Source organism: Schistocerca piceifrons, chromosome 6 (genome assembly GCF_021461385.2).
Source record: "Schistocerca piceifrons isolate TAMUIC-IGC-003096 chromosome 6, iqSchPice1.1, whole genome shotgun sequence".
In the NCBI taxonomy this organism is placed as follows: Eukaryota; Metazoa; Arthropoda; class Insecta; order Orthoptera; family Acrididae; genus Schistocerca; species Schistocerca piceifrons.
In genome coordinates, this window is record NC_060143.1 from 203,514,385 (window position 1) to 203,658,563 (window position 144,179).

Consider the following 144,179-nt stretch of genomic DNA (forward strand, 5'->3'; position numbering starts at 1 on the left):
CTCACAGTATTCGTATCGATACCGAAAGAATCAGATCAGCTTTCATGTCTCACAGTTGAAAAGTGTGTGACGTCATCTGTTCGGCAGACTGCAAGCTTTTGAAAATTGAAACTAATATAATGGATGTTTATAAGTGTATTAACTAGTAAAACTAAAAGAAAACGCTCAAGAATCACGTATGAGAGGTTAAGAATCTACCAGAAACCTTTTTAAAAGAAGTGGAGGTATTTATTTAGTTTAAATATTATACTACTGTTGGTCTGTCCATGTCTTGTGTACAAAATCAAGTGTTACCGGAATGCAGCCTACGTATGCTGCAGTATATTCCTAGATCCCTCGTTTAATACTGATTATTAAAACGTTTTTGACTGAAACTCTTTCTTAGAATTCTCTGTTGCATACACAAAGCTACTTCGGAATGCCTTAAAACTCACACGTGACACATTTTCTCGAGGTAATGATCAAAACAATGCTAGACATGAAAGCGACACTCAAATAAAAACGAGACGGGTGGAAAACGTAAGCAAACTATTATTTCAAAAGTAATCGCCATAGCTTAATAAATTTATTGCACTGTGAGACAAGGCCTTCAATGCCTTCGTGGAAAAATGTTTGCGGGGCCACGTGTTGCCAGGGTTGTTTCGACTACAGTGTAGAAGTTTCGCTGAGGAGTCCTTGTACATCCTTCGTAAAGTCCTGACTTCTCCCCATGCGATTTCCATGTTTTTGGAGTCGAGAAGGAAGACGTTCGTGGCCGTTGCGGACGAAGAGAGAAACGCCTGGATAAAATCATGGTTCCGTAGGCAATCGCAAACATTTTTCCGTAAAGGCATTGACCGTCCCGAATCACAGTAAGATAAATGTACTAACAGTCGTGACGATTACTTTTGCATTAATAAACAGTTTAGTTACTTCTCTCCATCTGTCTTTCATTTGATTGCCCTTACACCTTTGTCGGTTGCTAACTGCTGCGATAACTCGTTCTATAATTTCTTCTGCATCTTCATCTACATATATACTCTGCAAACTACTTCCCATTGTACAACGTATTAGGTTTTATTAATAGTGTGCTTCTGGGTACCTTGCTGAGGTGTTGTTTCTATTTACTGCACAATATTTCTACAACCGACACCCGGAGGCACACTATTAACAATGTAGCTGAGAAAATTTGAGAGCAGGTTTTCTTCCCATTCCATTCGCGTATAGAGCGCGGGAAGAATGATGCATAAATGCACCTGCGTGCTCTGTAATTCGTCTATCTTTTCTTCGTTGTTCCTACGTGAGCGGTATGTAGAAAGCAATTCTCTATCCACAGATCCTTCGTCTAATAGCGGTTCTTAAAACATTTTTGATTGAAAATGCTTTTAACAAATTCGTGTTACGTGCACAAAGCAACTTCGGAATACCTTAAAACTCACACGCGACGATGTTTTCCTTCGCAGAGTCTGGATTGTTCTGTATTTATAGTCCAATCGATTTTGCGCAGTAGAAGCGCGCGCAGACCACACTGCTTTTGGAAACTCAGGTTTCCAGTATTTGTGGCAAAACCAGTGGTAGAAGAGCATTTGTTCTACTATGCCAGGAACACCTACACATTAAAAATTTAGTTATTATTTCTACAAACAGTATTAAGATTGATCATCGTTAACTCTCGATGTTTGCGACATGAGTAGTAGCACCCCGATCTCGGGGTACCGAAGCCCCAGTAGTGTTACAGGCTACGGCGGAGAAGCAAGGGACGGTCTCCGTCTTTTGCTTCTTCCACCGGGCGTTTGGTAAATACTGTAGTACCTGAAAAGTGCAATAATTACGAGATTATATAGGCTGTGAAGTGTTAACTAGTTATCTCCTAATTACTTCGTGAAAATTAGGTCACAATAAACTGGTGTAATGCAGTTATTGAAATTCAAAAATCTTTCAGCAGTAGAAAATTTTACAGGAGTCTGTCTTCTTCTTCTGTACGTACCGTACCAGTAGCTATTTCAAAGCCGTAAACAAGTGGAAGAAATGAGTCTCATGAAGTGTTGTTTCGATACTGAGTTACCGGATGTGGTAGACTCAGTGATACAGAAGTGCACAGATCCAGGATGTTAGTTGAATTTTTTTGTTATTTTCGTAAAAGTCAAGAATAGTTTAAAAATATATTATATCGCATTGTGCATTGTTTCTTAATCTTAGAATATTTCATGTTGGTAGTACTGCCGCAGATCAGCTGTTACCTGTTGACAGTTTGTAGTTGTTATTGTTGTGTAGTGAAGTGTCTGATACTTTGTTCTGTCCGTATAGTAGGAAGAGAAAATAATAATGAATTGGGGTACTAATCTTTAATACGTGAGAGAAGCGTTAACTTAAAAACGATTTGCACATCCCGGTTGTAAGGGATAAATAAGACGAACCTGTAAACCCTTTGTATAATGGTTATTCAGTGTTTCATTGAATTGTGAAGCAGAGTTCTGACGTATAATTGTTTATATCGCATTAACTATATAAGTCCAAGTGTTTATAGATTGCCTGCATTACTTTAGGCAATACTCACACCCGGCTTTTACTTCTATTACTCTAATCAGCGTTATCGGCTTTTTTCTGAATGTTTTTCAGGTTGTTGCGTGTGTTGCTCTGCTTTGAGGCCACGGTACAAGAGATTAGTAGACAATATTTTTCCAGCTCTTCCACAGGTAGCTAAACATTTTGTTTCCCGTGTCACTTACTGACTAAAATATGAGATAAGACGCGATAAGATATTAATTTTTCCTGTTTTGTTCGAATCAACTCGAAGGATGGACTAGTGAAAAACAACATGGAGAAATTAACATTTTACTCTCTGTCGTCACCTGAAAAGCTGGACAGAATAGGGGAATACTTGTTCCAGAGAGCAAGCAGGGATATCCACAGACGACGAACAGGGTAAGTTTAGAATATGTTGACATTTAATTTCCGCGTCTTGTTTTGCAATAGAGGAATCAGAATACTTCTGTGTATCTACAAGATACGATATAAACAAATGTTTTTATGTACAGATGGAAGTTATACAGTCATATTAGAATGAGATCATTCGTAGAACAGAAATCCAGGATTTCAAACTAACGCGTCTGTTACATTCTTGTATTAGTTTAATACTGCAGTTCCATAGTTCAGCTTTACTAAAGTGTCTCCCTTAACAAAATACTGTGATCAAGTGATCACATTGCAGTGTAGGTCTATGTTCATTCTCTGTTGCCAGGTGAGTATTACATTACAATCATAAAATAACTACAGCTAGCTTTATATCTAGAAAAACAAAAAATACTCCGTAAGAGTACAGGCTGTAATGATAAAATCATTGACTCTGGGTTCTAATTTATCTTCAATTTTTGTGTGTGTTGTTCATAATTTGTAGCGAATGACAAATGTAACATGTTAGAAACTGGCAAGTTTGCATGTAGAAATAACAGTGGAACAGCAAACAGTGAAAGTATGAAAACACATAATCATTCACTCATGGTCAGAAAACACCATCAAAACAGACAGCCTTCTTGTATAATGTACGCTTGCAACAAATTATGATTAGTGCTAATCAACTTAAACTGATAACTGAGTGAATTATTCCTGATTTGTTGAAACCAATTATTTACAAAAAGGCATTTTTTTTCTCTTATGTTGCCCAGTTGCTGTTTTTGTCTAGCATTTCCTGCCTTAATGATGTTAGAGGAATATACCTGCTAGTGAAATGTATATGTATAAGTTTGTGTTAATCAGAATTTGCATACTCAAATCAAAATAGCCTGATAAATTATAGGTGGAGTGCTGTTGTTTTTGAATATATAGACATTTCCAATTTCGTGATTGTTGCCTACTGGCAGCTTCTCATGCACTTTTGCACCAGAATATAAAATTTTGTTTTGAACCGTAGACATGGACTGCATAGTCTATATGGACATTTCCTTTCCTCTTGCGGTATCGTGGATGCAAATTTCACGGTTGATCCTAAATCACTCTTATTATTAACTACAAGTACCATTATTAAGTAAATATATTGATTTGTGAGTATAAGAATCCCATATTACCTGAAGAGACTTGTACAAGGTGTTTGAGTACAGGTCGTTCCGTGTAATCCCACAGGGGTAATAAGGTGACCATTTCAGAACTTAGTCATATTTGGTACATGGATACATACATGTCTTAATAGTAAAACTGCAATTACAGCATCATCCAAACATAAACTATTTTTGATAAATTCAGGTTTGAAGGCTCAACGATGTGTAGCCGCTCATTAGTGAGGCACCAATTTTCCTATTTTCGGAGACCTACTATTCATTAATGTGTTGATATACAGACCTTATTGTCTTATAGCTACATCTAGTATGTAGGGTACTAAGTTGATATACAAAGTAGGATCCATCATTCAGCTTTTCTATTAAAAATGTTGAAAACACACATTTTCCACGCTGTGCATTAAATTTGTGTAATTTTTTTTTTTTTTTTAAGAGAAATAAAAAGAAGTCATAACTTTGCACATGGAAACAGTACAGACTCAGCTTGTGGACTGCAACTTTTTAGTCCTAGTATTAAGTATAAATAATAATGAAAAGCAGTTGGCATTGCAATTAGTATTTCTTACCATCTCTTAAAGACAATTCAAAAAAAAAAAAAAAAAGAGAGAGAGAGAGAGAGAGAGAGGAGGTCAAACTTTACAAATTGCAAAAGCCTGGGTTTCTATGTAGACAGTTAAATCTCAGATTTTTTTGCTGAAATGATCACATATCTTGTAGCAATCTTAGGTGCAAAGAAGAGTATCCTAATTCACTTTATTCATTGGAAAAAAATAAAATAAAAATACCACTTATACATTCCATCCACATTCAACACTATAGGGAACTGGGTAAATAAAAACCTTGTGTATACCTTGAAAAAAGGTTCTGAAAATCTTTGTTGTTGACCTATAGGTCAGGACTGTAAACAAGTGAGAGCTGAAAACAGTTATCAATAATTTTTTTATGTGTATGTTTTATTTCACTGTTAAATGTCTTTGCAGTGCAAAGAATTACAAGAGACAGCTTGGGTGCATAAGTCTAGTGATATACTCTTATTCCGTTACTGTGAATGAAAAAGAAAACTTCAATGAAACAAAAGATAAGATGCGAGCAGTAATGACTGACATTAACAACTCTTTATACAGATACTGAATATATAGACATATACAATTCTACAAAAAACAGGTTTTATAAATAAATTCAAATATAAAGAAGGAAATTGTATTTTTAAAACTCTTGCACCTTGCATACAACTTTTGTTTTCCTTGACATCTTGATCCAAAAACAAAACAAGTTCACTTAAAGGTGAGAGATACACTTTTATCAAACCACTTTTTGTCAAGTTTATTCAACTGTGCATTGACTTTGTAATAAGGGACGTGTACAATACATATAACATTGGAGAAAGGGACACAGACAGAACCTTCCCTGCTGGACCATGAAAGGGATTGTGATTCAGCAGGAGACATACATTTTTATCTCAACATCTTTAAATTCATATGATACCTGGAAAATGAGTTCAGTGTACCAGTTTTCATCATATTTGAAAGCCTTATATTGCCTAACATGCTGCTGTTCCCATAAAACATTTTCATGAGCTTCTCCCATTTACATCTATTGAAATTCTGTTCATTAGGAAGACGTTAGTTATAGAAACTAGAGATGCATGGATATTCTTCTTTGCACCTGAGAATACTACTGGATACGTAAACATTTCAGCAAAAAAATCAAGTTGAGATTCAACTGTCTACATACATCCCCAGAACTTTGAAGTTTGTCAAATTTAATCTTTTTTTTTTTTTCCAATGGAATGGTCAGTCTTTAAGTAAAGGTAAGAAATACTAATTGCAATGCCAACTGCTTTTCACTATTTTTTTTTTCACAAATTTAAAGCACAATGTGGAAAAGGTTTGTTTTTCATTGTTTTTATAAAAGAGCTGAATGATGGATCCTACTTTTTACACCGTCTTAGTAGCCTACAGACTATGAGCGGGTACTCACCTTTGAGTCTCCAAACCTGAATTTATCAAAATTGGCTCAATTTAGAACAATGCTATTTGGCAGTTTTACTATTAAGGCTTGTAGTTACCCATGTATCAGTCATGACTAAATTCTGAAATGGTCCCCTTAGGATCCACCAAAATATCGGTGTGTTTACAAGGAATGACCATTAGGCCTACGTACTTAACATAATATTCTTACTACACACTACTGTAGAGTAAATACTGCTACACTGTCATGAATATTATGCCAGTAGGGCCTGGTTGGGTGAAAGTATGCTAGCGATTCTATTTCTTGACACCTTTGTCCTATTGATATATTGACACCTTTGTCCTATTGATTTAAATGTAGCTCTGCATAATCTGTTATAACTTACAAAAACAGATTGGAAGTGATATGTAAGGTGTGCTGGGTCAAGAGGAGTATTTCATACTACTCTTCAGCTTTGACCAGTGACACACTGTTAATGACTTCTGTGGTGTCACCTTTTGGTGTATTTTCACACTATGGTTGCTAGTTGGCAAAGTCAACAAGTGTGGGAGGCAAAAATCTGGTTGTGGTGACAGGCTGATCTGTATTTTGCCCCAAGATCTTGGTTAGATTGGAAGGCGAATGTTTGTTTGTAAGCTGGTGAAGTCAACAAATATGAAAACAGAAGGCCTACTAGTGATGACAGACTGACCTTAACTTAGGCCATTTGAAAAATATCGCCACTGATATCACATTATAGTCACCATGATGTTTACAACATTTGTCAAGATTTTACAATATTTGTCTTGTGTTTCCTATGTCTTTGGTCAATGTCAGCATCATTGGTCTCAGGTGTGCTGCACTGGTAACTCATCTGTATTTAAACAGTTACAGCTGCAGGTTCATAGAAAGCAAAATGGGCCTGTTGTCACATTAGCAGTTGTAAAAGACAACATTTTATTGATGTGTTTTCTTTTACCTTATTCAGGTTTGTTGTAATAGCAATGGAAGCAATGGACCAACTCCTAGTTGCTTGCCATGCACAGACACTTAATTTATTTGTTGAAAGTTTTTTGAAGATGGTACAAAAGCTACTTGAATCAACAGAACCACAGCTTCAGATTCTTGCAACACAATCAGTAAGTATATTTTTTATAGTTTTTAAATTGAGACAAAATGTGTTAGATTAATTGGTCTTACAATAAATATTTGCTTTTAATGCAACAAAATATTTAGTTTGTTAGGTTCGCCAATATTGAAGAGGATACACCATCATACCACAGACGCTATGATTTCTTTGTGTCAAAATTTTCTTCAATGTGTCATAGCAACCATAATGTACCAGATATGAGAGACAAAATTCGTGCCGCTGGCATCAAGGGGCTTCAGGTATGTGAATGTAATGTATGTGTTCTAGCACATGAATCTCTGTGGCTAAAGAGTGATCTAATGTTGTTCCCTTGTAGGGTGTTGTTCGGAAAACTGTTTCTGATGATTTGGTGGAGAATATCTGGGAACCAGTACATATGGATAAAATTGTGCCGTCATTGCTCTACAACATGCAGAATTCTCGGTTTGTATCTGCGTAATCAGTGACACTGCTGCTCTGTATCTATCAGCATTCCACATAGAATTAGTGATCCGACAAATAAACACATAGGTCATATTGCATTGTATACTTCTTGTCATTAGATTTGCTACACTTCAAGATTTGATCATTGTATCTGACTACTTCGATAAAACTGATAAAATGTATGTAGTAACTACAGCATGAAATTATAATAGTACGCTTTATGAATACAAAACAGTATAATACCCTACTGTACTCTATTTGTATTACAGTCTAGGTTTTGGCTTACAAAGCCTTCTTCAGACTTGAAAGAGAACACCTAGTTTATAAAGTAAACAGTTTTGTGCTCTTATTCTGTAAACATACTTAATTCTTCTAATAGTAGCAGCAGAAGAATCCAAGAAAGTCATAATATTTGTAGTGAAATTGTGTATCGATGGTATCAGAAATTGAAACAGAATCTTTGTACTTTTACAATATAATGAGAAGGAAAGTTGCTACTCACTATATAGTAGAGATGCTGAGTCGCAGATAGGCACAACAAAAGGATTTTCGCATTTAAAGCTTTCGGCCAATGGCCTTTGCCAACAATAGACACACATACACACGTGCATGCTCACACAGTTTGCATGAGTGCCTGTGTGCACACATATAGGTGTCTATTGTTGACAAAGGTCATTGGCCGAAAGCTTTAAGTGCAAAAATCTTTTTGTTGTTTCTATGTGCGACACAGCATCTCTGCTAATGGTGAGTAGCAACTTTCCTTCTCATAATATTGTTACATTCCATCCTGGATTTTTCTTTATACTTTTCGTATACTGAAAAGGTTTCAAGAAAGTGAAGACTTTATGGTACAATAAATATGTTATCTGTGACGTTCAAACAAACCTTTTGGTCAATGACACTTTAATTTATGTTTTCAGTAATTCTTTGCAGCTTGTAAATAGTCATTTGGTTTCATTAATTTCAGCAGCCTCCAATTTTTTTCCGCACTGTCATCATATTCAATAAAGCAAGTACACTTCTGTTCATTTGAGACGCACAACTTCTCGCTACATCACTTATGTTCATCATATTTGTTGCTCTTGAAAGATGTTGTGGCATGATTGAATCTTCTCCCATCAATGGGTTGTATACAGGTCACATAGAACTTTTAGTGCAGGGCGTTAACTTTGATCCCTGACACATGTATGTTGTGGTGTATGAAGTCACATATCAGTGGAGGGAGGGGGGAGGGAGGGGAGGGGAGAGAGAGAGAGAGAGAGAGAGAGAGAGAGAGAGAGAGAGAGAGAGTGTGTGTAAGTAAGTGTAATATGGCGTGTGGGGAGAGGGCCTTTCATAGCTGGTGTGTTACTTGAGATGACACTCACAAGTGTTTAATTGTAACAACATGAAAGTTGTTGGCTGTGTGCCCAGAAGACAGGGATTAGTGAACTTTCTCTGTTATTGATTGCTTTCATTTTCATAGATATGTGTGTTTAGAATTAAGTATGGGAAACAGATACATGGACATGCAGTTGTTAAAATTGGTGAATCAGTGTTTAATTTTAGTTTTATTGGTGTTTGGTGTATTGAAATAAGTAGGGGAGGGGGGTGGAGGGGTGCTTAATGGAGCACTAGTTGTTTGGAGGAAAGTAGGTTGGGTTGGTATTTTTTTTAGGTTGTGTTCTGTTTTTGTGTTACTGAATAGTATTTATTTTATTTTTTTTACTGGTCTCAATTTTTTGTAAGACAGCATTTTTTATTTTCATTGTATTAATATGTATTTTGTGGAGATCATGGATTTATTTTAGCCACATAAATTATTTGCACCACATATGTGTTTATATGGTTGTGTTATTTGGTGTATCAGTAAACATTGTTTAAATGTGGATATTGTGGGGTGTATTTTAGCTTTGTATGTAAACTGGACATAATTATAGTTAGATTAGATTAGATTAGATTTACTTTCATTCCAATTGATCCATAGTGAGGAGGTCCTCCAGGATGTGGAACATGTCAGAAAAACAACAATACATGACAAATATTTAAACTAAAACAAATAAGCTAATGTACCATTCCACAGGTCCCAAGTGGAATGATCGTCATTTTTTAATGAACACTAAGAGTCATTTTACAAATACTATTGCACTGAATTTAAAATAAAAAAGTTTTATATTTATTTATAAGGTAAGAAACATGTAATACAACTACTGTAATACTTATTTACAATGAACACATTACTGCACTGAAATGGTGCAGAAGTTAGATTATACTTACACACACACACACACACACAAATTTTCAGTGAACACATTACTGCACTGAAATTGTGCAGAAGTTATGTTGTACTTATATACAAATCAGTTGGTTTTCCTCAGAAATTCATCAATGGAGTAGAAGGAGTTGGCCACCAATAAATCCTTTAGGCTTCTCTTAAACTGAATTTCATTGGTTGTTAAGCTTTTTATGGCTGCTGGCAAATTATTGAAAATGTGTGTTCCTGAATAATGCACACCTTTTTGTACAAGACTAAGTGACTTTAAATCCTTGTGAAGATTATTCTTATTTCTAGTATTGATTCCATGAATTGAGCTGTTGGTTTGAAAAAGTGATATATTTTTAATGACAAATTTCATTAAGGAATAAATATATTGGGAAGCTGTAGTTAGTATCCCTAGTTCCCTAAACAGGCTTCTGCAGGATGTTCTTGAGTTCACACCACATATAATTCTTACTGCACGTTTTTGTGCCCGGAAAACTTTAGCTTGGCTTGATGAATTACCCCAGAAAATAATCCCATATGACATTATGGAATGAAAGTAAGCATAGTATGCCAGCTTTTTCATTTTTATATCCCCTATGTCTGACAAAATTCGCATTGCAAACAGAGATTTGTTAAGACGCTTCAGCAGTTCTGTGGTGTGCTCCTCCCAGTTGAATTTATTATCAAGCTGTAATCCCAAGAATTTAACACCGTCCACTTCTTCTATCTTCTTGTCATCATATGTTAGACATATACTCTTGGGACACCCCTTACAAGTTCTGAACTGCATGTAGTGTGTTTTTTCAAAGTTTAGTGACAAAGAATTGGCTAGGAACCAGTGATTAATGTCTACAAATATTTTATTGGCTGATCTTTCTAAGACTACACTTGATTTGCTATTTATTGCAATGTTTGTATCATCAGCAAACAAAACAAACTTGGCATCTGGTAATGTTACTGATGAAAGGTCATTGATATACACAAGAAAAAGTAAGGGCCCCAAAATGGAACCTTGTGGGACCCCACATGTAATTAGTTCCCAGTTGGATGATGCCTGATAGCTTGATACATGTCTCTTTCCTAATAACACCCTTTGTTTCCTAATACTTCTATAAATGCAAGTTTTTTGGATGTGAATGTCACAGGCTTCATTTTACCTATTGGGTAAATTGAGTTTATCACTCCTAGCAGATTTTATTTAACTTGTCAGTTTACCCATATAGATTACTTGAATGTGATGATAACAATAGTATGGCGTTTCTTGAGGATTTATGTAACATGGGGTTAAGGGATTTTTTTTTAATTTTTGGCTCTGGTAATTATGTCTCCTGCCTAAAACTCCCAAATCTCCATGGCTGTACTGTTAATTTCATACTCTTTTTTACTATTTTGAATATATTGTCTATTGCAAAATTGTTGTTGTCATTGTTGTGTGTCTGCTATGGTTTGAGGTGTTTGGGTCCACAATTGTGATGACGTCATGAGTCAAAGTCACTGCTAATGTCAAATGCTTCATTATTTCTGTGTACGCTATAGCAAAACTTCATGATAGACTAAAACTGGACACTGAGCAAGGCGGAATAGTGGTTACTGGACTTGCATACGGGAGGACAACAGTTCAAATCAGCATCCAGTCATCCAGATTTAGGTTTTTCACGATTTCCCTAAATTGCTCCAGGAAAATTCTGGGACAGTTCCTTGGAAATGGCAAGGCTGATTTCCATCGCCATACTAGAAACAATCTGAGTTTGTGCTCCATCTCTAATGACCTCATGTTGACAGGACATTAAACCCTATTCTTTCTTCCTTTTTACAGCTGGGTACTGGACCCTGTCCCAATCTCAGACCTCTGTATTCATGTTATTGTGGGCACCTTATGGCCTATTTGAAATTTTACATCTGCAAGTACTGCGTTTTTACATTTCTTAGCACCTACAATGCTTGACTAGCAACTTGGAAAAAGAGGAGAGGAATGTGGTAGAATGAATTATTCAGAGCCTGCAGATTGTTTTCAGAGCAAGACACATTGGAGACCACCTGCGGAATTTGAAAGTAGGGGAGAAGCTCTGGCAGCTTGGGTGTTTGAGCTGTGTTAGAAGCTGTACTTCATTAGTTCAGTCCATAAGAGCATCGACCTGTGAATCAAGGTACTGATTTGGGATCTCAGTCTGGTGTACTGTTTCAACCAGTCAAGAAGTTTCAATGTGTTTTAAGTGTTTGGAAAACTTATATAGTTGTTCTAAGAATATTCATATTACAGAACCTTAGAGAAGAGGCTTCCTATTAGGTAGAGTACAACTTCCTTTATTTGAACACTCATAGGTTAACACATCAACTGTTTTTTGAAATTTGTTCATTTTATTCCCTGTAATAAAAGAATCTTTCAAAAGTCTTTTTTTCATTCTCAGCACAAGCATCTTGTGAAAACCATAGCTTGTTTTGAATTGAGTAATCATTGCTTTTTCACCACTTCCGACAAAAAGTCTCTTAAGAGATCTGCAACCATATTTAGCAATGAGTGGAATTACACTAGCCTTGGTGATCAGCATAATTTTTATTAACATCTCATCATTTCAGTATAACCCATCATCAGACCTGTGTATAAACATACAATATAAGGCAAGACATGCCATTTAAAGATAAATATTTCAACAGCGCAGTGAAGCTGACAAATGTGCCTGTCAAAAACAAATACAGTTGTATGGTGCCCCTTACATCATTCAGTTTGATCATCAGTGCTCAAACTGACACCAGCAGCACAACGTGCACAATTTTGTTAGTAGGCCACATTTTTGATGGTATACTTGTGGCAGGCTACTGTTCTATGACAGGGCTTATTGAAATTTGAATCAAAAATGTAGGAAAAGATAGATTGCTACTTACTATAAAGTTTCCATTGCTTGAAATTTGAATTATTCGACTAGTTAATAACAGGATAGATTTTTTTTTTTTTTTTTTTTTTATATATATAACAAAATATGCACAATGTAATAAAGCCGCAGCTGTTACATTATAAAGGTGCTAAATTTTGAATATGGGAAGTGACTCAACAATAGAAGCAGTGATACATAATACGAGAAAATTACAAATAGTTTGTATATAAAACAATAGTATGTAACAGACACAATAATAAAATATCATAAATGTAATTTTATAAGACGCTCTTACTCCATTCCTCTTCAAATTTTTTAAAGTACATTTCCAGTCTTTTTATTATTTTACTGCTTATACTATTGTCTGCATACAATCTGAATTTACAGATTACTTGTAGTTTTCTTGTGCCACACAACATTGCTTTTAACATTCTGTAACTTCCTATGTTTAAAATCCAGCCACTTGAAGTGTAACAGCTGCGGCTTTATTGCAGTGTGCTTCATTTATCATAAAAAATATATTCTTTTACTAACAAAATTTCATTTGTGTATTAGTTAAATAATTCAAGTTTCTATAAGGCATTTCATAAAACAGTAGCCAGCATACTGTCAAAAATGCCACCTACTGACAAAATTGCTTACTTTTTTGTTTGTGTCAGTTAGGACACTGATGGTCTGCCGAAATGTAGTGGGTGGTCACATACGACTGCATTGGTTTTTGACAAGTGCATTGGTCAACTTCATTGTGTGTTGAAATATGTATCTTTAAATTTTATTTCTTGTCTTATATTGTATATTTTTACTACAGGTCTGACGATGAGGATATCCCAAAATGCGTAATAATGAGACGTTAATAAAAATTTTAGATTGGTGTATTTTCATTCAGTGATAATCATTCTAACACTTCAAGAGTTAGACTCTATCCTGCTGAATAGCAACGTTTTATAGTGAACCTGCTCAATTATAGACATGATACCAGTAGCTTGGGCTCCAGAAAAGCACATTTCTTAGGTTGTGAATCATGTGGGATTCAAATCCCTAGCTATTTGTTGATATATATGTTTTCCTTGGCACCTCTAATTGCTTAACAGGAATGCTGTAATGTATCTGTTCAGAAAGACCACTCATGGTTTCGTTTCCTATTGTTTTCCAATCTAGCCATGTGCACTATCTGTAATGACCTCTTCATTAACAGAACTGCAAATCCTAGTCATCCCTCATCATGTTTTTTTGTAAAGCAGGTGATACTGAACAGTTTCGACAATGAAGTTGTTCTGTTATTTACTCTCCTATATGCATATATTTCATTCCAATTTCAAACAATTTGTTTACAGTGCTAAATCCTATTATACTATGTTATATCTCTGCAGTCAAAATTGAGTACTGGTAGTTGCTGGTGACAACCTTTTCTCCAGTTCTGCTTTCTGTCATGTAAACAGTCTTGAGCCCATTTTGTTAGTACCCTCTGTCCCATCCATAACAATTTTACAGTTTCTTTGTCTAATGTTGGCTAGTTCTGTACCTTTTCTCACTTTCCATTATGCTATATAAGTGTCATCTGGTTTACTTGCCTGTTTTGTTCCCTCTGGACTGAATCTAGATAGCCCTTCTCTCATCAATAAAGAACATTGGCAACAAACAACCCAAATTCTCGCTACATGTGCGACGTATGCACTCAAGGTATCATAGAGTGAAAATATCTGTCTGGTATACAGAAAACATATACACATAAATTTACAGTGAGATGCAGTAGAGATACTGAACTTGCTGGTACCACCTATCTGCTTGATCCACAGTGTCATCAAAAAGTTGCAGATTGAAATTCTGTATTGCATAAAATCCATGTCCAACATGAATTATAATTAAATTCATGACATCACATTCATTAGTTCTCTAACTCACAACCTGTGAAACTAATCTAGACCTCAGGCTTCAGTATGTCAACAGAACTTAACTTTCATATTCATATTTGGTGGATTTGCAAAGCCACAACCAATCTGTCAGTTTCCTAATGAATCTAGACATTGGGCTATGCTATATACATTCTGTCACCATAGTCTATATTTAAAAAGAGTGGTATAGAAGTAAAATAAAAATTATCAATGTTCTTTTTGCAGAAGTTTGATGTTGCAGTTGTTTGTTTGTTTGTAGGGGAGGCACATATTCAGTCACAATTTTCCTTCTGAACTTTTGTGCAATATTTGTTCTTCTAGATTAAATGCTTATTACTCCATAATGAGCTATTACCCTCGTGCTTTTGTTTCAAAACTGAAAAAACTGTTACAAGGCTTGTCCTGTATTATAACAAAGAAAAGTTTTCACTTTCCTGTAAATGACTGTCAAACTTGAACTACAACAACCCTTTCATCAGAAATACAGTAAACACAGTTGGGAAGCTTCTTGACAAATTAAAACTGCATGCTAGACTGGGACATGAAGCTGGACCATTTCATTTATTATGAACTGAGGTATCCAAATGCAAACTGTGGTCAACTTCACAGCTTCAGACTTCCAGTAACTCTCTCCTACTTCTCAGCAAAGTAAAGCTTATTTTAGGATCAAAACTGTCATAAAAAATCAATGGATGTAAAAAAAAAACTTTGTCATTAAATTCAGTTAATCAGAAGTGTTATGTAGCATCATATTTGGCTCTAATATGTTAGGAACTTAAGACTCATTGCAGTACGACATCTAGAAATTGCTTTCACTTAGTTATTCCAAGCTGCATTAATTCCCTGTCACCTGTAGTAGTGGTACAGTATCTTTGTGACATACTTTCTCATTTGCATTCGTTCAGTTTCAGTCTGGACAAGACATTATTGCTGTTATAGGTATCACACGAAGGAGGCAGACACCCCCGAGCCACCACAAGAGGAGAACTGTGACCCACCTGCACTTGCAGAGACATGTATGCGAGAACTTGTGGGCAAGGCTTCTTTTGGCCATATTCGCAGTGTCCTGAGGCCTGTGCTAAGGTATATGTTTAGACTCTTATTTCATATATTTTCTTGTGGAAGTATATGTATGCTTAGTACCTCTGCCTAAACATGTAACATATACAGTAAAATTAAACAGGCAGTTTGCTATGTTTTTTTTTTCTTTAGTGCAACCATTGGAAAAGGATCTATTGTAAATAAGTTTAACATAGGTATACATGATTTAAAGTGTGCGTTCACAACTGACAATATTTGTGTTCAAAATTACAAGACATAATTGCTTGGTTTCAGGAGGCAAAATACGTAGTTACAAACTTCCAGTATGCTGGAGTAGCTTGGGTCAGCAACTTGTTTTAATCAATGCAATGAAAAACCAGTCCAAGTTGCAAATTTTGTACTTTTTGTTCGTTCGTTCGCTGACTAGTTTCAGACTGAGGCCCATTTTCAAATCAACATAACAAAGTAAAAAATGGCATTTCCGAAGATGTCACAAAATATGCAATAAACATTTACCGTGCACACAGTTATCTGCCATTTTCGACTTTGTTTTGTTGATTCAAAAATGGGTCTCGGCCCAAAACTAGTCATCAAATGAATAAAAAATAAAAAATTTGCAACTTGGACCAGTTTTTCATTCCATTGAAAATACGTAGTACTGCTGATAGGTACATACAAAAGTACACATCATATTCATGACTTTCAGAACCTTAGGTGCTTTCCCAGAGAGTAGAGAGGGATAGGTTGGGAAAGGTTAAAAATTATATTCATGAATACTGCAATCTTTATAGTACAGTATAATTACAAATTAACTATTTTTTTACAACCTTTCAGTTGTAAAACAGTTTACTTAAACTATTGAAATTAAACTTACATGGCTTGTTCATTTTACATTTAGCAGTATATATTGTTTTGGTGATAAAATAGTTGAACCAAGTAAATTAGTGACTAAAATTCTGATCATATGGTATAACAGGAACTGTCAGTAAATTCTCAGATGTTGCTACGTATTTAACACTTTTGGTCCCAAACTGCAACCAGAACCTCTTCTGAGAAACCATATTAGAAAGATTATTAGAAAGATCATAATACAGTAATGTAAAATTACCATTAACTGGCGAACTGCCCTGACTTCACATGGGTAAACACCAATGGTTAACAGCTGGACAACTTGCCTGGCATTGTATAAAAAAACTTGCTTGTGAATGGGTCTATATCTAGTAGTGGAAAAAGTGTCAAAATCCCTATAGTAGTTCATGACATTAGCCTTCACATAGAGATAGCAGAACATGAGGGACTTTATAATATGTGTACCTGAAAATTTTGTAATTCAGAGCAGTAGGTAACACTTTGCTATTGAATTCACATAAACTTTCATAAAGAACTTTTTTATTAAACTGTGTTTGAATTAGGAGAAATACATATAGCTGTTCAGAAATCAACATGATTATTTTTCACAAAAATTATAAAAAGTGGGCATAAGGCTTGTTTTATGTACAGTAATCATGTCAGGATATTTTATGGAATAATTTTCCGATTTGAAAAAATTTGAAGCACTGTTAATAACACACCACTGTCGGCACACCTCTCTCAGTGCTCACTGTGCTGACAGTCCAGGATGCTCCACAGGTCATTACACTATATGTATGGATACTTGTCTTGTTGAAAACATACCCATTTGCTGAGTTAAGATACGTGATATGGCTTCTTCACGACAGAGTTAACAGTGTGTCTGTCTTCTCATGTACTACTTGTGCTGGGCTGCTGAGATCATGCACAGCATTGAGTATGGCCATTCTGCATCCATCTATTCCACATCCACATTGGAACAATTGCCTTTATGTTATCATGTCGCTGCTGTCACAGCTCTGCCTTGCCTTTCCAGTGTCAAAGGACTGCAGTCTATGTTAGGGGAATGTACCTAATATCAAAAATTCATTCCAGGTGCACCCACACTGGCCCATCTTTTCCACAAATTACTCCATGGGGATGTTTCTTTTCAGTGGATGCCAGCCTGCAAATGCGTATTCACACTATTGTAATCTAAATTGCATTCTGCTCCATATGTGGCGATCTTCCATCCCGGCCATCACCTGCTCTTGGCTACAGACATCTCTCTGTGTGGCCTTGGGGCAATTCTTGCTACAAATATGGTTCCGAACATCTGATAGCTTATGTGTCAAAAACACTCAACTCCTCAGCAGTGCTACTCGCAAGTTGAAAAAGAAGTGCTTGCCATCGTCTATGCACTCAAGAAGTTTCACATATTCCTTTATGGGTCTAAGTTCCACCTCATTACAGACCACAAGTCCTTGTTTTCATTTTTTAATCCTTCTGGTTCATTGCCCACCAAAGCAGCATATGCCTCCAGCATTGGGCCCTGTTTATGTATTGTTGCAACTATGAAATAAATTTTCAGCTTACCGCACAGCATGGCAAAGTCGATGAACTGTCCCAGCTTCCGATTCGGTCGGATCCTGCTTTTGGTAAGGATGATCTCCTATGTTTTCACTTGGATGTTGAGGCTCAGTATACAGTGGAGGGTTCTCCTATTATGGGCTCCCAGATCGCAGCTGCTGTTGCTGCTGATCCAGTTTTGCGCCAAGTTGTTCACCTGGTTTAGCATGGTTGGCTAGACAGGCCTCCAGGCAGGAATTCTGATCCTTTTTGTAACTACTTTACCCACTTCCACTGTCTTTCAGTGTTTGATGCTGTTGTTTTAGCTATGGATGGGCTGTCCCCTAGAGTTGTGATCCTTTGCACCTGACGATGGAATGTGGCTCTCCTACCAAGTCACTGGACTATTGACACGTTTTTGCCTGGTGTCAATATTGACATCGCCCAGCTTGTTGTAGTCTTCTCAGTGTGCTACACAGAAGGTAGCATCATGGGCAACACTCTCCCCATGGCCCGCATCACAGCGTCTGTGGGAATGCATCTGTGATGATTTCATGGAACCATTCCTCATTTCCTACTGGGTGTTGCTTCTCGGTGCTTACTCTAAATTTCCATATGTTACCCACTGTTCTTCCACCATGCCTACAGTTCAGGCCCTCTCAAAACTTTTTGCTGTTGAAGGATTGCCTTATAAGCTTGTGATAATAAGGGTCTACAGCTTGTCTGTTGGACGTTCCACGATTTCTGTGCCCATCAAGGCATTCACCATGTGATGGCTCCTGCTTTCCATCCCCAATCTAACGGCAAGTAGAATGGCTCATCTGCATGTTCAAGATTCGATGATGTGCTTCCTACAGGTGACGGGGGATCGGATTCCAGCTGAGATACCTCATGATTACCAGCTGACTACCCTCCTGCACATGCTCATGCTGCTCCACCAGAGTCTGTTTGCGTGGACCTCAGTGCAGGTCACTTCTGGCTCTGTAGTTTGGTCTCTGGGTTCGTCTGCTAACTGAAGTGTGTTCCGACCATGCTCCACAGCTGCTGTGGCCACTGCCTCTCTATCGATGGCACCAGTGAGGGACTGGTGGCATGCCATCATCATCTCAACTGTGTCCTTGCACACTGGCAAAGGCTGCGAGGCTACTGTCGTGACCTTCACCTCCTCCCTCAGCACCTGTCCTGGCCTTGTGGGATGTCCCTGCTGGCGACTGGATCCACTTTCCTTATGGATGTCGCCATCTCCTGCCTCTCCTCTGGGGTCTGGATTGCATGTTGCCGTACTTCCTGTGATGCTTCACTGCCACCTGCACTTCCACAGCCAGCTGGGATGGTGCCATCACAATTAGTGTTCCTGGCACCCCTGCACAAGAGCCTGCTGCTTTCACTGTTGGCATACTTCCCCCCTGTATTGAGGATCCGGACATTGAGATGCTGCCAGCCCCCTTATTGCCTTCTTTCCTCCTTTATGATACTTTGGCACGGGGGGGGGGGGGGGGGAGGGGGGGGCGGCGGCCTGCTGCAGAGGCCATAGTTGTGCCAACAGTCTCCTCGACGTGCACATCAGAAGAGTGTCCTTTCCTCAAGAGGGGAAGGTTGCTATAATGGTGTACGCAACACCCAGATAGCAGCTGTGGCACCAGTCCGCCAGTGTGTTACACTTTGAATAGTCTGCCAATGTCAGCCGCCCAGAGTAGCCACCAGAGGCCACCTGCAGTGGCCTAGTGCACATGGCACACCATCCACCAAGCTGCTTACCCAGAGCCCTCTTCTGTATGGAGACAGCATAGCCAGTACTCCTTCTCAGATTGTTCTGCTGCAGATTGTACTGTTTCTATGTTTGTGGATCAGAAAACATTTGTTCCTAGTTTCCACACCACTGATTATGTCTGTCATTATTACATTTATAATTCACACCTCTATTCTGCAAAGTACTGTATGCTGTTGTGACATTTGCCTGCTTTATTTCTTCGTTGACGTCAATGTACTGCATTGTTATACTGGCTGAAACATTGGGGGTGGAAGTTCAACACTGACCACTGTAAATGATATAGCCAACAATTGCTCAATTGTGTCTCACAGTTCTTTACTTTCATTGTTCACAACCCCCCAATACTGCACAATTATATGGCCAGTTCACTGTTGCTAAATCTTGATAAGCCTCATTAATAGGTTGTAGGCAACATTAGCATACTGCTACAATAGTTTGCTGTTGAACATCTATGAGCAGTAAAAACCTAACCACCAGTTCACAGTTCTTGCAGAGTAATACGTTATATGTGACACTGTTTTTCAAATAAATTAAACAGATATCGTCATCAATTGTTAACACACGCCCTATTTGTGTCACACTTATTCCACTGTTAAGTTGATGCATGTTGTTAATCTAGCCGATACATGTTTCATGTCTGAAAATTGGCCATGGACTGACTGACTGTCTCGGGACCAAAAATTGGTCCTTTATATATCCTCACAATAATAGGCTATACATTGTTCAATGTTTAAGTTACAGAAATTACGATTGAAACATAGCTTATTCAGTTAACTGAATACATCAAAAAATTCCTTCTTTTTAACAGTTCCTTCTACTGCAAAGGTTAGACTGAATTATTTGTTTAAATAATGAAATTAAAAGATATAGTTATACAGATAATATTTTTGACTAACCTGGTAATTATTGTGGACTTAATTAAGGGCTGGCATTGCTAATATATTTATGAATAGAGCCAAATAAATACTTTAAGAATCCTAGTAATTCTTCTTCCAGATGTTTATAATTATTACAGAATTTATATTTGTTTATAAGTCAACAGTAGAATCTAAGTCACAAAACAATTACTGATTTCAAACTGTAATGATCTATAGCAAAAGATATTAACTAGGAATGGTCAAAATAAATTAGGAAATTAATTACATACAAAATTAGACCTGGTGCTATAGTCCTTAAGACTGAGTGCCAACATTTCTCTCTTGGTGAAATGCAGATTATACTCATGCATGTTAATGGTAATTAGGCAAAAATGAAAATAAAATGAATTTAAGGAGGAAATGGCAAAACAAGTAAAGAGATCCCAGCTTGCTTCATCACACTGTGTGATGGAGGATTTTATAGTGTAAGTTTCAACATTTTGGTTTCCTTGGCCAAACAAATTTTAATAGAATTATTCCTTTTCCACTTTTGCTGTATTTACTGACAAATGTGCATTTATTAATCACACTTCAGTGATTTTGGCTCCAAGCCATTTTCAGATGGACAGAAAAATGTTCCTCAAGCACTGTAGTGATGGCAGTCTTTCAAGGCCCATGCACACACAACTTGAACAGCCATATCAACAGAAAAGCTAAACCTGGTGTCACTACAAAATGAGAGCAAAATTTGTGTTTGTTGCTGTAGCCACCAGAAAGATCGCGGGAGGCGCACATTGGCACGGCGCGTCACGGACGGTAGTTGCTGCAAGTAGAGTCCCGTCCACCAGAGGGCATGCGAGAATTCGGACGCGACCTCTGCCGGCATAACAACAACAACTCCGGCAGCACGGGCCGGGCCCAGGCAGTTCACATCGGGCAGGTCTAGCAGACAGTTCCCGGTCTACACTAGGTGAAGTGCGATGGAAACGTGAATCGTGTTGCTACACAATTGGCGACGTGTAGGGTCGTTCTTTCACGTGTTGCGTCGTTGTTCCTGTTTCGCAGGTTCTCCACGGGATGGAGGATTTGGTGTGGGTTTTGGTTGCGCAGCAGACGGAGCTCATGGCCACCATGAAACAAGTGCTTCCGGCGTTGCTCTCCACGCCGTCTGCTCTGGCGCAGTTCCCTCCTCCCTTTCCCCCGTATGACGAGACGGCGGAGTATTGGGACGCATATGAACATCGCCTTCAGCAGCATTTCCAGGCATTTCATGTTGCCGATGCGGAGGTATGTCGTGCTCTCTTCTTGTCTTGGATATCTCCCTCGCTGTATCACGTTTTGCGGCAGCTAGCGCCGTTGCAGGAACCCTCGTCCTGGTCTTTTGACGCATTGTGTTCCTTGCTGTCTTCATATTATCGCCGCCGCACGCATGTTGTGGTGGCTAGGGTCGAATTCTATCAATGCAAGAAACAGCCCCATCAGTCTTACCGGGCGTGGGCAGCTACCCTGCACGGTCTTAGTCGCAAGTGTCATTTTGTCACGGAGCAGTCGTGAGAGTCGTATGCCCACGTTGTGTCGCGACGTCATTGTTCGTTCGGCCCCTGATAGGGAGGTCCGGCAACGGGCCCTGCAGTTAGAAGACCCTTCCCTCGAGGAAGTCCTGTCCATTGCTCAATCGTATGAAGTCTCTCACGCAGCAGGTCAACAGCTGGAAGCGTGGTGCGACGTCGCGGAGGTTGAGGGCGGCGCGGCCGCGTCCACTGTGTCCGGGTCGACGACGTGCGAGCGGTACAGTCCGGCCGCTGTCCCCTGTTGCCGTCCTGTGCGTCGTGCTATATACATCATGATCGGTCAGAGTGCCCCCAGCATTGGGCCGTTTGTCGCAAATGTAATAAAAAAGGTCACATTGCTAAAGTTTGCCGCTCATCCTCAAAAGAATCGAAGGAAGCAGATACAGCGGACATGGACGTTGACATTCAGGAAGTTTCATCGGGCCAGGCTCCCAAAGCATCAGCATGCAAACTCTTTATCGAGGTGTCGGTTCGGTCGCGCCGGTTACAACTGCAAGTAGATACGGGCGCGGCAGTTTCGTTGTTGAATGCACAAACTTATTCCGGCCTTGGATCGCCCCCACTGGCGCCAGTTTACCGGCATCCACGCGGTTATGGTAAACAGTCCATTCCCCTGTTGGGTCAATTCACTACCGACGTGACTTACAAATCAGTCACTCGGCCTATTACTTTTATTGTCAGTGATGTGAGCTCCGCTAACCTTTTTGGTCTGGATGCCTTTCAAGCTTTCAGTTTTTCTATCGCTGACACCATTCAGTTGGTCTCCGAAGACGTTCCCTATCAATCATTGGAATCTTTGATCTCAGACTTTCCAGATATTTTTGAGGAGGGCCTGGGGCGTGTTTCGGATTTTGAAGCTCACTTAACGTTGAAGGCGTCGGCTCGCCCGCGTTTTCTACGCGCGAGGCAGATCCCCTTGGCTCTCCGCCCTCAAGTCAAGGAAGAGCTAGACCGGCTGACAGCCCTAGGGGTCGTTCTTCCCATTTCTTCCAGTGAGTGGGCTTCGCCCCTCGTTATTGTAAGGAAGCCCTCGGGAAAATTACGTCTTTGTGGCGATTTCAAGGCCACCATTAATTCGCAATTGGTGGTGGACACCTATCCTTTGCCTCGTGCTGATGAATTGTTCTCCGCTGTGGCGGGAGGCCAATATTTTTCGAAAATCGATCTGTCGGAGGCTTATCATCAGATACCACTTGATGAGGACTCCAAACGGCTGGCGATCGTCAACACTCCGTTTGGCCTTTACCAATACCAGCGGTTGGCCTTTGGAATATCCAGTGCCCCAGCGATATTCCAGCGTTATCTTGAGCATGTCACGTCGACAATCCCTCATTGTATTAGTTACCTGGATGACATAATTGTCACAGGCCGCAGCACGAAGGAACACTTGCACAACCTTCGCACCCTCTTTCTCAAATTCAGGTCTGTGGGCTTGCATTGCAACCTGCATAAGTCAACCTTCTTCCAACCGTCCATTGAATATGTGGGCTACACCATATCTTGGCACGGCATCCAGCCACTAGGAAGTTTGGTCCAAGGTATCGTCAACCTTCCTCGGCCCGCTTCGCTGAAAGAGTTACAAGCTTTTTTAGGCAAGATAGCCTATTACCACCGGTTCATTCCCAGGGCTTCCACTATAGCCCACCCCCTGTACGGCCTTCTGCACAAGGGTGTTCCTTTTGATTGGTCGCCTGCATGCGAGCGAGCATTCACCTCGTTGAAGGGCCTCCTCCTGTCAGCCCCTTGTTTGGCTACTTTTGATCCCCATAAGCCATTGGTCCTGGCTACAGACGCTTCGCAGTATGGGGTGGGGGCGGTCCTGGCCCATCGCAATGCAGATGGTTCCGAGCAACCACTGGCATTTGCGTCTAAAATGCTTAGTCCCACGCAGGCCCATTACTCCCAGGTGGAAAAGGAGGCTTTGGCCATTGTTTACGCTGTTACCAAGTTTCACCCTTTCTTGTATGGCACAAAGTTTCAGTTAATCACTGACCATAAGCCATTAATGTCGTTATTTGACCCCGCCTCTCAGATTCCGGATAGGGCGGCCCACAGACTACAGCGCTGGGCCTTGTTCCTCTCTAAGTACCATTATGACATTCATTTTCGCCCTACAGTACAGCATGCCAATGCCGACGCACTTTCCCTTCTTCCGGTGGGCCCGGATCCTATGTTCGATCGAGAGGAGATTATGTGTTTTCATTTGGATGTGGCGTCCCGCCAAGCGGTTGATGGCTTCCCGATCACTAGTTCTCGAGTCGCCAGGGAAACAGCAGCTGACCCGATTCTCCGGCAAGTAGTTCGCCTCATTCAGCAAGGGTGGTCTTCCCGCCCTCCGGGCCGGGACTCGGACCCTCTTCGTAATTATTTTCTTCTACGAGACCGCCTCTCGGTCTTGGAAGGAGTTCTCCTTCTGGCTACCGATGATACAGCTCCTCGCGTGGTTGTTCCTGCAAGTTTACGAAGGGAGGTCCTCACGTTATTACATGCGGGGCACTGGGGTGTTTCCCGTACTAAAACCTTGGCTCGCAGACATGTGTACTGGCCCGGTATTGACAGAGAAATTGAGCACTTGGTGGCCGCCTGTTCCCAGTGTGCGAGCCAACAAGCATCTCCCAGGGCAGCGTTCTCTTCATGGCCGCCGGCAACCCAAGCATGGGAACGTGTTCACATCGATTTTGCGGGCCCGTTTCTCAATGGCTTTTGGCTCATTGTCATTGATGCTTATTCCCGATTCCCATATGTGGTTCGCTGCTCCTCAACCACTTCAGAAGTTGCAATCCAGGCACTAGCAAAAATCTTTTCTGTGGAAGGTCTGCCAATCACCCTGGTCTCGGACAATGGACCGCAGTTTATTTCGCAGACCTTCCAGGATTTTTGTAGGCGCTTCGGTATTCGGCACGTTTGCTCTCCCCCCTTCCATCCACAATCGAATGGGGAAGCCGAGCGCATGGTGCGCACATTTAAGACGCAGATGAAAAAGTATGTGCACGAATTTCCTGCCGAGGAAGCATTGATGTTTTTCTTGACGGCATACTGGACCACACCAATGGGAGAACGCAGCCCCGCAGAGCTCCTCCATGGGCGTCAACCTCGGACTCTGCTGCACCTCCTCCGGCCTGGTCCTCGCCAGTCTTCACAAAACGGAGTGCCTGGCTTTCCACTGGGTACGTCAGTCTGGGCCCGCGGGTTTGGTCGCAATCCATGTTGGATACCGGCGGTGGTCCTGCGCCGACATGGCCGCCGGCTCTATACCTTGCAGGCGGGGGACCGGGTGGTACGTCGTCACCAAAATCAGCTACGTCCACGTTCGGGCACCCACCCTCCGACCTCTCGGACACCGGCTTCCCCATTGCCGGCACCTGTGTTGGTTTCACAGGGGATGTTACCTCCTCTCCCCGCTGTGACTCTGCCGCACTGCGATGGTTCTCAGCCTTGGCAGCCTCCAGTAGCTCCAGCACCGGCATCACCATCGTTCGAGATGCCACAGCGAGAGCCGGCCCCCCTAGCAGGCCCGGTTTCTCAGGAGGCTGGTTCACCTGGGGTCATCCCTTCCCCTTTGTCCCTGCCACTGGGTCTTGACCCTCCCGAGGTGGAACAGGATCCGGCGTTCGACAGCTTGTCACCCGTTCTGTCTCGGGCTCTGGTTGTGGGACGACGGGGGCCTCGTCGTGTGGGTCACTTCCAGCCGTATTCAAAGGTTCCGGCTCGAGGGTTGGCAGATCCCCTCGACTCCGGCCACCCAGTGGATGTGGAGGTCATCGCTCCGGCCCGATGCTCCACCTTCCAATGCAGTGGATCACAGTGGCTGCACCCCAGGAGGAGTGCTGTAGCCACCAGAAAGAGAAAGATCACAGGAGGCGCACATTGGCACGGCGCGTCACGGACGGTAGTTGCTGCAAGTAGAGTCCCGCCCACCAGAGGGCGCGCGAGAATTCAGACGCGACCTCTGCCAGCATAACAACAATAACAACAACAACTCCGGCAGCACGGGCCGGGCCCAGGCAGTTCACATCGGGCAGGTCTAGCAGACAGTTCCCGGTCTACACTAGGTGAAGTGCGACGGAAACGTGAATCGTGTTACTACATTTGTTAATAACTGAAATAAATATTACCAAATGATGGGTACTAATCATAGCTCCACAAAATGCTATACAATACTAGCTCTCTTTTGTGATGATTTGGTGCTTATGTTTATGTAGGAAACCATTGCATCATCTGCAGGTCTTTTTGTATTATGGAGCAATTTTCTAGTTGTGCTTCCTCCCTACATCCAAATGTATTGCTGGAAACAGCCTCAGAGAGAGAGAGAGAGAGAGAGAGAGGGGGGGGGGGGGGGTTGATAATTTCCCTGTTACACTTCCTTGTAGTATACCTCATGCTACTTTCAATTTTGATTATGTTTCACCATCAAAGAACAACATATTATGTTCTGTATAAGACAACTTGACATCTTCAGTCCACTCTCTGGCTTTTTAGCAGACACTAGCAATATGGGATAATGTAGACAGCTTCCCAGAAGAAAATACTGGTATGTTCAGTTCGGTACAATGACTTACAGTCTACTGTATCTCATAAACAGAAAGAGTGGGCTCTGCTTCACATAAAAGGTGGCTGCAAGATCCCATACCTAAGTTGTGTATTTTTCTTGTTATTAATCATATTTACTTTGCAGTAAATTCCTGTTTCATTGTTTCTTCACGATGCTGCATGTGTAAAATTATTGTTTCCCATTCTTGAGTATTTTATGTTCTGAATAACATGTAAACATTTTTACCACAGCAATTGAAGGTAGTGCTTTATTTCTGTGACACATATATCTTTCTGTGCAGCACAAAACTTACCTATTTAGATACTGAAATAAATATTTACAGCAATTCTATATCACATAACTGTATTATAATGCAATGGCTATATACATTTCAGGCACTTGGATTTACATGAGCTGTGGGTGCCAAATCAGTTTGCAATACACACATTCCGAATCATCATGTTTTCTATACAGGTAAGAATTTGCAGTAAAAAAGAATGTATTCTAGTTACAAAAGAATATGCTTGGTACATACACACCTTAAATCTAATATGTAGCATTTTTGAATGACCCATTGAAGTTGTACTTTCAACTAATAAACAGTACCCTTTCATGAATCACAATTGCTGATATTTTTGCTGCTCTCATTAAAACAGTATCCTTAGTTGTAGACATTTCGAGAGTCACCTAATCTGATGTGCTTTCTGACAATATTATCAGAAGGATAGATTACTACTCACCATAAAGTGGAGATGTTGAGTCATAGAGAGGCACAACAAAAAGACTGCTAAACAAGTAAGCTTTAGAGTAAAAGGCCTTCTGAAGCAAACCACACACACACACACACACACACACACACACACACACACACACACTGTTTTGTAATTGCTGATGTGAGACCATCACATATTGGTCTCTGCAGTAATCCAGTAGACGGTAGTATAGCATTCTTTGCCCATTTCCTGTAGTCTTCTAAAGAATGAAGGATACCATCAGTTACGAAACACCCCAGATACATACATACAGTGGTTTAACAATGGCATACTTCAGTCTATCTGGGAAAATACCCTGCTTCAGAGAGCTATTACATATGTGGCTAAGAATCCCACTTATCTCTTGGGAACAAGCTTTTATTATCCTGCTGGAAATGCCATCAATTCCACATGAGCTTTTATTCTTGAGAGAGTTTATTATCTTCCTAATTTCAGAAGGAGAGGTGGGTGGAATTTCAATTGTATCAAATGGTGTGGGTAAGGCCTCTTCCATTAACTGCCTTGCTTCTTCCAATGAACATTTAGATCCTATTTTCTCTACAACATTTAAAAAATGATTATTCAAAATGTTTTCAACTTCCGGCTTGTTGTTTTTCACGTTTCCATTCACTTTGATGGTAATGTCGTCATCCTGTACTCTTGGTTGCCCTGTCTCCCTTGTAATAATAATCCAAACTGTATTGCACTTTGTATTATTAGATGCCATCCTTTCTCAAATGTACTCACCTTGAAAACCATCCACATTTAACTTAAGTGCTAGCTGCTTTAGGCAGAATTGAGTGCTGGGATTTCTTCAATTGCAGCACTTAAAAACAGGAATATTTTCTGCATGTGTCTAAATTATGTACTTAGGTGTGGAGAAAACTTTAAAAAAATATTCACTTTTCTGCCTTGTGGTTTTCATCCATCTGCAAAACAGTTGATAAACAATATGTAAATTGGTCTAAGAAGTCTTCATGGTAATTACTAGCATGCTCAAAGGAGAGAGTTCTGTGGAGTGCTACTTCAGACATTCATCATGCTTTTTGCAGAAGGCAACATATCATTTGTATGTTGTGTTGTTCATTGCCTGTGGGAATGAACATTAGGAGAACATTTAAAAAAATAGTGTGATGGTATTTCAATGCATCCATTTCTGCTAGTAATAAAGCTGTGAAACTGTCATTTCTGTCTCTTTGAACACACAGATCTCCAAAACTAATAGAGATATTGTCGCAGAGATTTCACAGGTAACCGGAGTGTAACTTGTGGTACCATATAGGCTTATCTCATCAAAAAAAGATATCATAATTTAAAGTTTCTAACACCTGAACTTTTCATATTGAGGACTTAGAAGGAGAGCTCTTTGTTTTACATGGGGAAAAAAACTTTCAGTAGCCAAGATCACATAAATTACTCTTTATTCTTCACTAGTGGTTTCGACAGTTGTAACTGTCATCTTCTGGTCTTCAAAATTTTTTTGTTATAAAACATGTTCCAATGTGAGTTCATGCCTCATGCCCTGTTGTCATTGTGGTGGATAAAGTACAGCACATGATGCATGTGTTTGCCAAGAATAAAACCATTTTCAATTAAAATGCACCCTGTGTGCCAGGCATGTTCATGCACATAACACTCACAGAGGGCTGTTAATTCTTAAAATGCTTGATATACACTAAAATGCACATTTGTACACCTTTTTCCATTTGCGTGACATGTTATATACATTTTGGGTTCACCTTAGCTAACGTATACAGTGCAGCTCAGTTTTACAACAAAAGGTTTTATAACAAAAATCATTTTGCAGTCCAGAAGATGACAGATGCAACTGTGAAAACCAGTTGTCAGTACCAGAGACTAATTTATGCGATCTTGGCTATTGAAAGTTTTTTATCTAAAACTGTTGTGTCTGTCTTGTTTGTCTATTTCAACATGTAAATCTCCAAAACTACTAGACAAGTTTTAAATGGATTTTCACAGGTACCTTGTGCATATCTTGAGGCAATGTATAGGCTTTACACCATCACAAGCACAACACAAAAAAAGATATCATAATTTAAGGTTTTATCTAAAATTCATCTGCTCAGCTTAGTAGTGGAGATATTTAATCATTACGGCATAGAATACCAAAGAATTAGTAGATGGCACCAGTAGTTCCATAGTACACAAAAGAACCAATAGATGGTACTGTTAGTTTTTTTGACTCAGTGACAGATGTATTTTCTGAAGTTTATTCTATTAACAGAATTGAGCACTGCAATACAAACTAACAGCGAATTTATATGGGTAGGATGTACAGATTTACTGATTTCACTTTGTGTATTGAAAACTTAACAACATTGCTTTTCTTATTTTGAAAAGTTTCATTTATATTTGACTTCTTTCCAAGGAAAGTTTTTTACGTCTGCGACAGAAGCATTTTCAGAAGTTTATGTCAGTGACAGAATTAAATGCTGCAATTTTATCTTTACAAATGCAAACTAACATTGAATTTATTTGGTTAGGATATATACATTTACCTTTTTTGCTTTGTATGTTGAAAACATAATGACATTGCTTTGCTTCTTTTGTTAGTTTTTATTTATATTATTTGCTAGTAAATGTATTAAGTTTGCTTTGTGATTTGGTTGTCTGCTCATTACATTGTTATTTCGTTTTTTTTATAAATAAAAATTCCTAAAAAATGGTCGTCTTTCTGAATACATCAGAATGGCTAAAAGACAGGACTATGTGGTCTCAAGAATCTAATGAATATCATGAGGCGAAAATTGCTGCGCCTCAAGAACATCAGGCTGCAAGGGAGCACTGTAATTCTGATTAAGAGCATCGTGCATTATCTTGTTCCTCAGAACCCTTCATTCGCAGATGCTTAAAGTTAATTCTCTTTAACATAACATTGTCGATGTGGAAATTTTAATGGGAAGTGGAGCAGGCAATTGAGGTTTTATACCTCGTATTCCGCGTATTCCTGACAAATTACCAACGCTTTTCAAAAGTATGCAGTTACCAGTTAGCTTATGTTACGCCTTGGCCGTAAACAAAGCAAAAACCTGGACACTGTGTGATGTGTTAGTAAAATAAACAAGCTCTTTGTTCCTGTCTTCAATCATACTACTCCAGACATTGTATACAAAGAAGCTTTATAAATAAAAAAATAAATACTACCTGTACAAAGTCTCAGGCATGTCTATAAACAAATAGCTGGACAGTGCCACATGTCCCAACTAGTTATAAATATTTTTATATTCTGCAATAGAAAAATGTGATAGTTTCCTATTTTAACATATATTACCAAAAATATTTTATGGTCGACTTACAGCCATGTAACTTTGTAGGACTGATACTTATAAGGTGCTTTCACAATACCCTTTGTGTTTCAGGCTCAGTATTCATACACTGTAGTGGAAACACTAATGGCTCATCTCGATGATAATTCAAAATCCAACCCTAAAATTCGAACAAGTATTGCTGATGTTCTTTCCAAGATAATAGCAATTGCAGCAGGTGAAAGTGTTGGTAAGTGTTCCAAAATATATAGTAAAAAATTTGAGAACCTTAGTGCAAGACAATAAATACATTGCAAAATATAATAGCTTGTGGCTTTGTTTCCCATGTTTAATATGTGTGTGTTCGTAATTTCTTGTCAACAGCCACACACATATCATTCTTTTGTTTTTGGTTCCTGTATCTTTGAAAGTAAATGACAAAATGAGGAATATTTTATGTATATTCCAACAGACTACGTGCTCATAAAGTTGTAACAAGTCATTTAGGAACATTTAATTGATTTTCCAAACACTAATGTAATCTTTCCATAGAGTTGATGGAACACGTACTGAATATATACTAAATGTGGAATTGTAAAATTCACTGTATTCCTGTACAAAGGACTCACATATCTGAAGCCCCATCTGTCAGTAAAAGAGGCAGTGTGTTTTTCCCAAGTGCTGCAGCATATGCTTTTAAATAACCACATCCCTACAGTTACGTACATTTGAGTTCCTGTTCTTACTTTGCCTGGAAAATTTTGCGATGTGCTTTTGGCAATAAATGCCTTTGTTGTGATTGTAGTGAATAGTAGATTTTCTTTGTAATTTATTTTTCAGGTCCTTCTGTTCTTGAAATCATTAACTCCCTTTTGATGCACCTCCGTGTATCAGTTACTCGAGAAGCACCATCAGATGACCCACAAGCCCAGCGAGATGAGAAATTGTACCAGGAGGCTTTGATTAATGCACTAGGTGAATTTGCCAACCATTTGCCTGATTACCAGAAAATCGAAATAATGATGTTCATCATGAGTAAAGTGCCATACCCTTCACTGGACCATCTTCGTGGCTTTAGTGGACCAGGGGATGTACTGTTACAAAATATTCTTCTAAAATCATTGTTGAAGGTGAGTGTAATTTACCAATTATTTTTAAATCAAATTTACTGATTAAATCAGTAGCAATAATTTACTGCTTTCTATCTGTCTGTTTACTTTTTCCATAATCTTGCCTAATCATCTTGCTTCACAACAACCTGGACCGAGATCTGAGTGCACAGAGAGTAGCAGAGATTCAGATCCTAGCACATAAACAGTACTGCAAATAGTAGGATATACAAGAAGGGCTGAAATGTTAACGAGAACTTTTCTCTGACAGTTAGTAGAACACTAGTTCTGAATTCTCCCATCTTAGTCAACAAGTTATGGATATGACCCAGAAACCATGCCAAAATCCAGCCAATGGAAGACTCCTTCATCACCAAGACCAAAGAAAAACAAGGCAGATGAGATCCCATGTGAAGACAATGTCTTCTTTTTTTTCTTTTTTTAATTAAATCAAGGGGATCATTCCCCATCCGTTTGCTCTCCAGAGTACGACAGTCAGCCGACATTACTACCTGCAGTTGCTAAAATGATTACATGAAGCAGTGAGGAAAAGAGGCCCCATTGTGGCAATCATGAGATTGTCATTTTCGTAATGCCAATGCTTTTGCCCAAACAGCACTGAGTGTCAGGCAAGTTTTGGGCAAAAACCAAATGAGAACAGATTCTAACCCACCCTACTCAGGTGACTTTTTTCATTACCGAGAATGAAAAGAACTCTGAAAGGGAAGTATTTTCAAGATGTAGAAGAAATGGGGAGAAAATCGCTGGAGGCCCTAAACAGCATAACTTCATACAAGTTAAAAAACTGTTTCCACCAACAGAAATAACAGTGGGACAAGTGTGTTATGTCTGATGAACACTATTTCAGAGGTGTTTAAATTTTGTAAATGTTCCTTCAAATACACAATACATAATTTTTGGGTCCCCTCTCATAGTGCACATGTTGTCTCAGCATTGTTATGTAGATAACCCATCAGGAATATAAGAACAGAAACTTTGTTTAAATGATGGATAAGAGTAAAGAGAGGAGAACGAAAGGAAAGGAAAAACAGCTGAAAAGTGTACAAGATGGTACAAGTTGGACATGGGTAGAATGGAAGTATGGATCATCAAGGGCAAATGAAGATCATAAAATCCAAGGAAATGTCTGCATTTATTGCAGATCTGGCTTATGATGGGACCCTTCAGGAAGGATTATTAGTTATCCCATATGTCAGTCACAATGGCAACAGGGGCTAGAAGTTTAGACAATTTTAAAGGAACAGTGTTATTACAGGATTGAAAGCTGAATATATAGCAAAGGGCGGGTGCAAGTTACAAGAGAGACATAGGCAGGGACAGATGTCATACAGCTGTCTGCACTGGAGCAGATCCAAATCACAAGAGGGACAGAGGCAGAAGGCGTAAAGCCGTCTGCCCTCTAAGTGGCCTCAGACACCAGACAGTGAAATTCAGAAGCATCTCTCTGCAGGCAAACATGGGAGGCAGTTGCACGGCCTTGTCCCATGGTTCCTGACTGGTTATTCAGAGAAAAGTGGACTGTGTAATGTCTTAGTACTGCCTTTGGACTTTTGGTCTGTCGATTCAGCATGCTTATAGCAGCTTGTGTAGTTGGCTGGAACGACTGTGTACTGGATGTAAAATCTTAGCGAGGTAGAGAAACAATGAAAATTATTAATTTCTTGGGGTCTATGGTGCGCCTGACAGCTTTGGTTGTACATACCATTACTGGGAATGCACAACCCTTTCCCTCTTTCAAAAAGCCCATGGTACTGGCGTGAAGAAGTCCTGTTAGGGACTTGTATACTAAGAGGTAACAGAGTTTGGTAATATTTGAATTTGCTTTACATTAGAGTATAAGAAATATGAGAAACTGTGCACATAAAATAATTATTTTCTGAACTGTACAATAGCCAGTTTTGCTGGTGGCTTTTTCAGATCTAGTGATTGCTAATGAGGCAGGTCTGTTGAATTGAATGGTTAAAGAGAAACAATAGCTGCAACAGTTTTGTTATTAATAAGAGCTAAGTCCACGGGGAAAGTATTAAAGATTAATATGATACTTGAATACTGACAGCTAAATGTAGTAATTGATATTGTAATTTAATTGCCTTAGTTAATATTAATTAAAAACTTAGTAATAAGGAGCATATAGAACAGAATAAAATATGAATGTCAGTGCATTTTTCATGAACAAATACAAAGTTATAATATTATAAGTAGGATTAATTTTAAAGATTAGATCCAATATTAAATGCAGCGGTTGGATAAAAATATGGAATCACCATGAGAAATGCATGCTAGAACATAAATGTAGATTCTAGACAAGCCTGCAGGTTGCACAGTTGTGTTTGACTGCAACGGCATCTGTGCAATGTCCTCAATACATTGCAAGTGTCAACTGTGGTCAGAACAAGGTTCTGTGTACTTGTGAATGTATTATGTCAGAACTAAGTGACTTTGAATGTGGGCAAATTTTTGGTCCTCTTACAGTGGGTGTTTCCATAACCAAGGTAAACAAAGTGCATGATGTTTCAAGAAGCGCTGTATTTGCAGATTTATGCCACATACATGGAAAGTGGAGAAACATCAGTCAATAATTCACTGTGTGGACGAAATTGTGTGTTGAGTGACTCTGATGGACAGTCATTGAATTCATTTCTACACAGGGTACACAAAAGAACTTGACCCCCTTCTAACAGCCGTGTACTGCAAGTCTCTAGAGGAACGGAAGGTTCCAAATGATTGGAAAAGAGCACAGGTAGTTCCACTTTTCAAGAAGGGTCGTCGAGCAGATGCGCAAAACTATAGGCCTATATCTCTGACATCAATCTGTTGTAGAATTTTAGGACATGTTTTTTGCTCACGTATCATGTCTTTTCTGGAAACCCAGAATCTACTCTATAGAAATCAACATGGATTCCGGAAACAGCGATCGTGTGAGACCCAACTCGCTTTATTTGTTCATGAGACCCAGAAAATATTAGATACAGGCTCCCAGGTAGATGCCATTTTCCTTGACTTCCAGAAGGCATTCGATACAGTTCCGCACTGTTGCCTGACAAACAAAGTAAGAGCCTACAGAATATCAGACCAGCTTTGTGGCTGGATTGAAGAGTTTTTAGCAAACAGAACACAGCATGTTGTTTTCAATGGAGAGACGTCTACAGATGTTAAAGTAACCTCTGGTGTGCCATAGGGGAGTGTTATGGGACCATTGCTTTTCACAGTATATGTAAATGACCTAGTAGATAGTGTCGGAAGTTCCATACTGCTTTTCAGGATGATGCTGTAGTATACAGAGAAGTTGCAGCATTAGAAAATTGCAGCGAAATGCAGGAAGATCTGCAACGAATAGGCACTTGGTGCAGGGAGTGGCAACTGACCCTTAATACAGACAAATGTAATGTATTGCGAATACATAGAAAGAAGGATCCTTTATTGTATGATTGTATGATAGCGGAACAGACACTGGTAGCAGTTACTTCTGTAAAATATCTGGGATTATGCGTGCGGAACGATTTGAAGAGGAATGGTCATATAAAATTAATTGTTGATAAGGCGGGTGCCAGGTTGAGATTCATTGGGAGAGTCCTTAGAAAATGTAGTCCATCAACAAAGGAGGTGGCTTACAAAACACTCATTCGACTTATACTTGAGTATTGCTCATCAGTGTGGGATCCGTACCAGGCAGGTTGACAGAGGAGATAGAGAAGATCCAAAGAAGAGCGGCGCATTTTGTCACAGGGTTTTTTGGTAAGGGTAATAGCGTTACAGAGGTGTTTAGCAAACTCAAGTGGCAGACTCTGCAAAAGAGGCACTCTGCATCGCCATGTAGCTTGCTGTCCAGGTTTTGAGAGGGTGCGTTTCTGGATGAGACATCAAATTTATTATATACTTATACCTCCTGAGGAGATCACGAATGTAAAATTAGAGAGATTTGAGCGCGCACGGAGGCTTTCCAGCAGTCGTTCTTCCCGCGAACCATAAGCGACTGGAACAGGAAAGGGAGATAATGACAGTGGCACATAAAGTGCCCTCCGCCACACACCGTTGGGTGGCTTTTGGAGTATAAATGTATATGTAGATGTAGATGTAGATGTATAGTAATGAAAAATAAGAAAACAGCAGCGTGAAAGGTCACTGCAGAACTGAAAATTCGCACTCACAAACCTTCTCAGCATCAAGATAACACAAAGGGAACACCTTAAGAAGGGAATTGCAGGGTGATCTGGGATTCTAAAACCAGTCATCAGTTCTGCAAATGAGCATAACAGGAAAATATGATGCCGGAATCATAAAACCTGGACTGTAGAGCAATCAAAGACTGTCGTTTGGTCAGATGAGTCTTGTTTCACGCTGTTTCCAGCTTCGGGCTGAGCTTACATCCCACAGGTGAAATATGTCGGGGGTTAGGTGATGATTTGGGCAGCCATATCATGGTGTTCCATGGTCCCCATGGTTACTCTGCAAAATTGTATTACTGCCAAGGATTATATGACCATTTTGGCTGATCAGGCCCATCTCATTGATACAATGTTAGTTCCCCAATGTTGGTGCTGTGTTCCAAGATGACAGGGCCTCTGCTCATAAGGCTCACATCATCCAGGACTGGTTTCATGAGCACGAGGATGAATTATTGAATTATTGCATCTCCCTTAGCCACCACAGTTACCAGATCTCAATATTATTGAGCCATTGTGGTTGACTTAGGAGAGAAGAGTGCTTGATCACTTTGCACATCCATCATCAGTGCCTAAACTTGCTGCTATTTTGTAGAAAGAATGGTATAATATTCTCTTAAAAACCATACAGAACCTGTATTTGTCCATTCCAAGATGACTGGAAGCTGTTTTGAATGCCAACGGTTTTCCTGCTACATATTAGGCATGGTAATGTGTTGTGTTGTATATCTTCCTCAACTGCATTTACACAGTTAAAAATGATCAAACCCAGATGAAGTGTTTAGTGAATAGCATGAACTGCAGTGGTAGTTACAGCAGAATCATGAACATCCTTTGCCATGCGGTGAATAAAAAGAAATCAACTGTCACTTTCAATTTTAGTTCAAAAACAAGTTATCTGTCTTAACTAACATCAGCGTTCTTGCTAAGGCAATATGATGAGTTCAGTTAGTGAACAGTATTGGTGTAAAATGCACAGACATTTATAAATTGGGGCAAATGCCCAGAGTAAATGCCAGGGCAAATGTTCAAAATTCATAAATGCCCAGGCATTCATGCATTTTAAAGATTAATTGATTAGCGGCACTTATAAAAAAAATTTAAGCCAATATTTCTAATTGGAAAAGGTGTTTTGCAATACTACTGTTTTAGTGGTTGGGTAACCAAGTGGAAAAAGCTGCTCGAGAGTTAGGCGAGAGTTATTAGGAAATATAAATTGGACTATAAACATAACATTTTACATCTTTAATGAGAAGGTTCTAGGTGGTCTGGGCCATGGAGATGGGTTGTTGTAGTACCAGGTTTGTGAGGGCCAGGGATTGGGGGAATCTGAAGAGGTGGAGGTCATTGTGAAAGGAGGGATGGAATCCAGAGCAAGGGTCCAGTGTAGCAGGAATGGTGTAAAGGAAAGAGGAATGATGCAGAAATGGGCAAAACAGGTGGCGATGGTTGTGAGAGGAGCTGGATAAGTGAAAAGACTTGTAAAGAGGCATAAAAAATTTGTAAAGACACACAGAAACACAAACAGACTTGTAAAAATATCCAAAAATATGCACAGATACATGAAAATATGCACAAACACATAAAATATGCAAAAATACATGAAATCGCTTGAAACCACATAAAAAGATGTGCACAAATACTTTAAAAACGTACAGAAACATGGGTGAAAGGTAACAATGAGGTATGGGAGTATGTGTATGTTGCGATAAGTGAAGAGGGAGGGAAGGGGGATGGGATAGGTCGAGGATCAAAAGATTGCGTGGCACAGGCAGATGTGGAAAAGAAAATGCTAAAGTATGTCAGGATGAGGGATGAAGTAGGATCAGTAGGAATAAATATAATTCCAACCTAGGGGCATTAGATACCGCATCAGTGATCCGTGCGGTCATGAAACCTGTGTTGTGCATGGACGATTGTTGATACAGTGTGGCTCAGAAGTAGATGCAGTTTGGAAGGCAGTGAATAAACACAAGAAAGCAGACCACAGGGTGGTCTACTTTGCTCTTGGCCACAGTATGGAATTGGCCGTTCATCCTGGTGGACAGCTGGTTGGTAGTCACACCAATATATTTGTGCATATTTCTACATCGTTTGTATTTGTGCATATTTTTAACTATTTGTGCATATTTTTACGTATATGTGTGTATTTTTAGATATCTGTGTGTGTTTCTGCACGTCTTTATGAATTATTTATGCATCTGTTCCCTTATCCAGCTCTTCTCACGACCATCACCCATTTTTCTGTCATTCCCTTTCCTTTGCCCCATTCCTGCCACAGTGGACTCTTGCTGCATCTTTCTGCACCAATTCAGAATAGTATCCCTTTCCCTGTCTAAAATGGCATCCCACATCCTGTTTCTCAGATGGTGACTCAACCAAGGAATCCCCCCAAATGGCCTAACTGTAAAGATTCCTTTCTCTGGATCCCACCCATCCTTTCACAATGACCTACACCTTTTCAGATTCCCCTAGTCCCTGGCCCTCACAAACCTGTACTACAAAAACCCATCTTCATGGCACAGGCATCCTAGAACCATCTCTGCTCCCTTCACAAGATACTACTACTCTGTAATCCCTTCTCCATACACCACATCTCCGAAATTGAATCCCTTGCTATCCAGAACCTGGAGGAGCATCCCAGACATCACTTCCATAAGTTATGGAGCCTGCTGATGTCCTACTGTCGCCTTTGGGCACTACTATCTAACCCTATTGCACCTACAGTGTTCCTCCTCGTCCACACCTCAAAGCGGTTAAACCCTGCCTAGCTGATCTTTTCAACTTGCCACATCCTCCAAAACTCCCTACAAACTCTTCACCAAATCCAGAGCCAAAACATTCCCATAACACTGTTGTTAATCTTTCCACTAAAACCCTCATCTCCACAGAAGTTTCAGTCCTATTCGAAGTTCTCACCTTTAGCCCTACATCCAAATTTAACCATGCTGGACTTGTCAAAGACGTACTCTCCTTTCCCTGATCCCTGCATTGAGAGTACTGCTTCACTGCCAATCCCTCCAACCAAAACCACACTAATTCCAACGTTGAACCCTACCTCTTCCAGTTTCTACTGCCATCCAACTGCGATCCTTCACCCTCCCACCCAACCACCTGCTCGTCACCTTACAGGAATTCCTTACCTCCAGCTTAGCCGCACCATTCTTCCCCAGATCCCATCCTCAGAGCACCAACCTTTCAGTAGAAGAAAGAACAGCCACACTCAACATCAAAACAAATCCGACCTAATCATCCTACCTGCAAGCAAATGTTCCACCACAGTCATTATGAATCACATTGACTACGGGCAGAAGGGCTCTGCCAGTTATATGACTCTTCCACCTATAAACTCTGCCAGAATGATCCTGTCCCAGAAGTCCAGCACAAACTCCAATCCCTGCTTAAAGCCTTATGCCCTTCTCAGAACATCTCCCCTGAATCTATTTCCCTCCTCACCCCTACAACACCCCACACACCCACCTTCTACATGCTCCCCAAAATCCGCAAACCCAACAATCCTGGACACCTCATTGTGGCTGGTTATTGTGCCCCCATTGAAAGAATTTCGGCCCTCATTGATGAAAACCTCCAACCAGTTGCTCATAATCTAGCCTCCCATGTCAAAGACACCAGCCACTTCCCTCACTGAATCTCCACCATCCCCACCCCTTTACCTCATGGATCCTAGCTCGTCACTGCTGAAGCCACCTTCCTGTACAACAACATGTGCCATGCCCATATTCTTACATTTCCCAACACCCTTCAGACCCCAAACCCACTACCTCATTCCTCATACACCTTACTAACTTTGTCTCATCTGAAAGGAGGTAAGTAAACAAATCTGCAGCACAGCCATGGGCCCCCGCATGGCACCCTCCTTTGCCAACCTCTTTATGGACCATGTAGAGGGGATCTTCCTAGATCCCCCAAAACACCAAAACCATAGTCTGCTTCAGGTTCATTGATCATATCTCCATGATCTGGACTCAGGGTCACAACACCCTATCTTCGTTCCTTCACAGCATGTGCACCTTCTCTCCCAACTGCTTCATGTGGGCCTCCTCAACCCAGTGTGTACCTTTCTAGATTTTGACCACCTCCTCTCTGATGGCTTCATCTGCTCCCCTGTCCACATTAAAACCATCAACCACCAACAATACCTGCATTTTAACAGGTACCATCCCTTTCAAACCAAAAAATCCCTCCCATATAACCTAGCTGCCTGGTTATGGTATATCTACAGTGACAAAAACTCCTTTGCTCAGTGTGCTGACAGTCTCACCAAAACCTTCACAGACAGGCAATATCTCCAAGATTTATTCCGCAGACAGATCTCCCATGCCATTTCCCCTACACCCCCAATCATCCCACCACCCCCAAGAACCAGCCACAAAGGAGTGTCCCCTTCATCACCCAGTACCACAGTGGACTGGGACAACTGAACCACATCCCTCATCAGGGCTTTGATTACATATCTTCATGCCCTGAAACGAGGGACATCCCACCCCTCCTAAAGTGCTGTTCCATTGCCCATCCAACCTCCACTGCATCCTGCTCCACTTCTATGCCACTCACAGTCCCAACCTCTCGCTACGGAGGAGGATCAGGTAGTGATAGTGGTGGAGCAGGGAATAGTCTTGATAGGGACGGGGAATATGATGTAGGTGGTGACCTTATAAAGGTAGCTACTGAAACTGGTGGCACTAATGTGCATTTCGTGCAACTGTTTCAGCGTCATGATCAGCCTCGTCTCAATGCAACTGTTAGGCATGTTAGCACGGGGCTGGAGAGAATGCTGATGGCAGAGGGCATGGGTCACATTGCAGTGGTGCCAGTCGAGTCTATCAGTGGATCGGTTTTCACTAGGCATGGCCTGCACCTCAATAGGTGTGGGAAGGGGAGGCTGGTTAAGCTTATAGGTGACAGTGTAGTGGGTGGTGGTGGGATCACTCATGTAAGAATTCCTGTAGTAGTTGGTGTTAGAGCTGCACCTTTTTTAGACTGAAGCTAGCTGAGAGGTATACCTGCTTAAAGGAAGTCCCTCTAACTAAGGGCTTACCTTCAGAGGACATCATGTTTCCAGGTAGAGAAGAAATTAGCATATTTCATCAAAATATAAGAGGTATTAGAGATAAAGTTAGCGAACTGCTTATAGATGTTGACTCTGAAATTACTGGTTTATCATAGCGCTACTTAAATAATTTGACAATTCAGCGGCTTCATTTACCAGGATACAGATTAGCTGACTTTTTTCAAGGAGTCCCTTGCAGGGTGGGGGAGTGGCCATGTACATAAAATAGACAGTATTCCATTTGAGTGCATAGACATATCACGGCACTGCACTGAACAGATATTTGAATGTTGTGCAGGGGCAGTTGAATTTAGTGAAACTAAACTTCTATTGTTGTTGTTTATAGGTCCCCTAATTCTGACTTCAGAGCATTTCTGCTCAAGCTAGAGAGGGTTCTTGATTCACTTTATAGGAAGTACTTCAGTATTAATTTTGTATATGATGGTGCAAGAAAAAGGATGTTGGTAGATATCAAAATTCATATGATCTGATGTAGACTGTGTTTTTTCCAACCAGGATACTCGGGAACAGTAGCACAGCCATAGATAATATTTTTATTCATTCTTCATTACTGGATGGCTGTTCTTTTAGTAAAACGGTGAATGGCCTTTCATTCCACGATGCACAAATTTTAACACTAAAAGGCTTTTGTACTCAGACAAATATCACACATAATAATAGACTATGTAGGAAAGTTAATCTAACAGCAATACAGAGTTTTTTAAACGTCATCAAGGAACAAGAGTGGCAGGATGTTTATAGTGCCGATAACATAGATGACAAATATAATACTTTCCTTAACACATTTCTTACACTCTTTGAGAGTTGCTTTCCATTAGAACAGTCTAAATGAGATACTAGCAGTAAAAGGCAACCTGGGTGGCTGACTCGTGGGGTCAAGCTACAACAGCCCATTACAAACAGTACTGTAAGGTGCTTAAAATATTATTAATAAGGCAAAGAGTATGTGGTATGCAAATAGAACAGCTAATTCACAGGATAAAATTAAAACCATATGATCAGTTGTGAAGGAAGTGTCTGGTCAGCAGCACAAGGTTGACAAAATAAAGTCAGTTTGTAGTAAAAATATTTCTGTTACTGATAAATCAGATATATGTACAGTATTTAACAATCATATTCTGGGCATTGCTGGTGAATTAAATAAAAATTTAGTTTCTACGGGGAATCATATAACTCTCTTGGCAAACACCTTTCCGAGATTGATGTCTGAAATACTCCTCTGTGATACAGACAAGAGGGAGACTGGGTCAATATAAATATAAGACCAAGGACTCTCATAGATATGATGGAGTGCCTAGCAGATTATTAAAGTACTGTGCTGCTCATGTTATTCCTGTATTTAGCTATATTTGTAATGTTTCCTTTAGGATTGGTCAGTTTCCTGAATGATTAACGTACTCAGTAGTAAAGCTGCTTGATAAAAATGGAGAAAGGGATAATGTAGATAATTTTAGACCTATTTCTATGCAGTCATTGTTTGTCAGTGTTATTGAAAAGGCTGTGTATGTAAGGATAACTGATCATTTTATATCACACGATTCGCTATCAAAGGTACAGTTCAGCTTCAGAAGTCATTTAACAACTGAAAATGCTATATTCTCTTTTCTCTGTGGGGTACTGGATGGATTAAACAAACGGTTTTGAACACTAGGCATATTTTTTTATTTAACTAAGGCATTTGATTGTGTTGATCACAAAATATTGCTCCAGAAGTTAGACCATTACGAAATACGGGGAGTAGCTCACAATTGGTTCACCTCTTACTTTAGCAACAGACAGCAAAAGGTCATTATTTATATAAATGCTATTCCCTCTAGTGTTTTGGGTAACTCTAAAATATTTCTGTTTGCTGATGACACCAGCTTGGTAGTAAAGGATGTTGTGTGCAACATTGGTTCCGTTTCAAATAGTGAAGTTCATGATCTAAGTTCATGGCTTTTAGAAAATAAACTAATGCTAAATCACAGTTAGACTCCATTTTTACAGCTTCTAACACGTAATTCAACAAAACCTGACATTTTAGTTGGTTGGTTGTTTTGGGGAAGGAGACCAGACAGCGAGGTCATCGGTCTCATCGGATTAGGGAAGGACGGGGAAGGAAGTCGGCCGTGCCCTTTGAAAGGAACCATCCCGGCATTTGCCTGGAGCGATTTAGGGAAATCACGGAAAACCTAAATCAGGATGGCTGCATGTGGGATTGAATCGTCATCCTCCCGAATGCAAGTCCAGTGTCTAACCACTGCACCACCTCGCCCGGTCCTGACATTTTAATTTCACAGAATGGACATGTGCGTAGTGAAACTTAACAGTTCAAATTTCTAGGTGTTCAGATAAACAGTAAACTGTTGTGGAAAGCACACGTTCAGGATCTTGTTCAAAGACTTAATGCTGCCATTTTTACTATTCGAATGGTATCTGAAGTAAGTGATCATTCGACACGGAAATTAGTCTACTTTGCTTATTTCCATTCTTTTATGTTATATGGTATTATATTTTGGGGTAACTCATCCCATTCTAAAAGGATATTTTTGGCTCAGAAACAAGACATTTCGGGCAATAAGTGGTGTAAAATCACGAACCTCTTTTTGACCCCTGTTCACGAGTCTGGGAATTTTGACATTGGCCTCTCAATACATATATTCCATACTGTCATTTCTTGTTAACAATATTAACTTATTCACAAGAATAAGCAGCTTTCACTCAGTTAATTCTCGGCAGAAATCAAACCTGCATTTGGATCAGACATCTTCACTCTTGTGCAGAAAGGTGTGCAGTATACTGCCGCATCCATTTTCAGTAAGCTACCACAAGAATTCAAAAAACTTAGCAGTAATCCACGTGCTTTCAAATTGAAACTGAAGAGTTTCCTCATGGGTCACTCCTTCTATTCTTTCGAGGAGTTCATTAAGAAATTAAGCCAATTCTTATTGTATTGTTGATTGCATTTACTTAAACTTATAGCTTGACGTTTTTTGGGTTCATGAACATTTTATTTTTATCTTTTATTACTTTTATGTTGTAATTTCATGTACTGATACGTTCCATGACCTTGGAGATTTGCTCCTCAATTTGGTCCTACGGAACTTGACGTGTAAATAAATAAAAAGTGAATGGCCACTGCCAAACTGTGACCAAGAACAAAGCAGACCACCCTGTGGTGCAACATGCAGCTGAACACAACACACCTGATTTCAATGGCTGCTTCACTACCCGAGCCATCTGGATCCTTCCCTCCACCACCAGCTTTTCTGAAATGCACAGACGGGAGTTATCCTTACAACACATTCTCCACTCCTGTAATTATCCTGGCCTCAGCCTACAGTAACATACTGTCCCCACACCCTCTATCCAACAGTTTTCACCCCCTCCATCCTGTATATCCTCCCCATTGTCATCTCCCACCCTATTTATTTCTAGCCCTCTGCCAACGCATCTACCAGTCTTTCCCTGTGCCTCTCCTTTTTTGCTTCTTTTTTTCTCCACCTCCCTGCCCCACAACCTCCAGACGCTGTGCCTGTTGGCAGTATAGTTCCTGCACACTCCACCAGATAATGTTTTTCTGTCTCCCCTCCCATACACTTCATCACATGCCCTTCTCCGCCCCCTCCAGATTGCTGCTTGAATCCCATGTGAAGTTGCATTCTGGTGCTGCTTGAATCCCTTGTGAAGTTACATTCTGGTGCATGATTCTGAAGTTGTCAGCTTTTTTTTTTTTGTGTGTGTGTGTGTGTGTGTGTGTGTGTGTGTGTGTGTGTGTGTGTGTCGCTTTTACTGACAAAGGCTGTGGCCGAAAGCTTCGCATGTCTTTTAATTTGCCTGTCTGCAAGTAAATATGAAATTTGGAAGATGTTGTTTATCATCTTTGGAACTTGTAACCTGCATTGAGAACACAGCAGAGATACAACAATGTCAACAAATTTGTTAAACAAGAAAGTATTGAGATGTGCTAAAGAATATTGTGACTTGAATTTCGGACAGTATGTTGTAATTTCATGTACTGATACGTTCCATGACCTTGGAGATTTGCTCCTCAATTTGGTCCTACGGAACTTGACGTGTAAATAAATAAAAAGTGAATGGCCACTGCCAAACTGTGACCAAGAACAAAGCAGACCACCCTGTGGTGCAACATGCAGCTGAACACAACACACCTGATTTCAATGGCTGCTTCACTACCCGAGCCATCTGGATCCTTCCCTCCACCACCAGCTTTTCTGAAATGCACAGACGGGAGTTATCCTTACAACACATTCTCCACTCCTGTAATTATCCTGGCCTCAGCCTACAGTAACATACTGTCCCCACACCCTCTATCCAACAGTTTTCACCCCCTCCATCCTGTATATCCTCCCCATTGTCATCTCCCACCCTATTTATTTCTAGCCCTCTGCCAACGCATCTACCAGTCTTTCCCTGTGCCTCTCCTTTTTTGCTTCTTTTTTTCTCCACCTCCCTGCCCCACAACCTCCAGACGCTGTGCCTGTTGGCAGTATAGTTCCTGCACACTCCACCAGATAATGTTTTTCTGTCTCCCCTCCCATACACTTCATCACATGCCCTTCTCCGCCCCCTCCAGATTGCTGCTTGAATCCCATGTGAAGTTGCATTCTGGTGCTGCTTGAATCCCTTGTGAAGTTACATTCTGGTGCATGATTCTGAAGTTGTCAGCTTTTTTTTTTGTGTGTGTGTGTGTGTGTGTGTGTGTGTGTGTGTGTGTGTGTGTGTGTGTGTGTCGCTTTTACTGACAAAGGCTGTGGCCGAAAGCTTCGCATGTCTTTTAATTTGCCTGTCTGCAAGTAAATATGAAATTTGGAAGATGTTGTTTATCATCTTTGGAACTTGTAACCTGCATTGAGAACACAGCAGAGATACAACAATGTCAACAAATTTGTTAAACAAGAAAGTATTGAGATGTGCTAAAGAATATTGTGACTTGAATTTCGGACACACTTGTCACTTAGTCAAGTGGGCAGGGACAGAGTACATGTTAAGTTTATTGAACAATGATGCAGGAAAGCTTAGACTGATGTCAACATTACGATGAAATGCAGAAGTGAAAGAACCATCCATTCATAAGTCATAACAGACATAAAAGCCAAAAATATGAGCAGTATTTTCAGTTTTTATGTTTTACGCTTTGAAAGAATGATCAGAAATAGATATTTCAAAACAGGTGACTGCCTTGATTTAAACTGCAGAGCAATGCACCATTAACTATATAGATAGCATTGAGAATTTCAGGTGTAATTATCCATATGAAATACTGAAAATGTAATTAAACTATACATTCTGCAGAAAGGTGGGCTTAACGTTCAATATATAGTAGCTAGTGCCACCTTGTGGCTTATTTCGTTTCCCTGTGGCATATCTTGCAGGGGAACACCTGTCTCCTCACTGCCAGTGGCTCAGGCTAAAAGAATGACTTTAATTCCTTAACATAAAATCCCAACTAATCTCGTTTTTACAATTTTTACAGAAGCTTAAAATTCTGAGTATACCAGGCAACTTAATAACAAACTTTTGAAAAAATAAAACCTCACCTACAATTGTTTCAGTGCTAACAGTCAAATATTCGGCCATTAGAAAGCATCCAATCATACTTTTGTAGCCTGGCTGTTGTGTTTTGGTTGAGGTGGTTGCAACTAGACATTGCTTTTACTATATGCAGCTGTGAATACTCTACAAAAATTTTGGGCTTTCAGCCTCTTTCCTGTATTGTTCAGAATCAGAATCGTAATATTATTGTCTCATAACATGCACACATAAATCATTGATTTAAAGGGCAGAAGACTTGCCTGTATAGATAATGTATCAGGGATACATATAATGTGCCAAACAATTAACAAAAACAATCTTAATTAAGAAAAATAATTACAAATTTGTTTATTAGTCTATAAAGAAATCTTCATCATTTAAAAATTCCATAAGTAAATAATAACATTTTTGCACTAGTATGGCATGTAATCGTATCTTCAGTAAACTTCATTCCATACTGTGAAAGATTTTCATTTTTAATTTATTATAAATTTTCATAGTAAATTCCACCCTTAAATTTGTGAGAAGAGGGAAGCATTTTAATTACCACTGACGCTGCGTGAGAATAAAATATACAGTTTTTGTAGTTCTGTCTGTAATTGGACATTGGTAATAGTGAATTCTCAACCATACCATGAGCGCGACTTAGTGGTATGGGCCTCCATCATTCACAGGCATGAAGATAAGTGAAAAGTAGAACATTTCACTCAGAGTTAATAAGAGGTCACGTAATAACTTAGTTGCTCCATATTATGAACTTTGATATCACCAGGATTGTTGCTTCAGAAAGCCCCAGCATTCGAAGTTGCTGATGTACAAATTTTTAAATAAAACACAGAGTATATCACTTTTCTTGTTTTATGTTATGACCGATTTGGGTGTACAGTGCTGAGATATACATTTCTTGTCTGACACCCTCTGAAAGAGGCTCACAATGTGACAAAGCAAGCTGGGATATTTTTACTTCCCCTCTAGTTTTGCCATCTGCCTACTTAAATTCGTTTTTTCAAGTTTAGCTAATTACCATTAACATACATGAATATAGCCTGTGTTTTCATAAAACAGAAAGGTTGGCCCTCAGTTTTAAGGAATATAACACCAGATCGAATTTTGTGCTTAGTTTTATGTATGTAATTGATATCCTAATTTACTTTGAATATTCTTAGTTAATACTTCCAATATCGAGTGAAATCGGTGATTGTTTCGTAACTTAAATTCTATTGTTGACATACAAACAAATATAAATTCTGTACTAATTATAAACATTTGAAGGAACAACTAATAGTATTCTCAAAGTATCAATTTGTCTCTATTCGAAAATATGTTAGCAAAGCCAGCCCTTAATTAATTCCAAAGCAATTAACAGTTCTTTTTTTTTTTTTTTCAAAATGATATTTGTTAATTTCATCATTCAAACAAATAATTCAGCCTAACTCCTGTAGTAGAAGAAACTGTTAAAAAGAACCAATTTTTCGATGTATTCAGTTAATTTAATGAGTTAAGTTTTAATTGTAATTTCTGTAAATTTAACTCCAAACAATGTGTTGTTTCAGCACCTATAATTGTGAGGATATATAAGGGCCCAAATATGGGTCCCAAGACAGTCAGTCCTTGGCTGAGTTTTAAACGAGAAACCTGTGTTGGTTAGAACAGCAACAATCTATCAATGTAACTGTGAAATAAGTGTAACACAATTAGGCCATTTGTTAAAACAATGACAGTGTCTGTTCCATACGTACCCAATTATTCTGAAAGAACTGTGAATTATATGGTTATGTTATTCCTGCTTGTAGATATTCAACAGTAAACTATTGTAGCAGTATGTGATTGTTCACCTGAAAACTATTAATGAGGCTTATCAAAAGTTAAACAATAGTAAACTGGCCATATTAAATGTGTATACGGGGGCACTGTGAAAAGTGAAAGTAAACAACTGTGAAACACAAATGTGCACCTGTCACCTACATCATTTAAAATAGTCCACGTTTGACTTCTGCCCTCAAAATTGTCAGCCAGTATAGCAGTGCAGTATGTCGACACTGAGGAAACCGTCACAACATGAACAGCTTCTGAAAGACCGTAATGCAGACTCACTCTCTGCCTCTGACTGTCTCACTTCGACTTACTACTGACTGTGTGGCTCATGTGCCATTAACTGTTACATAAAACTAAATAAATGAATACATTGTTAAATGTAGGATCTACAGAGTAACAACTAAAAGTCATGACATGATTTTTGTTACTTACACCAAAAATGGGCCACATATTGTCCTACATGTTCTGATCTACAATTTGGAAAAGTTTAATTACAGATACAATTTCAATGAATTTGACAGTACAACAATTTAAATTACATATTAGTAAATTATAAACACTTTTAATAAAATATTGTTAAGGGTATTTTGGATAGCTCTCAAATAGAGTTATCATTTGAAATAATCATAATGAATAAATATCATAGCTTTTCAGAAATAGGGCAGAAGTAAAGTTTCAAGAATATGTGATGCAACATGGCTGCACAGTTAATATCATGAAATTTAAAAGTTGGGTCATTAACAAATAGCTTACTCCACTTCGTTGCTAATATAAATTGGATAACATATTAATGTAAAATTTAATCTGAGATAGTAAACTCACTTGCATTAATTTTTAAAGGGCAGTTTACAATTGGAACTAGGTATGGACATAACTATAGACATAACAGCATAAAGTCCAGAAAGTTAAAAATTCAAATTGATGTCATAAGAGCATGTTGACACGAGGAAGGAATTTCAGATAGGGATGAGAAGATTTCAGTAGCCATGTAATGAGGAGTCCAGGGTTAGATTTTTAGTCTATGAAATGGCAACATGAGATTAGCTTTGTTTGTTGTGTCGTATATATGTTGAAAAGGGTTTTCAATAAATAATTCTGGATTGGTTCAGGTAAAGACTAACAGTTCATAAATGCAAATACATGAAATAGTTAAAATTTTTAAATCCCTGAATAAAGGCCGGTGTGACTCTCTAGGCTTAATGTTACAAGTGTTTCTAATAATAGTTTTTTGAAGTAATAGTATTCTATTTACACTCCTTGCATTTCTCCAAAACATTATTCTGTATCTTGCCAATGGCTTCAATATAGCTGTGGCAAACAACTTTTCTAGTGTCACTGTCACTTGCATAGAACAATATCGTCATTATGAATACCTTAGACAGTTTAGTTTGTTTGCCATGTAACTTATGTGCAAAGACCAGGATAATTTTTTTGTAAAAATATCCCCAGGAATTTGACAGATTCTGCTTCCCTAGGTTCATGATTTTTATGGTTAATTTGGAAGTCACTTGATACTGTTTAGACAGTGCTTCCAAAAATGGATAGCTGTAATGATCCTGAATTTGACACTGAATTCAGGGCTCAAAAGTGAAGAAGAATATCATATTAATTCATTGGAGACTTATAGTAATGACAGTTAGCCAGATGAGGGACAAGTGCTCGCTCATGGCACAAGATAACTACTGTGCTCCATCCAGCTCCTCCAAGGTTTCCATTCACAGGAAACCATTGTGAAATACGTGGTTTGACTTCACATCTATAAAGAAACAAACAAATGACTTGAAGTTTCAGGATAGCCAAAGTGCAGGGGACGAGAATACTTGGGGTTTTATTATTGGTGATCTCCAAAAAAATTTAACTCGTTATTTGGAGCTTTATGAACTGTCTTTATACATCTTTTGTCATTTCAGTCATTAAAGGGTTTTTTGATTAATAAAAAATTACAATTTTTTGTTACATAGGATGTAAAAAAATATCAACGTGTTAAGGGGCTAATGCTGCACTAATTGCTGCTGCAGAGACTGCTCTTTTATGATTCTCACTTTGTAAGTGGAGTTGTATATTTACCTCCATTGGTATTTATCAAGAAATTGGAAGCACATTTATTGAATCTCACATTCCCTTTAGAGTCCAAAGAACTAAAGTGAATGCAAGTTCTTATTGCAATTGATCATTGATGGAGTACTTGCACTTCTTTGACCATGTTGTTGTCAGGAAGTACGGTTATCAATAAAGAAAAACAACTAAACTAATGCAAAACAGCAGTACACTACCCAGCACAAAACAGAACCTGATACAATTTCACATGTACAAATGACATATGGTGGTAGAAATAATGTAAGTAGCTACTCTTCAGTAAGAGTAGAATCTCTTTGTCAAACAGTTTTGCCAACTTCACCAAAACTAATAATAAAATGTATCGGTACAGCTAATATAAAATCTAGTTTTGGATAAATCGTTTCATAATTGTTAAATGCTGTTCAAATAGGTGTCCGGAATTAATTCTGAAAAAATTCAGGAAAGAAATTGTAATGGTCCTGAAAAAAATGGGAGTGATGGTAACTTTACATAGTGTTTTCTGTATTAGTGCATATATTTATAGTCTATTTTCAATTCTTGCAGGTAGGCACAAAATACCAAACCATCCATTTCAACACAACATTCCCTATGTCATTTCTGGAGCCCCTACTTAGGATGTCATTGGCAGCAGATCCTGATATGAGATTATTGGTACAAAAAATTCTTCATACACTCATTGACAGACACCAAAATCTTGATAAGCTCCTGAAGCCCACGTAAGTACATCTCTGTCAGTGTGTTGGATTCTCATGCTATCAACTTTTGATAAAATACAGTATGTATCAAAAAGAATCATACAATGTTAAAAAAAATTCATAACTACTATGTTGTTTGGGATATGTGCGTGATCAACATACTGTCAGAAAGAGCAGACTCTCAAGTTTTACATGGTTCTCACTAGGTAGCAGCAGTGTGTGCCCACTTCAGTTCTTGTAAAAATGGTGCAGGGACAACAGAAAGCATTTTGTGTTCTACATTTTGCTCAGTGTGGGTCAGTAAAAACAGTGCAGGGACAACAGAAAGCATTTTGTGTTCTACATTTTGCTCAGTGTGGGTCAGTAAAAACAGTTCAGCGTGACTTTCGTACTACCTATGGTGTGGGCCCTCCTACAGCACAGAGCATTAGACGATGGCATGACCAATTCCAAGAAATAGATTGTTTGTGTAAAGGCAAATCTCCAGGCCATCCCCTGACACAGATGTCAAACACATCCACCATAGTTTCACAAGGCGTCTACAGAAATCCATTCGCCAAGCAGCTCGACAGCTCATTGTGCAGTCTTACAGGAAAAGGTATATGGTCCATTTTTCTTTGCCGAGAACACTGTTACAGGAAGCACATATCTCGATATGCTTAAGACCTTTCTTTTCCCTCAATTGGAGACTGATTTGAATGACTTCATTAGGATGGGGTACCGTCACTCTGGCATCTGGAAGTGCAGGAATTTTTAGATCATAAGATTACTGAACAATGGATCTGTCACACTGGTGAGTCAGCCATACATTATTGGTCTCCAAGGTCACCAGACCTGACTGTATCTGGTTATTTCTTCTGGGAGTTCATAAAAGACTCTGTTTATGTCCCTCCATACCAACAACAGTGAATGAACTGAGACATCACATAACAGCAGTTGTGGAAGCTGTAACTCAAGACATACTCGCTGCAGAGTGGAAACAATCTGAATATCACATTAACATGTGCCATGCAATTCAAGGGGGGGGCTATTGAACACCCATGAAAAGATATGAAATTTTTTTTTTTACTTTCCCATTCATCAAAAAACAATATTCATTGTATATGTTTATTAGTTTCAGAAATATATACGTGCCAGATTGGATGATTCTTTTTGATACACCCTGTATTTCATTATATTAACATACAAAGTGGACTATTATGCTCTATGTGACCAACTGACTAAATTGAGTTCTCTCTTTAACTTAATTGAAGTTTAGATTTTTCAGATATGAATTCAGTAAAACGTTGTGCTTCCCTTTCAATGATTGCTACCAATCTTATTTAATTTCTTAGTAGTTTCAATGAACTGAAGCATCTGTATCTTTTGTTTCTCTGTTCCAGAGTGAACATCTCTGAATTAGAACTTACCTTAGAAAAAAGTTCACGGCCAGATATAATCTTCATAAGGAAACATGGCCATGAAATATACCTAAGTTTGTATGAAAGTTTAGAACAGGCTAACAACACTGTGGAAAATATTGAAGCAGTGTATACAACATTAGCCCTTCTCATAGCAGAGCTGGCATCTGAAGAGACTGTCATGGATCTCTTGAGGCTTGTCATAAGCATACAGGTATACAGAAATAATATTCCTTTTGGTTTTTATTTATTTTCAATCTTACACAGTATCAACAACTGTGACATACTGTATTTGCCCAATAGGACATGGCTCTTACAAATGGAACCCTGAGTACTGCTCAGAAGTTCAACCTCCATGCAGTGGTTGCTAGTCTTCTTGTTATGATACCTAATGTTGTTCCAATACCTTCACTGAGAGAATATGCAGAAAAGGTAAGTTTTATTTTTTATAAAAATATTTTGCACTTGACAACTATTTATGATAGCTACGCACATTTATTGTCAGCCGAGAACATTTCCTTAGCTTATAATCTGACAGAGTATCTTGAGAAGTGCCTACTTTCCATTTACATTGTCCACTTACATGCCTGCAAGTTTATGGATATTTGTCAATTGAAAGTAGTTACCTGCTTTTAAGTACTTTCAAAGCTATTGATTCAAATCTGAATGTTTTTATTCACCTTTGTGAGATAATGGAAATATCTAGAATGTTCTTCTCTTATTTCTTTAGGATGATGTGCATTTGTGTTGTTTGCATGACTGTAACACATGTTTTTTGCAGTGTAGCATTCTGTTCCCATTAGTCTGGGTGACTGTGGAAATGAAACTTCTCTCAAATAGTACTGATTGACTTCATACTGCAAACAAATATATTTGAACCTGTGAGCTGTTTACTTGAAGTTTTTCTTATTATTTTATTTGTTTTATTTTTTATTCTTTACCTCAGTATTGTGAGACAGCAGGAGCCAACACTTCACAGTGAAATTGTGTGTACAGAAAGTACACAGGGAGTTGAACTACCTGCCTCAGTAGAATGGTGCTGTTTATGTATCTAATGTTCTAGCTAATACCGACAGTCCATAAATAGATAAGTCCCAGAACCTTCCGGGAATCACTAGTATTAAATGATAAATAATTGTATAAATATAAATAATGAAAAGAGTGCAACCACTTAAACACCTAGCATTAAACATTTAATTTATAAATTGAATTGTGAGTTCACACCCTGTGTACATAACTTCAGCTTATGATGGGATGTGAAATAATGTCTCTGGTTCAAAAATAACTACAAAGGGTCACATGAACTGGTGCAAAACAGTTCCCTCCATTAATGCAAAGTTTATAAAAATTATTTTCAGAGCTTATTAACTGCAACTTTAAATGAATGTAAGCAGGTGGTTTCAGTACAATTAATTAAATTAGATAACACTGTAGTTTATTCTTTTAAATAAAAATGTTCATTTTGAACAAACAAAAGTCATTTTGTGGCTAAAAACTGTTGAGATAGCAATGTGAGCTGGCAGCCAATGTACACAGTGTTTCGCTAAATGAAGAACAACCTATTACTCATTTTGTATGACACTATATGAAAACTTTAGAAATCACATCATAAAAAGCTTCATGAAAACCTCTATGTTCAACACTGATTTCACACATGCACGCATAACTCCTGCTATATTGTGAGGAACAACTTTCCTTTTCCATTGTTTGTAATGAAACTGGTGACTTTTGAATATGTGGCTGTCTATCACTTAGGAGGTAACAAGACCAACTTGTCTGTACTGTCTCTCCACATGAAGTCCTCCCACCACTATCTCACAGCGTGAAGTGTTCACTCCCTCCCAGGATGAAGTGTCCATTTCATCTACAAACAACTCTTCTTACCTTCTTTCCTGTGTGTTCCTCTACCACCACAGCTATGTATCCTGTCATTGGCTATCACTGTTACTGCCTACGTACCAACAGCATCATCATAACTTAACACAGCATAAAATTTACAGTTTTCAAACCAGTTGGCTGATTTACATATATGACATCTTTTATGAATCATGCTAAAACACTTGTTAATTTGATATTATACAATGTATAAATAATTTTGTATGTCATTTTAAATTAGTAGTTTGCAACATTTCTAAGTTCATCTTTTCACACCTACTAGATTAAATCACTAGAAATTATAGATATAACTTACTACTAAGGTGCAATGTATGGTCCTTTATTTCATCTGTACCCTTTCCTTACCTTTAAAATATAGCTTAGGCATTTGCGTAATAATACTGCACAGATGTTACTTTTGCATAGTGGGTGTTGGATAAAGATAATGAGATTTCTAATTTTGCATGCCGTGGTGTATTTTAATACGTCACCCAGTTTATGTGAGCAGAATTTACATCTCATTGTTGGAAATTTTTGGAACATCAATTTTAGCTGTTTTATGTAAGTCCTCAATATGTGCTTGTGTGGGTTTTCCTCCTTACAGAGGCTGCAATAACTTACCTTCACTGCTTGTCGCTAATCCTTTCTGCCCCAGCCCAGTAGAATAAGCAGTACTCAGTTATTGGCAGCTGCTCGTTCCTGTTTCCACTCAAAGGTAACTTTTCCGAAGACTTTCCTATATGGAAAGCACTTTACCCATCATGCTAAGCTCCTTCTAGCTGTGCCAGGTGCTCACGGCTAAGTGATACCGAGATAACAACTGTGTAGAACTTGCCTTACTGTAATTTCACAGCACACTCGAAGCCAGCACAAGTATTCACTCTGGTAAGTCCTGTCACAGGCCAAACTTTTCAACAGAAGGCTGCATCATTGTCCAGCACTTAGTTATCAAACTTAGGGAAAACTCCTCTTAAAATAATTCCAGGTGCAATTACATTTAAGCACAGGAGTAAATGCAATAATTCACTGTATAGTTTATGTTTAGCCTGTAGCTAAAGTGAAGACATCGCTAAGCTTTTGGATGATGTCTTTCTGCAGAGCTAACTAATTCAGAATACACATACATATGAGAAGTTACCCACCAAATTGGCGTACACCACAGTGATGTCAAATGGACATTCAACCACCATCATGAAACATAAAACACTGAAGATCTGCCTCATAGTGGTCACCCGCAATCAGTGCTAATGGCCACAGCCTAAAAATCATGGCTCATGAATATTCCAAGGAGAACAGCACACTGCCATCTTGAATGGCTGTGTCAAACCAACACTATGCATTTATCTCCACATGATCGATTTGGCCTCTAAGTGTCTGTTGCAAACAACAATATATTTCCTCCTCAAATATCATAGTGTGCGAAGAAGGTGGATGAGAGAGAACCTGGAATGGAACCTGGATTAGTGGCATTGGATTTTCTTCACCAACAAATCCAGGATTTGTCTGATGCCTGATGTTGTAGAAGAGTGTAGAGGTGGCCAGATACTAATACATGTTAAAGGCATACAGTCCCATTGGTTCAGCAGGGAGGTAGGTCAGTTGGTAGTTTAATCAAGTATTGGACTGCTACCATGTATGCATGTCAGGTGCCTCTAATTCCCTACTGAGGATAATTTGATGGCTGCACTTTATTGTAACAAGATCCTTCAAGCTATTGTACTGCAGCCACCTGATAAACACGTTCCTCTAGAAGGACTGAATCAACTGGATGGAACCATCTGTGGTATCTGCTGACATCAGCCCAATTGAGTACGTTTGGGAGCAATTGAAACCTGAATCATGTCCTCACAGGGGTCTTCCTCACAAACTGAATGACCTCACAAAGGCTGTCATTGCAGAGTGGCATGTTTGAATAGCAGCAGCTTGACAACCTTGTAGACAGCATGCCAAGGGGGATTCAGGCATGTTAACAACGCGCAGAACAGAGCAACATAACTTTGAATGTTACCCAGTAGCAGATTTTGATGTCACACATGAAGTTTTAAACCTACTGCTTTTATTTTGGTTGTTGTATTGTTTTTACAGGTATAAATAAAAATATGGAAACACTAAAAACACAAGACATTATCATACTTAATACACTGTAGGAAAACTGTTGGCATTGAAAACATCTTCCATTCATCGTGGAATGGATAGGTACAGGTCCTGAATGGTTTTCAAGAGAATCTTATACCATTCTTCCTGCAAAATAGTGGCAAGTTCAGGTAATGAGAGTGGAAGTGGATAGCCGTCACATACCTTTCTCTCCAAAGTAGACCACAAAGGTTCAATCAGGTGACTGTGGTGGCCAGGGGAGATGCAATAACTCATCCTCGTGTTCACAAAACCAGTTCTGGATGATACGAGCTGCGTGAACAGAGCCCTGTCATCTTGCAGCACAGCATCACCATTGTGGAATGAACATTGTACCATGTGATGGATCTGATCTTCCAAAATGGTCACATAATCATGGAAAGTAATGTGACATTGCAGAGAAACCACGGTCTGCATGGAATACCATGACATGGCTGCCCTAACCATCACTGACCCCTGCCATGTTGCACTCTTGTGATGTAAACTCTGCCAGGAGCTAGACATGGTGTGACAAAAGACTCATCTGACCAAATGACTTTCTTCCTTTGTTCTGTCATTCACATTTTATGACTTCAGCATCACATTTACCTGTTATGGGCATTTGAATCACTGATTGGTTTTGGAATTCCAGCTCTCTCTGCAATTCCCTGCTTCTGGAGCTCTCATTGTGTAGTTTTTGTTTTTGTACTGGAAGGTTTCATGAGTGTGACATTCATTCTGCAGTGACCCCCCCCCCCCCCCGCCCGCCCCCCCCCTCCTCCCCGAAGAGCGTCTTACAGGGTGCATCTTATCCATCGTGCATGGAGACCTTTAGCCCACTTTCTCGTCGTCTCACTGCAGTCCCGCTCATTCTCCATCTCTTGGGTGAGGACACCTTCCTGGGTGCGTTTTCCACCATGCACTATGCAGTGTCGCTTTCTGCACCAATAATGGCCGTGGACTTCCTTGCACCTCATATCCAGCATGGTAGCCAGTCCGTTGTGATGGGGCCACCGTGTACCCTGTTGGTTGTACCCCCTGACAACACAGGGATCGCTTTGCTGATGCCTGTGCCATTAAGTCCCCACATATGTCAAGGAGTAGATGCCCGTCGCCCTGGGGCATCGGGACTCGCAGCAACGGCCATCCTGCCTGGTGGCTTTTGCTGCGGCTGGGTGGCGCCTGCGGGGAGGGCTCCTGGTCGGAGTGGGTGGCATCAGGGCAGATGACGCACAATGAAGTGTACCACGTCATCACTTGCTGGTGACACCAGCAGTCTCTAAGCGTTCCAAGTCTCAGTACAATGCAAGAAAGTACGACCCTAAATCATTCCCCTCCCTGGCCACACCATGGGAGGAGTGCTAGGTTAAGGATGGCAGCGAACCTTATTCAACCTGGTTCCTCGTATGTACGAGAACTAATGGGGACTCCTTTTCTTCAATGAGCCACAGTTTTTTGTAGAGCATTTAGAGGACAAGTTTGGGGAGGTGGAGTGCTTGTCCAAAATGAGCTCTGGATTAGTCTTTTTAAAAACAGCATCCTCTGTCCAGTCACGGGCTTTACTCGCTTGTAACAAGGTGGGGGATGTTCCTGTTACCATCACGCCACATAAGAGCTTAAATATGGTCCAGGGTATTATATTCCACACGGACCTTCTTTCTACTGCTGTGATGTCAAGCAGTAGACCTCTCCCTCGATGTGGTGTTGTAAGTGCTGGAAGTTTGTCCATATGTCTTCCCGCTGTCCTTCCAGCGTCACATGTTGAGATTGTGGACATCCATCACATCCCGATACTCCATGTGCCTCGCCTCCCATCTGTGTCAGCTGCGGTGAGCATCATTCATCTTGTTCGCCAGACTGCAGGATTTTACAGAAAGAGAGGAAAATCATGGAATACAAGACCCTGGACCAACTGACCTACACTGAGGCTAAGAGAAAATATGAGCACCTACATCCTGTGGCTATGATCCTCTCATATGCTGCCATTACGAGAACAGTTGTAGCCCCATCAGTTCTGCGAATTCCAGTCGGCTCTCAGAGCCAGAAGGCTACACCTTCCCCCTTGATGGTGAGGAGGCGGGGGGCAATTTCCCCACTGTTGCTCCCACACCAGCTACCTCAGGAGCACTGCCCCTCCAACTATCGGGGACACCAGTCCCCACTTCCCAGCCGGAGAAGCGTAAGTCCTTTGGGTCACTCACTTCCCAGGTTTCTGCTAGTGGGAAAGATGACACCCGCCAGTGGCTGGAGTGCCCAAAAGCAGCTGGTCGTAGGGCTTCACACTCATCCCAGCCATAGATACCCAAGGAGCAGTGAAAAAGTCCAAAAAGAAGACATCTAAGACCGAGGAAATTGCGGTGGCACCCACACCACCGCTATGCTACCTACAAGCACTGCGTCTGGGGATGAGGTGGAGATTCTGGCATCTGCTGAGGACCTAGATCTTGCCAGACCCTCAGACACAATGGATATACACTGCTCAGGCAATAAGGCGGTGGCAACAGGTGACCCTGAGGAGTAAACTGCCTCATTGAATGTTCCATGCCTTCCCAGTCTCACGATGTCATCCTCCAGTGGAATTGTGGTTGTTTTTTCCACCGCCTGGCTGATTTACGGCAGCTGTTAAGTATTACACCTGCTTTCTGTATTGCCCTCCAGGAAACCTGGTTCCCTGCAATGCTGATCCTGCCCTCCACGGCTATAAGGGATATTACAGGAACCATAGCAACTATAATCGAGTGTCAGGTGGAGTTTGTGTTTATGTCCTAAACTTAGTCTGTAGTGCAACTGTGCTCCTTCAAACCCCTCTTGAAGCTGTGGCTGTCAGAACAAGGGTGACACAAGAAATAACTGTTTGCAATGTATATCTTCCTCCAGATGGTGCAGTACCCTTGGATGTATTAGCTGCACTGATTGATCAACTCCCTAAACCTTTCCTACTTTTGGGGTGGCACCGTGCTTACTGGCCAAGGCAGAGATGTCGAAACTTTACTATCTTAGTTCGACCTCTGCCTCTTAATAAATACTGGGGCCCCCACACATTTCAGTGTGGCTCATGGTAGTTACTCAGCCATTGATTTATCCATTTGCAGCCCAGGACTTCTCCCATCCATCCACTGGAGAGCACATGACGACATGTGTGGTAGTGACCACTTCCCCATCTTCCTGTCACTGCCGCGGCATCAGGCCCATGGACGCTTGCCCGGAAGGGCTTTAAACAAGGCAGACTGGGAAACTTTTGCATCTGGGGTCGCCGTTGACTCTCCCCCATATGGTAACATCAATGTCATGGTTGAGCAGGTGACTACAACAATCGTTAATGCGGCGGAAAATGCGATCCCTCGCTCTTTCAGGTGCCCCCGGCGAAAGACGCCACTTGGTGAGCACCAGAAGTCGCTGAGACAATTAAGGAGCATTGGCGAACTCTACAGCGGCATAAGTGGCGCCCTTCCCTGGAGTACCTCATAGTCTTTAAGCAGCTTCATGCCCGCGTTCACCAGCATATCAAAAGACAGAAGCAGGAGTGTTCGGAGAGATATGTCTCGACCATTGGATGCCGTACATCACTTTGGTGTGTTATCTACCGACGCAAACGCAATTGCCAAGCACTTTGCTGAGCACTATGCTTGGGCTTCAGCATTGGAGCATTGCCCTCCAGCCTTTCACACTCTCAAATGGCAGCTGGAAGGGAAAGTCCTCTTGTTCACTACAGGCCACAGTGAATCCTGTAATGCCACATTTACAGAATGGGAGCTCCTCAGTGCCCTTGCACATTGCCCCGACACAGCTCCTGGGCCAGATTGGATCCACAGTCAGATGATTAAACATCTCTCATCTGATTACAAGCAACATCTCATCATCTTCAACCGGATCTAGTACAATGGCATCTTTCCATCGCAATGGCGGGAGAGAAACATCATTCCAGTGCTCAAACCCGGTAAAAACCCACTTGATGTGAATAACTATTGGCCCATCATCCTCACCCATGTTCTTTGTAAGCTGCTGGAACATATGGTGTGTAGGCAGTTGGGTTGGGTCCTGGAATCATGTGGCCTGCTGGTTCCATGTCAGGGCAGCTTCCGCCAGGGTCGCTCTACCACCGATAATCTTGTGTTCCTCGAGTCTGCCATCCGAACAGCCTTTTCCAGACGCCAACACCTTGTTGCCGTCTTTTTTGATTTATGAAAAGCGTATGACACCACCTGGCGACATCATATCCTTGCCACATTATACGAGTGGGGCCTCCGAGGCCCGCTCCCTATTTTTATCCAAAATTTCCTGTCGCTTCATACTTTCCATTTCCAAGTTGGTGCCTCCCATAGTTTGCCTCATATCCAGGAGAATGGGGTCCTGCAGGGCTTTGTATTGAGTATATCTCTATTTTTAGTGGCCATTAATGGTCTAGCAGCAGTTGTAGGCCTGTCTGTCTCACCATCTCTGCATGCAGATGAATTCTGCCTTTCGTACTGCTCCACCAGTACTGGTGTTGCTGAGCGGCGCCTACAGGGAGTCATCAACAAGGCGCAGTCATGGGCTTTAGCCCACAGTTTCCAGTTTTCGGCCGCAAAGTCGTGTGTTATGCACTTCTGTCACTGTTGTACCGTTCATCCAGAACCAGAACTTTACCTTAATGACAATCTATTCACTATAGTGGAAACATACCAATTCTTAGGACTGGTTTTTGATGCTCGATTGACTTGGCTTCCTCACCTCTGTCAGCTTAAGTGGAAGTGCTGGCAGCACCTCAATGCCCTCCGTTGCCTGAGCAACACCAACTGGGGTGCAGATCGCTCTACACTGCTGCACCTGCTGCACCTCTACAGAGCCCTTGTTCAATTCCGCCTTGACTGCGGGAGTCTCGTTTATGGTTCAGCGGCATCCTCAGTGTTGCGTTTACTTGACCCAGTGCACCACTGTGGTGATCGCCTATCGAGAGGAACTTTTAGGAAGAGTCTGGTGACCAGCATCCTTGTGGAGGCCGGAGTCCCTCCATTGCAGGTTAGGCGTGCGCAATTGGTCTCCAGTTACATTGCACACTTTTGCAGTTCTCCTGCGCATCCAAATTAGCGTCTCCTTTTCCCATCCACAGCAGTTCATCTCCTGCATCAGCTGCCCAGGTCAGGACTTCCAATTGCAGTTCGTGTGCTTCCAATTGCAGTTCGTGTGCGATCCCTTCTCTCCAAACTGGAGTCATTGCCTTTACCACTTATCTTCAGGTTCATTCACGAACACCTCCATGGTGTACACCTAGGTCGCGGCTTTGCCTGGACCTTTCACATGGCCCTAAGGACTCAGTTAAACCTGGACTCTCCGCTCTCACATCCTCTCGTTTCTCGACATGTCCCCGGGCCATGAAGTGGTTTACACCAATGGCTCAGTGGCTGATGGTGACGTTGGCTTTGCCTATGTTCATCGGGGCATATAGAACAGCACTCCTTGCCAGATGGCTGCAGTGTTTTCACTGCAGAGCTGGTGGCCATATCTTGTGCTCATGAGCACATCCGCTCATGCCCAGGCGAGTCATTTGTCCTGTGTACTGACTCCTTGAGCAGCCTACAAGCTATCGACCAGTGCTACCCTCCTCATCCTTTCCTCATCCTTTGATGGCGACCATCCAGGAGTCCATCTATGCCCTGGAACGGTCCAATTGTTCAGTGATGTTTGTCTGGACCCCTGATCACATCGGAATTCCAGGCGACGAACTTGCTGACAGGCTGGACAAACAAGATTCACAGAAACTGCTTATGGAGATCGTCTTCTCTGAAACTGACCTGTGTTCAGTATTACGCTGCAAGGTTTAGCGGCTTTGAGAGACCGAATGGCATAACCTGAGTACACACAACAAGCTGTGTGGCATTAAGGAAACTATGAAGTATAAGACGTCTGTGCATGCCTCTCGCAGGGACTCTGTGGTTGTCTGTCAGATCCGCATTGGCCATACGTGGCTGACGCATGGTTACCTCCTCCGTCGCAAGGACCCACCTCGGTGTCGCTGTGGCTCACGAATGACGGTCGTCTATCTCTTGCTGGACTGCCCACTTTTACAGCGGTCTTTTAACCTTCCCAGCACCCTACCTTTGTTGTTGGGTGACAATGCCTCAACAGCAGCTTTAGTTTTACGTTTTATTTGTGTGGGTGAGTTTTATCATTTGCTCTAAGTTTTAGCACATGTCGTTTGTCCTCCACCCTAGTGGTTTCTGGGTGGGGGTTTTAATGCGTTGCAGAGTGGCTGGCTTTTCCTTTTTATCCTCATGGTCAGCCATCCATGGTAACCTGCTTTCTTGTTTTAACCCATTCTATCTGTTTCTTGTGCCTTCGTGGTTTTCTTGCCCCTTTTGTCCATTTAAGTGTTTGTTGCCCTTGAGTTCTCATGGTTTTTCCTTTCATTCTGTTTTGTGTTGTCTCATTGTCTTGTTGTCACCCTTGTGGTATTGTTTCCTTCGGAACAAGGGACCGATGACCTTGTAGTTTGATTCCTTCCCCCCTCTTTTAAACCAACCAACCAATCTGCAGTGACCTTTGCAACTGTAGTCATAAATCTCTTCATTGACCATATATCACGATCACTCAACGCACATTTTCGTCAAGCTGTGACATAGCAGATGATGATTTTCCACTTTCCCTGTGTGTGGTATAAATCTTTGATACAATGGCTCTTGAAACACCAACATTTTGGCTATGTTGGTTACAGAACCACCCACCTTAGGGACACCAACAATTTTACCTTGTCCAAATTCACTTATGTCCAACATAATGCACCACAATTACACTGAACATTGTTCTGACCATGACTGACACTTGCAACGTGTTGAGGATGTAGTGCAGGTGCCATTCACAGACAAATACATCAGCGCAACCTGTGGCATGGCTAGCAATTCCATTTATGTTCAGTGTTTCCATATTTTTGTCCAACTGCTGTATTTAACAGTAAGGTTACTTTTTTAAATTACATAAGAGCTGTTTATTAATTCTCTGCCTCTCTTGAATCCAAGCCAACATATGTAACAAAAAAGGCAAAGGAATTCAATAATCTGTCTCAACTTCAATCTGTATTTTGCTGCAGATCTAGGTTTCAGCTGTTGAATAGCTCTCCTCAATGCATTTAAACTGAGTCACATAGACTCATCAAGCTTGTGACAAAACATGTTGCTATACGACTTGAACATGTACATAGTCGGATTAGAATCTGGCTATCTACATGTGAAAATTGTATAGTAAAGTTTTGTCAGAAGTTTGATGAATCTACATGGCTTGGTTTAAATGCACTGAGGATGACTATTCACCATCTAATGGGGATGCTGAGTCACAGAGAGGCACAACAAAAAGACTGTCTGGAAGTTAGATTTTGGCCAACAAGGTCTTTATACCAGCTTTTCAAATTTATACTTGTTCATTCAAGTTCCGAAAGAACAGACATCACATATAATTGAAGTGAGGACAGCCAGTGATCTCTTCAGTGCTAATGCACACCTGGCTCAATCTCTTACAGGAGTCAGCAAAATGCCACGAATAATGAGCATAATGGGCAAGGGGCATTATATTAGTAGCGTGTGGATAAGTTAAGACTTTGGATCTGATGGGAGATATGCTAGGGCAGTCCACACATCTGTGATGACTGATGTGTCAGGACGGTGCAGTGGTCAGCGCATCTCTCTAGTAAGCAGGAGACCGTGGTGGGAATCCCGGTCTCGCATAAATTTTCAACTTGCCCCATTGATATAATGAGTGCACACTCACAGCCTATGTCTGTAATTCCTTCGTGTCTTAAATAAACAATGTAGTCAAAATTTGATCCTCATCCTGTGCAACACTCTCCTTAATGTGTCAACACACCATAGTAATTCAGTTCTTTACCTGCTTGCTGTGAGGAGCTTTATTGCAGAGTGGACTCTCTTCTCCACTGAGTAGTAATGCCTTACAGTATCTCATATCACATCGCCATTGGAACAATTGCAGTGAAACTTGTATTATGTTGATCTTTGATGCCTTTTACCAGGAATTTAAAGGAGGGTTCACTGGTAGAAATTACCTCCCTTTGAATTTTTATAGTAGTTCTTCCATGTAAGTAAAGCTGTCATCACCCGTAAGGTTGAGTGGAACAACACTATCCTTTACTAGGCATTGTGCTATTAGAAGTGGTATGTCATTGCCTTCTTCCAATATGGATTCCAAATCACAGTGAAACTTGGCATTTTTCATATTCAAAAACATTGACAAAAATGAATGAAACACAGAATGACAGATAAAAATCCTGTCTGTCCAGGGATCTAACATGAGACCTATGCATCTGTACTCTGGTATAATACCACTGAGCTAATGTGGTATTCTGTTATTACAGATATGCCAGCATAATTTACAGCATGCTGACTACTTTGACTAGATACACTGACACAAAAAATGCTTTACATCAATTGCTTATTCCATTAGCCTTAACTGTTATTTCCCTTGCAAGCTGAAAAACACAACACTGAATGTGAGGAATTGATGTTTTCCCACTCTTGTAGCACTTATTGTTGTACCTTGTGTTTTACCCCTTTCAACCACACATTTGCAGGATCTATCTGTGGTTATCATTATCAGTTTTCTGGAGTAAACATGCCATTAAGTCCTGAGGATTCCGCAACTTCTGTTGCTGTAGTGGAAGATAGTCATAGCATGGATTACATTTCAAAAGCATTGATTACTACACCTTCCACAGTTTTCAGAACCATTAGAAGGTACAGGGAAACTGGAGCCTATGTAAAGAAACCAATATCAGGCCTGAAAAGAGCAGCACCAGCAAGAGACAACCACTTCTTTCATCTTTTAAGTTCTACACAAACATCACACCATCGCCACTAAACTACAAAACTGCAGAAATCACCGGAGGGCATCGCATAGCTCGACTACATTTTGTAAGGGAATATCGCGGTTAAATAGTATGACGATGGGAACAAGTTTTGTTCACTGATAAGTCGTGATTTGCCTGCAATCATTGGACAGTACAGAGAGAGAGTGAAGAAAGCTAGGGGAAAGTAATTCCTCTTGCACATTCTCATCCAGGATGATGGCATGGGTGGGAATCACTATGACTGCAAGGACAGATTTGGTCTTTGTGGAGCAAGGGAGCCTTGAAGCACTTCAGTGTATGGAGTAAATCCTTCTGGAGCATGTTGTGCCTTTTGTGTCATTTATTGGTGGTGGTTTGACATGAATGCACGACCACGTATGCCCACCTGTTGTGAGAATTGTGCAAGAGTTTTTGGATGAAGTAAGATTCGTGTTGTGGCTTAGCCCACTCAAAGTCCTCATTTGAATCCAATTGAACGGGTGTGGGACCAGCGGGGTAGAAGGTACTCTCGTCATTCAGAGACCCTACAGGACCTAAGGCGGCCCTCAAGAGGAAGGCTTTCGAAGATGCAAAGAGAAATCTGTAAATTGAAGTATAAAAATCCAAAAGAGAGTTTCATTACCTTCAGGAGAGTCCTTAAAATTTGCTTGAAATTTCAATCCATACAAGTTACATCCATATCTGTGACTTAATTTGTTTATAATCTTTTTCCATTGTTCCACCTAGATGGGACTGTACCACAATATTTTATCATAAAATAGTAGATTAGTGCCATTAAAGGGACTGGACTTTAAAATAAAAAATTTAAATAAAAAAAATGTTTAGGAAACTGAAGTGCTGCTGTTTCTTTGCCAATCAGTGTGTGTAAAACTTCTTTCCCTAGCTTTCTGATCACATGATTTTATAATATTTCTTGTTATTTCCTATACTCACCATTACTCATCTGTCCCTTCTTGCGATCTGACATCCTTGTCACGACATTGTGGAGCCAGATGAAATTATACTGGTGAACACTGATTTACTAATTACTGAACTAAGCACTTTTCTTTGCAAATGAGAAACAACACAGCAATCACACAGATATAAATAACTAGGTAATATAATGCACAAATGAAATAAAACTGGAGAGCTTACACCGAGAACTACAGAACATGGCACAAAATGCTGAGAATGACGTCTGGTAGTAAGGCAATATTTTTTATATGCCCAGTACTGCTGACCGTAGGTAGCCATGGGGGTTGGAACAGAGCAGTGGGAAGGACTTTTCCCGTACACCCCCATCCCACCCCGTACTGGCACTCTTCCGCCTGCTACGGGTTCTTTCCATAAAAGAAACATCATCTATAAAATAATCATTAACAAATTCTGTTGAACCACGTCCCACTCTCTAAAGCATTTGACAATTTCATAATACATACAGTGATAATAGATGTCAAGTAAAGTACATATATTTAAATTTTCCACCAAATTGTTTGATTTATTTATCAAATTACAAAACTTGCAGATAGATGTATTTCTAAATGTTTTACATGTGTTCAATATGTAATATTTGGTCATTAATGATCAGTTTTAATGTGAATAATTTGACAGATCATCATCTTACGACAAACTATGGCTCCTTACCTGTTACCGGAGTTGTTGGCAAGGTATGATGTGGAGCCAGGCCCTATACCGGCAGAGCTGTTGGTTGACCAGGCAGTGGTTGCTGAGAAGCTCAGGAATGCAGGCATGGATGCTACACGGCTCCAGTCAGCCGCTCCTTTTGCAGGTATGCAACTGTGACCAACTAAACTAGAGTATAGAGAACGTCTTTGGATTGGACTGGCTGCCAATGTACATCAGAGAACGACATTGTTCAGCTTTGAGTCTTTGCCATTTTAAGTAGTATCATTGCTCATCATGAACTGGATAAAAATCAGAGCAATAAGTCTTAACATGAGAAGGAGTTAATTATTCCTGTGCATTATTACAAGCAAGAAGTCAGTTATAAAAAAATGTAAGTGGTGACTGCCTTATTCACACTTTCTCTTACGGCATGGAGGAATGTATACTACAATTAATGATTGTATTGGTGAGAAATCTTCACCATTCTCCTCTATGCAGTTCAGAACTGAAATGTTAATAACTGTTTATTCATCAACAGATTTCAATCAAAAGTTAACTATTCAAGTATACTGGTGCTTACAGGGGTAGATTGACATGCTGTGTGCAGTGCTCTTTTGTATAAAAATAGTGTTACACTACTCTTTTATGACCCATTGTTGTCACTGATACCAAGTGCTTATAATTAAAGTGCAGCTACTCACAGAGCTCCAGTATGGGCTGCAATTTTCATATGGTAGCGAAACTTGGTAGATATTCTAATGCATTAATGCGAGACTAATTTTCACTGGAAAATAATTGGTTCCAATTTTGGCCACCAGGTGCAAATCTGGCACTGTAAATCCAACAGCAAAGTTATATAGAAATGTTTCCATAGGTAATGGATTAGGAACTGAACGTGAGCAGAAAATGTCAAGCTAGTGAGAAAGGCATAATGTTGATTTTAGTATTAACTGGTGCTTACTCAATTTCATTTGTTTAGTGTGAGCACTCGAGGTGGCGACAAGGTGATGGCCAAAATTGGAACTAATTTTTTTTTTAAGCATAAATCAGTCCCACATTAACACATTAGGATGTCTATCAGGTTTCACTGCGATGCAATAATTACAGCCCATGCTGGTTCTCCGTGTTAACTGCACTTTAATTATAACAACCCGGTAAAATGCACACATATCAAGAACGTTTTGATAATACTGAATTTGGACTACATTGTTAATTTCTTTGATTTGTCTATATGCAAATATTGTCAGCATTCCTTAGGGTGAAAGGAATGTTGGGCTTACAGAAGGATACAGATCTGGAGAATCAGATTATCTAGTGGGATGCTTTATATTTTAAAGCAAGAAGTGTTTTATTGTTAGTTTATGGTTTCTTACTTTTTGACCAACCCTTACTCTGTGTTTTTGCAATAATGATTGACTTTATACCTTGTGTTATTTAAGAATTACTCTTTTAACAACCCTTTTTAAGTATGCTGGCTCTCATGGTCTCATCAGTCTATTTTTTTGTAGGAAATCTCTGTTGGACAATTATTATTTGAGTATGTTGTTACTTTTTTTCTAAGTGTACACTTGGCTTTTGGTTCACAGTGATGAACAGTATTGGGAGACTTGTCAGTAAAATGGCAATAGAATAGTTTTAGTCCAGAGGAACAATAAGATCCATAAGTATCACATCTCCCCATGAACAATGGAGCATGTTACCATGAGGTGGCTTCTGCACCTCAGTAATACAGCCAGCCATACCATAGGTGTAATCACATTGAAGATTATCTATCAAGAGAACAGATAGACATATGGTTCCTGAAGATTGGTGGCAGTCTTTTCAGTCAAGGGCACATAGACGCTCTTATTTTCAGTAGATGCAGGGACCAGGGACGACAGTCTGGATATTTGACTTATATGACATTGTAACATTAGCTAAAATGGCCCCATTGTCTTGGTACTGTGACAGCTGAAAGCAAGAGGAAACTACAGCCATTAAATTTCCTGAGGGCCAGCAGCTCTGTTCAATGATGGCATCCTTCTGAGGATGTTGGCATCAGAAAAAATAAACCAGGTATTCTAGAAATAGCAGCTTGGGTATTAGATCCCGTAATCAGGTAAGTAGATTAGAGAACTTGAAAAGAGAAATGGATAGGTTGAAGTTAGATAAAGGGAGCTCTAGTGAAGGGCAGTGGTAGGAAGAACAGGATTTCTGTTCAGGTAAGTGCTTGATAATCAACACAGAGTCCAATAGGCATAATATGGGAACAGGTCAGATAATTAATAAGAAAATGGGGATATGGGAGAATTAATATGAATGGCCTCGTGATAGACATAAAGCCAAGACCCACCACAATAGTGCAAGTATGTATGCATAACAGCCATGTAGGTGATGAAGAGGTTTAAAAAATGAATGGGATACAATAAATTATTCAGTATTTTAAGGGAAATGGAAATTTAAATGTAATGGGGGACTGGAATTTGATAAGAAGAGAAAGAAGGGAGGGAAAACATAATGGAAGAACGTAGACAGGGGGGGGGGGGGGTGAGCAATCAAAGGGGAAGCCACATGGTAGAATGTTACACAGGCACAAGTAATATATAGATTATTTAATGCTAAGACAGAAATTTCAAAATCAGATTTGGAAACTGGTTGTGTGATAATAAAAGAACTTTACAACTGAAGCGATATTTTCAACCTCTGGTATTATGCTCAGTTGCAGATGTTCTTCCAACAGGATTGTTTTAGCATAACTTTTTGGTTATGAGTTGCAGATTAAAACTGAAGAAATCCCAAAAAGGTAAGCAAATTAAGATGAGACCTGAATAAATTGTAAGAACTAGTGATCATTGAGAATTTCAAAGGGAGCACCAGGCAGTAATTGAAAAGAAATAGAATGGAAGATGAATGGGTAGCTTTGAGAGATTAAATAGGGAAAGGAGCAGAGGATCAAATAGGCAAAAAGACAAGTCCGATGAAAAGTAAGAAGAAGGACGTGAAGATTAGATGGAAGTTGTGGTACTGTGAGAAGAATTTGACAGAGCACTGAAAGACAAGTCAAGGAGAGGCACCTGGAGTAGACGGCATTCCCTAAGAAGTATGGACACCCTGTAACAAAACTATTCCACCTAGTACGCAAGGTATGTGAGACAGGCAAAATACCCTGACTTCAAGAAGAATGTAATAATTTCAATTCCAAAGAAGGCAAGTATCGACAGTTGTGACTATTACTGAACAATAGTAAGTCATGGCTGAAAGGTACTCTAAACATTTACAGAAGATCAGAAGGACCACAGATTGGAAATGAGGTATTATTGTGAAAATACCCAAAAAAAGGAGATTTTACTAACTGCAACAACTGGTGGGGTATTACCCTACTGTCAGTACCGAGTAAGATACTTTCGAGGATCATTTTAAACTGCATTAAGGATTCTGTGGAAGCACAACTGAGGAGAGAGCAGGCAGGTTTTAGAAAACATCATAGCTGTGTGTACCTTATCAATACTCTCAGAATTATTTTGGAACAAAGTGTGGAGTGGAAACACACCCTGTACCTAACCTTCATTAATTTTGAAAAGGCTTTCGACTCTGTCAAAGAGTCATGTGGGATACACTTGCAAAATATGGCATTCCAACGGAGATTATTAACATCATCGAGGAAATGTATGAAGACTATGAATGAATGCCAAGTACTACATAATGGAGAAGTAACAGAGCCTTTCCAAGTTAATTCGGGAGTACGACAAGGGTGTAATCTTTTGCCAACACTATTTCTTTTGGTGTTGGACCATGTGATGAAGAGAGTTATGGGGGGACAGAAGAGAGGTGTGCAATGGCGGATGCGTAATAGGCTCGAAGATTTAGATTTCACAGATGACGTCTGCCTAATGACACAACGATATCGAGGCATTGAAGAGAAACTGGCCAGGTTACAGAGAGAGGCAGAAGTTGCAGACCTCACGATAAATGTTCGCAAAACCAAAGAAATGTGGATAAGTTTGACCATCACGAATAGGCTGGCCATTAATGGAGAGGACATAGAGCAGGTCCAATCTTTCCTCTATCTCGGAAGTATAGTCACGACTACAGGAGGCACTGAGGAGGACATCCATAGTTGCATCCACAAAGCAAATGGTGCATTTGTACAACTGTACCCTATTTGGAGAAATAGGAACATATCAAAGAAGACCAAACTCTGGCTTTTCATTAGCAATGTGAAGGCTGTTCTGTTGTATGGTTGTGAAACTTGGAAGTTGACTAACCACATTAAAAACCAGCTCCAAGTTTTTATCAACTGTTGTCTCCAGCGTATTTTAAATGTGAGATGGCCAGATATAATGACAAATGAAGTTTTTTAGAGGGAGACAAATCAGCAACCAATCTATATACAATTCAAGGAAAGAAAATGGAACTGGATTGGGCATACATTGAGGAAACTAGATGGAGCTGTTGAAAGAGTGGTTCTAGACTGGAACCCTCAAGGAGTTAGAAAATGTGGCTGCCCCAAACAGACCCAGAAAAGGACGATCGAGAGAGAAGCTGCAGAGGATGGGGACACCTGGAGTGAAGTGAAGAGACTTGCTAGAAATCCTACCAAGTGAAAGAATTTCATCACGGCCTTATGTTCCAGAGGGAATGACGGGAACTAAGTCAAGTTAAGTCAAGAAGGACTGGTAGAAGCTGACCTTGGGGATGATCAGTTTGGATTCCACATTAATACATTGATGGAAAAAAAATTGACACCAAGGAGGAGTTGTGCAACATCAACAGAAGTTGGTAGGCATCTTTCTACAACTGAAAGACGATGTTTATTAAAATTTTGTGCCGCTCTCTTAAGAGTGGTGCTAGTAGTGCCACTGTGAAGATTAAAATCAGATTTGCTTTAAATACATGCTGTAACGGTCATAAGCATTAGTTACCTGTGAGACTGGACATATGAATTGATGTTACTCAAGAATGCCTGTAAGGCGACAAAGATGCCATTGTCAACTGTGCACAATTGCCGGCACCAGTGGTTATGAAAATATGTAATTGCAAGAAGACCAGGCTCTGGATGATCACATGGCACTACCAAAAGAGAAGACCATCATGTTCAATGTATAGCTGTGGTGCATCCTACTGTATTTGCAGCAGCAATTTGAGCAGCAGTTGACACCACAGTGACACATCAAACCTTTACATTTTGGTTACTTCAAGGACAGCTTCATGCTAGATGCCCTGATGTGTGCATTCCACAGACATATTGGACCTACACCTGGAGTTATGATATTGGGAGAAAACTTTTGACAATGTTGATTTGAATGCACTCTCTGAAATCTGAAGACAGCAAGGATAAAACACGGGGAGCATAATATCATCTATAGCTTATACAGAAACCAGATTGCAGTAATAAATCAAGACATGAAAGGCAAGTAGTAGTTGAGAAGGGTGCTGGAGAGGCTTTCAGCCTGTCCCTGATGTATATGGGGCTAGCAGTAAAGGAAACCAAAGAGAAATTTGGAAAGTGAATTAAACTTCAGTATATGATATAAGAACTAATTAAACAGAAAGGATAGTATCTTGTAAGATGTTTTAAGACGAAAATCAACAAAAGTAAAACAAGAGTAATGCAATGTATTTAAATTATATCAGTGCTGAGAGAATTGAAAAAAAAATATCAGGAAATCTTTCCTTAAGGTATTTGTCTAGAGTTGAGACTTGTACTGAAGTGAAATTTGGACAATAAATGGTACATATCAGAAGAGAACAGGAGCTTTTGAATGGTGGCACTAATGATACAGGAGAATGCTGAACGTTGATGTGTAAGGTCAGATAACTTATGAGGAAGTGCCGAATAGAATTGCGGAGTAAAGAAACTTATACCACAACTTTGCTTGACTGGATCAGTTGATATGGGATAAAAATTGTAGAGGGAGGCCAAGGCTTGACTATAGGGAACTGGTTCGAACAGATCAAGGTTGCACCAGTTACAAAGAGATGAAGATACTTGCACATGGTAGACTAGCATGTACAGGTACATCAAACTGGACTTTGACTCAAAACCACAATACATGCCACTTACAAGTAAGGTCATGGAGGCTACAAGATTAGAGTAAAGTAGTGAAAGTTTTTGTTTTGTGAAGACTCATCAGCTGATGCATATATTTGTTATAGTCTTACCTCTTAGATGGACATAAATATTTTTCTTAAGGTTATTTTAGTTAAACCGACAAAATGTACTGTAAACAAGTATACAAAAAAGGGGTTTGCTCTGTTATAAGAAATGAAGTTGACGATGAAATGGAGAGGAAAATGCTCCTCTGAGCTAATGACAACCAATAGAGCTGTTAGAGATCCCAGTTCCATACATGAATCCTTCAAGGACTTCTCCAGAAATTGTAGTACAATTGGTGACTTAAAACCACTAAATAGAAATCTGGAAATTTCATTATGACAGACAGAAATAATAGAGGCCATAAGTTATCCCCTGTTTAGAGCTCTGAACTTACAAATATCATAAAGGTCCAAAAAAATGTAAACTCTGTGGATTAGGATGAGGTTCCCATCTGAATAATAAAAATGTCTGTCATTGTATTGCACATCCACTGTCTTATAACAGTTGATCAGTCTTTTGTTGAGGGATGTTTTCCAGATCAATTAAAATATGCTGAAGTTCAACCAAAAAGGGCAAACAAGATTAAACTGGCAGCTATAGACGCATTTCATTGTTACCAATTTCCTCAAAATTTTTTGAAAGGACTGCACATGATCAAACAGAAAATTGTAGTTGATTATACAGTTTAAATTGCATAACTGATATGGTTTTTGGAAAGGCTGCAGTGCAACTTGTGCAATAAATGAAGCGGTCACAAATGTCAGAGATGTCTGCAAATAGAATGTGTGTGCATCTGGTATTTTTTGTGACCTCACTAAAGCTTTTGATACTGTAAATCATGACTCTATTCTCCCCAAGCTAATAATCTACAGTTTTCAAGAAAAATCTCTTAGATGAATGTTAATTTAGGCCTATATGGCAAACAAGTAACAAAGATAACATGCTCCTAACAGTGGCAAGAAATTCCTCTGGCTGGAAACACAATTAGGTGTTCCACAAGATTAGTATTAGGTTCAATATATTAGGGCCTGTACTATTTTTGTATTATATTAATGAAATACAACTCCAAGTTTGGTCTGATATTGTGCTCTATGCAGATGATTCAAAAATGACAATCTGCTGTAGAAGATGAGAAGAGTTAATCTGTCATTTTGAACAGACACTTGGAGAAGTAGAGACATGGGTCAGAAAAATTAATTTTAAATTAAATTTTGCTATAACAGAAACTATTCTTTTCACCACAAAACAAACAGCATAATGTATAACTGAAAAACGCTATACAGACAAAAACAAACTTGACATTGCAAACTATCAAATTCCTTGGTGCAATAGTAAATAAAATTACATTGTGGAGTATTCATATTGAGAGCATGCTGAGTCAGCTGAAAGGTCTCATTGGTAGAAATGTCTCGTATAGAATCACCAATTTAATAGTAAAAAAAAAAAACTATGTTATGTATGTTTTGGTCTGAGAAAACTAATCAGCCCAAAGCTTTTAGACTACTGAAATAGATCATCTTAGCCACAATGGGAGCTAAAAGGAGGCAACACTACAAGAAAACTAGACATAGGACAAGTTAATTATCACCTAGCCACAGATTAAAAACTCCACATTGTATGAACATAAAATTTATAAATAAAATCTGAAAAGGAAAGTGTGACCCACATCTAAAAAATACTGAAGGAAACTTGGAAAAATACCTGATAAGAAATTGTATAATGTGTAGAAGATTTCTAGAATGACACCCTTGTAAAATAATATCTCACTCAGGAAGTAACACCATATGTGTTGTAAACTTTTCGTTACTCTGTATAATGTTAGAATCAACAAGTTACCTATGCCACAGTTTTTGACCATCTGAGGCATGTTATGTGGTGATAAAGATTTTATTTTATTTGATTTGACTGTTTCATATAAAAGATATTTCTCTTTTATCAATGCGGGGTTTGTGTATCTTCGTCCCCAGGACAACATAGACACTCTTGGGCTGATGCATCGGCTCCTGTCCGTCCAAGTGGCAGTGGCAGTGTAGCTGATCTTGGATCTTTCCAGGTGGATGTTGATAGTGCTCAGTCATCACCTGGAATTGAAAGGGTATGTTCCACAATAAATAGTACTTTTCTTGTTATATTCTGAATGTCAAAGTGGTGTTACCCTTCAGTGAATAATAGTTTTATGCACAGTGATAAAAGTGCAAAACACTATCAGAATGTTATATAATTTGAGCAGCATGAATCACCAATCTTTTGCCGTGGATTGTAAATGTTAAGTGTGAATGTCACTAAAGAGATTTAAGCTTTTTTAAGTAGGTCCTTTTTCTTCAGGATGTGAAAGCATAGCTAGGATTTTGTGTGTGTGTGTGTGTGTGTGTGTGTGTGTGTGTGCGCGCGCACTCGCTGTGATTAAAATTAAGTTAAAACAACAGCATAAATGTGTGGTCTTTGTACTTACAATAAAAAATCCCAATTATTTGTAAATACTGGCATTTTCTCTCTGGTGCAAAATATGGCATCAGTGCCATTATTGCTGTAGTGTGTCAACACAATCTGTAGTCTTTCAAGAGAGCAGGTCACAATTAGCACATGGACACAGCCAGATCATAAATTAATACCAAGTGTTTTAACGTGCACTTGTTGCACACAGATATGTTACAAAGCAAAGATATGGTTTGTTTAGATTAGCTGTCAGATACATGTTGAAAGATGTGACTCTAATACCGCTTTGTTTTCAATAAGGCAAAAACATAGCTTAAAAGATTTTAGCATGATGTTACCGATATGTTATGGCATAAACCATATGGAATACATTACCGTATTTACTCGAATCTAAGCTGCACCTGAAAAATGAGACTCGAAATCAAGGAAAAAAAAATTTCCCGATCTAAGCCGCACGTGAAATTTGAGACTCGAAATTCAAGGGGAGAGAAAAGTTTTAGGCCGCACCTCCAAATCGAAACAATGTTGGTCCATTGTAATATGAGACACAATTTAGGTCAAATGAATTACGATACAGCTACAGTAGTTTGGTTTGAGTCGTAAGCTTAGCAGTTAAGCTATACTAGGTAGCCATTGCTATGTGTCAGGCAATCCGTCCGTATTTATATGGGTACCCTTCCTTTTTCACGTGCTTTGTCTGGTTTGCATTGATTGCTTATTTTTCTTTGATATGATAACTGCCATTCTCTTTGTTATAGGTGTTTACGTCACTCTAAGCAAAAAATATATTACTATACTGTGTCATGCATTGTTTGTTGCATTCTGTGTTTACGGCCTGTCGCCGCTCATGGCATGGCTTGCTTTTATGACTGCCGCTTACAATTAAAAGAAAAAAAAGAGAGAGGAAACGTCTCATTAGCAAAACAATGGCAAGAGACTGCTATTTGTTGTTACTTACATTGCTGCTTTCTTTGATAATGATCAACAAGAACCAAATAATAGAATGCGTATAATAGAAGATGTTCTGAACGAGAGTTTAGCGAAAATTTTTCTCCGTTTGAAAATCTTTGCAGACGCCTCTTTAGTACATTACATTCTGCACAGAAATTAGAGTCATCTTAGATTTAAAAATCTAGTCAATTGCCGTGCTTCATTTCTGACTGTATCACTATTAGGCACAAGAATAATACGAGTATAAACATGACATGATATGTATATTCTTCCGCGTTTACTGTTGTCTCACTCTAAGGCAGACAGGTTTTAAATGAGAAAGCAGCAAACACAAAAGAATACATGGCAAAATGTTTATATTCATATTATTCTTATGGTGAAGAGAATATTGCATGTGATTCACAATCCATAAAAGTTCCTATTAGCAACCATCTCTTCTCACAGGTAAGAAAAAATTCAGAACATAGAGTTGGCCATATTGACAAACATCCCAAACAGTCTTGCCAGTCGGATTTTCGTAGTACATTGAAATGCTGCTAAATTCGAAGATGAACTATACTTAATTTGTATTTACTTCGTTGGATAATGTATGAAAATGCAGTGGTCGAAACTCGGAGCGGAGAAAAAAAGCTCGTCTTGCACCCTTTTTTAATTTATTTACTGACGCAGATGTTTTGGCGCCAGTATTTATCCTTGTGCCTGCAAAGCATGCCTGTGTAGCACTACATATATTCAACGGCAGAAGTTAGTTGTGGTGGCACCTACCAACATTTTTCAGAACTTCCACTTACTTTGCACTCGATTCTAAGCCGCAGGCAGTTTTTCGGATTACAAAAACCAGAAAAAAAGTGCGGCTTAGATTCGAGTAAATACGGTAAGCTATGGTACCATTTGAGAGAGAACCTATTGAAAGTTTTTTAGGAAAATGTTAATGTTTCATATTTAGAGCTTCTAACTTCTTTTTGTGCTATGTTAAAATATATTGCAGTTATTTGCTGAGCAGAATGTCAAAATGTAGACAGAGATAAACTATTTCTGAGTTGAATGTTGTAACTGTTAAGCTGCTTTTTATAGACCAAAAATGAAATCAGGGCACTCTATAAAAGAAAGATTTCCTAATGCATAATTTTAATAGTCTGGTTAGCGAACAACAGCAATATTTTTTTCCTTGGCACAAAGAGAATTAAGAGCTCTAAATATAAAACAGTGAAGCCATGCCCTAGGAAGAACAAATGTGTGTCCACATAAATTTTACAATATATTTATCAATTAAACTGGCACAAATTTTGATGATGAACTTGAGCTCATGAACAGTGGGGTCAAACATAATCTTACCACTACACTAAAAACAATATTAAAATCTCTTGCAAACACCAAAGTGGCATGTGATGTAGCAAAATTTAACTCAAGTGAAAAAAATGTAGTAGTTTTAAAGGTAGTAATATAATACATAACCACATATCAAACAGTCACGCACTATAAATGATCAAAAACATCAACTGCTAACTAAGAGATAGAGGGGCTGGCCAGTACTTACCTCAGCTCAGTACAGCCGATAGATACACAAAACAGAACAGAAAATTTACATTCCTAGCTTTCGGAACTTTGTTCCTTCATCAGGGAGGAAAGAGGGGAAAAAAGGGATGAAGGTAAAGTGGATTCAGTTACTCACAACCCAGGTTATGAAGCAACAGGGAAAGGTAAACAGGGAGGGTAGTAAGGATGGAGGCATAGTCGTCAGAGGGAAGCCAAAGATATTCTACTATAAGTACTGTGCCAGCTTCAAACCAAAGAGGATGCATACAGAAGTAGAGAGATATATAGTATAAAGATAAACACAACTATCTAGGAAGAAAAGATGCGTGAATGGCTAAAGAGGAGAGGGAAAAAGGAGAAGACTGAAGAGTAAATGGGAGTGAGGTTGGTTAACGTAGGTGCAGTCCAGGTGGATAGTGGGATGAAAGGATGTGTTGGAGCGCAAGTTCCCATCTCTGCAGTTCCGAGGGACTGGTATTGGGTGGGGGAAGCCAAATGGCACGTACAGTGTAGCAGGTTCCTAGGTCCCGAGAATTATTCTGGAGGGCATGCTCTGCTACTGGGTATTGAACATCTCCTAGGCAGACAGTTCGTCTGTGCCCATTCATGCACTCAGCCAGTTTAGTTGTCGTCATACCAATGTAAAAGGCTGTGCAGTGCAGGCATGTCAGCTGATAAATGATATGTGTTGTTTCACATGTGGCCCTGCCTTGCATTGTGTATGTTTTACCAGTAGCGGGGCTGGAGTAGGTGGTTGTGGGGGGATGCATGGGGCAGGTTTTGCAGCGGGGTCGGTTACAGGGGTAGGAACCGCTGGGTAGAGAAGATGCTCTGGGAATACTGTAGGGTTTGACAAGGATCTTTTTTTATCACTCACATTTTTTTTTCCACTCTCGATCGTTTTTGCAGCACTTGCGATCTTTTTTTGAGCAACATGTGTTCGTTGCCCCTGATATTGACATATTGCTTGGTCTGGTCAACCTTTATCTGTACTTTTCTTATTTAGTGGTCTTCCTTTGGTATTGAACATTACCAACACATTTTCTTTTCTTTCTCGTCCTTCCCTCCTTGTTTTATTCCTTCTTATTATTACTATTTAACTTTAGTTATTTAATTTCCCTACCCACCAGTTACCCAATATGTACCCTAATCCTATACCACATTATTTACATTCATTCTGGAAACATGCATTCACCCTAGCCAAACTGCAATCCCACATACTTTTCCTCCGGTCGTGCTTAACCTTTGGAATTACCCCTAAAGGACTTACTTGAAAAGTTCCCATCTCTGGGTGCAATCCCTCCTTCCACCAGTCTCTCCTGGACTTCCAGAACCTTCAATCTTTAGCCCTTACCCAACTTGTCCTGAATCTCTACACTACTTCGTGTAACCACCACTCCCAACAGCTCCTATCTCTCTTCAAATTCATCCAACCCTCAAACCCCTGCTTGGAGAACACACTCAGGAACATTGTTCTCTAAGCCAGCTGTAAACTTGAGTTCCATGCCACACACCACCTGAAAAAATCATCCACAGTGCTAGTGCAACACCTAAGAAGTGGGGTCCCTCTCCCTATCCCTCACAAACACCAACCACAATAGCACCTTCAACAAACCACCCTCATAGCCAACAAACCTAGCCTGGCCACCCTACTCAATCTCCCAATCCCAGCACATACCCCACACAGACCAAATCTCAACTATAACCACAGTCAAATGCCACATATCACCAGTCCCAATTCAGTTCTAAACCTCTCATCCAGATCCCTCTCTCCTCCAGAGATATCTGTTCTATCAAAAGGCTTAACCTTTAGCCCCACGCCTAAATTCAACCACACTTCCCTGGTTAAAGATCTCCTCCTATTCACCCGGAACCTCAACTGGCAATATCACTTCACCACCCAAACACAGCCCCCAAATACTAAACCCAGTGTTGAACCCTGTCTAAAACAGTTCCGACCGCCTTCTCAAAGGGATCCTCCTCCCCTCCCCCAAAACCATCCCTTGCAGACATTTCAGGAATTCCTCACATCCAGTGTCGCCTCCCAGTCCTTCTTGAAGAACATCCCGACAACCCCCAACATCACCCCAGCTGATTCCCATGCCGTTAAGGAGCTGAAAACAGGTCGCTCTATTGTCATCCTCCCAGCAGATAAAGGCTCCACAACTGTGGTACCTGACCGTGTGGAGTATGTAGCAGAAGGACTGCATCGACTCTCCGACACCTCAACCTACAAAGCTGTTACCCAGGATCCCATTCCCTCCATCCAGACTGAGTTGCAGAAAATCCTAAAAATCCAAGGTCTCTCACAAGGCCTCACAACGGCTTCCATAGACCTACTCACTCCACCTTCTACCTATTACCCAAAATCCACAAAGAGAACCATCCTGGCCATCCCATTGTAGAAGGCTTCAAAGCCCCAACAGAACGTATCTCAGCTCTGATAGACCAACACCTCCAACCTATCACCCGCAGACTCCCATCGTACATCAAAGACACAAACCACTTTCTAGAACGCCTCAAATCCATTCCCACTCCCCTCCCACCTGGAACCTTTCTTGTCACCATAGATGCTACATCCCTTTACACAAACATCCCACATACCCATGGTCTCTCTGCCCTTGAACACTACCTCTCGCAATGCCCACCTGAAGATCTTCCAAAAACCTCTTCTTTATCACACTTACCAACTTCATCCTCACCCATAATTACTTCACTTTTTTAAGGCCAGACCTACAAACAAATCAGGGGAATGGCCATGGGAACCAGGATGGCTCCGTCCTATGCCAACCTCTTCATGGGCAGCATGGAGGAGGCTTTCCTGGAGACCCAACAGCTGCTTCCCTGGCCTGGTGTAGGTTTATAGATGACATCTTTGTGGTCTGGACCCATGATGAAGAAACACTCTTTAATTTCCTCAATAACTTGAACTCCTGTTCGAATCTGAATTTCACATGGTTCTTCTCCAAAACCCAAACCACCTTCCTGGATGTTGACCTTTATCTTGTTGAAGCTCACATCCACACCTCTGTCCACATCAGACCCACAAACAAACAACAGTACCTTCACTTTGACAGCTGCCATCCATTCCACATCAAACGCTCCCTTCCCTACAGCCTAGGTATTCGTGGCAAACGTATCTGCTCCAGTGACGAATCCCTCAACAATTACACCAATAACCTGACCAGTGCTTTCCTCTCCCACAACTATCCTACAGACCTTGTGCACAAACAGATCTCTCGAGCAATACATTCCTCCCCATCCAACAACAATGTTCCTACCCCCAGACCACACAGAAGCATCCCCCTTGTCACCCAATATTATCCTGGCCTCGAATACATCAACAAATTACTCCGCCAGGGATATGACTTTCTCAAGTCAAGCCCTGAAATGAGATCATCCCCTGACAATATTCTCCCTACACCACCCAGAGTTGCCTTTCGTCACCCCCCTAACCTCCGTAACATCCTTGTCAAACCCTACAATATTCCCAGACCACCTTCTCTACCCAGCGGTTCCTATCTCTGTAACCAACCCCACTGCAAAACCTGCCCCATGCATCCCCCCACAACCACCTACTCCAGCCCCGCTACTGGTAAAACATACACAATGCAAGACAGGGCCACATGTGAAACAACACATGTAATTTATCAGCTTACATGCCTGCACTCCAGAGCCTTTTACATTGGTATGATGACAACTAAACTGGCTGAGCGCATGGATGGGCACAGACGAACTGTCCGCCTAGGAGATGTCCAATACCCAGTAGCAGAGCATGCCTTCCAGCATTATTCTAGGGACCTAGGAACCTGCTACACTGTACGTGCCATTTGGCTTCTCCCACCCAACACCAGTCCCTCGGAACTGCGGAGATGGGAACTTGCACTCCAACACATCCTTTCGTCCCGCCATCCCCCTGGACTGAACCTACGTTAACCAACCTCACTCCCATTTACTCTTCAGACTTCTTCTTTTTCCCCTCTCCTCTTTAGCCATTCACGCATCTTTTCTTCCTACGTAGTTGTGTTTATCTTTATACTATATACCTCTTTACTTCTGTATGCATCATCTTTGGTTTGAAGCTGGCACAGTACTTACAGTAGGATATCTTTGGCTTCCCTCTGACGACTATGCCTCCATCCTTACTACCCTCCCTGTTTACCTTTCCCTGTTGCTTCATAACCTGGGTTGTGAGTAACTGAATCCACTTTCCCTTTATCCCTTTTTTCCCCTCTTTCCTCCCTGATGAAGGAACAAAGTTCCGAAAGCTAGGAATGTAAATTTTCTGTTCTGTTTTGTGTATCTATCGGCTGTACTGAGCTGAGGTAAGTACTGGCCAGCCCCTCTATTAGTATTTGTTTCACATCTTTATATGAGATTTTCCATTAATCATTCAAATACATCAACTGTAAGTGCTCAGAAAACAAAGTTCTCATAGTAAAACCAGATGGAAGCAACTGTACTACCATGACTACACTGGCAAAACTTTTTGAACAACACCAGTATTATTGAAATACATTCTGACCCCAACTCCAAAATTTCAGTATAAGCTAAAAAAGTTCTTAATAAGTGCCACTTTCTGCTCATTACAACTGACATTGTAGCGGTTCCACCTGCATTTATTTATTTATTTTGTTGCCCTCAGTGTTGATGTACTGCGTTACTACATTGGCTGAAAAATGGGGTTCGTTATTTGGACACTGACTACTGTAAATACTGTAGCCGACAGGTACACATTTGCGTTTCACCATACTTTCCTTTCATTTGGCACCACCCCCAATACTACACAGTTATATATGTATGGCCAGTGCACTATTGTTTAAACTTTCCATAAGCCTCATTAATAGTTTGCAGGTGAACCTCCACATACTGCTACAATAGTTTTATGTTGAACATCTACGAGCAGTAAAAAGATAACTACATAGTTCACAGTCCTTCAAATAAATTGAACAGTCACTGTCATTGCTTTAACACACCACCTATTGGTGTAACACTTATTTCACTGTTAAGTTGATACATTGAAGAATGTGAGTTTGAGAGCTGTTGTATAGAAATAGTGGACTCACTAGCAAATGTTATAATAATCTCAGTATACAGAATTCCAGGAATGTCAACAACATCTATTCTTATCTAAGCTTCAAATTATGCTAGAAGACCTTTGTACAGAAAAAAAGAAGAAAAAAATTGTAATAGCTGCTTATTTTAATATTGATATCGCATGTGATAGTAGCCATGGTTCAAGATTCACTGACTTAGCAAAGAAATATGCTTTCAAATCGAATTTCTTTGAATATGCTGTAGACAATGGCAATCAGCAGCGTGTATTGAGAATGTTCTAACTAATTATGTGTATGAAGATGTGCATAAATTTTGTCTAGATCTAAGTATTTCAGATCATTGTGCATTGTTCATTGAGCTGCCACAGACAGACAGAAACATTTCACGTATGAGAACCCATATGACCAGGAACTTTAGCAATGAAAACTTGACAACATTTAGTGAGAAGCTAAAAGAGAAAACATGGCCTTTTGATCATTCTAACTCAAGTGACGAAAACTTTGAGAAATTTCTAAATATTTTTCTTGGTGTCTTTAATGAAACATTTCCACCTAGACTCTGCAACTCTGCAGCAATAAAATAACAAATAAAGTAAAATGGATTACCCAGGGCATAAAAATTTCCAGTGTAAATAAAAGACAATTGCACAGAGAACTAAAATATAATAAAGATATTAATGTCATTAAATATGTTAGTCTCTATAAAACCACATTTAAAGGAGCTGTCAGGGCAGCAAAACAACTGGCAAATAACAGGCTAATTTTAAATCATAAAAATAAGACAAAGGTTGTGTAGTCAGTCATTAAATCTGAGTTAGGTGTTAAAGCCTGCAACCAAGAAATTTCAAAAATTGACATCGAAGGAAATACGATTGTAAATCCAACTCAAATACCAGAGTACTTTAATGAGTTCCTTATAAATGTAGTAAAGTCTGATGTAGATGTAACAGATTATCACAACAAAGTAAATCCCTTTGGCCTTGGTGGAAACTCAGAAAACTTTACAAAATTCTTAAAAGTTTCTGTGGAGGATGTAGCAAACGCTATTCTAACATTTAGAAACATAAAATCTGCAAGTTGGGATGGAATACCCACCAAAGTTATTAAAGTGGTACACAATAGAACTGCAAACCCACTAGCTCAAATAATAAATCAATATTTTGAAGAGGTAATGAAATATGTTGAAGTCAGACCACTCTTCAAGAAGGGATTAAGAGAGATCATGGGAAATTGTCGTCCTATCTCGATTCTCCCAGTCCTATCTAAAATATTTGAAAAACTTGCTGGTGCCACAAATCGAAAACAGTCAATTTGATTTTCAGCAGGGGGAAAACATCATAGATGCAGTAAACAGTTTCATGGAGAAAATAAGTACATCATTGGACATGAGAAATAAGGTGACAGGAATTTTCTGCGACCTTTCAAAGACGTTTGATTCTGTAAACCATGCATTGCTTGTTTACAAACTTGAAAAGTAAGGCATTAGTAGCAGTGCCTACAATGGCTTAAATCCTACGTATCCAACAGAAAGTAAAGAGTTAACATCTCTTCAAATGGTGCATATTATTTTTCTGACTGGTAAAAAAAAAACATCTCAGGGTGTTCACAAGGCTTCATATTAGGCCCAGTCCTATTTCTCTCCTATGTTAATGACTTACCACTAAATATCAGCTCCCCATCAGTTCTGTTTGCAGATGATACTTCTTAGTTGAAGATAAGGATTCGGAAAAAATTCCCAAATCTGTCATCAATACCCTCAGTACCTTAAAAACTTGGTTTCAGCTAAATGGGTTGAATCTAAACATATCTAAGACTCACGTGATGCAGTTCAAAACCAAACAGTCAAAATATGAGCAGATTAAGATTGTACACAACAATTAAGATATAGAAGAAGTTGACTCAGTCAAATTATTAGGTTTAAATGTAGATAAAATTTGAGCTGGCAGACACACATTGAATACCTGGCAAACAAACTGAGCAGCTTTGCATTTGCAGTGCAAATATTATCAACTGCAACTGACATGGACACACGAAAAGTAGCATATACAAGCTACTTCGAACCCATTATTGGGTATGGCATTGTTTTTTTGGTGTAACTCGACAAACATAGTGCAGATACTAAAATACAGGAAAAAAATCATTTGAAATATGTGCACTGCAAATCACAAAGAACCATGTTGGCCATTATTTAGAAAACTTGAAATGTTAACTCTGCCATCCTTATACATATATGAGATTATTATATTTTTGTTGAGTTATTTGAGGGAAACCATTTTGTCCATTCACATGATACTAGAAACAAAGAAAACTTTATGCTCCCCACCCACCGCCTCAGACTGTATGCCCAGGGAATGTTCTCTTTTATGAAAATGCAGATTACACTCATGTATGTTAATGGTAATCAGTTAAAATTGAAAAAAAATTAATTCTAAGGAGGCAGATGGCAAAACAAGAGGGGAGTTAAAATTATCCTAACTTTCTTCATCACAACATACATAATTGCCCTGTTTTGAGCACTACACTGCCAAGACCAAATACTGAAACCTGACTGACTGCCCCTTCTGTGAATTCTAAAGGCAGCCCTGGATATGGAATTAACAGAAACATAAGAGACCTCTTCCCAGCCAATAAGACTTTTGAAACATAATTTGCCATTCAAGTAACACAAAAACTTATTGAACCCATCTTTTTTAAAAAAATTATTCCTCCAGCTATAAAATTTACGTCCCAGTAGCTAAAACTGTTACAATAACTAAAGAAATGAACTTATGAAGTGTAAGCAGTTAAGTTTACCTGAAGAATTTGATCTGATGGAGTTTTTGGAACTAATTTTATCACAAAGTGTTTCAGTTGTATTTTTTAAACAGCAGTATGACCTAGCAGGATTGTCAGCCAATATTTACATAGGCTGCTTGAGCAGCAGTTTCTCTCAACAAGTTACCTGTTTAACAGCTGTGATATGTTGTTGTGTTGTGGCCTCTCAGGCTGAAAACTGATTTGGCACAGCTCTATACCTAGTCTATACCTGGTCTACCATGCGCGAGCCTCTTCACCTCTACATAAATACTGCAGTCTACATACACTGGTACCTGCTTACTGTAATCAGCTAAAGTCTCCCCTACAATTAGTACTCTATACCCTCACACTTACACTCTCTCTTCCTCCTATACCAAATTGAATATTCCTTGATACCTCAGTATGTGTCCTAACAACTTATCCCTTGTGTTAGAAATCTGTTTTCTCCCAAATCTGATTTGGTGCCTCCTCATTTGTAATCCAGTCTACCCATCTAATCTTCAGCATTCTTGTATATAACAAGACATTTCAAAAGCATTTGTTTTACGTGTCTGAAATTTTTATCTTCCATGTTTCACTTGTGTACAAAGCTAGTCTTCAGGTAAATACTTAATACCTTCAGAATAGATTTCCTACTACTTAAATTCATATTAGATATTAATAGAGTCCTGTTTTTTAGCAATGATTTTCCTGGTACCAGTCTGCATTTTATAACTTCTCTGCTTTGACCATAGCAGCTCAAGGGCTCAATGGTAAAGTGGCAGACAGGGGATCCACAGGTCTCTGGTTTGATCCCCATTACATCCTATGATTTATATATCATTTATTAGTGCTTTCACATCTGGCCACATTCGTTGCAGTGAAAATGCCAAGTTGCACTGTGGTTCAAAGCCTACAGTAAACTGTTAGGTCCCCATATAACTGGCTGAGCAAGTCATTTCAAAGAATGGAGGGAGGCAACAGCATACTACCTCTTATAGAATCATGACTAGTAAAGCCCACTGGTGATCAAACCAATCTTCAGATTGATGACAGCTTTATTTTACTTGCTTCAGCCATGAATAGTTATTTTGCTGTCCAAATAGTAAAACTCGTCTACTAATTTGCATGTCTCATTTGTTAATCTAATTCCCTCATCACCACCTGATTTACTCCCCTACCTTATACTTACTATGCTTTATTGTTGTTTATCTTACAATGTCGTTGATAGATTCTGTCTATTCTGTTGAACTGGTCTTCCAAGACCTCTGCCATCTCTTATTATTATAATTCATCGGCATGCCTCAAAATTTTTATTTATTTTCACTGAGCTTCATATGCCTTTCCAAATGTTTACTTGAATTCCTCCACAGTGTGCTAAATGTGTAGAATGAATAACACCAAGAGTAGGCCACAGTTTTGTCTCGCATTCCCTTCTCAACTCCACACAAAGTTTCTTACATATCAGCGAGCTAGTACTTCTAATTTGAGCCTTCATAATATCCTGTGTGATGTAACAGGTAGTAGAAAGGCAGTTTTTGCGTAAGTTAACAAAACTCTCGGGAAAATCATCCACATCAGATATTAATGATTATGTCTGCTTTATGCTGCCCCCTGTGACACTGTTCCTCATGAAAATTATGTGTTACCAAAGTTTTCAGAGCCACTGGATACACCACCTTACTCTGTCCTCAGAATATCTATTGTATACTGACATACTGGTTACGTGGCCAAGTGGATTAATCGTCAGACCTAAAATCTGGAGATGTGGGATTCAGTCCACAATTGGTCTTAAGTCTTTTTTTTCTGTGTGTATGTATATGACAAATATCAACTTTTGCTACAATTTGCAGCCATATTAAAATTTTAACTTTATAAGTGAACGATAAGAACTGATCCAGTGTGGTAGCTAATACCACCTTGTCTTTTACAAGATGACGGTATCAACCATCAACACTTAATGAGCTGCTCACTGGCTACTTGTCGAAAAATGTTTACTAAATTGAGAAGAGGACTGTAATAAGAAGAGTTCAAATGCACTTTAAACATTCTGTAAAAAAAGTTAAATAGTATATCTATTTAACAGTACTGAACTTCTGGTTAAAATGTCACCAAAATTGTGGCATTGGTGGTTGTTTAGTAAACCATTATGATATAAGTCAGTTGCATGACTTTTTGAGAAGCTACAGTAAGATTTATTCTGACCTGTCTGTATAAAATTAATATATACCTTTTGAGTTTAGTATTTCAATCATTGCTTGCAGGCTACCAAGACTGTGATGGAAGGAAGTTTAAGTTGGTTTGTTTTCCCTTCTGAATCCCAAAGTCCTTCCTTACCTTCCATGCAATACAGCTCCTGCTTTGTCAATGTAAGACATTTTCTGCACAAGAGGTAATGATACACATTTAGAGCAATTAGTTTCTAGATATCAGTTTTACTCCTGTGTAGTAGTAAGGTAGAAGTATGGTGTCAGTTTTCACTTATTTTCAACAAAACTGTAGGAGACACATACTGTTGTAGTAGAAGGAGATACTAATCTGTGTGAAAAACTTTTTCTCCAATTTTTAAATAGTATTCTGAGAAGAGAGAGTTATATGAATTATCTTTGTCTGTAGAAACAGCCAGAGGAGAAGCTGACATTTGAATCAATGAAGAAGATCTTGTCAGACCCCGGAGACAGCAAGAAGGAAGCTGAAGAGGAGAAGAAGATACAGCTGAACAATACTTTCAGAACAGCTGCTTTTGAAGAATTATTTTCAAGGACACAGGCCAAGGTTTGGAAAGAATTGATATGGGTAGTAAGTGCTCAGTATATAAAGATCAGTTCTAAATACAGTTGCACAATTTCTTTTCAGAATGATATTCTTCAGAACAAACTGAATGAGATCTTCAGTAAATTAACTGCTGGACCAATAGATGGAATTAGGGCACCTCCAACACCAACGCCTAGTTTGAAACAGGATGAGAATGTACGTACAAACCCACCTGCCTATGAAGTTCTCTTCCCAGAACTTTTTGTGTATTAAAATATTTTGTTGTTATTCAGTTCCTCAGATTTTTTATGAGGGAGGCATTGTTGATAATGTAGTATAGATACTTGAAACAAATATGTTTGTTACAGCCAGATTATGGCAAACATGCTTAACAGTATTATGGACTGATAAAAGACAAATCCACCTTATGCTGTTTGACATTTATGTACAGCAATTACATATACTGTCATTTGCAGTCTAACCTGTAATTTATTATGTCATTGTTTATATAGGTAATTAATTTCATGTGTACAGTTTTCATCTTTGTTATTAAAGTGAACTATTGCATTTATAATGTTTTGTACAAAGGCAATTAACATCAGTGAATGCCTGTACATACTACTGAAATAAAATCCTTACAACAATGGGTGAAAGAATGCAAAATAGTGTTATTCCCACAGACTATTCCCTGTTCCACTGCTGTTTTCGTATGTTTCAGACCAAGATGTTCACAGTACACCCATAAATATTGAAATTGGAATGATATCACTGCTCTTGATCTTTATTTCTTAGCACCTATACTTACAACACAAATGCTGTTTTAAGTGTCCCATGCATTCCCTTCCTACTTTTTTTGAGTTTATTTGGAGATACAAAAAGAGTGAGAAAAGGTCAGTATATGGTGTAATAAAACTGAGAGACTGAAGATACAAACTAGCTGCCTTCATTCACGTTCAGACTCCACTGAAACTACTAGAAACTGTCAACAAAAATTTTGTTCTTGAATCAAAGCACTGGTGGAGCATGTATTTGAAGACTCATTGGCTGTAAAAAAAATTCACTTTTCTGATTTCCTTTGAAGCAGAGAAACAAATTGAAATCTACAGGTGGCAACCCCTGATTCAGGATTGGGTTCTGGTGTGAGGGGGTTTACAGTCACTCCTACTTTTAACATAAAGCAGTTTCTTAGGCTTTAATACTAATAAAAATAAAATAATGTTTTAATTCTATATTTTTATCATGTAGATAGGAACTGCAAATATTAACAGCATAATTGTTACAATTTACTTATATTAACACTTAGTACATCCCCTTTGCATGACTCACAAGAATAATAAAACAAAGGAATGGTAACGACTCACCTTTAGCAGACTGATGTGTGGCACATAAGCACACACAACAGAACACAGTATTAACTAGCTTTTGAGTCCTGTCTTCTTCTGGTAGAAAGTAACACATTCACACACACACAGCCACTCAAATTCACACTACTGTGACTTTTGCGACACTCATTGTTAGACAGCAGTTGCCTGGCCTGATGGATTGGAGAAAGGGATAGGGAAGGACACAGTTGGAAGGAGTGATCAGCAGGTTAGTGCAAAGCGGGAGAGGAAAGACAGATGACTCAGCAGTTGCACAATAAGATGAAAGGAATTCTGACGGGTTAGAGGTATAGATGTGTAGAGTGGGTGGGGGGAGAAAGGTGAAGATAAAGAGGGAGAAATGGATGGACAGAGAAGGGAGAGGGGTTCAAAAGAGGAGAGGGAGAGGGGGGGAAGGGAGGGAGGAGGCAAAAAACTGGGAGAGAGAAAGAGAGAGAGTGAGAGAGAGAGAGAGAGAGAGAGAGAGAGAGAGAGAGAGAGAGAGAATATGCCCACATGGGGTTGGGGGAAGAGTGGTGAGAGAAGGCAGTGCACTATCCAGACATAGAAGGGGTAGTGTCTACAAAAAAATGGAGGGAAACGGTAAAGTGAGGCTGTGAGAAACAGGTTAGTGGAGGTTTAGGCCAGGGGGATTGTGAGAGCACAGGGTGTGCTGGAGAGACAGTTCCCATCTGCGTAGTTCAGAGAAACTTGTCATGGAAAGGAGTATCCAAATGGCCTGGATAGTGAAGCAGTTGTAGTAATCTGTACTGAGGTCCGCAGCATATACAGCAACTGGATAGTGAAGTGTGTGGTTTTCCACAGTTTGGTGCTGATCGTTCATGTGAGTAGGTGGTTGGTTATCTGTTGTGCCCACATAGAATACTGCACAGTAATTGCAGCATAGACGGCTGCATTCATATGCAGCCCTTCATCTTATTGGGTAGGAAATCCCTGCGACTGCACTGCAGTAGGTGGTGGCTGAGTGTCTGGAACAAGTCTTGCATTTGGGTCATCCACAAGGGAATGACTCATGTGGTGCAGGATTGGGAGCAGGATTGGAATAGGTATGGATGAAGATATTCTGTAGATTGGGTCAGCAACAGAACACTGTTTTGGGCGATGTGGTAGGATCGCCGGCCAGAGTGGCCAAGCGGTTCTAGGCACTTCAGTCTGGAACCGCGTGACCACTACGGTCGCAGGATCGAATCCTGCCTCGGGCATGGATGTGGGTGATGTCCTTAGGTTAGTTAGGTTTAAGTAGTTCTAAGTTCTAGGGGACTGATGACCTCAGATGTTAAATCCCGTAGTGCTCAGAGCCATTTGAACCATTTGTGGTAGGATCTCTCTTGTCTCAGGGCACAAGAGTTAGTCAAATCCGTGGTGTAGGATGGGGCTGAGCTTTCCAAGGCCAAGATGATACTAGGTGATCAGTGTTGAGAGCTGGTTAGCAGATTTGCTGGTGTCAGAGGAGGAGATGTTTCAAGAGATGTGTTTGTAGATGGGTTAGTCTGGATATTGTCCGTCAATAAAGGCTCTGGTAAGGTTATTAGCATATTTCAGTAACTTCTGCTTTCCATTGCAGATGCGGCATACATGGATGGAGTGGCTGTAAGGAAAAGACTTTTTGATATTGAACAGGTAACAGCCTTCAGAGTGGACATACTGTTGGTGGTAGATACACTTGACATGAACAGACTTGTTTATGGAGCCATATGAGAGGTGGAGATCAACATCTAAGAAAGTAGCTCACTGAGTTGAGAAGGACCAGGTGAAGCGGATTTGGGAGTACATCCACATATTTAGTCCGCTAGCCACCAAGTGGTGTGTGGCGGAGGGTACAATTTGCACCAAAGTCATATTTCCCCCCCCGTCTGTTCCACTCGCGAATCGCGCGAGGGAAAAACGACTGTCTGAGCGCCTCGGTACGAGCTCTAATTTCCCTTATCTTTGAATGGTGATCATCGCGTGATTTGAAAGTTGGTGGTAATAATATATGCTGTACATCCTCGATGAAGATCGGATTTCGGAATTTAGTGAGCAGCCCCTTCTGCTTAGCACGCCATCTATCTGCAAGTGTGTCCCACTTCAAACTTTCTATGAGATTTGTAATGCTCTCGCGATGGCTAAATGTACCAGTCGTGAATCTTGCTGCTCTGCTTTGGACATTCTCAATATCTTGAATCAGACCCAACTGGTAAGGATCCCATACAGATGAACAGTACTCTAAGACTGGACAAACTAATGTATTGTAAGCTATTTCCTTTGTTGAAGGACTGCATCGCTTCAGGATTCAGGCAATAAACCGCTATCTAGAGTTCACCTTGTCCATTACTTGTGTAATCTGATCATTCCATATGAGATAATTTCGAATAGTCACAGCCAAATACTTGACAGATGTTACCGCTTCCAATGACTGGTCATTTATTTTTTACTCGTACATTAATCGGGATTTTCGCCTTGTTATACGCCATAGGTTACACTTACTAATATTGAGAGATAACTGCCAGTCATTACACAATGCATTTATTTTCTGAAAATCCTCATTGATTTGTTCACAACTTTCGTGTGATACTACTTTCCTGTAAACTACAGCATCATCCGCAAACAGTCTAATGCCACTGTAAATACCATCAACCAGATTGTTTATGTAAATCGTAAAAAGCAGCAGACCTATTACACTGCCCTGTGGCACACCTGAAGTTACTCTTGTTTCTGTTGAAGTCACCCCATTCAGGACAACATACTGTTCTCTGTCTGTTAGAAAACTTTCTATCCAACCGCATATGTCATCAGATAGACCATAAGTGCGCACTTTTTGGAGCAAGCGACAGTGTGGAACTGAGTCGAATGCCTTTCGGAAGTCGAGATATATGGTATCAACCTGGGAGCCGATATCTAGAGCCTGTTGTACATCATGCACCCGCAAAGAGGACCAGCCAGCTGTGCCTCACATGACCGCTGTTTCCTAAAACCGTGCTGGTTTCTGCAGATGAGCTTCTCAGAGTCTAGAAAGATTATTATGTATGAACAAAAAATATGTTCCATGATTCTACAACAAATCGAGGTCAGTGAAATTGACCGGTAATTATGTGTATCCAATTTTCTACCCTTTTTATAGATTGCTATGACCTGGGCCTTCTTCCAGTCCCATAGAACTTTCCACTGTTCCTATGATCTCTGATAGATGATGGATAAGAATGGTGCTATATTTGTAGCATAGTCAACATATAATCTTACAGGGATACTGTCTGGGCCAGATGCCTTCCTGGCGTCTAAGGATCTTAATTGTTTTACAATCCCAGATACACTAAACACTATGTCAGCCATCCTTGCATTTGTTTGATAACTGAAAGGGGTAATGGTGCTGCAGTCCTCTACCGTAAACGAGTTTTTGAAAGCTGGGCTTAGAATTTTGGCCTTATGTTTATCATCATCAGTTACATTACCCACACTGACAGCAAGAGAAGGTATTGAATTATTTGTAACGTTCATACATTTTACGTATGACCAAACTTTTTGGGGTTGTTTTTAGAATCTCGCAGATAAAATATTGCTTTCAAATTCATTAAAAGACTCTCTCATTGACCTCTTGACACCTGCTTTCATTTCGCATAATTTCTGTTTGTCAGCAGGGCAGTGACGATGTTTAAAACAACTGTGCAAAATTCTCTGCTGTCTCAGCAACTTTCTAATATGTTTGTTGTACCAAGGTGGATCCTTTCCCTCCCCTATATTTTTGCTAGGCACATACTTCTCTAGCACATGGTGGACAATACCTTTAAATTCCAACCAAATATGCTCAATATCTTTGTGTCCCGCGGTGAATGCTTGGAGCTGACTATGAAGATATTCATTAATGACACTTTTATTTGCTTTCCCAAACAACAAAACGCTACGCTGTTTTTTTTTTTTTTTTTTTTGCAACTTCCTCTGACATAGAAGCCACGACGACATTATGATCGCTAATATCTTCTTCTAGATTAACTTCCTCAAAAAGATCAGGTCTGTTTGTCACCAAGATATCTAATATGTTCCCATCTCGAGTTGATTTTCTAACCAATTGCTCAAGGTTGTATGCTGAGAGCACTCCTAGAATAACTTCACATGTGTCTTTGCTTCTGCCCCCTGTGATAAACATGTAATTTTCCCAGTCAATGGAAGCCAGATTAAAGTCTCCACCTATAACTAATGGATAATTTGGATATTTATTTCCTATGTACTCAAGACTTTCCCTGAAACATTCTGTGGTGTGTGTTACGGATGCTGGTGGTCTATAAAAACATGCTAATACAATGGTAAATCCTTGTCTAATTGACAGCTTTATCCACACTATTTCACAGTCTGACCCAGTATCGATCTCAACTGCATTTAAACAGCTTTTAACTGCAATGAACACACCACCTCCCATAGCATCAGTCCCATCCTTCCTAAACATTGTCCAATTAGAGTTCAAAATTTCACTGCTATTTATGTCTGGTTTCAACCAGCTTTCAGTACGTAATACAATATTGGCATTGCTCCTGTTTATTTCGGAGAGTAACTCAGGGATCTTGCTACAGCCACTTCAACAATTTACTAACATGAAATTTAGCATATTTAAATCCTTTGGAATGACCTGTTTAGGTGAACTAACAATTTTTACAGTTGGCACACCCACATCAGTGCCATGAACTGGTAATTTTTTAGGCCAATGGTTTGTTTCCTGTGGGGAAGAACCTAATCTACAAAACCCCCATGTGCACACCACAAGTACTATGCTACCATTGTAGCTGCTTCCTGTGTGTAGTGCACCCCTGATCTATCGAGGGGTGTCCTACAGCCTTCCACTCCATAGTGTAGGTCGAGGAATCTACAACCATTTTTGTCACAGAGTCAACATAGCCTCTGGTTTAGATTCTCCACTTGACTCCAAACAAGAGGACCCTGGTCCACCTTGGGTATGATGCTGCAGATCGTTAGCTTGGCTTCCACTCCTCAAGAGATGGAGGCCGCCTTCGCCAATTTAGCCAGCTGTCGAAAGGACCCAAGGATTTCCCAAGAACCCCGATGACAGGCATCATTGGTGCCGACACGTGCAACAATCTGCAGCTGGCTGCACCCCGCACACTCGATAGCCACCGGAAGAGCCTCTTCCACATCCCGGACAAGGCTCCCAGGCAACAGACTGAGTGAACATTGGACTTCTTCCCCACCCTAGCTGCCATGTTCCTGAGGGGTTCCATGACCCACCTAACATTGGAGCTCCCAATAACTAACAAACACCTACCCCCACATGCCTGTCCAGACCTTGCTGAAGGAGCGGCCACTATCCTGGCAGAAGGTGCATTCTGATCCAGCTTATCCTCCCCCCCCCCCCCCCCCCCAGCATAAATAGCACACTGAATCTATTAGAAAAGTGCATGGGATTTGGCAGGAGCCTGCGTTGCCCATGCAGCCTTCGCCTTAAGGCTCGAGACCTCGACACAGTCCACCACCCACACTGAGGTGAGAGCGGGCCAGCCGGCTCAGTTGAACCTGAGGTCGGCTCAGTGACAGAGAGCTGTGACATCTCCCCCCCCCCCCCCTCTTGCACATCTAGTACAGCAGAGGCTGCCCCAGGCACCTCATCCCCACCGCACCTCAAGGAGGCACTCTGGAGCTTGTTGACTGTGGCCAACAAAACTTCCAGCTGTGTTTGGACTGTGGCCAACTCCTCCTGCATCTGCACACAACAGACACAGTCCCTATCCATCTAGCTAATAACTGATTTACTATAAAATACTTGAGGAAACCTACTGCCACACAAGGTTAACAGCTGCACTGTAGTTGGCAGAAAGGACACTCAATAATTAAAAACAATAAAATTTTATGATAGAAGCTAGATCTGGTGCTTATATTACTGCTAGGGACTATCTAGCGAATACTAAAGAATAAGACAGTGACCTACAGTAAACTGCTAGGGGTTATCTAGTGAATATTATTAACGAATTAAACAGTGACCTACAGTAAGCTACACCTACCGAGTAGAAGTTAAGGTTAATGAGAAAAGAGCAAAGCTTCTTGTGTCATGAGTCCAGATCATGAAAATGTCATCGGTGACTCTGAACCAGGCAAAGGATTTTAGGTGTTCACTGCGTAGGAAGGATTCCTTCAAATGGGCAATAAGTAATTTAACATAGGATGGCCCATGTCAGTACCTAAGGCAGTAGCCCATATTTGTTTATTGATTTGGCCCTCAAAAGTGAAACAATTGTGGGTTCCCACTCACCAACCTACAAAATACCCTTCTCCATCCCTAACCCAATCCTGCATCCCATGGGACATTCCTTTGTGGATGACCCAAGTATAAGACCTTACCTGCACATCCACCCTCCGCCTTCTACTGCAGTCCAATCACAGACGTTAACTATCAATTAAAGGCAGGACCACATGTGAAAGCAGCCATGTTATGCTGCAATTACTCACTGCATTCTTCTTGGGCCTGAAAGAATACAACCAGCTGTCTACTTGCATGAAAGGCCACCCTCAAAATGTGGCAAACTGCAGACTTGACTATCCAGTTGTTGAACATGCTGTACACCACAATACATATATAGGTTTTATATGCCAGGAAGTTTCGTGGTCTTAACACTTTTTTGCTAATTCCCAATTCCCGCAATATCAGTCTTAAATTTACTTTCAATATTATACATTCGTTGACAGAAAACTTTAATGTGGTGCATTTTCACAGTGGTTAGCTACGAATTCCGAAAGTCTGTGAACAAGTCCTAATCACATTTTTGGCTCCTGGTTCTTGTTCCACACACTTGCACAAACACTGAAGGCTTCTCCATCACCATGCTTTCAGATTTTTAACAAAATTTTATGTTTATGAATTGCCTTGTTGCAGTATGACATGTATTTTTGCCGTTCACTATCTCCACCTGGTAAATGTTTCCGTTTCATCTGTTTAGAACTATAGTGGAGCTCTTGACTTGTACCTCTGGTGTGTGTGTTTGGAAGTGGGGGGGGGGGGGGGGGAGGGGAGAGAGAGAGGCTTGCATATACTGCACTTTTGATATGTGTTTCCATGTACATCAAACCACACATCAAGAAACGAGTAGCATTCGAAATATTCTAACATCTAAGTTTGTTAGTTGACTGCAGACTCTGATTACTTTTTGAAGTTCTAAAATTCCCAAGTATTTGTGGTAGGTATGAACTCCACTGCAAACTTCAATAGAAATACAGGTATGCTTGATAAGTGGTTTGGTATGAGGAAGCCACGGCCTTCAATGACCAGATAACTGCAGGGATTGGCAAAAGAAAGTGCTGCACCTCAGTTCAGTGAGGATTAAAATGAACACAAACAGTCTCAAATGGTCGAGACTGTTCACTTCATTTTAAAGTACTAAAAAACTGCTGTTCTCCACAAAAAATTTTCTCAAAAATTAGTGAGGATTAGTCTGATCACCTTATCTGTTGCGCATTTGAATACACCACATGATGTTAAGAAGTGTTTCCATCTGTATTGCTAGAAAGTACTGTCTTCTATACAGATTGTGTTGCCTTATTATATTTATGTTCTTGCTTATGAATCATTGCATTGTTAGAAGCTCCAAGCAGAAGACATGCTATGTTGGTACTTCACAATTTTTGAAATTTTCAGTGCGATTAACAAATACTGCAGTATTCAGCTTGGCACATCAGTATAGAAGGTGTCACAAATTCAGCTAACTAAAACACCCACCCAACTTTGACTTTTATTTACATATGTAAGCCATCTTCCAAATATTTTTTGTGAGACAGCTTGTGCCATATCTTGTGCCCATTCTAAATTTTAGATTCCAATATCTTTCCAGTCACCTAATTTTCGCATAATCTCTCACTGAGTGTGTCAGTATTTCTATATAACATGATATATATACATATATTGAACATTTACAAGTTCTGTGAGTAACTCATACTATACCTACAGACTTCCAGCATGCTGGAACAATTGTAGGTCAGCAACTTCTGATAATCAGTACAATGAAGAACCAATCAAAGTTGCAAATTTCACTTCCTTTTTATTCACTTGATGACTAGTTTTGGGCCAGGACCCATATTCAGTTAATCTGTTATGGTTATTTGAAAATGGGTCCCAAACCAAAAGCAGTCATGAGTTAATTAAAAAAAAGTAAAATTTGCAACTTTGGGCAGTTTTTTGTTGTACTGGTCAGTTGTAAACTTTACTATTTTGTGCTTTTTGGAAACTGATTGCAATAATGTTCTCACTCCAATATCCTCATTAAAAAACAGTTGTTCTCTAACTTCATTATATAATTACAAGAAAAAATAGGTATTCTTTTGAGATTTTTAAATGCTTGCAAACATATCTTTTTGAGAATTTTCATGCATTGTGTGTGTTGTGCATAACTCATTTCATATAAAATCAGCATTTGTAATTTACCTTTACTGTTCACAGAATTGTTCACCCAGAATTTCAGTGTTTATTAACATGAATATATGTACATTTCTGAGAATTTTCTAAAGCTATAAGTGTTGTGCATAACCTACCTTGCTGTAAATCGATGATTGTGACTTAGTTACTCTACAACATATTATAACTAATATATCATGTTACATTGTGTTTACCCTTCCAATAAGGTGTATATTACTTGCATATGTCATAAACATCAGTTACAAGTTGTTCACAACTATAACCCCAAAAACAGTTTCGGAAAATTAGTAACTTTTATCCCAGGTTTTTGTGTTACCATAATAGAAATGTAATTTTACATATAAACTGCTTCAATTCTTATAGGAAATTAGTAATAGTTCTACCCTAATTGATCCAGAAATCATGAACTGTGCGGCTGGTCCCGGCGGAGGTTCGAGTCCTCCCTCGGGCATGGATGTGTGTGTTTGTCCTTAGGCTAATTTAGGTTAAGTAGTGTGTAAGCTTAGGGACTGGTGACCTTAGCAGTTAAGTTCCATAAGATTTCACACACATTTGAACATTTTTTTGATCCAGAAATTAAAAGAGAATCAGCAGCCTTTTTTAAAGTTGTTTACTGTTCTGTAAAATGATGCACCACCTCCAATGAAGTCTCAATGTGAATGCTGTTCTCGAACACATGATGAGTGAGTTGACATTCGTAAGCAGATGGAAATGACCCAGACTACTGTCAAAAGATTGGAAGCTGCTGCAAACAGATGTGTTCGGGTGATCCGTACAGTTGTGTAATAGAGGTAAGATACCTCAAGTATGAGCCTCTTCTGGAGATCCTGTCTCCTCTGCAGCAAGTACAGGATCCATCGCTACTCATCCATTTGATTGTGAGTGACACATCAGTGGCAGGATTAGGCTCCCTGTACGGAGGAAACAGGGACCAGGGAGAACTTAGGGTGTTACACCAGTCTCCCTAAGCAACAAGTTCAAGGTGCTGTCTTTCAGTAAAACAAAATCGGAGCCACCAACTCTCACTTCACTTGTTGGGAAACCTGCTGCAACCTGTTTTGAGACGAGGCAAACACAAACGGGTAGGGGCTACTAATTGCAAGCTATTCAAATATACTGCGAGTAATGGTACCCCTTAAGGAATTGGTAGCAAGAAATGGGAAAAAATATCACAAGCACTCAGTGTGTATGTCTGGGGGCCTCGTTCTGCATAATGAAGAGGCTATTCCTGCAGTTATTGAGGGAACAACGTGCAATCAACTGCAGATTGTGGTGCACTTTTGAGCAAACGGTGCCTGTCATTTGGGCTCTGAGGTCACATGTGGACCATTTCAATGGCTGGCAAAGACTGTTGAGAAGACCAGCCTCACAAACGGAGTTTAAGATTCAATCAGAGACATCTCAGGTTCTGTGACTTCCTGGACTTGTGCCATAGGGCTGAGAACTATGGGGTCCCCCCTGAATGGGTCAGATGTGCACTACACATCAAAGGCTGCTACCCAGGTAGCTGAATGTGTGTGAGGTGCACATAAAGGTTTTTTAAATTAGGCAACTCTCTGTCCATCCCAGATAACAATAGCTGTAGGGGACCCAGAAGTGTCAGTACAAGGTACAAAGAAGTGCCTCCTACAGTCTAGAGTATTAAAATCTTAGAGATTAACTGCCAAAGAAAATGCGACAAAGTGCCAGAGTTTAAAGCTCTCCTAAAAACTGGTTGAAATATAAAATTATAGAAGTGCGATATTTGGGGAAAATTTAAGTTGATATTGAAAGAATAGGCTAATGGTAAATGGTGGTGAAGTATTTGTCACATTAGGGTTGATGTTGTTGTTGTTGTCTTCAGTCCTGAGACTGGTTTGATGCAGCTCTCCATGCACAGGGTGCAAGCTTCTTCATCTCCCAGTACCTACTGCAACCTACATCCCTCTGAGTCTGCTTAGTGTATGCATCTCTTGGTCTCCCTATACGATTTGTACCCTCCATGCTGCCCTCCAATGCTAAATTTGTGATCCCTTGATGCCTCAGAACATGTCCTACCAACCGATCCCTTCTCCCAGTCAAGTTGTGCCAAAAACTCCTCTTCTCCCCAATTCTATTCAATACCTCCTCATTAGTTATGTGATCTACCCATCTAATCTTCAGCATTCTTCTGTAGCACCACATTTCAAAAGCTTCTATTCTCTTCTTGTCCAAACTATTTATCGTCCATGTTTCACTTCCATACATGGCTACACTCAATACAAATACTTTCAGACAACAACCTCCTGATACTTAAATCTATACTCGATGTTAACAAATTTCTCTTCTTCAGAAATGCTTTCCTTGCCATAGCCAGTCTACATTTTATATTCTCTCTGCTTTGACCAGCATCAGTTAATTTGCTCCCCAAATAGCAAAATTCCTTCACTACTTTAAGTGTCTCATTTCGTAATCTAATTCCCTCAGCATCACCCGACTTAATTCGACTACATTCCATTATCTTCGTTTTGCTTTTGTTGATGCTCATCTTATATCCTCCTTTCAAGACACTGTCCGTTCCGTTCAACTGCTCTTCCAAGTCCTTTGCTGTCTCTGACAGAATTACAATGTCATCAACGAACCTCGAAGTTTTTATTTCTTCTTGGATTTTATTTCTTCTTGGATTTTAATACCTACTCCAAATTTTTCTTTTGTTTCCTTTACTGCTTGCTCAATATACAGATTGAATAACATCGGGGAGAGGCTACAACCCTGTCTTACTCCCTTCCCAACCACTGCTTCCCTTTCATGCCCCTCGACTCTTATAAATGCCATCTGGTTTCTGTACAAATTGTAAATAGCCTTTCGCTCCCTTACCCCTGCCACCTTCAGAATTTGAAAGAGAGTATTCCAGTCAACATTGCCAAAAGCTTTCTCCAAGTCTACAAATGCTAGAAACATAGGTTTGCCTTTCCTTAATCTTTCTTCTAAGATAAGTTGTAGTATCAGTATTGCCTCACGTGTTCCAATATTTCTACAGAATCCAAACTGATCGTCCCCGAGGTTGGCTCCTACCAGTTATTCCATTCGTCTGTAAAGAATTTGCATTAGTATTTTACAGCTGTGACTTATTAAACTGATAGTTCGGTAATTTTCACATCTGTCAACACCTGCTTTCTTTGGGATTGGGATTATTATATTCTTCTTGAAGTCTGAGGCTATTTCGCCTGTCTCATACATCTTGCTCACCAGATGGTAGAATTTTGTCAGGACTGTCTCTTCCAAGGCTGTCAGTGGTTCTAATGGAATGTTATGTATTCCCAGGGCCTTGTTTCGACTCAGGTCTTTCAGTGTTCTGTCAAACTCTTCACGCAGTATCATATCTCCCATTTCATCTTCATCTACATCCTCTTTCATTTCCATAATATTGTCTTCAAGTACATTACCCTTGTATAGACCCTCTATATACTCCCACCTTTTTGCTTTCCCTTCTTTGCTTAGGACTGGGTTTCCATCTGAGCTCTTGATATTCATACAAGTGGTTCTCTTTTCTCCAGAGGTCTCTTAATTTTCCTGTAGGCAGTATCTATCTTACCCGTAGTGAGATAAGCCTCTACATCCTTACATTTGTCCTCTAGCCATCCATCCTTAGCCATTTTGCACTTCCTGTCGATCTCATTTTTGAGACGTTTGTATTCCTTTTTGCCTGCTTCATTTACTGCATTTTTATATTTTCTCCTTTCATCAATTAAATTCAATATTTTTTCTGTTACCCAAGGATTTCTACTAGCCCTTGTCTTTTTACCTACTTGATCCTCTGCTGCCTTCACTACTTCATCCCTCAAAGCCACCCATTCTTCTTCTACTGTACTTCTTTCCCCCATTCCTGTCAATTGTTCTCTTATGCTCTCCCTGAAACTCTGTACAACTTCTGGTTTATTCAGTTTATCCAGGTCCCATCTCCTTAAATTCCGATCTTTTAGCAGCTTTTCAGTTTTAATCTACAGTTCATAACCAATAGATTATGGTCAGAGTCCACATCTGCCCCTGGAAAGGTATTTCAATTTAAAAGCTGGTTCCTAAATCTCTGTCTTACCATTATATAATCTATCTGATACCTTCTAGCATCTCCAGGCTTCTTCCATGTATACAACCTTCTTTCATGATTCTTGAACCTAGTGTTAGCTTAAGTTATGCTCTGTGCAAAATTCTACTAGGTGGCTTACTCTTTCATTTCTTACCCCCAATCTATATTCAGCTACTATGTTTCCTTCTCTCTTTTTCCTATTATCAAATTCCAGTCACCCATGACTATTAAACTTTCGTCTCCCTTCACTACCTGAATAATTTCTTGTATCTCATCATTCTTTTCATCAATTTCTTTGTCATCTGCAGAGCTAGTTGGCGTGGGCTTCGTGTCTATCTTGGCCACAATAATGCATTCACTATGCTGTTTGTAATAGCTTACCTGCACTCCTATTTTTTTATTCACTATTAAACCTACTCCTGCATTTCCTCTATTTGATTTTGTATTTATAACCCCGTATTCACCTGAGCAAATGTCTTGTTCCTCCTGCCTCCAAACTTCACTAATTCCACTATATCTAACTTTAACCTATCTATTTCCCTTTTTAAATTTTCTAACCTACTTGCCCGATTAAGGGATCTGACATTCCATGCTCCAATCCGTAGAAAGCCAGTTTTCTATCTCCTGATAACGACATCCTCTTGAGTAGTCCCCGCCCGGAAATTCGAATGGGGGACTATTTTACCTCCGAAATATTTTACCCAAGAGGACACCATCATCATGTAATCATACAGTCAAGCTGCATGCCCTCGGGAAAAAGCTGAAGCCCTCTGCCACAAGAGGGCTCTGAATTGTTGTGTGGAACATGGCGGTGTGTAAGGTAGATATGGCAGTGCATAAGAAACAGCATGATGTAATTGAGTTTCTAACTGCAGGAAATGTGCCTCCAATTGTAATCCATAGAAGAATGAAAGCTGTGTACTGTGAGTGTTGTGCTGTGCTGTGACATCCGCAACTATCAAGTGCCTTGGATTCACTGTCATCAATCATCCTCCATACCGTCCCAACTTGGCCCCATCAAATTTTCATCTTTTTCCAAAACTTAAAGAACACTTTTGAGGACTTCACTTTGGTAGTGATGAAACTGTGCAAGCTTCAAGAAACACAAATAATTGGAGTGAAAGGAAACAGGATGGGAAAGAGACAGGCAGGAAATAATGACTTCCAGCTGCACAAGGCATTGTGGCAATGCAACAGCAAGAGCTGAAAATTTGTGCTTGATCAGAACTCAAACCCAGATGCCCCTCTTCTGTAGAATGGTTCCCTTAACCATTCCATCAACAAAGTCAAACATTCTACAGTGACAATATAAACAAACTGGTCTCTCATTGGGTGAAGTACATATTCTTCCCCAGGAATAAATATATAGACATGAAGAATAAAGATTTAGAATGTTTATAATGTGTGATTCATTTAAAACTTTTAAGGGTTTTCACAACAACAACAAAAATATTTTTCAGCATGCCCTTGTTATTGGATCCTTCTAGCAACCACCAGAATCATCACCTGATGTGACTGAAAACTTTAGAGTAAACATGCTGTTATCGTCATCCGTTGACTGATTGGGAAAACTACAAGTTTGTTTGTGGTGGGCAAGAAACGATTTCCTGGAAAATATTATTAATGCATTCTGTGAGAACTTCCTAGAACAGATTGTTCAGAAGCCCATACATGATGGGTATATATTGGATCTAATAGCAGCAAATAGACTTGACATCTTGAGGATATCCACATTGAAACTGGTATCAGTGATCATGAGGCAGTTGTAGCAAGAGTGATTACCAGAGTACAAAAGACAGCTAAGACAAGTAATGATTTATATCTCCAGAAAACTATATAAAGAGGTAATAGTGTTGTATTACAGTAAGCAACTCAAAGTGTTTGGCTCTGCAGAGAAGTGTATAGATAAACTGTGGCAAGGCATGTTCAGAAAGTAAGTCCTGTGATCATAATGGGCCATGGTTTTTTTAAGGTTGGCAACACTGAGTGGTGGAGGGTAGAGGGGCTCCCTTACCAGAGTGAGTATTGTAGGAACACAGTAATATGTAAACTCATGTTGCAGTGTCCACTTGCGTGAAATATGTCTGTAATAAATCGTGCCAAGTGTGGTCCACGTGCTGTGATCCGCTTCCTACTCACGGAAGGAACACTCCTAATGCAATTTTTTTGTAAATCTATATGGTTTAGAGAGAAGGTGTTATGAACATAACAAGTGTGTTTAAGTGGTGTAGGGAGTTTAGTGAAGGCAGAACAACTGTTCGTGATGAACAGAGGAGTCGAAGACCTTCCACTTTGACTGATGAGTTATTGCAAAAAGAAAGCATAGGTCGCACCCATCTGCGAGAAGGGTAGCAGAAGTGATCCATAAAATTCCCATCCAATATCCTTGCATTTCATTTTTTGTAGGATCTTAGAATGTACACTGAAGAGATGAACCTCCTCCATGCCATTAAGCATGGATTCCAAAACATCAATCATGTGAACCGCAAGTTGCCCTTTACTCACATGACATCTTGAAAACCATGGATCAAGGCAGTCAGGTACATTGAATATTTTACAATTTGCAAAAAGAATTTTACTCAGTACCACATCTTCGCTTATTATCAAAAGTATGATCATATGGCATATCAAGCGAAATTGTGACTGAATTGAGGATCTTATGGTAGGGAGGATGCAACATGGTGTCTTGGAAGGAGAGTCATCGACGAATGTAGAAGTAACATCAACTGTACTCCAGAGAAGTGTGTTGGGACTGCTGCTATTCATGTTGTATATTAATGACCCTGCTGACAATACTAATAGTAACCTAACACCTTTTGCAAATAATGTAGTTGTTTATAATACAGTAACAATATTCATTCAGATCTTGATAAGACTTCAAAGTGGCGCAGAGATTGACAGTTTGCCTTAAACGTTCAAAAATGCCAATGTATGCATTTCACAAAGTAAATTAACATAGTATCCAATGACTACAGTGTCAATGAGTCACAGTTAGAATTGCTCAACTCGTGCAGATACTTGGATGTAACACTTTGTAGCGTTTTAAGTGGAGCAGTCACACAGGCTCAGTTGAAAGTAAAGCATGTGTCAGACTTCAGATTATTGGTAGAATACTAGGGGAATCCAATCTGTCTACTTATGAGATTGCGTACGAAGCCCTCATGCAACCCATTCTAGAATATTACTCAAGTGTGTGGGACTCGTACAAAATAGGACAAACAGTGGATATTAAATGAATACAGAGCAGGGCAGCACAAATGGTCACAGGTTTGTTTGACCTGTGGAAAATTATCACAGAGATGCTGTAGAAAATGAACTGGTAGACACTTGAAGATAGACGCAAACTGTCCCAAGAAAGCCAACTCACAAAGAACAGGCTTTCAGTGATTACGATATGAATATACTACAACTCCCAGTGCATAGCTCCCATAGGGAGATTAACTACAGTGTTTAGTTCACAGGCTATTTTGTGGGAAATAGCTCGTTGCTCTCAAGGTTTAACTTAGCTGAGAAAATATGTTGAAAGATTTCTTAATGTTTAAATTAGGCAAAAAGACCAGACTGTCCGCTCTGTGGGAAATGTGGGAAATTCTATACAGTGACAGAGTAATCCATGGGTGCCATATGTCCAGGGAGCGGTACAGATGTTAAAGCAGCACCACCTATTGTGTTGTGGGGACACTTACACCATGCTGGTACCACACTGGAGATGTCTGTCCATGGAATAGTGTGATGGACAACACAGTACGACCGGCTTCTTCTCCATGTAGAGAAATCAGATGGTTTAATTTGGAACATGGGTGACGATCAGTCAAAATCTGGAGTTCTGGAAGATGTTAATGTGAAATGTTGTTTATGATGTTGAAGAATATATAAGTTAAACTGATGTCTAAGTATTTGTTTATTTGGTGACATTAGTTGGAGAACAGCCTCTCTTACAGCTCCACACATAACTGCCATTTGAAGAAGAATGATTAGCATGGCAGACCAGAACCGAGTAGCAGGTCCGGTCCACTGCTGCAAATAGCAACCAAATTATTTAAGGAAATGTGAGTATTCAGGACACTAGGTGAGATAGTGTGCACACTTCCACATACTACATAAATAAGTACAAACATAAGTCAGGCCGCTCTCACACAGCATTTGATGCCCTCTGATGGACATATATATTAGTGGAGCACTGGAAAGAACGTTATTATTACCAAATAACAAAACTATGAAAAATTTATGAAAATTTTGCTAAGATTTAGGTTGGCTGCCTTAGACAATGGGCAGTAACAACATGGTATTCAAAAAATTTTCTTCTTTGGTAAACAAAGTCAAGAGGAATTGTTTATTTGTAGTCTTTGGTGAATTATCAGTAAAATACAATGTAGAGTGAAGACAACAGTTCATGAAACATGAATCACAGATGACGACAAAGGAGGAGCAACTGACTGAGCCTCTTGCTGTCGACGAGCAGCCGTCCCTGCTTCGATTACTCATTGGGAAATCTATGCCACGGGACTACACGACTTCACTCCACGACACCAACGATGCACAACCCACTGCTCTCGTAGTTCAGCCAACACATCTGGTGAGCTGTTAAAGTGCTGAACAAGTTATATTAGTAGTTTAAGTGGTGTATTGTGATAGTCAGTAGTATTACATAGAGTTTATAAGTACATGTAAGGCTCTGAATTTCATAGTTAAATTAACAAATGACTTAAAAAATGAATTAAGAGATGATTTAAGAGGAAGAAAAAAAAGAAACAGATGATAACACAAACAAGCTGAGCAAGAAAACCAACAATATGAAAAATTCCAAAACAGAATTTTCTGCTAGCATAGAAAATGCAAAAGCCAATTCAGGAAAGCTGGAAAAGATTTGGCTGCCTGTATCATAGAATCAAGGCAAGGAGAAGTAGAGACAAACAATAGAATTTTAGAATTGCAAGAGTCACTAGATTCATACAAACAGGGGGCCAGAGAGGTGAGGGTGAAACAATGTAATCTGAGGAAGAATGAGCTAAAAGAACAGTTTCTAGAATTTAACAGTACTCTAGTACAAACAAGTGAGAACAACAAACATCAATTCCAGAATGTGCACGACCAGTTGAAAGACACACAAAATCATTAGAGATTTTTGGGATTGGTGAGGAAACTAGTTTGGAGGAAAAAGTAAAAGCTATAGTTGATCAGAGACATCATGAACGAGACTTTACATTCACTGACATACATTATTTGGAGGAACATGCTTTGAAGAAAGAAGCCGAACTAAATAAATGGTGGAGTGAAATAAAAAAAAACAAAGGCAGAACTACAGAAAAGAGTAATCAGAATAACATTTTTCAAATGAAATCTTAAAAGAACTTCAGTTAGAGAGCTGCCATGAATTTAGCAAAGCAGTTCCCTAAATTTAAATAGGGCGGAGGCATAGACCCTATATATATTTTTACAGGTATTCTCACAAACCTCGCCTCACTGTTGGGAGGATTCCAAAAAGACAGATTTTGCACTGCTTTATCTGAGAAGGGATGCTGCTGAATGGGGTAATGCACTTTCAGAAGAATTCAGATCATGGGAGGACTTTCAAGAAAGCTTTAAAAAAAGTGTTGATCTCAGGCTGTAAAAGAAAAATTATATTTTGAGCTATGCTACAGCTTGGCATTCGAAGCAAACATACTTGTTTGGATGCAGTCTCTTTACAGCAATACCCCACCATTCTCACCTCAGTATTCACTGGACATAATTACCCCACCAGCCTACTTTGAAGGCAGATTTCCTGGTACATCACACCCAATCCTGGTACTGATGACACCCCCAGAAAACAACTTCAGAGCACACCACTTGTCAGTCATTATTATTCTGGTCTTGAATGTATTAGTCAGCTACTTCAACAAGGCTATGAGTTCCTAAAATCATGCCCTGAAATGAGATCAACTCTGTCTGAGATTTTTCCCATCATATCTGGAATAGCTTTTCATTGCCCTCCCAATATCTGCAATATCCTTGTTGGACCCTATGCTCCTTCTGCATCCATCTCCCTAACCTATGGCTCCTACCCCTGTGAATGTCCCCGCTGCATGACTTGCCTAGTGCTCCCTCCTACCACCACCTACACTTCCTACAACTAGCAAAACATAAAGTATACTATCAATGGAAGAGGCACATGTGAAACAGCACATCTCATGTACCAGCTGTTATGGAAACACTGTTCTGCCTTCTACATCAGCATGACTACCACCAAGTTTTCTGTTAGGATGAATGGGGATAGGCAGAGGGTGTAAACTGGCAAGACATGATATCATGTTGTGGAGAACGCTCTACAATATGACAGTCTTGACCTCTATGCCTGTTTCACCACACGTACCATCTGGATTCTTCCCCAAGACATCAGTTTCTTGGAAATCCGCATTTGGGAACTAGCGCTACAACATGTCCTCAGTTCTTGCCATCCACCTGGCCTTAATTTATGTTAATTTCTTTAGTCTCAGCATTCCTTCACAGTAACTACTACTCTCCTCACTCCATTTTAGTTTTCTACGTCTCTCATTTTCTGACCTGTCTATTTTTCATCGCCCCCCTCCCACCTCTATGACATACAATGCACTTAGTTTTTCACTCTTATTGACTCATGCACAATGGTTTAGCAGTAATTCCTGTCTAGCATATTATCCTGTCTTCCACCTTTAAGCTCTCAGGTTTTCAAATCTCATCCGATGCAGTCCCCAACAATCGCTGTTTCGTTCTCATCACCTGACCCGGAGTTTTGGGTGACTTTTCCATATTATATCCCTTTTCCTAAACCTCCTTCCCTTTCATCCCTTCTGCCTGAAGAATGATCCATTGGCTCTGAAAGCTTGCATAAGTAAAAACTTTTATATATTTAATATAATAGAAGGAAACATTCCACGTGGGAAAAATTATATATAAAAACAAAGATGAGGTGACTTACCGAACGAAAGCGCTGGCAGGTCGATAGACACACAAACAAACACAAACATACACACAAAATTCAAGCTTTCGCAACAAACTGTTGCCTCATCAGGAAAGAGGGAAGGAGAGGGGAAGACGAAAGGAAGTGGGTTTTAAGGGAGAGGGTAAGGAGTCATTCCAATCCCGGGAGCGGAAAGACTTACCTTAGGGGGAAAAAAGGACAGGTATACACTCGCACACATGCACATATCCATCCACACATACAGACACAAGCAGACATATTTAAAGACAAAGAGTTTGGGCAGAGATGTCAGTCGAGGCAGAAGTGTAGAGGCAAAGAAGTTGTTGAAAGACAGGTGAGGTATGAGTGGCGGCAACTTGAAATTAGCGGAGATTGAGGCCTGGCGGATGACGAGAAGAGAGGATATACTGAAGGGCAAGTTCCCATCTCCGGAGTTCGGATAGGTTGGTGTTGGTGGGAAGTATCCAGATAACCCGGACGGTGTAACACTGTGCCAAGATGTGCTGGCTGTGCACCAAGGCATGTTTAGCCACAGGGTGATCCTCATTACCAACAAACACTGTCTGCCTGTGTCCATTCATGCGAATGGACAGTTTGTTGCTGGTCATTCCCACATAGAATGCATCACAGTGTAGGCAGGTCAGTTGGTAAATCACGTGGGTGCTTTCACACGTGGCTCTACCTTTGATCGTGTACACCTTCCGGGTTACAGTACTGGAGTAGGTGGTGGTGGGAGGGTGCATGGGACAGGTTTTGCATCGAGTGTGGTTACAAGGATAGGAGCCAGAGGGTAGGGAAGGTGGTTTGGGGATTTCATAGGGATGAACTAACAGGTTACGAAGGTTAGGTGGACGGCGGAAAGACACTCTTGGCGGAGTGGGGAGGATTTCATGAAGGATGGATCTCATTTCAGGGCAGGATTTGAGGAAGTCGTATCCCTGCTGGAGAGCCACATTGAGAGTCTGGTCCAGTCCCGGAAAGTATCCTGTCACAAGTGGGGCACTTTTGTGGTTCTTCTGTGGGGGATTCTGGGTTTGAGGGGACGAGGAAGTGGCTCTGGTTATTTGCTTCTGTATCAGGTCGGGAGGGTAGTTGCGGGATGCGAAAGCTGTTTTCAAGTTGTTGGTGTAATGATTCAGGGATTCCGGACTGGAGCAGATTCGTTTGCCACGAAGACCTAGGCTGTAGGGAAGGGACCGTTTGATGTGGAATAGGTGGCAGCTGTCATAATGGAGGTACTGTTGCTTGTTGGTGGGTTTGATGTGGACGGACGTGTGAAGTTGGCCATTGGACAGGTGGAGGTCAACGTCAAGGAAAGTGGCATGGGATTTGGAGTAGGACCAGGTGAATCTGATAGAACCAAAGGAGTTGAGGTTGGAGAGGAAATTCTGGAGTTCTTCTTCACTGTGAGTCCAGATCATGAAGATGTCATCAATAAATCTGTACCAAACTTTGGGTTGGCAGACTTGGGTAACCAAGAAGGCTTCCTCTAAGCGACCCATGAATAGGTTGGCGTATGAGGGGGCCATCCTGGTACCCATGGCTGTTCCCTTTAATTGTTGGTATGTCTGGCCTTCAAAAGTGAAGAAGTTGTGGGTCAGGATGAAGCTGGCTAAGGTAATGAGGAAAGAGGTTTTAGGTAGGGTGACAGGTGATCGGCGTGAAAGGAAATGCTCCATCGCAGCGAGGCCCTGGACGTGCGGAATATTTGTGTATAAGGACGTGGCATCAATGGTTACAAGGATGGTTTCCGGGGGTAACAGATTGGGTAAGGATTCCGGGCGTTCAAGGAAGTGGTTGGTGTCTTTGATGAAGGATGGGAGACTGCATGTAATGGGTTGAAGGTGTTGATCTACGTAGGCAGAGATACGTTCTGTGGGGGATTGGTAACCAGATACAATGGGGTGGCCGGGATGATTGGGTTTGTGGATTTTAGGAAGAAGGTAGAAGGTAGGGGTGCGGGGTGTCGGTGGGGTCAGGAGGTTGATGGAGTCAGGTGAAAGGTTTTGCAGGGGGCCTATGGTTCTGAGGATTCCTTGAAGCTCCTCCTGGACATCGGGAATGGGGTTATCTTGGCAAACTTTGTATGTGGTGTTGTCTGAAAGCTGACGCAGTCCCTCAGCCACATACTCCCGACGATCAAGTACCACGGTCGTGGAACCCTTGTCCGCCGGAAGAATGACGATAGATCGGTCAGCCTTCAGATCACGGATAGCCTGGGCTTCAGCAGTGGTGATGTTGGGTGTAGGATTAAGGTTTTTTAAGAAGGATTGAGATGCAAGGCTGGAAGTCAGAAATTCCTGGAAGGTTTGGAGAGGGTGATTTTGAGGAAGAGGAGGTGGGTCCCGCTGTGATGGAGGACGGAACTGTTCCAGGCAGCGTTCAATTTGGATGGTGTCTTGAGGAGTCGGATCATTAGGAGTAGGATTAGGATCATTTTTCTTCGTGGCAAAGTGATACTTCCAGCAGAGAGTACGAGTGTAGGACAGTAAATCTTTGACGAGGGCTGTTTGGTTGAATCTGGGAGTGGGGCTGAAGGTGAGGCCTTTGGATAGGACAGAGGTTTCGGATTGGGAGAGAGGTTTGGAGGAAAGGTTAACTACTGAATTAGGGTGTTGTGGTTCCAGATTGTGTTGATCGGAATTTTGAGGTTTTGGAGGGAGTGGAGCTGGAAGTGGGAGATTGAGTAGATGGGAGAGACTGGGTTTGTGTGCAATGAGAGGAGGTTGAGGTTTGCTGGAAAGGTTGTGAAGGGTGAGTGAGTTGCCTTTCCGGAGGTGGGAAACCAGGAGATTGGATAGTTTTTTGAGGTGGAGTGTGGCATGCTGTTCTAATTTACGGTTGGCCTGTAGGAGGATGCTCTGAACAGCCGGTGTGGATGTGGGAGAGGAAAGATTAAGGACTAAGGATTAAGGACCTACTCCAGTGCTGTAACCCGGAAGGTGTACACGATCAAAGGTAGAGCCACGTGTGAAAGCACCCACGTGATTTACCAACTGACCTGCCTACACTGTGATGCATTCTATGTGGGAATGACCAGCAACAAACTGTCCATTCGCATGAATGGACACAGGCAGACAGTGTTTGTTGGTAATGAGGATCACCCTGTGGCTAAACATGCCTTGGTGCACAGCCAGCACATCTTGGCACAGTGTTACACCGTCCGGGTTATCTGGATACTTCCCACCAACACCAACCTATCTGAACTCCGGAGATGGGAACTTGCCCTTCAGTATATCCTCTCTTCTCGTCATCCGCCAGGCCTCAATCTCCGCTAATTTCAAGTTGCCGCCACTCATACCTCACCTGTCTTTCAACAACTTCTTTGCCTCTACACGTTTGCCTCGACTGACATCTCTGCCCAAACTCTTTGTCTTTAAATATGTCTGCTTGTGTCTGTATGTGTGGATGGATATGTGCATGTGTGCGAGTGTATACCTGTCCTTTTTTCCCCCTAAGGTAAGTCTTTCCGCTCCCGGGATTGGAATGACTCCTTACCCTCTCCCTTAAAACCCACTTCCTTTCGTCTTCCCCTCTCCTTCCCTCTTTCCTGATGAGGCAACAGTTTGTTGCGAAAGCTTGAATTTTGTGTGTATGTTTGTGTTTGTTTGTGTGTCTATCGACCTGCCAGCGCTTTCGTTCGGTAAGTCACCTCATCTTTGCTTTTATATATTTATGTATGTTCCCCTGCCATCACTTGGTGAGTAGAGTTTTTTTTTACCTGCCCAGTTAGATAATATCAATTATCCTTGTGCTAGTTATAAGAAATGTATAGAGTGACATCTGACCAGGGCGGAGTATTTAGATAACAGTTGGGGAAAACACATTTACTAAAAGTACTAGTGAGGAGACTCCCTTGCCACTGTAGAAAAGAAATATGGTACAGAGGTTGGTCAACAGTCTTTTGGTGAAGGTATAGCTACTCCAAATATGAGAAGAGAGGAATTCATATCTAGGGACAGTTGATAGGTGCTTGAGAACAACTAACACTCAAATAGACTTCCAAAAATGTAAGAAACTAATTTTTGTGGGCTCAATAATGAAGGAATAACAAAAGGAAGCAGGGACAACAAAATATGACATCACACATCTTTGTACCCAAGCAGACTGAAAATGTAGAGCTTGTAAGAGCTACAAATATAACATATCAAGATATACTGAGGCCACAGGACAGATGCCCAATTGTTGGAAAACAACACAGCCTAGGATCTGAGTCAGCAGCCGGAGTATTGTAAATTCATTGAAACCTCAGGGGGACCGTGGTCTTAAGTGGTCTATGCATCATGACTTACGCGAGGCACCCAAGTTAATAAGTGCAGTACTTCTTCTCTCCCTCTTTCCATGCACTGATTCTTCAGTCTCTTACTATTCTATCATCTGTAAATCACTGCACATATACTGTCCTATATTATTACTTATACATTAGTGAATGGAAATACTGAAGTACCATAAATGTACATTGAATGAAAAAGATAAATAATCTTGATGAAATATAAACATATTGTATATCTGTGGATATTAGGTAGCATGTAATGTACTACATTAAAGAGAGAATAGGGAAACTGAGTCCTATCTACAAAAAAAAAGTGCAATATCATTACAGTGACACCAACTTTTGTCATCTTTGGATGGGGATTTTTTTCTTTTCTATGTTTAACACAATGTGCTCATGTGGAATTGGTTTAGTACACATTTTATAGGAGAGGTAGCGAACAGAAGAAATTAAAGACTTGAGACTAGTGGTTTGAAATCTTGACGGTTTGAGGACACAGGCCTAACACGCAAATACATACTCACCCATGCATACACACAAATACATTAACAAGCAGACTAACAGGTACAAACAAAACAAGCACTTATTGCACTGAAAATACGAGGGCCGTTCAGAAAGTAACCTCCGGTTGATTTAAAAAAATACACCAAGTTAAATAAAAATATTTTAATATATACATCTTACAACTACATCTTTGCACTATTTTTCTACATAGTCTCCATAGCGATTGAGGCACTTATCGTATCTCTTCACAAGCTTTGAAATTCCTTCTGCATAAAAATCACCCGCTTGTGCCTGGAGCCAACCTCTGACCGCATCTTTGAGCTCTTCGTCGTCATCAAACCGTTGTGACCCGAGCCATTTCTTCAAATGCATGAAGAGGTCATAATCACTTGGCGCCAGGTCTGGGCTGTAAGGTAGATGGTTGATAACGTCCCACTTGAAGGACTCAAGAAGGGCCGTTGTTCTGCGAGCAGAGTGAGGACGGGCGTTATCGTGCAAAAAAACGATACCGGAAGTCAGCATACCACGGCATTTGTTCTGTATAGCCCGTCGTAACTTTTTTATTGTTTCACAGTACACGTCTTGATTAATGGTCGTACCACGTTCCATGAATTCAACCAAAACACCGTTGCCATCAGTTTTCTGGCAGAAAAATCTTGCGAGGCTTTTCTTGGTTTGGTAGGCGAATTTGAATGTGCCCACATCTTTGATTGTTCTTTTGTCTCAGGGTTCACGTACTTAATCCAGGTTTCGTCACCGGTCACGATTCTGTTTAACAATGGTTCTCCTTCGTCTTCATAACGTGACAGAAAGTCTAATGCAGAGGCCATTCTTTGAGTTTTGTGGTGGTCGGTAAGAATTTTGGGCACCCATCGTGCACAGAACTTACGGTAGCGCAATCTTGCTGTCCCTATCTCGTACAAGAGAGTCTTAGAAATCTGTGGACAACCAGTAGACAACTCCGACATTGAGAAACGTCGATTTTCACGAACTTTTGCATCAACTGTCTGAACGAGTTCGTCAGTCACCAATGATGGTCTACCACTCCTCTCTTCATCATGAACGTTTTCTCGTCCACTTTTAAATAAACGTACCCATTCACGGACAACTCCTTCACTCATAACTCTTGGTCCGTACACGGCACAAAGCTCACGATGAATAGCTGCTGCAGAATATCCTTTGGCTGTAAAAAACCTTATGACAGCACGCACTTCACATTTGGCGGGGTTTTCTATTGCAGCACACATTTCAAACTGCCACAAAAACTAAACTAGCGCAGGTACGACGTTCACTCGACCACGGCTTGATGCCGACTGACCTGTCGAGTGCGTGAACGCACAGATGGCGTCACTACTCCCCCACAACCTGCACTGTGACCAATCGGAGGTTACTTTCTGAACCGCCCTCGTATTATGAAAAAGATAGTTTCCATTCACCATGTAGTGGAGATGCTGAGTTGCAGATAGGCACAACAAAAAGGCTGTCAGAGAGTAAACTTTCAGCCAACAAGGCCTTCATTGGAAATAGACAGCATACACACAAATGCAACTCACACACATGTGATCACAATCTCTGGCTGCTGAGGCCAGACCGTGAGCAGCATGATGGGAGATGCAACCGGATGATGAGGGTGGTAAGGAGGAAGCTGGGGCAAGGAGGGGGAGGGATAGCAGGGTTGGGGTTGGGGCTGGAAAGCTACCACAAGCACTGCTTTATTGTCCCCCACCCCGACCCTGCTATCCCTCCTCCTCCCTGCTCCAGCCTCCTGCTTACCCTCATCATCCAGTTGCTTCTCCCATCATGCACTGCTGCTTGAAGTCTGGCCTCAGCAACCAGAGACTATGGTCATGTGTGTGTGTGTGTGTGTGTGTGTGTGTGTGTGTGTGTTTTGTCTGTTTCTGATGAAGACCAGACCTTGTTGGCCAAAGCTTACTTTCTGACAGTCTTTTTGTTGTGCCTATCTGCGCCTCAGCATGTCCGCTATATGGTGAGTAGCAAGTATCCTTTTCATAATATTGTCACTTTCCATGCTGGATTTGCCATTGTTTTACTTATTGTACTGAGGTTGCTGTTGGTGTTAGCTCCATCATCTTTGATGGGGAAGGAGGAGGGGGGAGGGAGGGAGAAATACTAGTAAAGTAACCCAGCCCCTTAGAGGGAATTGAATGACATCCTAACATCTTACATGTATGGATAACAGTAAACTGAACAAAAGGAGAAAAGTGATATGAAATTACTACAAAGCAGCTCCATTGGTAAGAAGGTAGCACAGAACACCCAAAAGGAGAGGAACAGTGTAATGCTATTGGGTGGAAGAATAACAGAAATGTTCAAGCATCAAGAAAAACAAAAACCTCCTAATTTATGCTGATAGCCATCGGAAAGCCTCTCTATCACCCTTTGTGAAAATATGAATTTACATTATTAGGTGTTTGCTAAACTGAAACCTGGAGCTGCATTCAGTTCTTTGGTAGAAAACTTAACTGTAGAAACAAACAAACTTAAAAAAGGCTATTGCATTGTGACTATAGGTGGCACCAATGATGTGTACAGAAATGAAAGCAAGTCAACACAGAAATTACAGAAAGTTATTGCCACAATCACATCACACGAATGTTGTAACAAATGTACCAGTACAATATGACCTTCCAGGGAGGTCTTGTGTTAATAGGGAAATAGAAACTCACAAAAACTATGTGAAAGATTCAGCTATGTAAAATTAATAGGTGGTAGCAAAATGAATCGAGATGAACACTCCCAGCATAGAATACACACGAACAGGAAGGGAAAAATTGAGATTAGTGAATGAAATAAAAGTTCTCTGTGTGCCATTCACCAACAGGAAGGAACCAATACCACTACATTTTAATCATGAAGCTTTTTTAAAGAAAAAAAATCCATTACAGCAGTGATCAACCAGGCAAACTAGATGTATATGAATGCTGTGCACTCCATGGAATCACACATGTAGAAGATAATTACAACAATGTAGATAATCTTTATTCCACTCTCACAGAAGATTACAACATCCACAGGTGTATAAACAGAGAAGAAACCCAGGCATCACTTAGTATGATACATCTGAAAGTGCAGTACCTTAGAAAGAAACTCAGTCCACTACAGGTATTTGTGAATGAGCATTCGCCACGAGTGTTAGTATTAACTGAACATGGTCTAAAATGTAATGAAATTAACTATTATAAACTAGATGGTTATGTGCTGGTAAACAGTTATTGTAGGAAACAGCATAAGGGTGGAAGTGTGGCAATCTTTGTGAGAGAATGTATTTGGTCTAAGAAACATACATTTATTGAGCAATGTAGTGAAAAGGAGATATTAGAAATAAGTGGTATTGCAATTCAACTAAAAGACTATGGAATCAATGCAGTAAAACATAAAGTAATATGAATATATAGACCACCTTGTGCAGATGTAATCCATTTCCTCAATAGCTCCAGTACCATAATTAGGCAAACTGGTTCCAGCGATTTTACTATACTTGGAGACCTTAACAATGGTGCAAACTCCAACAACATAGCTAACATGAAACTTGTAGATGTATTATTGATTGATTGATTTTTTATTGGTCCAATTTTATCATATAGCACAAATTGTACAATTGATATTGGACAGGTCAAAGATAAGTTACAATAATACGTTGTATTAGCAAAATAGTAGGCAAATTAAAATTAGGTACCTATTACAATTAATTTTGTTACTTGTTCAGAAATTCTCTGACAGAACAGAAACAGTGCTTTATTAGAAATGCCTTTAGTTTAGCTTTAAATAATGGATGTGTAGTATTTTTTATTTCCTCTGATATCTTATTGTGTAGTATTACGCCAATGTTAATTATGCTCCTCTGATAGGTGGTTGTTCTGTGGTATTTTTGATGTATATTTGATTTCCCTCTGGTACTATAGTTGTATACATTTTTGTTCTGTAGCAGTTTGTCTGTTTTCAGGAGGTAGTCCCTGGTGAACAAGATAGTTTCATAAATGAATAAACTTGGAACATTTAGAACACCAAACTCAGTAAAATGGGATTTATAGGACTCCATCTTTTTAAGGCCACAAATTATTCTTAAAGCTCTTTCTTGCATTCTAAAAACCTTTACACTGTGAGTTGAGTACCCCCAGAAAATGATCCCATATCGGATTAGTGAGTGGAACTGTGCATAGTATGCGTGCAGTACTGTTGTTTTGCTTGTTGTAGCCTTTAAAATTCTTAGGCCATAACACACAGATGATAGTTTTCTACACAAGTTATTTATATGTGTGTCCCACTTTAAGTCTTGCTGAACCCAAAGACCCAAGAATTTTGTGACATATTTTCTAGGGGATCATTTTTTAATTGGGATTGAATAGACATTTGATTAGTTAGAGGCATTAAATGAAAATCAACACATACAGTTTTTCAGAATTTATAATGAGTTTGTTTTTTGTGAACCACTCAGAAAGTCTTTTCGTAGAACTTTCTGCTATGGACTGCAAAGTTTCTGGACTGGATCCAGTGAGCAATATGCTGGTGTCATCGGCAAACAGAATAGTTTTTGTGGGACTCATTTATTCAACTAAGTCATTCACATAAATCAAAAAGAGTAGTGGACCTAAGATTGAGCCCTTTGGTTCCCCATATTTTATTGGTAATTTCCTAGAAAGAAAGGAGTTGTTTCTTGTTTTATTCATTTTGTTGAATTCGTACTGAAGTGAAACTTTCTGCCTGAAGTGTTTTAGGTATGAACACAACCAGCTATGTGCTACACCTCTTACTCCTCCTCTTTCTAATATTTCGAGCAGAATTTTATGGTGCAGGACATCATAGGCTTTTGATAGATCTAGAAAAATACCTGCAGCTAATTTATGTTGATCGAGGGATTTTAAAATGCAGTCTAAGAATTTTAAAATTGCTGTCTGTGTAGATTTAGACTTTCTAAAACCATGTTGTTGTACTGTAAGAGGTGCATATTTATTTATGAAACTTAAAAGCCTGTCATAGGAGAGTTTTTCTAGAATTTTTGAGAAGGAACTTAACTGTGACATGGGTCGGAAGTTTGATATTTTTTTCAGAAGAATCTAACTTCATACACTCTTAGAAATATAATTACCATGGATACCAGAGTCTCAGATTCTACTTCTACCAGGATAGATTGTGCAATGGTTAACAAAACTGCTGATGAAACTGTTTAGTAACATAGACTCTCATTACTCAGACCACATTGCACAACAGATTGAATATAGAAAAACAGCTTCTAAAATAATACCAAAAACTTTTGAAAAGAAACAAGATATGAGCAATAGCAACATCAACTCTCTTGAAAATGAAGCTAACAGAGGAGTAGTCTGATAGAATATACTGTGTGGAAGGATCAGATAACAAATGAGATGAGTTTTATAACATAATACTGAGACGCTTTGATCCCGTTCCCATTAAAGAAATGCAGAAATGGCCAATACACAGTCAGAGTGGAAGAAAAAACAAACTCAGACATCCAGCAAGCCTTGTTAAACTTGGGAAAAATATTAACGAGTTAGATGCTCTGTACAAATCTACAAGACTGCACATTTTCAATCAGAAATGTAACACAGCTAAGAAAACCTTTAAAACAGAACTTTCAAACCTTAGAAGACAAGTCCACAATAATGAAATTTCACAATCTACAAATGTAAGCAAGGAATCCTGGAAACTGATCAATAAGTATCGAAAAACCTCCACAGCTAGGGACAGCAAACTGTTATGTGTTATGCAGGATGTAATATTACAAAAAACAACCAAAAGCATTATGTAAACTTTTTAATAACTATTCCATATCACCAACAGGAAATCCAACACACACTTTAGAAATGTGCCGAGAGATAAAGAATCAAGTAGTGAGTTTTAAATTCGATGAGTTTTACAAAGAAAAAATTGTTAACTGAAACACAGTATGGCTTTAGGAAAGATCGGTGCACAACTACTGCAGTTGCTGGAGTTCTCCATACAGTGTACACCCTCCTAGACTAAGTTATGAAGACAGCAGGCATATTCTTAGATCAGCCAAAGCCTTTGACTCAGTCAACCATGGGTTTCTCATTAAGAAACTGAAGGCTTACAACATCAAGACTCATGTATGCAATTACTGACAAAATACTTGACAAATCACAGACAGTGTAATGAACTTCCATGTAAAATAGAGAACAAGGTGATAGATTTCCAGTCTTCTAGGGATACAGTAATCCAGGGGGTACCACAGGGATCGATCCTTGGTCCCTTTCTGTACTTGGTTTGTGTCAATGACATGATACAACCCTTCAACTCACATCTAGCAATCTATACTAATGAGACCTCCCTGTTATTTTATGTAAAAGACTTTGAGACATTACACTCAGCTGCAACTAAGAGTGTGATGGAAGAAACCACATATTTTCTACACCAGTGTCTAAACACCAAATTCAGTAAATCCCAGCTATTAACATTTAAAACAACTCGTTCTCATGAGGCTGAAATAAACAATATTTGTGGTATTACATCAGCAGAAACAGATAACATTAAATTTCTTGGTGTCCACCAGGACAAAAATCTCCATTAGGTAAACCACATTACTTCTGTGTGTGAGAAAATAGCATTAGCTTGTATCTGATAAACCAGCTGGCAAAAATAGTCACAAGTCAAACACTAAAAACCATTTACTATGGAACAGTCTATTCATTTCTTCATTATGCTATTGAACTGTGTGGTTGTGTGGCAGACCTGCACCTGAACAGAACATTAGTATTACAGACACCTGAACATAACATTAGTATTACAGAATAGAGCCATTAGTTAAAACAGGGACAAAAGTCCAGAGGGTCCTGTCATGAAACCTGTATACAACATAAATATTTAACAGTATATTCCCTGTACTTGTATAAACTTATTACATCTTTCTGAACAGTAAAAACAAAGTAAATAAGTGCAGGGATACTCATAAGTATGAGACTAGAAGTAAGGGTAACTACTTCAGGTGGAGGAGAAAATTAAAAATAACTGACAATAGTATTTGTGAGTATTTTTTTGAATGTAATTCCATGTTATTTATGTAATCTTATGCATTTTACCACCACCATGAATCCTTGCTCCTTCCATTTGCGTCAATACAGAAAAGTTTCCTTATCCCACATACTGTACCTGCATTGTTGCTTGTCTCATGGAATTCCCCCAGATGCCATTACCATCAAGTTACCAATCTCTGGCTGCCACCCCTTGTCCACAATGACCTCCGACTGTTTAGATTCCACCAATCCTTAGCCCTCACCAACATAGTCCTGCAAAACCATATCAACCAGGACCATACCTCCTTGCAATAACTTCTCTCCATCCATAACATTCCCCTACTATGCAATCCCAAATTCCTGGGACTCATAACACACACTGAAACTCTCGCCTTTCAGGAAGTAGAGCAACATGCAAAATGCCACCTCAAAAAACTCTCCACCCTGCTCACTGCCTGCTCCCACTTTGGAGTACCACTGTCCACCACTTCCACAACAACCTCCAAACCTCCCCTATGTCCCCTCATAGGTGACAAACCCTGTCTCATAGACCTACTACATTTACCCCACCATCCTAAACTCCCTCCCACCACCATGCAGAATCCAGAACCTAAACAGACCTGAAACAAGGTCATGAACCTTTCCTCCAGAAGCCTTAGTCCCACAGAAATATCAGTCCTTTCCAAAGGCCTCACCTTTTGCTCCACTCCCAAATTCAATCATGCAGGACTTGTTAATGACCTTCTCTCCTTCTTCCGGCCCTACAGCGGAAACACTTTTATGCTGGCAACTGTACTTATCAGACTCAACCAAAGGCCAATGTTAAACCCTACCTGACTAAGTTCACTTCTCCATCCAACCATGATCCACCCCCACATCCTGCAAATCATCCCCTGTTAACTTTCCAGAATTTCTTAACTTCAAACTTTGGCTCGCTATCATTCCCAAAATTCCTCAACATACAAACTAACCTTACATCCACAGAAAGTGGATGTAAGGTCCATGATCTAAAACTGATCCTGACCTAATGATCCTACCTGTGGTCAAAGGCTCCACCACTGTTGTTTTGAACCACAAGGATTACGTGGTAGAAGGACTCTGCCAGATGTCAGGTACATCCACCTTCAAACCTTGCCACAATGACCCCATTCCAGAAATTCAGCAAGATCTTTAGTCTCTCCTTAAATCCTTAGTACCATTCCAGAACCTCCCCCCCAGAGTCCAACTTTCTGCTCACTCCTAACAATCCCCACACTCGTGCCTTCTACATTCTTCCTAAAGTCCATAAACCCAACCACCCAGGATGCCCTATTGTGGCCAGTTACTGTGCCCCCACCGAGAGAATATGTGCTATCATAGACCAACACCTTCAGACTATTACCCAGAACCTACACTCCTATATTAAAGATACCAACCATTTCCTCCTCCAGCTCTCCACAGTTCCTGTCCCTTTACCACCTGGTACCCTGCTCATCACTGTTGATGCCACCTCCCTTTATACTAACATCCCTAATGCCCATGGCCTTACCACTGTTGAACACTACCTTCCACAATGCCTGACGGATTCCAAACAAACAACCTCTTTCCTAGTCGCCATAAGCAACTATATCGTTACCCACAATTACTTCTCCTTTGAAGGCATTACCTACAAACAAAGCCAGAGTATGGCTATAGGCACCCACATGGCACCATCCTATACCAACCTATTTATGGCGCATCTAGAGCAGACTCGTCCAAGAATTGCACCCAGCGGGGATGGTCACGCTCTGCGGGCGCAAGGCAGTATAGTTCAGTGCCCCGTATGCGAACGTGTGTCGCTTGTGTCAGCACAGGAGTGAGAGAGACAGCTGCAGAGAGAGTGAGACCACACAGCATTGTTCTGTGCTGGACTGTCCTGTGGTCAGATTCAACGTAAACAAAATAACAGAGGAAGTGCAGCTCTGTAAAAGTGGCCGATGAGCAGTAAAACAAGCAAACCATTTATTGTTTAGGTAACAATTAGTGTTTGTGCATCAGAATTGCTATGGAAAGCCTTAGAAAACAATATCCAAAACAAGAACTGAAGAACAACTTAGTAGTTTTCTGACCAACAGATTGATTCTACACTCCTGGAAATGGAAAAAAGAACACATTGACACCGGTGTATCAGACCCACCATACTTGCTCCGGACACTGCGAGAGGGCTGTACAAGCAATGATCACATGCATGGCACAGCGGACACACCAGGAACCGCGGTGTTGGCCGTCGAATGGCGCTAGCTGCGCAGCATTTGTGCACCGCCGCCGTCAGTGTCAGCCAGTTTGCCATGGCATACGGAGCTCCATCGCAGTCTTTAACACTGGTAGCATGCCGCGACAGCGCGGACGTTAACCGTATGTGCAGTTGACGGACTTTGAGCGAGGGCGTATAGTGGGCATGCGGGAGGCCGGGTGGACGTACTGCCGAATTGCTCAACACGTGGGGCGTGAGGTCTCCACAGTACATCGATGTTGTCGCCAGTGGTCGGCGGAAGGTGCACGTGCCCTTCGACCTGGGACCGGACCGCAGCAACGCACGGATGCACGCCAAGACCGTAGGATCCTACGCAGTGCCGTAGGGGACCGCACCGCCACTTCCCAGCAAATTAGGGACACTGTTGCTCCTGGGGTATCGGCGAGGACCATTCGCAAACGTCTCCATGAAGCTGGGCTACGGTCCCGCACACCGTTAGGCCGTCTTCCGCTCACGCCCCAACATTGTGCAGCCCGCCTCCAGTGGTGTCGCGACAGGCGTGAATGGAGGGACGAATGGAGACGTGTCGTCTTCAGTGATGAGAGTCGCTTCTGCCTTGGTGCCAATGATGGTCGTATGCATGTTTGGCGCCGTGCAGGTGAGCGCCACAATCAGGACTGCATACGACCGAGGCACACAGGGCCAACACCCGGCATCATGGTGTGGGGAGCGATCTCCTACACTGGCCGTACACCACTGGGTAATCGTCGAGGGGACACTGAATAGTGCACGGTACATCCAAACCGTCATCGAACCCATCGTTCTACCATTCCTAGACCGGCAAGGGAACTTGCTGTTCCAACAGGACAATGCACGTCCGCATGTATCCCGTGCCACCCAACGTGCTCTAGAAGGTGTAAGTCAACTACCCTGGCCAGCAAGATCTCCGGATCTGTCCCCCATTGAGCATGTTTGGGACTGGATGAAGCGTCGTCTCACGTGGTCTGCACGTCCAGCATGAACGCTGGTCCAACTGAGGCGCCAGGTGGAAATGGCATGGCAAGCCGTTCCACAGGACTACATCCAGCATCTCTACGATCGTCTCCATGGGAGAATAGCAGCCTGCATTGCTGCGAAAGGTGGATATACACTGTACTAGTGCCGACATTGTGCATGCTCTGTTGCCTGTGTCTATGTGCCTGTGGTTCTGTCAATGTGATCATGTGATGTATCTGACCCCAGGAATGTGTCAATAAAGTTTCCCGTTCCTGGGACAATGAATTCACGGTGTTCTTATTTCAATTTCCAGGAGTGTATTAGTGTTGCACATGCACACTCATCATAAGTGCAGTAGGTGTCTTTTGAAAGATATATCAATTTCTTGAATGAACTAGTGTCATAGATATTCTATTTTAGAAATAATTTTGCGTAAGATTTATAGTCTCATCCTTACTGTTAGTAGTTACAAGTAAATATTTTTTGTTGTACTTCGAGCTACAGTTTTGTGTATCCCTTTTCAGAGTTTAGACATCAGATCCTTAGTTTCTGTTTTGTACGCAGTAATTGTAATTGACCAAGTTTGAAAACTTTTTTAAAAAATAGAATGAAGGTTATAAAGACATTTAATCCTAACAGTCAACATTGTTCAAAAAGACAATTAACACTTTACACATTTCTTTTTCGAAGAAATGGTTTTGTTTAGGTTTGGTACAATATTCCAGGAGACTGCTAACGTCTAAGAATTAGTCAAATTTTTATCACTAAGTAGAGAATAGTGCTTAGCTTTAGCAAGCCTTAAAAGGGAGAAAAAGCGCTCGCAAATATACATGGAACCAAACATTGAGAGACCTTTGGCTGCATGCTTGTGCGAAAGAGGATACTTCTCTCATGGAAAGCAGCTGTAAAAGTTATCCAAAGTTTTACGCATAAGAAAGCGGTCCTTAAGGCAGATATCACACTGTAGCTCAATCATCTCTAGTTGAAACACTTGTGAGACATCCTCTCCCCGAAGGGAAAATAGGCGAACAAATATATCTAAAGCCGGTTGAAGCTCACTTATCTCCAAAAATCTGTTTCCAAACTCTTCTTGTAATTCACAAATGATTTGAACATAATCTGAAAAATCCACATCTTCTTTAAAGCTGTCTAATGCAGGGAAGTGTCCACAATTCTCCTTGCTCAACAGTTTCCCACAAAATAAGTTTCTTTTATTTTTTTAATGCTTGAATTGTCTGCACTAAATCAACAACAGAGTGATTTTCGCCTTGGAGTGAAATGTTCAAAGTATTTAAATGACCAGCTAGGTCACTCAAAAAAGCCAAATTCGCCACTCACTTAGGATCATGAAGTAATTCTTCTGGACGTCTTTTCATTTTCAAAAAGGTATTGATCTCATCCCTCAAGGATAAAACTGATGAAGGACCTCAGCCATCTTACTTTGGTGTGGTAGGGGATGTCCGGGAATTCCACTTCAATATCAGCCAGAAATTCTTTAAATTGGCCTTTGTGTGAGTCCATGCAAGCAAAGATAATTAACCGTTTGAACAACTGGTGACCCTTACATTTTTTTATGTTGACAATCTTCGCACAAAGTGCCTCCTGGTGTATTAGATATGGACTGCCGTGAATAAGAAATAGCCCACTTCAGTCATTTTTGACCTGACCTAACCCACAAATCTAGTGCATATATCTCGTAGTGCAGAGGCTTCATCTGTTGTTATCCTGGTCTGGCGTTCCCATTTTAAAGCCATTGACTTGAACACATTCTCCAAGAATAAAAAAATATCCAAACCTGTGGTTGTGTCTTTTAATGGTATGAGGTCGAGAAATTCTTCGGTGACATGCAGATTGTCATCAACACCCCAAATGAATTTGACAAGCTGAGATATGTCCGCAGTGTCCATGGACTCATCAAGAGTGATAGAAAATGAAACGAAGTTTGCTGCTCCCTCCATTAATTGCTGCTCCATATCTGAGGCCATATCTTCAACTCAGCAAGCAAGGTTTGAGGCAAAAGAGTTATTTTTTGAATTTTTCCAAGAGGTCTGCTGGACAAATACAAGCCGCCGAGTCACCCAAGCAATCCTTGATGAGATTCCCAGCCACAAAGGGTTTCCCTGCTTTCGCAATTCTCAGCAAGCATTTGTAACTTGGGTGCAAACTTTGCCGACCTGTCTCCTGTTCCTACCATGGCAAAAAAACCTTACAATTAATTTTGTGCAATCCTGTTTTTAAAACACCTTTATCATTTTAACAATTCATTGTTTCATTCATTGAAACCCAAATAAAAAACCTAACAAAAAAGATTGGTTTTAGGTGTGTTTTCCCCCAGTTCCTCTGAAAAGCGGCCATAGATGCTAGCAAGTACAGCAAAATGTGGTCACAAAATAAATTTTTATCTATTGGAATATTTGCATTTTAATTAATTGAAAACTTAGATCAAATTACAACATATGTTTTCCCATCCATCAAAACACAAATACACAAGAAAAAAAAATGACACTTAATAACACTTTGCTGTCCAAGAGAGAGTTTGTGAGAGCTTTTCAGAAAGTGGCAAAAAATAACACACCTGAAGCTTTTTCTTATGTCTGTGCGACGTGGTTTAATGCACCCTAAATATAAAAATTAACCAAAAAGAAATGTTCCTTGTTGCTGACGATCCGATATTCGAAGACTGGCACATTGCTGACATATCATATTATAAAATATAGTTTTATTTACCATCTTTATAAATAATAAAGAGTCATACGATAGGAAACACTTACATCACTGTAATGCTGCTTGAAATTTTCTTTCATTTCTTCAAGCTGTGACTGACTTTCCTTTTGCGACTGATATTCAAGTGCCATTCAGTCGAGTACTTTTTTAAATGCATGAGCTTCCGATGACAGACAAAACATTTGGCATGATTTTTGACAGCAGTACAACAGAAATTAATTTCCCACTCGGGTTTAAATAGTGTAGACGCGCCGCCCCCCCCCCCCCGCCCCCCCCCCCCCCCACCCCCGTTGACTAATGGCTTTGTGTCGTATCAATGCTTTTGACCGTTTGACCGCTGTGGTCTGTCATCTGTACAAAGCGCGCATACAGTGGTATGGCGAGGCATGTCGGACGAACTGCATGGTCAGCTAAGCGACCCAGCTCGGCCACTGCAACAACAAACAAATTTGCCTGGGGCACTGGCCTCAGGTGATCGCGGGCACTAGCATGCCAGGGGCACAGTTTGGACGAGCCTGATCTAGAGGAATCCTTCTTAAACACCCAGAATCCTAAACCCCTCACCTGGTACAGATTCATTGATGACATTGCGATCTGGATTGAGAGTGAGGACACCCTCTCCACATTCCTCCAGAACCTCAACAGCTTCTCCCCCATTTGCTTCACCTGGTCCTACTCAACACAACAAACAATGTTCCTAGATGTTGACCTCCACCTCAAAGATGGCCACATCAGTACCTCTGTCAACATCAAACATACTATCCATCAGCAATACCTCCACTTCTGAAAGCTGGTATCCATTCCATACCAAGAAGTCCTTCCATACAGCCTAGCTACCAGTGGTCATCATATCTGCAATGACAAGTGGTCCCTCTCAAAATATACCAAGGGTCTCACTGAGGCCTTCACTGACCCTAATTATCCTCCCAACCTTGTACAAAAACAAATGTTGTGTGCCTTATCTTTCCAGTCTCCCACAACCTCCCAAAGTCTCACTGTCTGGTCACAGAGGAGCATTCCCCTCGTAACTCAGTACCACACAGGACTGGAGCAACTGAATCATATTCTCCACCAGGGTTTCAACTACCTCTCAATGCACCCTGAAATGAGAAATGTCCTGCCCACTATCCTTCCCACCCCTCTCACAGTGGTAATCCGTCGTCCACCGAACCTACTCGTCCATCCCTACACAACCCCTGCTCCCAACTCCTTATGTCACGGCTCGTATCCCTGTAACAGACCTAAATGTAAGACCTCTCCCATACATCCTCCCACCACCACCTACTCCAGTCCAGTCACAAACATCCCCTATCCAATCAAAGGCAGGGCTACCTGTGAAACCAGTCAAATAATCTACAAGCTAAGCAGCAACCATTATGCTGCATTCTATGTGGGCATGACAACCAACAAGCTGTCTGTCTGCGTGAATACCCCCCAAAAAACTGTGGCCAAGAAACAAGTGGACCACCTTGAGCATGCTGCCCAACGCGAGATTCTTCACTTCAATTACTGCTTCACAGACTGTGCCATAGGGATTCTTCCCACCAACACCAGCTTTTCTGAATTTCGCAGGTGGGAACTCTCCTTGCAATTGGTCATATGTTCCTGTAATCCTCCTGGCCTCAGCCTTCGTTAGCCATTTTTCTCACCGATCCAGCCCTTTCTCTGTTTCCATTCCAGCACTACACAGCCATCATTCCACCAATGCACCCAGTCTTTTTACTTCTCTCCTTTTCTGCTAACCCGCCCCCAACCTTTCCCCTGTCCTCTGTCTAATCTCCTGACCGCTCATAGCTGCCCTACCCTGTCCCCCACCCCTATCCTGCTACCCCTTCCCCTCCCTGCTCCAGCCTCCTCCTTACCCCCACCCAGTTGCGACTCCCATTGTGCACTGCTGCTGTTGCTTACCAGAGGCTGCAGTCATGTGTAAAGCTGTGACAGTCTTTTAGTTGTGCCTATCTCTGACTCAGCATCTCTGCTATATGGTGAGTAGCAAATTTACTTTACATAACATGTTACATATGACAATGGTCCTGATATTAACTGGCAGATATAATTCAACAAGCTGCAACATGCTTTGAAATTTATGAATGAAACCTGTTCCACAGGGAGTTGAATGCCTTCTTAGTTTAATAAATGTTTATTTCACTCAGTGAATTCCAATCTAGTTGCCCTATTTTGTAACATGTAACATAGTTACAATATTAAGATGAAGTTATGTTATCTATATTAATCTACACAACCTATGTATGATGTTTACAGAAGTCCTCAGCTTAATGGCCTACATGCAAAAATGTAAAAAACATAAATGAGATACTAATGGAAGAAAAATAATAATAATTTAAGAATAATGTTACAAATGAGGATGTGAGCCAAAATAAAAAGGCAAGGAGGTCAGATGCTCCATGAAGTAGTATTAAGGGCAGTGAAATATATATAAGGCGATTAGGTGATAAACAGCCTAGTTGGACTGATAACTGAAATGGCTTGGGTTAGGCAAGGTGAACCAGGAGAAGGGATGGCCTTGACCATTTCTTTTGTAAGGCTAGGTGGACTCACAGAAGAGATGGAATTTACCGTTATAGGGAGCAGATTAGATTTTATGTAGAACACTGACCCATCAGGTATTATGAATAATGAAGCAGTATCTTGCTCTCTTAATAAAGATAATGTATTGGATCTTACAAGAAATTAAGAGTCAGCATTCTAAAAGCATCCAGCATCAATCAGAATGACAATTTTTGCAGAAGAATAACAAAAGAGCTATAAAATTCAGCCATTAAGGCCTTTGTCAACAATACACACACGCACACACACACACACACACACACACACACACACACACACACACACGCAACTTGCACACACGTCTGCAGTCTCAGATAACTGAAATCACACTGTGAACAGCAGCACCAGTGCATGATGGGAGTGGTGACTGGGTGGGGGTAAGGAGGAGGCTGGGGCAGGGAGGGGACGGATAGTATGGTGGGGGTGGCAGGCAGTGAAGTGCTGCAGTTTAGACTGAGGGCAGGAGAGAAGGTGGGGGGGGGGGGGGGGGGGGAGAAGTAGCGGGAAGGAGAGAAATAAAAACAAATTCAAACACTGGGTGTGGCGGTGAAATGACGGCTGTGTAGTGCTGGAATGGGAACAGGGAAGGGGCTGGATGGGTGAGGATGGTGTCTAATGTAGGTTGAGACCAGGAGTGTTATGGGAACGTAGGACGTATTGCAGGGAAAGTTGCCAACTGCACAATTCAGAAAAGTTGGTGTTGGTGGGAAGGATCCATATTGCGGACAGACAGCTTGTTGGTTGTCATGCCTTCATAGAATGCAGCATAGTGGTTGCAGCTTAGCTTGTAAATCACATGACTGGTTTCACAGGTAGCCCTGCCTTTGATGGGAAAGGTGATGTTAGTGACCGAACTGGAGTAGGTGGTGGTAGGAGGATGTATGGAACAGGTCTTGCATCTAGGTCTATTACAGGGGTATGAGCCATGGCATAAGAATTTGGGAGCAGGGGTTGTGTAGGGATGGACAAGTAGGTTCGGTGGACGAAGGAATACTACAGTGGGAGGGGTGGGAAGGATAGTGGGCAGGACATTTCTCATTTCGGGGCATGACAAGAGGTAATCAAAACCCTGGCGGAGAATGTAATTCAGTTGCTCCAGTCCCAGATGGTACTGAGTTATGAGGGGAATGCTCCTCTGTGGCCGGACTGTCAGACTTTGGGAGGCACTGGGAGATTGGAAAGATAAGGCATGGGAGATTTGTTTTTGTACAAGGTTGGGAAGATAATTACGGTCAGTGAAGGCTTCAGTGAGCCCCTCGGTATATTTTGAGAGGGACTGCTCATCACTGCAGATGTGACGACCGGTGCCATGCGAGAGAGCCATACCCCGGATTTGTTTGTAGGTAATGCCTTCAAAGGAGAAGCAACTGTGGGTGACGATATAGTTGGTCATTGCAGCTAGGAAGGAGGTTGTTGGTTTGGAATCCATAGGGCATCTGGAAAGGTAACATTCAATAGCAGTAAGGCCTTGAGCATTAGGAATGTTAGTGTACAGGGAGGTGGCATCAACAGCGACGAGCAGGGCACCATGTGGTAAAGGGACAGGAACTGTGGAGAGTCAGTGGAGGAAATGGTTGATATCTTTTATATAGGAGGATAGGTTCTGGGTAATAGGTTGAAGGTGCTGGTCTACAAGAGCAGAGATTCTCTCAGTTGGGGCACAGTAACCGGCCACAGTGGGGCGTCCTGGGTGGTTGTGTTTATGGATTTTAGGAAGCATGTAGAAGGTGGCGGTGTGTAGAGTGGTAGGGGTAAGTAGAGAGATGGACTCTGAAGAGAGGTTCTGGGATGAGCCTAGGGATTTGAGTAGTGACTGGAGATCCTGCTGGATTACTGGAATTGGGTCACTGTGGCAAGGTTTGTAGGTGGAAGTATCTGACAGCTGGTAATCCTTGCGGTTCAAAACAATGGTGGTGGAGCCTTTGTCTACAGGTAGGATTATAAGGTAAGGTCAGTTTTCAGATGGTGGACTGCGGTTCTTTCTGCAGATGTGAGGTTAGTTTGCCTGTTGAGGGATTTGGGGAATGATGGTGAGGCAAGGTTCAAGGTTAAGAACCTCTGGAAAGTTAACAGGGGGTGGTTTGGAGGCAATGGGCCATGGATCACGGTTGGATAGAGGAGTGAACTGAGTTAGGCAAGGTTCAATATTGGTCTTTGGTTGAGTCTGATAAGTAGGGTTGCCAGCATAAAAGTGTTTCCACTGTAGGGCCGGAAGGAGGAGACAAGGTCATTAACAAGTCCTGCATGATTGAATGTGGGAGTGGGGCAAAAGGTGAGGCCTTTGGAAAGGACTGATATTTCTGTGGGACTAAGGCTTCTGGAGAAAAGGTTCATGACTGTTTTGTGGGTCTGTTTAGGTTCCAGGTTCTGTGTGGTGGTGGGAGGGAGTTTCAGAGGGTGGGGTAAGTGTAGTAGGTCTGTGAGACAGGGTTTGTCAGCTATGAGGGGATGTGGGGGAGGTTTGGAGGTTATTGTAGAGGTGGTGGACACTGGTAATCTGAGGCGGGAATAGGAAGTGAGCAGGATGGACAGCTTTTGAGGTGGCATTGTGGATGTTGCTCAAGTTGCTGCATGGCAAGTGTTTCATTTTGTGTTATGGGTTCCAGGAACTTGGGATTACATACCAGGAGAATTTTGCGGATGGAGAGAAAGTACTGCAAGGAGGATTGGGCATGGTTGATATGGTTTTGCAGGACTATGTTGGTGAGGGCTAAGGATTGGTAGAATCTGAACAGTGGAGGTCATGCTGGAAGGAGGGGTGGCAACCATAGATGGGTAATTTGATGCTAAGGCCATTAGGGGGGATTCCATGAGCCAAGCAATAACACAGGAACAGTATGTGGGACTGGGATCTGGCTAGGGATAAGGAAACTTTTCTGTATTGATGCAGTTGGAAGGATCAAGGATCCATGTTAGTGCAAAAAATCCGAAAAATTACGTAAAAAAGAAGAATTACATCAAAAAAATTATGCAAAAATACACCCAAATAATGCGAAAAATCACGGAAAGGTCGAAATGGATGCACAAGAGGGAAAAAACGATATGAAATGTGATGAGGACAATGATAGGGGAAGGCGACAACTCACTAAAATTGGTGATAAGTCACAAGGATCAAAATAGAGAATAACTAATAATTAATAAATATATGAATATTACTGTGGGTAGCAGATCTGAGGGTGGATGGGCATGAATAAGTGGGACAGCAGATGTGACTGGATGTGGTGGATTTACTGGGTGTAAACAGGGATAGAACGGAGAAAGTGTGGGGGGCTGGAGAGGGTTTCGTAGGTGGAGATACAAGATTGTGTGGCATCGGAAAGCTGCTGGAGATGACACGCAAAAATACAGGAACTGATGCAGGAAGAGTGATTAGTTTGAAAGTATAGGATTAATAATATCAGTGGGAGTAATATGGGACAAAGATACTGCACCAACAATCAGCATTGTCTTGAGGCTGTCTGTTGCGCGCGGCCGAGACGGTTGATACAGTGTGGCTCAGAAGTTGTAGGAATCTTTTTGTTGTGCCTATCGCGACTGAGCATCTCTGCTATATAGTGAGTAACAACTTTCCTTCTCTAATATTGTTACGTTCCATCCTGGATTTTCCATTCTTTAAAAGAGTTATAAAGTATGCTGTAAAGGAATGTAAGGTTTGAAAATTGTATGGAATATGGTTCCTGATAAAATCATATGAAAAATAAAATTTAAAGAAAGACATTCTTAAAAATGCACAGAGGTATACAAAGATAGTAAAAATAAACTAAAATGGAATAATGAAGTTTCTATTTTCTCTTTTTCTAAAAAGAATATAAAAACATGAGTAACATTAAAATATATGTGTAAAGAGTCCCACTAAGTCTCAATAACAAAATGTTAAAAAGGCATAAGTTAAGCAAGAAGCAATACAAGCTCAATATAAATGAATGATTCCGACATCTTCTGCCTCTTTATGGTGGCATATGTAGGCCACAGGCTATATTGAAGGAAGTAGCAGGTCACACCGAAGGTTTAACTTAACTGACAAAATATGTTGGAAGATTTCATAATGTATAAGTTAGGCAAAAAGACCAGATGGCCCACTTTATGGGAAATTCTGTGTAGAGGCAGAGTAAGTAATGGATGCCATATGTCTTTGGACCCCCCCATGACCTTGCCGTTGGTGGGGAGGCTTGCGTGCCTCAGCGATACAGATGGCCGTACCATAGGTGCAACCACAACGGAGGGGTATCTGTTGAGAGGCCAGACAAACGTGTGGTTCCTGAAGAGGGGCAGCAGCCTTTTCAGTAGTTGCAGGGGCAACAGTCTGGATGATTGGCTGATCTGGCCTTGTAACACTAACCAAAACCGCCTTGCTGTGCTGGTACTGCGAACAGCTGAAAGCAAGGGGAAACTACAGCCGTAATTTTTCCCGAGGGCATGCAGCTTTACTGTATGGTTAAATGATGATGGCGTCCTCTTGAGTAAAATATTCCGGAGGTAAAATAGTCCCCCATTCAGATCTCCAGGCGGGGACTACTCAAGAGGACGTTATTATCAGGAAAAAGAAAACTGGCGTTCTACGGATCGGAGCATGGAATGTCAGATCCCTTAATCGGGCAGGTAGGTTAGAAAATTTAAAAAGGGAAATGAATAGGTTAAAGTTATATATAGTGGGAATTAGTGAAGTTCGGTGGCAGGAGGAACAAGACTTTTGGTCAGGTGAATACAGGGTTATAAATACAAAATCAAATAGGGGTAATGCAGGAGTAGGTTTAATAATGAATAAAAAAATAGGAGTGCAGGTAAGCTACTACAAACAGCATAGTGAATGCATTATTGTGGCCAAGATAGACATGAAGCCCACGCCTACTGCAGTAGTACAAGTTTATATGCCAACTAGCTCTGCAGATGAAGAAATTGATGAAATGTATGATGAGATAAAAGAAATTATTCAGGTAGTGAAGGGAGATGAAAATTTAATAGTCATGGGTGACTGGAATTCAAGAGTAGGAAAAGGGAGAGAAGGAAACATAGTAGGTGAATATGGATTGGGGCTAAGAAATGAAAGAGGAAGCTGCCTGGTAGAGTTCTGCACAGAGCATGACTTAATCATAGCTAACACTTGGTTCAAGAATCATGAAAGAAGGTTGTATACATGGAAGAATCCTGGAGATACTAGAAGGTATCAAACAGATTATATAATGGTAAGACAGAGATTTAGGAACCAGGTTTTAAATTGTGAGACATTTCCAGAGGCAGATGTGGACTCTGACCACAATCTATTGGTTATGAACTGTAGATTAAAACTGAAGAAACTGCGAAAAGGTGGGAATTTAAGGAGTTGGGACCTGGATAAACTGACTAAACCAGAAGTTGTACAGAGTTGCAGGCAGAGCATAAGGGAACAATTGACAGGAATGGGGGAAAGAAGTACAGTAGAAGAAGAATGGGTAGCTCTGAGGGATGAAGTAGTGAAGGCAGCAGACTTCAAGAAGAATATAATAATTCCAATCCCAAAGAAAGCAGGTGTTGACAGGTGTGAAAATTACTGAACTATCAGTTTAATAAGTCACAGCTGCAAAATACTAACACAAATTCTTTACAGACGGGAAAAACTGGTAGAAGCCGACCTTGGGGAAGATCAGTTTGGATTCTGTAGAAATAATGGAACGCGGGAGGCAATACTGACCTTACGACTTATCTTAGAAGACAGATTAAGGAAAGGCAAACCTACATTTCTAGCATTTGTAGACTTAGAGAAAGCTTTTGACAATGTTGACTGGAATACTCTCTTTCAAATTCTAGAGGTGGCAGGGAGCGAAAGGCTATTTACAATTTGTACAGAAACCAGATGGCAGTTATACAAGTCGAGGGGCATGAAAGGGAAGCAGTGGTCAGGAAGGGAGTGAGACAGGGTTGTAGCCTCTCTCCGATGTTATTCAATCTGTATATTGAACAAGCAGTAAAGGAAACAAAAGAAAAATTTGGAGTAGGTATTAAAATCCATGGAGAAGAAATAAAAACTTTGAGGTTCGCCGATGACATTGTAATTCTATGAGAGACAGCAAAGGACTTGGAAGAGCAGTTGAACGGAATGGACAGTGTCTTGAAAGGAGGATATAAGATGAACATCAACAAAAGCAAAATGAGGATAATGGAATGTAGTCGAATTAAGTCGGGTGATGCTGAGGGAATTAGTTTAGGAAATGAGACACTTAAAGTAGTAAAGGAGTTTTGCTATTTGGGGAGCAAAATAACTGATGATGGTCGAAGTAGAGAAGATATAAAATGTAGACTGGCAATGGCAAGGAAAGCATTTCTGAAGAAGAGAAACTTGTTAACATCGAGTATAGATTTAAGTGTCAGGAAGTCATTTCTGAAAGTATTTGTATGGAGTGTAGCCATGTATGGAAGTGAAACATGGACAATAAATAGTTTGGACAAGAAGAGAATAGAAGCTTTTGAAATGAGGTGCTACAGAATAATGCTGAAGATTATCACATAACTAATGAGGAGGTATTGAATAGAATTGGGGAGAAGAGGAGTTTGTGGCAACTTGACTAGAAGAAGGGATCGGTTGGTAGGACATGTTCTGAGGCATCAAGGGATCACCAATTTAGTATTGGAGGGCAGCGTGGAGGGTAAAAATCGTAGAGGGAGACCAAGAGATGAATACACTAAGCAGATTCAGAAGGATGTAGGTTGCAGTAGGTACTGGGAGATGAAGAAGCTTGCACAGGATAGAGTAGCATGGAGAGCCGCATCAAACCAGTCTCAGGATTGAAGACCACAACAACAACAGATTTATTGAATTTGCTGAACCAAACTGCCAACATCTAGGTACAAATATAAAACCATATATACAGAGAAAGCACAATATAATTAGTTTGAACAATGACTTTAATTTTTTTCCACAATTTCCACTTAGGTCCAATACTTATAGCTAAGGACAGTGGTGGATTCAGAAGAACCTCAAGGAGGGGCACAAAAGATATTCATTCTTCAGTCTTAATTTTTCTGCTTCTGAATGTAAACTAGTTTCCCATTTGGCGAATATTCCGTATTTATAACACTATGTATTGAAGGTTCTCTGTACAAGAAAACAGTAGAATATTTGTGTTATAACCTTTAATCACCAATAATTGCGTGGATATTCAAACACACTCACTTAGAAACAATAGCTGGTTACATGATAACAACTCAGTATCTCTTATTCGACTGCCGTGCCGTGACATGTGGCTGGCATCGTTCGTAGCTAGGTGGCGCTCCCGCGCTCAGCCGAGTTGCGGAGTGCCTCTATCGCCGTTTGCGCGTACTGTCGTGGCGGCACTGTTAAATGTCGTGGCACTGTCACAACAATTTGCATCTTTTCTCAAACAAATGCCAGACAGAATAATGTATTGAGATCACTAGAATGGCTGTGACTTTTGTCGTAGTTATGTGTTGGCTATCTACGTGACAGACAGAAATGTATAAAATACGATGACATGGATGCGCATGCCACATAGGAAAGTACAACTACTTGATAACTTGATTCAGTTGAATCGACTGACAAAACAAACCAACAAATAGCTTGCAGGCTGACTGGCAGGGGCGATGCAGGTGGCAAGGGGGGCCGTGCAGCCCGTGCACCCCACATATGTATCCGCCCCTGGCTGAGGAATGTTGATATGTCAACCTTACCTGAAATAGCAACTGGGAAGCATTCACCTAGAAATTAGAGTGGTTATGCAACCACAGATAAAACACCAAATTCCACATAAACATTTTACTATCTCATAAAAACAAAAAAGGCTTATAGTTGAAGATCTTCATGATACAATAAAACACAACCATTTGTTGGAAAGGGCACCTTCAATTTCTCAAGGGCTTGCAGTAAAAAGTTTAGCTTTGCTTTGAAGAAAGTGCAGGAAAACAGCAAGTGTTTTACATCTTCTTTTTCTTTCTTCTAACAGTCACAGAAAGGGTTATACTTGATGCCTATAACTATGATCCATTCACATTCTTCCCTAGGTAGCTATCAGCTTCCAGTTCACCTGAAATTTTTGTAACCTGGAGAATCTTCTACATAACTACTGATCGGATTGCAACATAGTATTGACAGTTATGGTAGATTGAAAGGTGCCAATCCTCTGCCCATTCTTCCCAATGTTTATTCCAGGGCCAGAAATAATGGTCTCCTTCGCCAACTGGTTGATCTTGTTATTGTAAACCAGTCCTACATGAGCTAGGGCCCATGGAAAGGAGACTCTCTTACTCATTTATTTATTTAATAATGATCCTCACATAATTACAAATATTTGACTGTTCCTTTTACTGTTCCATTTTGGGTTTTTAGCAGACTGAAAAATGCTTTTTGACTCTGACACTATCAGCAGGTTCTGGAGTCCCACATAATGAGCAAATCTGAGAGCCTGCACTATCACTTCCACAGCAAAAATTGAACAATATGGTGGCAGGCAAAACTGCTTGAAATATTCCTGCTTGTGGACAAGAAGTGCACATTCCACTACTAAAGCCTCTTGATATTGAGAGTCATCTACCTGCACATCAATAAAAAGTGGCAAATACAGATTAATGTAAGCACTGATACTTGAATTGATTGTGCCTAAGTAATTTTTCATACTGATCTAACTATGCCAAAGCAATTTTTCATAAAACTGTAATAGTGAATATCACAATTTTCCAACTGATACCACAGTGGAATTCCAAGTGGGTCTATTTGGCTATCTGTTTAAATACAGTGGTCAGTGATGTTCACTGAAGCTAATGCTGGTATTAGTTTAGGACAATCTTCTGCATGCACAATGGTGCAGGAGCTTTTCACTCACGTTTTGTAGGAGGGTGATTAATCTGGTGTTGGGCTGCTAACTCTTCTTGCAAATAAATTTCCTTGCCAAATACTGACATCAAACATACAGTGGAGATTCAGACTCTACTAGCAAATCATTTGTCAGATTTGACTCATTGCACCTAGACATATCCTCAGACATTGGAATTGTATCATCTCAAGTTTATGAAGTGCACATTTAGTGGCATTGTGTTAGAAACAACATCTGCAACTGATGACTAAGCAGACAAAGTCCTGTACGTGATCAAGAGAATGTTAGGGTCTGAACCACGCGAAGTTCTAGATGCAACTCTCATTGCACTAATGCTGTGTTCTGTTTTCTTGGTACATGGCATATGTTATGAGTCCTTGCTAGTCACATGTCAAACACTATACCCAAAAATTTTGCTTTAGTGACCAGTGAGAAGAAGACTAACTTCTAATACAATGCCTGAGCTGGTTGCTGTGTCCTTCTGTGGCTGAAGTGAACTACAGAAGATTTCAAAGCTGAAACTGTTAGGCTCTTATCTAACCAGTGGGTTAATGTGTAACTGACCCTGTCTATAGTTGGGCAAAGAGAGTCAAGATTTTGATGATTGGAAAAAAAGGCATAAACCATCTGCATACTGGATAGTATTAAAGTGTGTTGAAACAATGTTGCCTATATCTTGTGTGTATATTAAAAACAGAAGAGCACTGTGAATCGAGTCTTTGATATTTTACAAAATCATATGTATACACCAGTGTGCAAAACTCAGGACGAAAGTAACTTTTGCATGACATTTCACCATCAAGTGACATAGATCAGTGAAGCTTTGACCATATATAGAAAGACCATATACAGAAAGGAACTGAAAGAAATACCCGGTGAGAAAAACAGAAATGACACTTCCATTCAAAGACAATAATTCCACTGAAGTTGCGACAATTCACGAGGGTAACCTGGACATTATAAAAGGTGAGATATGGTTCTTAACATTACAAAACAGATGACTGACAGGTTCTTAGCAAGGTGTGTGATCACCACAGATGGTAATGCATGGTCTGCACCATGTTCCCACGCTGACCACACGGTTTCTAAGGAACTCTAGCGGCAAGGCATTCCATTCCTCTCCCAGAGCACTTGACAGCTGCTGAATGGTTGTTGGTGCTATGGACAGATGCAGTATGTTTCCCCAGTGCATACCACACATCCTGGCCCACCAAAATAATCATGTTCGGCAATGTTCCTGGGCACTTTACATGTTCCTGCCTCTCACCATACAAGGATACAAGTGGAATCACAACTCAAACTGAATCTGCTCACATCTGAGAAGAGCACTCAGCCTCATCATTGGTCCAGTCCCTATGCTTTTGGTGCCAATGTGAACAGTGCTACCAATGTGTGAGTGTAATTGGAGCACAACAGACTGATTGGTGGGCAAAGAGACCACTCCCATGCAGTCACCATGCCACTGAGGAGCACAAGATTTTGTGCCTTGCAATCCTGGTAAATGTGCTTGGAACTGCATCTGCTGTTTTACATGGGTCACATCTTGCGTATTATACAATGCAGCAGTTATCTGCTACTCTACTTGACCGAGGTCGACCATCTTCTCTGCTTCAGGCAGCGGTACCTGAGGTTCGGGACTCTCTGCATGCATGTGCAACAGTCTTGTGATCAATACCAAACTCCTGAGCTACACTCATCAAACTTTGCCCTTCTCGCAGTTACCAAATGATTCTTTCCAGTGTGAAGTCATCCAGATGTTGTCTGCGAGGCATGTTATAATGAAGGACACCACCGTAATGCATTGTAATCACTCTTTGATTGACACACACACTTTTCCTGTTGCTTCAGTTCCCTCGTGTTGTGGGGCCAGCCCCCTTTGGCACTATAGTCATGCTGACATCATGCCATGCAACATCCACCTTTCTGAGCACAACTGGGAGACCTCTGGCTGCATGCTCCCACGCTTTCATTCATTTCCAGAGTTGTTAATACATTATGTTATTTTATCTGTCTCATTCTTAATTTTTACAGAGCAGTGTAGATCTGTGCTCTAGAAAGGTTTGAATCCCAAGCATAAAACCTTTTAGAACCCATATTGCTTAACTTTGGAGTAGAATCGGAATTTGAAAATTGTCATAAGCACTCTTAATGTCAATAATTGCTACTGTAAGATGTTGCCTGTTGTTGAATTCCCAAAGAATTTCAGAGTCAGAATAGAAAAATGGTCTAGGGTTCCTTTACCCTTTCGAAATCCAAACTAGTTGTCTGAAAGTGAAATCTTGGGATTCCAGCAACCTCTTTAAATTGGCCATAATAAGCCTTTTAAGCATTTTTCCGAAACATAAGGATAGCGTGATGGCCCAGTATGACTTTGGACTTCCAGGCGTTGCTTTAGATTTGGGAACTGGAACAGTTATTTGCGTTTCTCAGTTAGAAACAAGAGTCATTTTCATCCAGATTTTGTTAAATGTATGTGGAAGTGTCGTCAATGTGTAATGTGGCAGATTAGAGATCATAGGATTGTGAACAAAATCTGTTCCAGAGGCAGAGTGCTGAGGTCCTTGATGAACTCTGCCTCCATCAAGGACTTCAGCACTTACTTCAACTCAATAAAATGAAATGATGAGCATAGGAAATGGCAGGATGATATGCCTGTTGGTGTAACAGCACACATGCAGATGTAAGAGTGAACAAAGTTATCAGCCATATCTTCCAACAAGTTGTCATCCATTTTGATCTGGTCCAGGTTGTAGTCAAAGTTTCTGTGTTCCCTTATTGTATACCACGTATCAAACATCTCGATATCTATTCATCATTCCACAACAATTTATCAAGTTAAGACCTCAATAGAACTTTCAGTTTAACATGATGCCTGAACTGATGCAATATGTGACTTTTGCATAAATGCAAAGCACTGTCAGAGATGAAAATCACATTGGCTGCCAGAAAACAGTATTTACAATGAACCTTCTAGTAAATCCCACCCCCACAGCCAGCAAGCAACAGATTACAAAAGTTAAGAGTTGTGCAACAACACAGGAAAGTACACAGATTCTTTTGCTTAAGCGTTATTCTAACAGGAAGATTTCCTAATAAAGCAGCTTCAGACTACTGGCCTCCATGATCATGTTCTACATCTGCGTTATGCAAATCAGGATTGGTCCTATTGGATTAGGGAAGGATGGGAAAGAAGTTGGCCATGCCCTTCCAAATGAACAATTTCGGCATTTAGCTGAAGCGATTTAGAGAAACCACAGAAAACCCAAATCAGGATGGCTGGACGCAGGTTTGAACCATCATTCTCCCGAATGTGAGTCCAGTGTACCCTCTGCACCACCTTGCTCCATTATGCATGTCAGCTGACAGTGTGTGTGGCAGAGGGTACTTTGTTTACCGCTGTCATTTCCTCTCTTTCCTGTTCCAGCTGTGAATGATCAGCACAAAGAATAATTATTGGTAAGCTTCTATGTGAGCTCTAATTTTACCTTTATTGTCTTTTGTCAAGATATATGTAGGAGGAAGCAATATATTGGTTGATTCTTCTAGGAAAGTATACTCTTGAAATTTTAACAATAAAACACACCTCTTCTTTGGTTCTTCCCCTATTTCCTTTATGTCATACAGATCCCAGTATTTATGGAGTGAGGGTTTTTTAAGTTACCTCTTTTGTATGTGGGCCAACTTCCTGAGGATACTTCCAGGTAATCTCATCCCGGCATCTGCTTTACCTGCAATTAGTTCTGTGTGGTCATTCCACTTTAAACTACACCATACAAATATTTGTAAATATTTTATGGACATGACTGCTTCCAGCAATTGTTCTGTAATCATACAATAATAGATTTTTCTGCTTATCTATGTGAAATGTTTCAAATTTCTTTATGTTGATGGTGAACTGCCAATCCTTGCACCAAGGAGGTCTTCTTGCATTTCGCTATCAATATCTAGCATTGCCAGTTCTCTGTATACAATGGCATCATCTGCGAAGAACAATGTGGAACTTTTGATGTTATCCAGTAGGTCATTTACAAATATTGTGAATATTAATGGTTCTGTAACACTCCTTTGGTGTAAGCTCGAAGTTACTTGTAACTCTGAAGATTGCTCTCTGTTAAAAATGATGTACTATGTTCTATTTTCTAGAAACTCTTCAATTCATCAACACAGCTGATCTGACATTCCTTATGCTTGTATTTTGTTTTTTAAAACTGTAGCTACATCCACATATATACTCTGCAAGCCACTGTATGGTGCACTGCAGAGGTAACCTGTACCACACTAGTCTTTTCTATTAATTTTCCACTCACAAATAGAGCGAAGGAATAACAACTGTCTGTATGCCTCCTTATGATACCTAATCTTTCTAACCTTATCTTCATGGTCCTTACACAAAATTTACATTAGCAGCAGTAGAATTGTTCTGCAGTCAGCCTCAAATGGCAGTTCTCTAAATTTTCTCAACAGTGCTACTCGAAAAGAACATCACCTTCCCTCCAGTAATTCCAGTTGAGTTCCGGAAGCATCTCTGTAATACTTGTATGTTGTTGAAACCTACCAGTAACAAATCTAGCAGCCCACCTGTGAATTGCTTCAATGTTTTTCTTCAATCCAAACTCCTGCGGATCACAAACACTCTAACAGTACACAACAACAGATCACACTAGTTTCCTATATGTGGTCTCCTGTACAAATGAACCACACTTTCCTAAAATTCTTCCACTGAACTCAAGCTGATCATTCACCTTCTCTGCTACAATCCTTACATGCTCATTTTGTTTCATATTGCTTTGCAACATCACACCTAGATATTTGATCTACAAAACAGTGTCAAGCAGCTACTACTAATTCTGTTCTCAAACATTCTGGTATTGTTTGTTCTACACACCTGCGTTAACTTACATGTTTCTACATTTAGAGCGAGCTGCCACTCATCACACCAAGTAGAATTTAGTGTAAGTCATCTTGTATCATCCTGCAATCACTCAGCGATGACATATTTCCATACACAACAGTATCATCAGCAAACAGCCACAGATTGCTGCATGACCTGTCCACCAGATCATTTATATATGTAGAAAAACAGCGGTCATGTCACACTGCCCTGGGACACTCCTGACGATACCTTTGTCTCTGATGAATACTCAACCATTGAGGTCAATGTACTGGGTTCTGTTACTTAAGAAGTCTTTGAGCCACTCACGTATCTGAGAACCTATTCCATATGCTTGTACTGGTGTTAACAGTCAGCAGTGTGACACTATCAAAAACCTTATGGAAATCTAGGAATATGGAGTCCACCTCTTGCCCTTCATCATGTTTCGCAGGATCTCGTGAGAAAAGGGCAAGCTGAGTTTTGCTCAAGCTATGCTTTTTAAAACTGTGCTGATTTGTGGACAGATGTTTTACCCTCTGAAGGGAATTTATTATATTCAAATAGAGAATACATTTAAGGATTCTGCAGCAAACCAATGGTAAAGATATTGGTCTGTAATTTTGTGGGTCCAATCTTTTACCCTTGTTATAGACAGAAGTCACATGTGCTATTCTCCGTTCACTTTGAACTTTACATTACATAAAATATTTGTGATAAATGTGAATGTCTATCCAAAATCAATGTACTCAGCATCAACCTATGCGCTGGTATCGACTGCTTTCTGGGCATGTGAATGAACAGAGAA

At 40.5% G+C, this 144,179-nt stretch overlaps 1 protein-coding gene across 2 annotated transcripts; it reads left to right on the forward strand.

The window, feature by feature from the left end:
- The first annotated feature begins 1,710 nt into the window (after positions 1–1,710).
- On the forward strand, positions 1,711–89,269 carry LOC124802532 (protein EFR3 homolog cmp44E). 2 transcript variants are annotated; one of them, XM_047263386.1, is made up of 17 exons: positions 1,711–2,089; positions 2,599–2,675; positions 2,777–2,904; positions 6,970–7,120; positions 7,218–7,370; positions 7,448–7,554; positions 15,501–15,644; positions 27,125–27,203; positions 30,862–30,997; positions 31,588–31,877; positions 51,105–51,277; positions 52,639–52,870; positions 52,960–53,088; positions 67,064–67,241; positions 75,122–75,249; positions 88,526–88,684; positions 88,766–89,269. In XM_047263386.1, exons 1-17 carry the CDS (start codon positions 2,008–2,010, stop codon positions 88,934–88,936), a joined length of 2,517 nt encoding a protein of 838 aa, XP_047119342.1. In that variant the 5' UTR covers positions 1,711–2,007; the 3' UTR covers positions 88,937–89,269. The 2 variants fall into 2 exon arrangements, with proteins under 2 accessions (XP_047119342.1, XP_047119343.1); XM_047263387.1 differs by lacking the exon at positions 1,711–2,089 and adding an exon at positions 2,221–2,314 and having other exon boundaries at positions 88,766–89,267.
- The last annotated feature ends 54,910 nt before the right edge of the window (positions 89,270–144,179 follow it).

What these genes read in the sequence shown, in the direction of transcription:
- LOC124802532 (XM_047263386.1), top strand. Translation starts at nt 2,008, where the DNA reads ATGAGTCTCATGAAGTGTTGTTTCGATACTGAGTTACCGGATGTGGTA. An exon ending in TACAACATGCAGAATTCTCG is followed by an intron (nt 7,555 to 15,500) that starts GTTTGTATCTGC and finishes TTGCTGTTATAG; the next exon opens with GTATCACACGAAGGAGGCAG. An exon ending in TCATCATGTTTTCTATACAG is followed by an intron (nt 27,204 to 30,861) that starts GTAAGAATTTGC and finishes TTTGTGTTTCAG; the next exon opens with GCTCAGTATTCATACACTGT.